The sequence below is a fragment of the Pezoporus wallicus genome, unplaced genomic scaffold (assembly GCF_028554395.1).
Source record: "Pezoporus wallicus isolate ANWC-B61680 ecotype Strahan unplaced genomic scaffold, APGP_CSIRO_Pwel_v1 contig_7787, whole genome shotgun sequence".
Lineage (NCBI taxonomy): Eukaryota > Metazoa > Chordata > Aves > Psittaciformes > Psittacidae > Pezoporus > Pezoporus wallicus.
Window position 1 is genome coordinate 18,441 of NW_026639382.1, and position 136,439 is coordinate 154,879.

General features: G+C 55.2%; 4 protein-coding genes, 3 long non-coding RNA genes and 1 other non-coding gene across 12 annotated transcripts; 5 read left to right on the forward strand and 3 right to left on the reverse strand.

The window, feature by feature from the left end:
- Nucleotides 1-1,643: 1,643 nt before the first annotated feature.
- Nucleotides 1,644-27,449, forward strand: MXRA7 (matrix remodeling associated 7). 3 transcript variants are annotated; one of them, XM_057414595.1, is made up of 5 exons: nt 1,644-2,314; nt 7,741-7,836; nt 9,150-9,210; nt 13,466-13,565; nt 27,322-27,449. In XM_057414595.1, the coding sequence occupies exons 1-5, from the start codon at nt 1,826-1,828 to the stop codon at nt 27,434-27,436; spliced, it is 861 nt and encodes a 286-aa protein (XP_057270578.1). In that variant the 5' UTR covers nt 1,644-1,825; the 3' UTR covers nt 27,437-27,449. The 3 variants fall into 3 exon arrangements, 1 of the variants encoding a protein (XP_057270578.1); XR_008972807.1 differs by lacking the exons at nt 1,644-2,314; nt 7,741-7,836; nt 27,322-27,449 and adding exons at nt 15,733-15,813; nt 22,574-22,703 and having other exon boundaries at nt 9,070-9,210; XR_008972806.1 differs by lacking the exons at nt 1,644-2,314; nt 7,741-7,836; nt 27,322-27,449 and adding an exon at nt 22,574-22,703 and having other exon boundaries at nt 9,071-9,210.
- Nucleotides 27,450-35,122: 7,673 nt separating this feature from the next.
- ST6GALNAC1 (ST6 N-acetylgalactosaminide alpha-2,6-sialyltransferase 1) lies at nt 35,123-57,868 on the forward strand. Its single transcript, XM_057414615.1, has 12 exons — nt 35,123-35,267; nt 37,541-37,881; nt 39,093-39,202; nt 42,991-43,133; nt 48,222-48,858; nt 53,657-53,825; nt 54,018-54,189; nt 54,532-54,670; nt 55,053-55,156; nt 55,702-55,791; nt 56,962-57,061; nt 57,450-57,868. The coding sequence occupies exons 5-12, from the start codon at nt 48,253-48,255 to the stop codon at nt 57,618-57,620; spliced, it is 1,551 nt and encodes a 516-aa protein (XP_057270598.1). The 5' UTR covers nt 35,123-35,267; nt 37,541-37,881; nt 39,093-39,202; nt 42,991-43,133; nt 48,222-48,252; the 3' UTR covers nt 57,621-57,868.
- A 6,859-nt stretch (nt 57,869-64,727) lies between these two features.
- Nucleotides 64,728-75,081, forward strand: ST6GALNAC2 (ST6 N-acetylgalactosaminide alpha-2,6-sialyltransferase 2). Its single transcript, XM_057414614.1, has 9 exons — nt 64,728-64,904; nt 70,103-70,229; nt 70,886-71,060; nt 71,798-71,963; nt 72,046-72,184; nt 72,329-72,432; nt 72,589-72,672; nt 73,635-73,734; nt 73,883-75,081. The coding sequence occupies exons 1-9, from the start codon at nt 64,780-64,782 to the stop codon at nt 74,048-74,050; spliced, it is 1,188 nt and encodes a 395-aa protein (XP_057270597.1). The 5' UTR covers nt 64,728-64,779; the 3' UTR covers nt 74,051-75,081.
- Nucleotides 75,082-76,681: 1,600 nt separating this feature from the next.
- LOC130602071 (uncharacterized) lies at nt 76,682-79,788 on the reverse strand. The gene is made up of 6 exons (XR_008972810.1): nt 79,763-79,788; nt 79,042-79,130; nt 77,996-78,078; nt 77,276-77,342; nt 76,922-77,047; nt 76,682-76,764 (listed from the first exon to the last, which is right to left on the reverse strand). It is a non-coding gene; the product is annotated as an uncharacterized LOC130602071 (long non-coding RNA).
- Nucleotides 79,196-79,271, reverse strand: LOC130602072 (small nucleolar RNA R38). The gene has a single exon (XR_008972812.1). It is a non-coding gene; the product is annotated as a small nucleolar RNA R38 (small nucleolar RNA).
- A 5,840-nt stretch (nt 79,789-85,628) lies between the features above and the next one.
- LOC130602068 (uncharacterized) lies at nt 85,629-88,346 on the forward strand. The gene is made up of 3 exons (XR_008972809.1): nt 85,629-86,170; nt 86,625-86,799; nt 87,807-88,346. It is a non-coding gene; the product is annotated as an uncharacterized LOC130602068 (long non-coding RNA).
- Nucleotides 88,347-97,940: 9,594 nt separating this feature from the next.
- Nucleotides 97,941-111,374, reverse strand: LOC130602062 (uncharacterized). The gene is made up of 3 exons (XR_008972808.1): nt 111,259-111,374; nt 98,441-98,524; nt 97,941-97,996 (listed from the first exon to the last, which is right to left on the reverse strand). It is a non-coding gene; the product is annotated as an uncharacterized LOC130602062 (long non-coding RNA).
- A 94-nt stretch (nt 111,375-111,468) lies between these two features.
- Nucleotides 111,469-133,744, forward strand: CYGB (cytoglobin). 3 transcript variants are annotated; one of them, XM_057414598.1, is made up of 4 exons: nt 111,469-111,749; nt 121,439-121,670; nt 122,196-122,324; nt 133,624-133,744. In XM_057414598.1, exons 1-4 carry the CDS (start codon nt 111,607-111,609, stop codon nt 133,699-133,701), a joined length of 582 nt encoding a protein of 193 aa, XP_057270581.1. In that variant the 5' UTR covers nt 111,469-111,606; the 3' UTR covers nt 133,702-133,744. The 3 variants fall into 3 exon arrangements, with proteins under 3 accessions (XP_057270581.1, XP_057270583.1, XP_057270584.1); XM_057414600.1 differs by lacking the exon at nt 133,624-133,744 and adding an exon at nt 129,718-130,093; XM_057414601.1 differs by lacking the exon at nt 133,624-133,744 and having other exon boundaries at nt 122,196-123,138.
- The last annotated feature ends 2,695 nt before the right edge of the window (nt 133,745-136,439 follow it).

Consider the following 136,439-nt stretch of genomic DNA (forward strand, 5'->3'; position numbering starts at 1 on the left):
GTGACTCAAACCTTTGGAAGCTGGCAGCTTCATCAAGCGAAGGAGTGGATTTGGGCAGGAAGGGAGGAGAAAGGGATCAAACGCACATCAAGAAGCTGAAGCAGAGGGTGCTGTGGTGCTACCAACATCTGGATGCTGTGGTGCTACCAACATCTGGATGCTGTGGTGCTACCAACATCTGGATGCTGTGGCTGAGCTCTGGAGCAGCTCTGAGGAGCAGGGATGGGAAGTGCCATGGTTGGTTGTTACTAAGAATACAACTGTCCATAGCCTGCCTGATGGGATTACCAATAAAGACAAAGCACAGTGAGGATCATGGCTCCACTTCCTTCCTCCTGCCCCAGGGGTTTAATCCCATCTTTGTTCCTGGCTTGGTTTTAGCTGCTCAGTAAAAAACTCTGCTCCAGGAGGTAACTCCAAAGCTTTTTCCCTGGAGGAAACTCCAGGGGCAGATTCCCACGTCTGCTCCCATTGAGGGTATCTGGGGGATTGCTCCGTGCTGGTTTTACCCTGGCAGGAATAGTTTAGGCTGCCTAATTCCAGCCTGCTTTGTCCAAGGCTGGCTAATCCTGCAGCGGTCTCAAGGGGCAGGAAATCCTCAGTGACAGGGTCTGGAAGGACCTGAAACCCCTTGGCCAGGCTCCTGGGGAAGGCTCTGGGGTACAGCCTGGCTTTGGGGACACCCTGGCAGTGGGGTGCTTGGGGGAGGCTCTTGCAGCCCAGCTGCTCTCAGCACCCACTTTTGTGGTGGGTACCACCAGTAAATACCTCCTGCAGCTCCTGGGGATGGAGGAAGGATGTGATGAAGCGTGGGGTGGATGTAAATGCTCTCGAAGTGCTGCAAGGGGGGCAGTGGACACGCAAACGTGCATAGGGCTCCCTGCAGTTATGCTGAGCTTGCCAGGCTGTGGGTGCATCCCAGGATGCAGAGCTGAGGAGACAGAGACAATTCTAAGGTAGAGAGTTCCCAAGTGTTTAAAGGATGGCTACAAAAGATGGAGACTCCCTTTTTGCAAGGAGCCCCATGGAGAAGTGGAGGGGTGATGGAGACAAGTTACTCCTGGGGAGATTTTGCTGGATGCAACGGGGAAGTTTTTCACACTGAGAACAAGCAGTCACTGGAATAATCTCCCCAAGGAAGTGGTGGACTTCCCAGCACTGGACACACTTAAAATTCAGCTGGGCAGGGTGCTGGGCCATCGAGTCTGGGTCATGCTGGCAGAGGGGAGACTGAGATGAGCTCTTAGGCAGAAGCTCTTCCCTGTGAGGGTGCTGAGGTGCTGGCACAGGGTGCCCAGAGAAGCTGTGGCTGCCCCATCCCTGGCAGTGTTCAAGGCCAGGTTGGACACAGGGGCTTGGAGCAAGCTGCTCTAGTGGAAGGTGTCCCTGCCCGTGGCAGGGGTTGGAGCTGGAGGAGCTTTAAGGTCCCTTCCAACCCAGTCCATTTTGTGATGATCCCGTGCTTCACCGGGAAAGGTTGGACCCCGTTATCCTTCAGGTCCCTCCCAGTCTGGGACCCTGCGATGACCCCATGAGTGTGCAGAACCGTCTGGAGGTGCCGTGTTGGGGAGAGGACAATGTCAACGGAGGAGCCTCCTGTGCCAAGCCCGACACTTGCACATAGCAGAGCCGGGCTGCTCGCAGCGCAGCCTCTGGAGCGGGGGCATCGCTCTGGCTGCCGGCTCGGTGCGGGGGGGGCCGGGCTGTGGGCAGGGCCCGGGCAGATGACGCCGGGTAAAGCCGTCTCGGAGCCTGCCCAGCCCCGCCGCAGCCCCAGCGCGGTGGCCGCGCAGTCGGGTCGGACGGGCTCCGGCAGCAGAGCGGGATGGACGTGGCCGTGGACTTGTACCTGGCCGTCCCGCTGCTCTTCACCGTCCTGGCCCTCGTCCTCGCCTCCGTCTTCGTGAGGCTGCGGGGAGCAGAGGGGGAGCGGCCCCGGGAGCCGGCGGCAGCCGAACCGGCTCGGGAGAGCGGCCCCGGGGAGCAAGCGGCGGCGGGAGCGGGGCCGGAGGCCGGCGGGGAGCGGCTGCCGGTGGAGGAGGTCGGGGCGGCCGAGGAGCGGAAGGAGGCGGCAGAGGAGCCGAGCCCCGCGGCCGAGCCCAGCCCCGCGGCCGAGCCCAGCCCCGCGGCGGCCGAGAGCATCCCCCGGGAGCCGCTCACCGAGCCCCGGGAGCCCGAGCCCCGCCAGGATGCTCAGAGCAAGGTAAGGCCGGGTCCCTGCGGAGCCGCCCGCAGCCCGTGCAGAGGCCGGGTCCCCCCCCCCCGGCCGCAGCAGTGCCCGTTCCCGGGGGCCGGGGGGGGAGCACAGAGCCGGGTTTCGGCCCCGGTGGAACAAGCCCGTTGTCCCGAGGGCGGCAGCGGGGGGGGTGTTTCGGGCTCGTTTCCACCGCCGCCTCCCAAGGAATGCTCTTGAAACCGGTCGAGATAGCGAGGGTTTCGGGGGAGGGGGGGGAAGCTGTGTCAGTGCGCGCCTCTCCCGGCTGCGCATCCAGCCCTTGGGAGCCTTTCCCTTCTCCCAGGAGCTAACCCAGGTGCTGGGGTGGGTGTGGGTGTTTGCTCTCCCCGTCCGCAGCCCCGTTCAGTGGCTCGCAGCAAACTGTCCCCTTGCCAGCACCGGTGCCTGAACCCGGTCCCTGCCTGCCTGGTCCCCGCCTTCCCCCTCCCCTCCCAGCCCCAGCGGGACGCTGACCCCGAGGTCTGACTCCCGCTGGGCTGGGGGGGCCGGAGGAGCAGCGGTGCCCATAAACACCGGTAAATCCTCCTCCCGCGCCGGATCCTCTTTACGAATCAAAGGGCGACCCTGGGAAGAGCCTGCTCTGCCCTTGCCCTGCTCCGCGGGACTCGGGGGCAACCCGAGGAGCCCCAGCTCCCCGCGTTGGTGCCCTTCTCCCGGCACCAATGCCCCGATGGGAGGAAGCGGCTCAGGAATGCGGGAGCGGTGGATGCGTGGCCTGGCCGTGTGCTGGGGCCCTGCTGGCTATTCTTAGCAGCACTTGTAATCCTCAGCAGCTGCCTGCAGCAGCCCTCGCCTCGGGCAGCATCACCACTGACTCACCGGACAGGTCCCAGGGGCTCCGCACCCTGCTCTGCACCGCAGAGCCCAGCCTCAGGGCTGAGACGTGGCACCCTGTGCTCCCCATCACCTCCCCTTGTCATTTCTGAGCCTCCGGGCTCCCAGTCTCCCCTTCCTGGCACCCCTTGGCTATGGATCCAGGCCCCTTCCCTGTCCCAGTGGCCTGGCAGCCATCCGCCCCTCTGCCTGGTGATTTATTGGTGCCTAGGAGTGCCAGGGTCTCTGGCAAGCTGGCGAGCCTCCGGGCTACCCTCAGCCAGCTGAGCACCAAATCTGGCCACCCCACTGGAGCTGCTGCAGGGCCTGGCGTGCAGCCGGTGTTCTCTGATGGAGCACAGCACCACGCTGGGGCAGATGGCCCAATCCAGCGCTGCCAGAGCTCACCGGTTCCTCTGCTTTCTTGCAGTGAGAGTCTTGGGAATGTTTTTCTCCCCTCTGTCTACTCTTCAGCCCTGCTTTGAACAGGCACTTGCTGCCTTCAGAGATGGGCTCAGCTCCTTTACCTCTCCCCTCTCAGGAACACGTGTGGTAACAGGGCTTTGCCCACCCAGGGGTGAGCCCTTACCCAAGGCACAGGGAATTGTGTGTCCTCCAGGAGCCTCCCTGGGCTCCGTGGGATGGGGAGGGTCTCTGCTGCACTCCCCTCAGCCCCTCTTAGAGCAGAGCAAAGGGGACACCAGGGCCAAGGAGGGTCCTGGCCTGGGATCTGTGACCTCGCTGTAGCAGGATGTCACCCTGGACCTGAGCAGCATCAATTTGGGCAGGGGCCAGGCAGCGGCTGGGACCTGGGGGGTGATGGAGAGGGCGAGAAGGCGGAGGGATGCTTCCTGCTGCTGAGTAAGTGTTTGGGAGCGCTGGTCCCTCGTGATGCAGCAGCTGCCAGGACGCTTGGCACGGGCAGGGGCTGCTGGTGCAGGGTGTACGTGGTGTCCAGCAGGCACCGCTCCTGTGAGCAGCGCTCCCAGTGCTGAGCCAGGGCAGATCCCATGGGCAGAGCAGGGGAGCTCTGTGTTGTCTCCCCAGGGTTTGCTCCCTGCAGACATCCTCCAAGGTGCTTCCTCCTGCTCCTGGCAGATGTGGCAGGCAGGGATGGGACCGGCCTTGGGCAGAGCTGTGCAGGCAGCTGACATGGAAACGTGTCCTGTGGACCCTGCCTTGGCTCGGCTGCAGGCTGCAGTCCCTGCTGTGACTCAGCAGAGAGGCTCCTGCAGGCTCCGGGCTGGGGACATCAGCACATTCGCAAGCTGTGCTGGGCACCCAGAGAGCTTTCTGCCCTTTTCATCGCCTCCTGTTTGCTCAGCACAGACTGCACCAGCCTGGTCTGGAGTCACTGCAGCCGGTCACCACTCAGCCAAACGCTGATGGATGAACCCGCTCAGGGAGAGCAGTCTGGCTGTGTTTAATGGCTGGAGCTGCCCACCCCACGGCCTCCTCCCTTCCCTTCTCCCTGCCTGTGCAAATCAGCATCTGCTGGGGCTGTTTCAGCCTCCCTCCTGCTCCCACCTCCTGCAAGGGCAGCCTGAGATGTGAAGCCAGCAGGTAAAGTGTGTGGGGCAGGCCTTCCCAGCCCCTCCGCATCATCGTGCCCATGGCTAGCCAATGAAGCACTGGCAGAGCAGGGAAAGAAGCCCAGGGGTCCTTGTTCCCATGAGCTGCGGGTAGCGGTTCCCCTTGTCTCTGCTGGCTTCCATCACTGAGTAGTTAACATGTCACTGTCTGTTCGCATCCCCATTCCCGGCTTGGGAATGGTGGAGGCAGCGCTGTCGAAGCGATCCCTAATGAGTTGTTGGGTGGGAACTGCAGTGTTGCTGGAGCTGCTCAGGCTGGTTCTGCTGGGAAACGGTCAGAAAGCCTCAGTGCTGGAACGAGGAGCTCTGGGCTGGGAATGGCAGATGGCAGGGACAGGGTTTGCCATGGTGCCATCCTGCATCGCCTCCCCTGGGATGCCACAGGGAGGGTGAGCGGGCAGCCTGGCTGCTTTGCCAAGGGTTAACTGCAGACGGTGGCTTCAAACAGAGACAGGTCCAGGGGGTGACAGTGGGGCTGGACAGCAAAGGCACCAAGGGGATGTCCTTGCATCTTCTGCAGAGCTCCTGCTGCCTGTGTCCCCCACCCCATCTGGCCCTTCCTGGGGGCTCCTGGTGCCCCTGGACACCCCAGGCAGCAGAAGCACGCAGCAGGGACCCTCTACATTGAAGAAGTCAGCATCTCCCCTCCCGCCTGCCTTCCCAGTGCCCGCGGGGAGAGGGTGTCTGATCAGTCTGGCTTCAATTGGCAGCTCTGCCTCTGCCTCTGCCGTGCCACAGGGCTGGGGCAGCAGCTCTGCAGTGGTGGGGAGGGATGCAGTGATGTGCCCCCTCCACCACAGCCTTGGCAGCACCACAGACCCCTGCCAGCAGGATGTGGGGCTCTCCACAGGACCCGTAAGTGCTCAGATGCTCCCCAGCTCTCGCCCAGAGCGGTCTGTGCTGATAATGAAAGCATTGTCTCTCGCAGCAGCTGCAGCATGTGTCCTCCCCTGCAGGCCAGGCATGGGGCTGGGGCTGGGATGGTTGCAATGGGGCTTTATGTTGTGTCCGTACAGTGGATCCAGGAGGTCCTGCTCCTACCCAGTCCCTTCTGGGCTGGGTACAGCCTCGGGAGCCTGCGATGTGCTGCTGGAGCAGAGCCCATGAGGACTCTGCCTCCTCACTCTCTTCGGCCTCAACCTGTGCCAGGGGAGGTTTAGATGGAGACAAGGATCAATTCCTTTCTCAAAGGGTGCTCAGGCATTGGAACAGGCTGCCCATGAGATGCTTTTCTCAGCTGCCCAGCATTAGTATGTATTCTTTTAAAGGCTTCTTCCTTCCCTTTCTCCTCCTGGCATTTCCCTTGCTGGCTGCCCTGCTCCTGGCTGCTTGCTTTCCCTCTTGCAACGTCTTGCATCAGGCTTGGAGCAGAAAGTGCAGCCATAAATGGCAACACATGGGGCCCAGGAGTTTAATCCAAGATAATTTTCTCCCCCTGCTTTTGCAGCCTGGGATATTCCCTTTTCCTGGAGCTCAAGCAGGACACTGCTTTGTCTCCATCCTGGCCATAAGTGCCAGGGCTGTCCCTGCGACTAAGGAAGGGGAGAGGGACACGTCTGCCCCATGGCCTCCTTGTGCCCTCATGAGGGAAACCCATTGCTCAGAGGGGTTCGTGATGGGAGGGGGGGGGAGGAAGTGGGGAGGAAGCAGCCAGAAATGAGCTAAACCCCAGCTGCTGCTGTGATGTGTGGGGCTGGGAGCGGGCTGGCGAGGTGACCGCGAGGGGGATGCTGGGGATGCAATGCCAAGGCTGATTCCCCTGGGAGACTCGGGGCTGCCTGTGCCCACAATGTCCCCGGAGGTGTTGCCCTTTGCTTTGCTCCAACGCTATCCCTGTTGCAGTTGGCTTCGTCTCGCTCGTTGGCCGTGGGAGCTAAAGGGCAAGAGCCCGTTCCTGATGATCCCACAAGTGCCTCAGTGCCGGGGCTGGGAGCACAGCCCAGCTCACTTGCTGCGTTGGTGTTAAAGGTGAACGCTTGCTCAATGGGAGCCCTGCGGAGGTGGGCACTGCCCTTTCCCAAGCCCCCCTCAGGCTCTGTCTGTGATTCACAAGCATTAGGGAACAGGCTGCCCAGGGCAGGGCTGCAGTCACGGTCCCTGTGAGTGCTCACAGTGTGGAGACGAGGCCTCAGTGCCATGGGTTAGGGGTGGCCTTGGCAGGGCTGGGGTAAGGGTTGGACCTGATGAGCTTAAAGGGCTCATGGTTCCATGAGCCTCCAGCAGCTCACCTGGCTCTGGTCCTCGCTCCCCTCACTCCCCACCACTCATGCCTCCCTGCACTGCCCTGGGCTGTGTTCCTTGCAGAGGAGCAGTGTCTGGGGTGCTGGGATGGGCTCTTGAGCTCACACCTCCCAGCGCTGCAGAACACCCTCCCTCTCATGTTGTGCCTGCCCTCCTCTCACAGAGCATCCCACGGCGCACAGCAGCCCCCAGCTCAGCTGCTCCTGCCCCACGGCTGATGGAGACAGCGCAGCAGCATCCACCAGCCATAGGAGGGCTCAGGAGCCCTGACCTCTGGGGCAGGCTCCTGAGGGTGTTGGGATGCCGGTTTTCCAAGCCAGCCCGGAGGCTGCTCGCAGTGCAGGGGCACCACATCCCTGCTCCCTGCCCATACCTGTCCCCCTTCAGACAGCAGGGAAGGGCTCAGCTGGGAAGTGCTGGGAGAAGGCAGGGGGAGGAAGGATTTGAGCTGATGTGGGGCTGAGGGCAGCTGTGGGATTGCAGTGGGGTACCAGGGGGTTTTGGGGGGTTGTTGCCCTGCAGCTCGGGCAGAGCAGGCGCTGCAGGCATTAACAGAGCACACACTGCGCTGTTCCTCTGCTCTCCCCTCCTGTAGCCCTGAGCTGCTCCCATCACCAGTGGCTCCTGGTCCCGCAGGCAATGGGCAGCTCAGGAGCTCCAAACCCTGGCTCCAGGGCTGGGCAGGGGAGGGCTCTGGTGTCCCTCACTCCATGCAGCACCATGGCTTGGCCCACGGACCGGAGGCAGGATGGGCTCAGGTGCCGCAGCAGGGCCACAGCCAGGGGTTTCTTCCTGTGTGCTGATGCTGCCGGGGCTGAGCCCGGGCTGTTTGTGCTCAAAGCTTCTCTCTCTTTCCAGACACCACCTTTGGGAGCCTCAGCTGGGTCCAGCCCCGGGCAGCCGGGACAAGCGGAGGGTGCAGGAGACCACACAGCACTTCCCAGCAAGGCAGAGGTGTGTGGGACGGGGTGGCCTGGGGAGGGTGGCACAAGCTGCATGGGGGGGACGTTGTCCCAGGGTAGCAGTGGCCATGGCAGGGATGGGGGTGCAAAAGTTGCCTGTTCTGCTGCCCCGAGGGTAGTTTTTAATGGCTCAGTCCATTTTGAACAGAGAGAAACAGAGCCCCAGGTGAAAATGGGGATGTGCAGGGAGCAGCGCGTGGATCCTGGGGGAAGGATTTTCCTTCCTTGGAGCTTTGGAACCCACATTTCCCACTTGCTTCCACTGTTAAACGCTCAGAAGTGCTCGGTTCCTAATGCCCAGGCAGGAAACAGCCTAAAATACCCCTGATTGTGCCAGCTCCTGGAGGGCCGGGTCTCCCAGGGGACTTCCTGCCTCACAGGGAGAGACGGATCCAATGGGGAGCCGCTGCCCTGGGCTCTTGGCCACGTCCCCAGGGCCAGGGCTGAGCATCCTCTCCTGCTCCCTCCCTGAGGCCTCTCCTTTGGGTGCTTCCCAGCTCCCAGCCCTCCCAGGGGAGAGCCTGGGTGTCCGGTGGGAAGTGCCCATGTTTGGAAGCGTGGCTGCAGGAGGTGGGGGTCCTTCTGGGGAGCCCCACAGGAGGCTGGTGAGGAGCAGCCAAATGCCTGTGAACAACGCGCATTCCTCACTGGTGACAAACGCACCCAGAGCAGGGTCAGGCTCCAGCGGTGCATCTAAAGCCCGGCCCTGCAAAGCTCAGCTCCCTGCAGGGTCCTGCTTGGAGCATCTTCCTTTCCCTCAGCGATCATCTTCCTTTCCCCCTTGGCAGTGTGGTGGCTCCCTGCTCCTTCCCTTCTCTCCCACGTCCTTTGCCCTTTGCCCACCAGCCCCATTACTTTGAATGGGATGCCCAGAGCAAGAGTGGATGCAGGATGGATCCTCCCGGGTGCTGTTTGCCTCCAGGCTTGGCGCACAGGGGGCTTTGCAGGAGGAAAGCACATACACGGGGGCATTGCCATGTATCCTTGTCTTATCTCCAGAGCTGGAGCGCTCCTTTCCCTCCCTGCTTGCAGCTTGCATGACTTTGTGCTGGTCGTGGGGCAGCCCACGAGGGTGCTGGGGCACGAGGCTGTGCCTGGGGCCACCAGGAGAGCAGGTTCTGGTGGAGGAAAGCAGCCCAATGAACCTCTTTCGTTAGCAAGCATCCTCTTGGCCTGCTCCATGGAGGAGGCAGGGAGGGGGTACCCAGCCCTCAGCACAGGCTCTGCCGCCCTGCCCTGACCAAGCAGGGGGTATTTAGCAGAGCACCTTCTCCTCATCACCTGCTCTGGTTTTAACTCCTCCAGGGGGAAGATCTGGACCTGGAAAAAGAGAAGCTGGTGGTGAGGGAGCCGGAGGATGAGGATGGTGAGTGCCAAGCAAGCCAGCACCGTGCAGGGAGGCTACAGATGGGGCTGAGGGGCTGCAGCCCCACGTGCTTGGGGATGGTCTCCTTCCTCCAGGAAACAGAGAGGAAATTCCTCCCCTTTGCTTCTCCACGTGCCCTTGGGCTGTTTGCCATGGGGGGAGCTTTGAGATGAAGCTGCCCCAGAAGCTCTTTGCTCACATCCAGGAGGCTCTCCAGGGGCTTTAGCCAGAGCCCTGTTTAACTGATGAGCCAATTAGTTGATTGGAAAATGATTGAGTAATTGTAGTGACAACTGCTGTGCTGGGAGATGCAGCAGATGGTGCCAGGCAGGAGCGTGGCTGGAGGGGACGTCGCTCTCCTGAGCGGAGATGCAGGGATGTGCCCAGGAACCCCCTTTGGGGTGGCTGTGGCAGCCGTGGAGCTTGGGGTGCTCCCCCTTCCCTGCCCCACTTCCCATTTGTGGCCAATCCCCTGGCTCGGGAGGATTATCCCTGATGCCACAGAGAATCAAATCTGAATCCTGGGGCTGTGTCCACAAGGGGGGGAAGCACCTTTGGAGATGAGGTTCCCAAAAGACTCTTATTCCGCCCCCTTAGGCACTGGTAATCAGGCCTGTTCCCATGCAGGACTTGCTTTGAGGAGCGATGGACATATCCTGCCAAAGGGACGCTCAGTAGCACTGCTCTGCCTCCTTCAGTTCAGCTGTTTCAGGGCTGCCCCAGCACTGCTGTGCATCATCCCAAAGTGGCTGTGGCTTGGGATTGGTGACAGTCCCCATCCATGAGTGGTGGCTAAGTCCAGCATCCTCCCCCAGCATCTCCTGCAGACGGCCATGGGCTCCTCTCCTGACTTATTTACATCATTTCTGAAGGGTTTCATAGCGGCACTGGTTAGAGAGATGGCTCAGCCTGAGGAGGAGACAGGTGGGGTAATAACAGTGCCCTGGCTTTGGTAGGGAGCAACCTCACTCCTTCCTTCTGCCTCTCCTGTGCCTCATGGTCCCGGCCCAACTCAAGCTGCTGCACAGTCGAGATTCCCCTTGGGCTCATGGGGACCACCAGGCCAGGATGCTGCTGTGGTGGCCTCGTGTCCCCACTGCGGGTACCAAGGCTGGCTGGGAGCAGGATGAGAGGAAAGGGGCTGCTTCCACCAGCTGAGGCAGAGGGATGAAACACAAAAGTGGTGGTAGCGTGAGCTCACAGAGGCTCGGAGCAGGTCACTTCTTTCTGCAGTGGTTTTGCACTTGACGCAAAGACCCAGCCTCCCCTTTCCCGTGTGTTTCCTGAAGCTGGATTTCGGTCTGCAAAGAAAGTTCCTGAGCTCAGAAAACAACCAGGGCTTTCCAAAGCCACACACGGGCTCCTTTAAGCACAACGCGTGGGCAGGGAGGTGGGCGGCTTCCTCACCTCCCTCTTCCCTTGCTCCCTCCTGGTGGGGTGGCAGTGAAAGTGCCCTTCTGGGGACAGGCAAAGGCTCAAATCTCAATGCACTTGGCAGGAAACCATGGGAGGGAAATGATGCGAATTGTCCTTGAAATCAGGCGAGCTATGCAAAGGTAATGGAACGGCTCCTGCCCCGCATCAGGGTAAGAAACAGGATGTTCCACCCTCACCGCCTTTTCTTCCTCTTCATGCCTCCAGAGCAGCAGCCAGCTGGAATTTTCTTTCCATGCACTTTCCTGGCCACCTGAAGGGCTGATAAGCTGCAGCATTCCTCCTTGTTTCCAGCCAACCAGACTTGTTTGTCTGCTTGCTGGGAATGTTTTCCCACCAAGGGAAGTGGGATATGGCCGAGCTGAGTGTTTGGGGCTGCAGGACCAGAGCATTTGTGTGCTTGTGTTGGGAAGATGCTAGGGAAGGGGTTTGTCTTTGTTCCCCAGGGATGGGATCTGGGGAGCAGTGAAACACCCTGGATCAGTGAGCAGGAATGCAGCCGGGATTCGCAGGGAAGCTCCTGAACATCAGGGACATGGAGATGTAGAGGAGAAGGGAGGGAATGGGGCTGTCTGCAGGGAGCAGGCTCTGTTCGCTCCCCAGGCACACTCCATGCAGCAGCAGCCCTGACCTTGCCCCGCCGTCCCGAGCCTGTGGCCTTGCACAGCTTGTTCTTGAGATCTCAGCCTTCCCCAGCTGGGAAATGAGGCTCTTGCGTGGGGGTCCCCAAGGTCTGCGGGAGCCCTGGCACGAGCCTGGGGCTAAATGAAGCGCCTGGCCTCTGATACAGGGAGAGAATCCTTAAAGGGCTGGAACTGGATGAGCCCTAAGGTCCCTTCAGACCCAGACCAGTCTGGGGGTTTATATGATTCTATGAAACTAGAGGAAAGCTGCTGGTGCTCAACACTTGTGAGTGTGAGGAAGGGAGGAGAGGGGCCGTGGGGTGGTTTTCCCTTGGGCAGGAGGAAGAGGAGAGGCTTTCATCAATGTGGTCCCACAGCAGCAGCGGGAGCAGTCCTTTCTCCCCGTTGATTTCCCTTTCCCTACGAGTGGAGCCTCGCTGCAGCTGCCTGTGCTCGACACCCACCCGATCACACTCCTTTCTCAGGAGTTTCCCCTCCGTCGGGGTCCTGTTGGTGCTGTGTGGGGTCATCCTGGCTAGCTGGGTTGTGGATAACACGCAGCCCTTCAGGGCCACGCAGACAATACAACAGCATCTTCCTTTCGCGGAGCCCTTAGAAGTACCCCCAGGGCTCTGAGGGTCGGTGGAAGCAGCTGATGTTTCTGGGGGCATGTGGGAGCAGCAGTGCTGGATGGCTTCACGTGAGCCCTGCAGTCCTTGGGAGGCTCACGGGTAACCAGCTCTCAGATAACCAGTAAAGGCAGCTACCCGAAGCAGCCACTCTTCCTGGGCTGCCCTTTGGGTTGACCTCCACTCCTCTTGTTTTCTCCCATCTGCAGGAAGATAAAGCAGGGGAGAGGTATTTAAAAGCAAACAGTGCTCCAAAATCCGATTGGAAAAGGATCGGCTTTGGCTCAGAGTCCGTGAGCTTTGGTGCTGTAATTAGCACAGGGCTGAGGCTGGTGAGCAGGGCAGGAGAGCACCCAGGCCTGGAGAAGGAGACCTCGGTTTCCTCTCCAGGTCTGTTGGCTGGTGATGGAGGGACTCGAATCCTGTGTTTGGCTCTGGGCCCCTCACTCCAAGACCTTGAGGTGCTGGAGTGGGGCCAGAGAAGGGAATGGAGCTGGTGCAGGGCCTGGAGCACAAGTGTGATGGGGAAGGGCTGAGGGACCTGGGGAGGTCAGATGGAGAAGAGAAGGCTCAGGGGGGACCTGATGGCTCCCTACAAGTGCCTGAGAGGAGGATGGAGCCAGGAGGGGCTGGGCTCTGCTCCCAAGGACCAAGGGATGGGACAAGAGGAAACGGCCTCAAGCTGCACCAGGGCAGGTTTAGATGGAGCTGAGGAACAATTCCTGCCCCAGAGGGTGCTCAGGCATTGGAACAGGGCAGGGCTGCAGCCACCGTCCCTGCAAGTGCTCACACAGCGTGGGGACGAGGCCTCAGTGACACGGGTTAGGGGTGGCCTTGGCAGGGCTGGGGTAAGGGTGGACTGGATGAGCTTAAAGGGCTTTTCCAACCTGGTTGATTCCATGACTTGGACCCAGCTGTGGTGATGCTCCTGGGGCTGCCTTGGCTCAGCTCTGCAGCCCCATATTTTGCAGTGTGGCACCTCCTTTCCTCACCAGCTTTGTCAAGGGCCGCAGGAGAGCTCCGTGGCCCAGGACTGCTCCACTCATGGCACCATCCATGAGCCACAAGCATGGGAAGGGGCCCATGGGTGAGGAGAGGGCAGGAGGAGGGATGCAAGTCTGGAGAGGAGGAGTGGAAAATGCTGCAAGCTAATCGGGGCAGGATTAGCACGTCTTGATAAGCCAGACTGGGTCTGCAAGGCTCTGAATCCAGGGAGAGCCATGGCATATGGCTCTGTGCTGCAGGATTTGCTTGTATCTGCTTCCAAGCAGGGCTGCTCACTCACAGCCCCTGCTCCTTCCAGTGGAGTTGCAGCCTGGACTCCTGCTGACCTGTGGCCATCATCACCTTGGTTCTGCACTGCAACCCTCACAGCTTCCCTGACACTGCCCAGGCTTTCTCAGCCTGGAGCCCACTGAGGAAGCGGGTTTGGCCGTCCGTGGTGTCTGGGATGCGTGTGCAGGAGCAGGGAGCATTCCGAGGGAACAAGCCCAAGGCTGGAGGTGGCTGTGCCTGGAGGTCTCTGGCTCACAGGATCTCTTGCTCTTCTTTGTCTCCCCCCCTCCACAGCTGCAGATGGGACATTCTCTTTTAAATACAGTCCTGGCAAGCTGAGGGGAAACCAGTACAAGTCAATGATGACCAAAGAAGAGCTCGAGGAAGAACAAAGGTACGTTGAGTTTCCTGTTTCTTCTCGCCCAAGGCACCCCCTTGAAGCAGGCTGGGTCTGCTCAGACCTCTCTTCCCTTGGCTGCCTTGGGCTCAAGGCCTCAATGGTCCAGACCTCTGGCACCCAGGAAGATGTGAGAACAAATAAAGTCACGCTGATTGAGGAGATGGAGGCACTGTGGCCCTATACCCCTTTGGAGCTGCACAAGCTCCCTCTCTGCAAGCTTAGTCCCAGTGTTCCAGCTGATGCAAGAGGGTGTCGTTCCCCTGATCCCAGCACTGGGTTGGTTTACATCTGTTGACCTGATCTCTAACTGCGTCCCTCCCTTCACCCTGTGGATGCCCTCCAGAGCGAGGACATGGGCATAGCTCAGAAATACTGGAGCAGAGAGTGTGGAGCTTTAGAGCTCACTGTGATGGGGCTGACACTGGGAATGTCTGCTCCCAGGGCTGGCTCCTCAGCTGGAAGTGGTGGGGATTTGCCAAGTACTGGGCCTGGTAGAGATGGAGACTTGCCCATCTCCTACCTTTTGCTAAGGTTTCCTGCTGAGCCCTGCATGAAGAAAGCAAGAGCCTGTCCTCTTACCAAAACCAAGCTTTCTAGCTCAAGATTTCCCAGCCTATTCAAGGGAAATCAACACCAATCTTGCATCTCAAGCTGTAAACCCCTACGTGAAGCCAGTCTGTGCTGCCAGTGTGAAGCCTGCCCATGTGCAGAGGGAATCCTTCAGCCCACAGGCATGCAGAGCCCACACTAAACCAGAGCTGTCAAACCCCACAGCCAAGGGCTTTGCCCTACAAGTAGGCTCCATGGCAGGCTGCTCCCTAGCAGATGTGTGCAGCCCATACCCCATACCCCTTCCTCTGCAGTGGTGCTCAACAAGCCTGGGAGATGATGTTCTCTCTGTTGCTGTCTCAAGGTGTGTAGGACCCAATTCTCCCCCCCGTGTTGTGCAGCTCCTAGAATGACCTGGGGGAATTTGTCACCCATTGCCTGTGATGCTGTAGTCTCAGTACTACTGCAGCTGGTGTGGTGGGTTAAACACGACAGCCTGACGTGGACCAAGTGGAAAACCGAAGCAGGGAAGGCAAGGATGGAGGGCACCTCTCCCCTAGGTCAGGTTTGAGGTGTCTTCCCCTTCTGCCCTGGCTTCTGGGCTCCCAGCTGTCCTTAAATCTTGGGCTTCACCTGCCCTATAGCACTGCCAGGAGCAAAGATGTGCAAGGACTCTGTGCTCTGGGGACAGCCACAGAAAGGAGCTCCAGTTTCCTCTGGCGTGGGGTCGATTCTGCATTGGTGCTGTCAGGAAGACTGGGGTTTGCTTTCTTCCTTTTGGTCTATCTACATCATGTCTGAAGCCCCGAACCTGTAAAACTCTAAGCAGGTCTGTTGGTGTTGCTGTATTTTTCACTGGGGGAGGGTGATGGTGGAATGAACTGAGTGAATGTGAGAGGAGCACATGCAGCCCACTCGGAATTGCTTTTCAGGATCCTTCTAAGCACCAATACAAAGATGGACCTGCAGCAGCAGGCAAATTCAAACCTTTTGCACCAGCAGCTCCATGCCAACCACCTCAGCAACCACTACTTGGGTTTTCAGGGCTGCAGGGCCTTGGGCTGGCTGCTCTGTGGCAGCAAATGCTCCTGCAGTCACCTGGGGACACTGAGGGGACATTTGCCTGCGGACAGCAGTGGGATTTGTATTCGGGACCATAGAACAGGCTCTTCCTGGGCATGTGGGACCTCGCAGGCATTGCTGCTCATGTCTGCGTGGAGTGGTCCCAGGGCAGGACAGTGCACCTAGAACTGATGGACAGTGTCGTGTCCTTCGGAGGCTCTCAGCAGCCTTCCACACAGAGGACCATTGGCAGATGAGGTTTTTCTACTGCTCCTTTTCTCCTCTTGCATATTTGTGTTGTTCATTTCTTCAAGGCAGCTTTGTGATTTTATTTGTCTTGCTCTGTTGCTGGCTTATTTCCCCCCTTACCTCTTCACTGCAGCATCAGCAGCTTTTCATTTCAGGCCTGGCAGGTGGTGTAAGGGGCAGGGCTGCTGCCAGGTAAGCTCCAGTCCTGCATCCTTCCCCCCCAGCAGTGCCATCCCCCTCCATGTACCCCGACCATGCTGCTGCTGTGCTGTGACCCAGGTTTGCCACCTTTATGTTGCAGGATTGAGCTGACCTCTGATCTCACATCTCTGTAGCAAGTACCTTAGGTCCTCGGCCACAAACATTCTTGCAAATCTTTTTGGTAAGGACACGCTGCTGCTTAGAAGTAGTGGTACCACTGGTAACATGTGCTCATGTCTGGGGAGGGGGTTGCCTTTGGGTCTCACTTTCTGGGGAGGGTTTGTTTGTGAGCTGCAGTTGACTGCTTGTCCCACCTCCCTTCCATCCTCCTCCTCCTTCCCTCATGTGAATGAGTCCTCTCCCCTCTGCCTCCATCTTGCTTTCCATGGGGGAATTGGGTGTTCTCACGTTCCAACGCTCACCTCTTCCAAGTTGGATGCCTGAAGCTGGACATCCCACGACCACTTCTGTTTACTGGTCTGAAAAATCAGGGCTGCTGAGGGAGTGGGGATCTATTCCTAAGGTGAATTGCCAAAGATGAGACAGGCTTAGACTTTGCTTTTAGCCTTGTCACAGTCTTCCTATGGACCAACAGGTTCCCATGTGAAGCAGCTTGTAAGGAGCACCCCAGAAACACAAGTGGGTCCCCCCGAGCTCCTTGAAGCTACCTGTGGTGTTGATCAGGTTGGACACAGGGGCTTGGAGCAAGCTGCTCTAGTGGAAGGTGTCCCTGCCCGTGGCAGGGGTTGGAGCTGGAGGAGCTTTAAGGTCCCTTCCACCCCAACCCAGTCTGGGATTCTATGGTCAGTAGTTAACAAGTCTTAACTTAGGGACCCCTAATTTTGGAGGTGCCACTGACAGAATTCCTTGCCTGTTGCAGGAAGATCAATAAGACTTCTCTAAGACTTCAGACGGGAGAGGACAGGCATGCAGCAGGTTGGGTTATTTAGCCAAAAATCCACTTCTGCTCTAACACACATCACTCCAGAAGCTGTGGTTGTCCTGCCTAGCATTCACTTGAGTCTTGTGGCCTCAAAGTGGTGCTAAATCTGGACTAAAAGGGGAAGGAATGTGACCTTTACCGAGCGATACAACTTCCTGCTTCTGGTTGCTCCAGTCTGGAAACCCAGGAGTGCTCAGTGAGGGAGGAGGACAGTAAATCTGGTTGGCAAATACATCTGCTCAGGTGGTGGCTCTGCTTGACGTGGGTCACCAGGACTCCTAGATCTGAAGCACAGATTTGCTCCCCTGGGGCAGGAAGGGGAAGAGTGCAGGGGAAGGAGGCAGCGCTCAGTCAGGCACAGCACATTTCCCAAACCCTTCCCTTCTGCACCTGAGGCTTTTGGCCACCTATTGCCAACTGTAGCTGCAATGTGCAGCTTGTCCCCACTCGGACAGGGCTGGGTTGTGTAGGCATGAGCCTGTGAGGTGCTGCTGTCCTGGCTGGGCACCTCTTTCAGGTGAGGAAGAGGAAGGGCTCTCCAGGGTGCCCTCAGGGCCTGGCTCACATGGATGTATGGAAGTGGTCTCTGGCAGCTGCTCTTCAAACCGCCCTTGAGGACGAAAGAGCTCGGTGGGGTTTGTGCAGTTAGGAGTGTGATCAGGTGGGTGTCGAGCACGGGCAGCTGCAGCAAGGCTCCGCTCATAGGGAAAGGGAAAACAACCGGGAGAAACGATGCCCTTGGGACTCTGCTTCCAGTTCCTTCTTCCCATGAGGCAGAGCAGGTTCCAGCCAAGTCTTCCTTGGTGCCAGTGATGCCGAGAGCTTGGGCTGCCTGTGCTCTGGCCCTGCTGCTCTTCACTAGGTGTGTTGGCTGGAGAAGGGAGAGCAGATCCCACGTGATGCTCTGTGGAAAGGTCTCTCCTCTCTGCCCTCTCTCTTGTTTCTGGGATTTAGGAAGAGGTTAAGGGTGGAGAGGCAGAACCTGCCCCTGGGGCCTGTGGGTCTGAGTGAATGGCACCAAACTGCTCATGAATGGAGGAGGTGATCATCCCCCAGACCACAGCCCAGCCCTGTTGGAATGAGGAGAAAGTAGGGATGGATGGATAGATGGATTGGATGGATGATTAAATGGATGATTAGATGGAAGATTAGATGCATGATTAGATGGATGGATGGATGGATGAGTGGGATGGGTGAATGGATGGGTGGCTGGATGAATGGATGGATAGATGGATGGATGTCTGCCCAGTTTCCCTAGCTAATGGGCTCTCAGGTGAGCCATTCTAGGGGCAAATTCTCCTCCTGGCTCTCAGTCCTCTCCTCTCATCTCCTGACCAGACATGGATTGAGGAGACAGTGCTTGAATCCAGACTAGGTTTAAGCCCAGGGCTCAACTGTAAGCTGGAATTCATGCAGAGGGTGTTGGATGTCTGTAAATCTCATGCTCAGTCCTCTTTTTGGTGGTAATTTAACAATAGAAACCTGTCTCCTCCCCAGCTGGGCTCGAAGTACCTCTTGGTTACAAGGCACTGAATGAAATTGGGCTTGGACCCTGGAGTTTCAGCAAGCAAGGGTGCCCTGGATGGACCCTGGCTCTAGGGAATGGCAGAGAGGAAAGATCCACGTGGGGATGCAGCTGTGGCTTGAGGGACAGCCTCAAGCTGCAGTTTGCTTTTGAATGAGACAATGCTTGTGGTGACAGCTTTGGAGCACACAAGGGCAGGAAGCACCTGCAGGGCTTTAGTGACCGTGGTGACAGACCTTGACCTGTTCCAAACAGCCCTCCAGTACTAAGTGGATGGAGTGGGCTGGGGGAGGTTGCAATTCAAGAGAGCTCTCCATTGGCATCTGTCCCTGTCCACCCCCTCCATTGCCATCATAGCCCTTGCTTGCTTGCTTGCTCCCTCCCTCCTCTGTATAGCATGGGTTGTGGGCCCCTTTCTCCTCCCTTCTCTTGTGCTAACCTTCAGCCCCAGCCCAGCAGCTTTGCTGTCCTCTCCTGTCCTGCCCAGCATGGTGCTTCTTTTGGATGAGGGAAGCTGGTAAGTTCGGGCCTTCTTTGGGGTTTTATTCATTTGCTTTTCATCTCCTGCAGCACGATAGTCGCCCTGGGCTGAGGGAGCAGCAGCACCTTCCCCCCCGCCTCTTGTGGGAAAGGGGCGCTGTGTGCTTGGGGGTCCCTGCTGAGCTCGCCTTGCTCCGATGCTTCCTCCGTACGTGCCAGGCGCTGCTTGTATGAGGAGGGAGTCTCCTGGTGGGCCAGGGCTGTTCCCTGCCTCCATATCCCCAGGGAAAACGTGCTCTGACCTACAAGAACTTGAGCTCTGGCCCTATTGATAGAGCATCTCATTGAGTCATGAGTGCCCAGCTGAGCAACTCAGGATGCCTCCATCGGAAACCCAGGGAGGGGAGGCCTGGAAGCGCCTTCCCCATCTCCTCCTCTCCTGTCCCAGAGAGGAAACTTCTGCAAGCTACCCCATAGCCTTTGTGGGGGATGCATCTCTGCCCCTGCCCTGCTGTGACATTTCAGACCACACAGCAACTCTGCTTGAGCTCTTGGGTGGTTTCCTTTGGCTCAGGTCCTAAATTGTCCTCACTTGTGGCTGCTTCTCCATGTGTCCCTCACCCAGCGCTCACAACTTGTCTTCATCTGCTTCTGCTTGCTCCTGTGCAGCATGGGCAGCTTGTGCTCTACCTGCTGGGCTGGCTGGGAGCCTGGCTCTGCCCGCCCTGCGGCCGGGGGGCACCGAGGGATGTGGGGAATTGGAGCATCCCAGCAGGCTTGGGGCAGAGTGGTAGACAGCAACCTGGAGCACCGGCACTGAGAGCTGGAGGAGAGCTCAGGCTGCCCCATCCATGGCTTTCCCCAGTGCTGTGGTGTTGGCTGGGCAGGTCAGGAGTGTTACAAGGGGATGGGCATACAGCTGAAGGAGGTGATCGTGGCTTCTTGGCTGAGCTGGGCAAGGAGCTTGAGCCACCCTCCTGGCTGTGCTCTGACCTGTGTGGCTGACGCTGCTGTGGCTGGGAAAGGTGGGAAGCTTCTACTCTGAAGCAATGGTGGTTCCCAGGCAGAAGCCCTTGCAGCCCCTGACCCCACTGAATCCTCACCAGCCCCTATCCCAAAGGCAATGGGAGTTGTGCTCCAGCAGCTTCAACTGCTGTCCTGGTGTTCCCGAGGAGCAGGAGGTATCTCCTGAGGTCCAGTGCTCCTTCCAGCTTCCCTGTATCTGAAGGAATCTCACATTTGTGATGACAGAAGCTCCCATTGGTGCTTCTCACTCTCCTGCTCTTTCCTAAGCACTGTCTCTCCCTGTTCTGCATTTCAGTGCTCTCCCTCGGTGTTTCACCTGTTGGCTGAAGCAAGTAGCACCACACTTTAGGGGCTAGGAAAGCTTAGATTTAGTACGTCATTCCTCATACTACTCCTGCAATACCCCTGTCCTGTACAAGACTAGGGTATGGTCACTACCAGAAATGGGATGGTAGCTGTCCCCCCTGATAAAGAAATGGGAAGCAGTGGTGATTGATGGGACCATCCCCAGCAGTGAGATGGGAGGGACCTGCCCGAGGAGAGCTTGGCCACCCGTTGCCAGGTCTGCCCAGGGCCTTTCTTCACTGCTCTTGATCATCAGGGGTTGATCCTAACCTGCTTGGAGTGAGAAGAGTCTGGAGCCAGGTTTCTAGCTGCCCTTCTCGCCAGGTTCAAACCAGAGGACTGATGGGCCCCACAAGCTGAGCACCTTCCTCTGGGGGAAGGAGCTGGGAGCGCTCCACACTTCTGAGCATCAGCTTTCAGAGTGAAACTATTCCTGAGAAGGGCAGAATCGGTTACCGGAGGTGGTAATCTTACAGCAGAATGCTCTGGGATCTCCTTGGGGTGGGTCAGGACTTCTTTGGAAAGCTATGGGCTATGGATGGGCTACGGAATTTCCTGACCTGCTGTGGAGTTTGCACACATGAGGGATAAACACACACGGGAATGCCAGCAGCCCACCCCATTTGTCATTGCTGGGATGCTCTCAAAGGCAAGAAGTCTTGTGCCAATGCCACGGCTGAGTTGAAGTAAGGGGAGCAAGAAGGACACTCAGTTCCCATGCTTCAGGAGAAGCATAGACCATCAGTACTGAGCCTCCCTCATAACCCAGGACCTGCTCTTGTCTGAGCTCCTTGTTCTCCAGCTCTTCCTTGCTCCGAGCCATGTCCAGCAGACAAATCATACAATTCACTGACCTGGTCCTCAGTTTGGGCCAGAAAAAGAGATATTTGGATATCTGTATCTGAAGGAAGGATATGGGCTTCCAGCAAAAGAAGCCCCTGCCCTGCTTTGATTGCTGTGCTGCTGGGGAAGATCAGGCTGATTCCATTGCAGAAGGCAAATGGAAAGGAGGGAGGGGCTGAGGACAAGCTCAAAGCTCTCAGCCTCCATCCCAAAGCTAATGAAGTCTTTGATGCTCTCTGGCAGCAGTGCCAGAGCTCCTCAGTGTGGGGGTTATATCCCTCTGATGTCCCCAGTGATGGACTGCGTCATGCTCTTGAGTCTAATCTGCTCCCAGCTTGCTCCAGGAGCAGAAAGGGGTATCCCTGTTGTGCAGGTGGGAAGTTGATGGCTCTGACAGACATACTCCATTAAGTCCCTGCTTGGTTTTCAATCCTCTCACCCCAGCTGCGAGCCTGGCCCTGTCCTGGAGGTGAGTATCCCTGTGAGAGGCTATTCTGACGTCCTGCATCCCTCTCCAACTGCAGCATGCTGGATGGGATCCCTCCTTCTGTGGCCCTGTGGCAACGAGCTTATGCCTTCGTGCATGAAATCTGATTACACTTGCTTGCCTTGAGCGGGATGAGCTGATCCTCAGCCCTGTGAATCCCACAGAGCGATTATCCACTCTGGAGAACTTCCTTTCTTTGTCCTCATGTGCCAGGCACTGAGTCTCTGCAGCATGCCTTGAGTAACCCCGCTCCCATGTGATGCTTCACCCTGCATCTCCCAGCCAGGGTCCTGCACTTGGATGCTGCTGGAGAAGGCAACCTGTTGCAGAAGAGGAAGAAATGAGGCTGGAACTTGCCTTCATGCTGCGGCTGGCAGGAGTAGGGGACTTCACACGGAGTTCAGGTGTTATGGACAGTGAACCCTATTGAATTCAGGAGGAATTAGGCTGGGGTGCATCTGGGTGTATTTGTAAGTGCCCAGGTAATGTGTGTTGTAGTTTCCGTCCGTCTCAGCGCAGGTCTCTGTGTCCACAGTGTGTCATGGTGGATGACGGGGCCATGAGAGATGCTGGTAAGGGCAGAGTGTCTGAAAGCTTCAAGCTGAGAATGATGAACCCCATTTTGTAGCCCTGGCTCTACTAACAACATGATGCAAGACCTCGGGGAGTGCCTGGGGTGTCCTCACGCACGAAACACATCTGATCATCTCAGCATCCTTCCTTTGGACACTGGGAGAGCTTCCCATCAACAGGAAGCCTTGTGACCTGCAGAAGGTCTAGGGTTTTTGCCTGCTTCCCTCAAAGAGGCACAGCTGTAGGAAGGTTGAGAAGGGTCAGCCTGCTCAGGTACACTGCCCTGTGAAACTGGGACTCATTCCCAGCTCATCTGGCTGCAGGTGGGAAGAGGAATCTGGGCTGGACACGGGTGCTGGCAGCCCAGCGAGCTTCTGCACAGGCCAGCGAGGAGTTAATGATGACTTCCCATTAGTTGGGCTTCTCCAGCTCTCATGAGTAGGTCAGAAGGGCTGTAACTTCTGTCGGTGCCAGAGGAGAGGATTTACCCCTCTGAATGGGTTGTGACTATCCTGCTGCAGTTGATCAAGCAAAGTGCCTCCTTCTTAGAGGTGTGAGGTTTGCAACCAGTGCTTTGTTCGGCCCTGAGGTGGGAAGCTGCTTTGTCTTCTTCCCAACGCACACACTGAGGTTTTCCCCCTGCTTGTTTGTGTGAATAATAATGACCCAACCTGAGGGGTGAAATGACTGAAATGATTTCTCTCCCTTTCTCTTTGCAGAACTGAAGACTATATGAAGTTGTCCCTAGCCTCCTCCTAAAGGCATCCCTTGGCATCTTTAAAGGCTTGAAATACCAAAACCAACCAAACACACCCATAAGAGAAATCCATAAACCCTCAAAACTTGGGATCCCCTCTTGGTCCGAAGTTGAGTTCTTCAAAAACTTCTGTGCTGTCAAGCTTGAGGAGATCCTGTTGTGTGGCTCCAGGGACTGGGGCTGGGCCCAAGCAGTGACTTGAGTTGTGTTTAGGGGACAGGGATGAACCTTCTTCCCTGTGCCCAAAACAGAACCCATATTGGACACTAAATATGCAGCAAGTCTATTAGTTGTGTTCATTACTACTTATTAGGCCTGCTATGAAATCTCTGCTGTTCCTTTCTTAGGGGGGTGAACCCATAGCTCTTCTCCCAGACCAGCCTGGACCTTATTTCAGATGATAAAGTTGTTTCTTCCTGGGGCCAAACTCCTCTTTCTTGCTGGGGGGGTGGGAACTGCCTGTGATTTGTTGTACAGAGCTGCTTTATTCCAAGGGGTGAAGGAACAAGTGGGGTCCAAGCAAGGGATGGCAGATGGTAGCTGGACTGACTCAAATCTTGCTTCCGGAGTTATTTTAGCTGAGAGCTGATTCTGTAGGCAGAAGACTCGAGAAGTGACAAAGATTGATAGTTTAGCTGTTCTGCTTGTGGTGCAGGTTTAGGAGACCACACTTTGGCTGCTGCTAACATCTGGATTCACGCTTTTCCTTACTTCATTTCCCAAGAGGAGAGACCTGAGGGGGTAGCTACAGAATCACAGGTTCCCTTTGGCTCCAGATGAGATAGTGGGGGTCCTGGAAGAGACACCTTCCCCATTCCCTTGCCTGCTTGCTGCTCCAGTGCCCTCTTCTCTTGCTAGCTTTGTGGCTTGCCCACTGGAGCCAGAGCTCAGCATCGCTCCTCTGCTCTGCCACACGTAGAAGATGAATTTGGCCGGGCACGTGTAACACCTTCAGGCATTGCAGGTTCCAAATCAAACCCAGCTGGTTTGTGAGGGTGAGACGAGGGTCTGAGTCCTCTCTAAAACACCTAAAGTCCTCTGTAAAACACCAGGCTGGGGGGGGGGGGGGCATGTGTCCTTTGACATTTGTCTTTCACTGCCGGACAGCTGCCTCTTGGCTAACGCCGCAAACATATCACAAACCCAAGAAGCTGCTTTTGTGTTTTCCTTTTCAATTCCTATGCAGACAATACTTGAAACCTTGTACACGGTTGTCCTTTCCAGCACCTGGGGTTGGCACACTCTTCCTAAAAGGGCTCATTTAAAGAACAGCAGGAGGCTTCAGCTTTAGAAGAGGCTGCTCCTTCCCAGCCGACAACTGCAAGCGTGTCCAGGGCTTTGCATATGAATTTAGGCACATCTGGACCCTCTGCTTCACCACCCTGCTGGTCCAGCCGCTGTCTCCCCTCGGTGCTGGCTGACTCTGTGTCCTGAGCACCCAACTATGCAAAGAATGCCTTATATACGTTGTGTTGAAGTTACGTGGCAATATGTACATCGAGCAAAGTCTATAGTTGAGTCCAGAGTTTTGCTAGTGGCAGCGAGCCAGACTGTTTCCTCAACTCCAAAGGCCGTCTGGGTGTTTTTTACTTGTGTTCATTTTGTTTGTTCCGTATCTGATGGTGGCTCTTACACAAAGGACTGTCATTCTAGTGGCTTGAATCTGTAAAAATTGCCTTTGTTTGGTCCAATAAACCTTTGAATAGTTTCTTTGCTCTGTGCTTGTTCTCCCTGCCTCCAGCAGCTTATAACATCTTTCGAGAGAGAGCTGTATTCAAAATGTGACTTTTAGGGCAGAGGTACATTCTGCCCTCCTGTGCCTTTTACCCCATAAATGATTCCATTGGCTTCCTCGACAGTAGACTCAGCCCAGTGGCAAAAGTCAGGGATTTTCCCTTATTTCTGCTGCGTTCCTGGTCTTGTTTGGCCGCAGAGGAATGAGCAACATTCCCAATGCAGAGCTCTGCTCGGGGTTTCAGCTGCCATCATCACGAGTGCCTGAAACAGAGATCTCCTTTCACATACCTATGGATCCCTGCCCCAAACCTCCAGCTAATGGTGAAAGTCTTGGACTGAGTTGCCAAAGAAGAGCCTAAGGCAGCTCAGTGTGCAAATTCAACTGCCTAGCAAGGAGAATCAGGCTGCTTTGAAAGCCTTAACTAGTCTCTTTTGTCAGCAATAAGTGAAATCCTGTTTGACCAAATAGTTTTGAGGACAGAGCTTACGGGAAGAGAGAATGATTTCACTTGTGAATGGGGTAGGTTTGATCTCACATCATCAAACAAGCCCCCAGCCTGGAGCACTGCTTGTTTTCAAAGTTGCCTTTGAGAGGAGAAGCTCCTTCTTGCAATCAGTTTTATGGTTTTGATGCCTTGATCTTCCTTCCCAGGCTTGTTTCTCTCTTTATCTTTGTTTTGCTCTTCCTTTGTTGTACGTTATGTAGCACAAAGAAGTAACAGCTCTTCTTTGTTTGTTTTTCAAATGCACAGGCTTATTTAAAGTTATGGGGAGAGCCAAAACGCATTGAATAAACAGAGTAAATATTGACCCTCATCTTGATTCTGGAGGTTTGGAGGTGAGGAAACAGGCCCTTGGGAAGGTTGTAATGTCTGTGATGCAACAAGCAAGGGATGCAGACCTGCGTGGAGCACTCCCAGCTGGCAATGCATTTCGGCCACAGGAGGCAAACTGTGTATTGGATTTCTCCACCCCAGACTGGAAACGTGCCCTCTGGTGCCTCTACAATAAAATATTGATCGCTAACAACTCTGCTTCCCTCCCTCCCTCTCGTCTGGAAAGGGCAGTTGGACGCTATCCATGCCAGCACAAAACATTACAGAAGAGACAGACAAATCCAGGCTCTTGCCAGCCTGTGACCAGAGCTTTCATAACCAGAGGCTCCCACAGCATTAGCAGGGTATGTCTGGCCTTAGGACAACTGCATTTTAATTGCAATAGAAAAGAGCTGGCAAAAGAGCTTGCTTTTGCCCGAATCTGCTCTTTCCCTGCTGTGATGGTGCTAGGGGACAGCCTGCTGTTCCTGCTGCTGCTGGGGCTTAGCCCAGGAGAGGGCAAAATCCAGAGCCCCCCTCAGCAGGAGCTCAGCACCCAAAGGCACCTCTGCTCCCGACCGTCTCCCTCCATTGATCTTGGTCGTGGTGTGGTTGCTTCTGATGCGTTGACACTGTTCTGTCTTCTTCTGAGCAAAGATTGCATCCTGGGTTTGCCTGCCAATCGGTATTTCTACCCCTCCTGGTACTAGAACTGCTTCTCCATATGGGAATTGCAGGAAGACTCCCTCAGGTTAACTAATGGTGTGCATTTAAATGGATTAATTACAGTGTATTAAAATCCTATGCCAAAAGCTGTCTGTGACGGGGAATGAGGACTCTTGAAAGGGTGACTATGTGGAAGTGAAAGCCAGAGTCTCTTTTTCTAGCCCATGGGACGTGTAAACGTGTTAAACAAGCAGGAGGAGCTGGGATTGCAGCAGATCTGTGCTCTGAGCTGCTGAGCTACCGCTGAATTCTGGCCCCACAGTCACGTAGAGGCAAAATGAGCCTTGAAGTAACAGAAACTGTTTTCCCCTTATTAAAGCCATAAAGCACCACAGCCTCACTAGCTCTTTTAATCTCACACAGGAGAGTCAGATAGGAGATGTGCTAAGCGATACTGCAGTCTCCTCCCTGGCAGTAAGAACGTACCAGCCCACAGCCAGCCCGGACTGGAGCCAGGGTGCACATTCATTTTGCCCTAAAAAAGGATTTTGTAGCTCATTACATCAGTTCATGAGCCACTTGCAAGCAAACGACACTCCTGTGCTGCCCACCCTTCTGTACCCCTGACTCATGGTCAGTAGATGTGGGACCAATACATCTATAAAGCTTCCTCTGATAAAACCCTGTGGCAGACACCAATCTTCATGCTGCAGCACGCGCAACAATGGTTAACTGCTTCAGGTTAGGGAAGTTATATCCTATATCCCATATCCTCTATTATGGGGACAAGGGTGTTGGTCATCTCCTGTGGGACTTGCTAGGGATGGAAATCTGAGCTGGGTGCTCCACTGCCCAGCCTCTGCTCATGCAGGGATGTCCTCATTGTTGGTATGGCTGCGAGTCCCTCTCACCATCTGACATTGGCAAATGAAGCCAATCAAAGCCAATTTCTCTCTGTGATCATATCCTCCAGTGGCTGATTAAAGCCATGGACACTCTGGGAGTAATCTGGTCTCTAGTTTTAAGGCAGGGTATGTGTTTTAAATGTAATAGCTGTTCCTGAATTACTCTTGTGTCTATGTACTGTCATGAGAGAACACTGTGCTGGTAAAGCTCCATCCGGTTTCAATATGGAGTCTGCTAAATTGAGACGTGTTGGTCTTAGGAAATTCCATGTCTCAAGTTATCTTGAAACTCTTGAGCACAGATAAACCCTAAGGAACTCCAAAGCTAGTGTTAAAGCACACTGGTTTATCTCCGTATGTAGAGAACTACAGAGAGACATGCAGGATGATTAGATAAACGGGAAGGGGGAGGAAGGAGAACCAGAGGCTGTCTCTTTCTTATCTCACATGGGCAGATTTCCTGCAGCCACTAAGGCTTGTAAAATGACCTGTGTTTGGCTTCGTGTTTCATTTGACCAGGGTGTTCTTGCTCAAAGTGCCTTCTTCTGGGGCCTGGCTATTCCTACTTCTCCTTTTCTTCTTGACAGGGTGCAGAGGGAGCAGCTGGCTGCCATCTTCAGGCTCATGAAGGAAAAAAGTGACACGTTTGGAGAGATGTCTGAAGGAGACATGAAGGAACAGCTTAGACTCTATGATATATAACCTTGCAGGCAGAAAGTCATCATGTCCCTTATTATGCAAGACACTGGAGGCTGTAGTTCTAGAAATACGTTTCAGTAGTTATTTTGCAGTTCCAGTTTGTTTTGCAAACCCATATAGGCCTGTGATACGTATTACAAAAGACTTGTAATTTCTCACCCTTTATATTGTTTCTCCTTGAAGAGCTATCATATTTTCATCTCGTACAGAGGTTGGTACCTCCTTCTAGCTGTGTCATACGTCTCGCTCACACAGAGCAGTTAAACCCACAACATTTTCTGGCCATGCTGTGTAAACGTGACCTTTCCAACCTAGTCTTTATCAGTTTGATACCTAAAGAAAGCCAAAGATGATAGACATAAAATGGATGAATATAATATAATAGAATCATAGCATAACTCAGGCTGGAAGGGACCTGAGGAGGTCTGTAGTCTAACCTCAAAGCAACATCCGCTATGAGACCAAGCCAGGTTACTCAGGGCTTTATCCTGTTGCATCTTGAAAACCTCCAAAGATGGAGACTGCACAGCCTCTTGGCAGAGTCTTCCAGTCCTACAGTTAGAAAGCAAATAGCCAAAGGCATGGCAATCCTGCTTGTGTTAGAGGCGAGTTGCTGTTCTTGTCTCCTTGGAAGGAACACTTCATCCTCCTTCACCCTGCCTTTTGGAAACAAGCCCATGTTGGTTCCAGCTGACCTCGTTGAGCTCATCTTCACGCCTGGGAAAGCAGCAGCTAACTTAAACCTGGAAACACAAACATCTCTTTGCCTCTCAACACTGGTAAGAGTAGTACGGAAAGGTGGCTTCTTTACAAGGATGATTGTGTTCAACTCTGATCCTGTTCTCCCAGCAGAAAAACGATGTGGGAAGCCACCTCCTTAGGGAATCTGTGAACTGAGGAAGTATTTTGAAGCAGCCGCTGGTGGTTTGGGTACAGTAAATCACTGGGCATTCTGAATTTTAACTGAGTGTCTTCTGGTGGACTTGGCTCTCCTACGAAATCCTGTTAAACACTGCATTATCAGGAAGGATCTCCTCAGTTTTAATAACTGCTGACAAAGGGAGGCAACGGTTTCTGAGCCAGTTTTAGGGAATGATCTCTTTCAAGATTAGTTTTGCTTTGTTTTCTGTAATCCTTTAGAGTCTGGGAAACCTGTTAGCTCATTATCTGGTCTCTATTTCCCACCACAGTATATTCTATAATACCATAGTATTTGACTTCTAAGAATCACTTTACCTTCCAATTGCTGTCGCTTAGGTGAAGGCACATTTATTACAAGATCAACCTGGTTTTGCTACCAGTTCTGACTTAAATCTAAACATAATGTCAGAGAATTACCTCTTCTTGTTCAGCATGAAGGAATTAAGAGGGAAAGGAGTCTCATGATGTGAAACACCACGCTGGCGTGCGGTGTCCCTGGGACATAACCTCCTCTGTCAAGCTGTGCAAAGGGAGGAATGTGGAGAATTTGCATATGGGACCTCTTCCTAGTTCAAAACTGAAAGCAGGATCTTTCGCAAAGCTGCTCGTGAAAGCAAGCAAAGGAGCATTAAGGTTGAGTTGATTTTCAGTCTTTGTCTTGTAGCCTTTATAGCTTATTGCAAGCATTTTAGAGTTCTTCCTTTACATCTGGGCCTTCTCTGAACAGGAACATTTCTGGAAAATAAAAAGACCCCTCAAACTCCTCAGCCTCACATTATATAACACTGTATAAAGCAGAGCGGTTGGCATTAAACCTGTCCGACACCGAGCAGTGCCACCAAAATAAGATGCTGTCGATGACGGGACAAAGGTAAATGATCTGTCGTTTACTAGTGAAGCATGGAACCAGACTCTACAATACAACTCAGAGTTATAAAGCAGGGATGTTTATTACGGTGCCGGGTGCAAGGGGGATCTCTCCTCCTAACTTGCACACCGAGGGGTTTATGACACACAAACATGCATATTCATTAGGTTCCCGAGGGAGTGGTGGGGATATTACAATTAGTTTAGGTACTCATTATCATCAGTCTCCTCCCTTTTGGCACTTGCGCACTGCCCTCCGGTGGTCGTGGGCAGGGGTCTGCAAGAGGAAGCAAGCAGTCTTCCTCCGGCTGCACTTTGCACGTTTGGCACAGTTGGCTGCCCCAGTAATCACGAAACTCGATGAAACCACCCGTACCTGCAAGTTTCTGATAGCTGGCAAAGATTTAGAACAGTGGGACCTTCGTACAAAATGTATTGCAAGCAGAACAGGACGGGCAGACAAGGAGTATCCAAAGCTAGCCGACGTTCGGGAAGCACCATCTCCAAACTAACTGATCATTACGATGGTCACTCATTGGAAGGATGGAAAGAAATAATTCACTCTTGTTAGTAAGACTACTAAATTCTGTTATCCCAGCACAGACTTACAGCACAAACATTGTTCTGTCTTAGACCTAAGTTAAAAGTATCTTAACCCTATGTTTTCCAGGCACTTGCTTTCCTTACATCACTAGGTCCAGTCAAAGCAATGAAGCTCAGCAGGAGCACCCCTTCCCAAGGCACGGGACAAAGGGATGTCTGGATGTAAGCCCTGGGGGTTTAAGGTGCGTGTCCTCTGCGTGCAGCCGCAGGGCGGTGCTGAAGAGGAGCCCGCGGGGAGCTGCTGCGGGGCTGGGATACATCAGTTCCAGTTTCCTTTTCCCTCTGGGCTCTTAAATATTTACACAGGAAATTCCAACCCTTGCTCCAGCAGGATCCCCCCTCCGGGTGTTGTGCTTCACTTAACGCTGGCCTCCCGCGGGGTGCAGAAGCGGTTGCACGAACACACCCCCTGAGCGGGACGGGGGGGGGGGGACACACTGGGGGAGACCTTTCCCTCCTTGGACAACACTTGGGGCCACAAACACGGAGGGGAGGATCCCGAATCATCCCCCCATGGCCTCCCACAGCGATTCGCTCCTCCTGTGAGCGGCCGCGGGCGCTGCGGGGCCCTGCGGCTGCGAGGCCCTGCGATGGAGCCGCTGCCATGGCAACCGGCGCTGGCCGCGATTGGACACTCGTGTCCACGTTAGGCACCCGTAAAGAACGCGGAACACGGTGGTTTGTTCCCATTCGGCCGCCGTAGCCCGCTGAGGCTGGAGTTGGTAGATGGGGCGAACGCGGGTGTGCGCCGTGCGCATGCGCACTGCGTGCGGCCTCAGCTGCGTGAGGAGGGGGTCTCGCTTCGCCTCACCTAAGATGGCGGCGGGCGCGGGTTGAGCGCCGTGAGCTGGGGTAGTTTTTAGCTTCCCTCACAGGCACTGAAGTCGGGATGTTGGGTTCAGTGGGCTCGGAGTGGGTGCAGTGAGATGAGGTGACCCTGGGTTCGGTGGTGGGTTTGGGATGCGCCTGTGCTGGCACCCCGGGAAATGAGTCTTACGTCCCTCCAGGAGTGCCCAAAGGCCCATGGAGTGTGTGCTGCTGCCCTCACTGCCGTGCTCGGCAGGAACGGGTCACCCTCCGTCTTTGTCAAGGTACTTTGCAGTCGCGTTATCTCTGGTGCTCTTATTTATATGTGTTCTGACAGCCCATGAAGCGTGCTTCAGTGTGACTGCAGTCACACAATCGCTCTTAAACCTGCAGGTGAGCAACAGATGGTTTTGTCTGCATCTGATCGTGAGCAGCTCTGAGAATAAGAGCATTTTGTTCTGCATCCTCTTGTGTTCCTGGATGTGTTTCTCATTTCTCATTTGAGCACCAGAGATCCAGGTCTAAGGAAAACCAGAATAATTTACTTAGGGAGCTTTAGTAGTGGAGGAGGTGGTGGCTGGGGAAGGAAAGTGTCCACTGCCCCTTGAAGGAAACGGGAATAGGTGGAAATGGGAAAGAGCATGGCCCCATACCTGCCACAAACCTCTCTGCTTTTTGCATTTACAAGGTTATTTTCCATCTCGTGTTGCCTTCTGTGCTGCTCAGGGGAGTTACGGGGTTGTTTGTTTGGGGTTTTTTCCAAACTGTGTCAAATATTTTGGATAAATTCCTCAGGGACATTTCTGAGAATGAATCAAAGGCAAAACTCCTCAATAATACCCACCGGAAGAGAACACATAGGAGTTTCTATGGAGCTACAACACTAAACCCCCTGCTCCTTCCTGTCCCTCCCTCATATCTTTAAATCACTGTATCCAGGCTACATGCCTTTGACAGGGAATTAAATCCCCAGTCTTTGAGTTTATAATAGATTTGGTTTACTCCCATGAGAGTGGTGCAAGCCAAGTTCAAAACCTCTGTTGTAGATAGCAGTCTGGTTTAGATGATAGCTTCCTGTGGGGAATGCAATAACTGGTTCTGAAAGTAGCGGTGAGTGGATGCTGTAGGGAATTTATGTAGTGAATGTGTGGCAAAAGCATCTCCTGGTTTAAGAAGGCATCACCTTGGTTACCACGCACACTCCTGATGGTCAGTCACCTTTTGATACACATAAGCACTGTATAAAGGCCACAGAGAGAAATCTTCCTAAAGCCCTTTTCTAACCTGCACTTCTCTGGCAGTTGTCTGACCAACATAAGAGATTCAGAGCTGCCCTGCAGAGAAGGACTTGGAGGTGTTGGTTGATGAGAAAATGAACATGAGCCAGCTTCAGTGTGCACTTGCAGGCCAGAAACCAACCATATGCTGGGCTGGATCAAAAGGAGCGTGACCAGCAGGTCAAAGGAGGTGATCCTGCCTCTTTGCTCTTGTGAGACCTCACCTGGAGCATTGTGTGCAGTTCCGATGTACTCAACATAAAAAGGACATGGAACTGTTGGAACAAGTTCAGAGAAGGGCCATGAGGATGATCAGGGGACTGGAGCACCTCCTGTATGAAGAGAGGCTGAGGAAGTTGGGGCTGTTCAGCCTGGAGAAGAGAAGGCTGCATGGAGACCTCATAGCAGCCTTCCAGTATCTGAAGGGGGCTTATAGGGATGCTGTGGAGGGACTCTTCATTAGGGACTGTAGTGATAGGACAAGGGTAATGGGTTAAAACTTAAACGGGAAGTTTAGATTTGACATAAGGAAGAAGTTCTTTCCTGTGAGGCTGGTGAGGCACTGGAATGGGTTGCCCAGGGAAGTTGTGAATGCTCCATCCCTGGTGGTGTTCAAGGCCAGGTTGGACAGAGCCTTGGGTGGCATGGTTTAGTATGAGGTGTCCCTGCCCATGGCAGGGGGGTTGGAACTGGATGATTTTAAGGTCTTTTCCAACCCTAACTATTCTATGATTCTATAACCTCAGTGCTGGAGGAAGCTGGGCAGTGGTGTCTGTCACCTTCTGTTTGTGGCAAGTTAGTGGTAGTTTGGTTTATTCCTTCACCATAATAAGATGACTGAAGCGGCTTTCACAAAGGTGAGGTTTTACATTGATTTTGACATGTTCCAGGAATGTGATCTTGTGAGTCCTCTCTAAATGTCAAGGGAAGCAGGAGAGATTCTGATCTATGTGTTCAGACTGAGTTTCAAAATGATAGAATCACAGAATAGTTTGGGTTGGAAAGGGTCTTAAGATCATCCAGTTCCAACCCCCTGCCACGAAAGCAGCACTAGATGGTAAGAATTCCTGAAGATAAGCTCAGGCAGTGGGATGGAGTGCTGGTCCTGTGGATTTGAGTCTGGTTTTTTGGTAAGATAGGAACAGAGCAAAACATGGAATTCCTTGTGATTATTTTTCCTTTAAGCTTTGAATAGATCTATTGTGCATCAACCATATGTGATCACTGGAGCCCAGCCAACAGCTCTGGAATAGCTGTGGAACACTCCCTTTTGGAAAGGGGGGAAATGTGTCTGAAATGCTTTCTTAATTCCCAAAGTAGGTCAGGAATGCAGTCATTGGGATGCGTATGTGTAGTGAGTGAGTGAGTCACGGTGTGGTCAGCTCTTGGGAATGCTGTGTACCACTGGCATTTGTTAACTGCTCCATGGCACTGGGAACAATAAACCAACAAAGAGGAGGTATTACATGGTTTGGTTCATCTTTGTTTGCCTCAAAGAAATGGGATGATTTGGTTTATTTTCTGTGGGAGGCTGGTGTCACATCTGCTCTGGGAATTGTGTTGGGTTTTAAGGCAAATTATTGGGGATGCTGCTGGAGGAAGAGGTAAAACAGCCTCTAACATCGTCCAGGGGCTTCATAAACAGCCTCCACATGTCCAAAACCGGCCGTGTGACCTGGGAGCAGTGTGGCAGGGGGAGTGTGTGCCTTCCACATGTGCTCACGCTGGCTGTGAGGCTATTTCCAGTGGTAAAAATCAAGGGTGAGGTGTGATGAGTCCACTGGGCTCAGTTTTAACTCCCCTACAGTGATGAAGAGATGGCAGCTGCAGTGCAAGGAGAGGTAACACTTGGAAAGAGCCAGTGCTGTGTTACTTGCTGCTGACAGTAGAAAGCGTGGTTCTTTTTGGAGCTATTTTTTATCACTGTTTGACCACAGCTCACATTTTTTTACCCAAAGCTCATGTAAACGCAGCCCCAAAGTGCTCACGATTGGAAGGAAGTTTATAAAGGGCATGTTCTGAGATGGGGGGGAGGAAAGGCCAGTCCTGTTTATCCGCTGGATGGTGCTGCTGCTCTGTACAAACCGCAGAGGGGTCCTGCAGCTCCGACTGAAGGCTTCAAGTAGTTCTGCTTCATAGAGGATCAAGGATACCCACAGCCCTTTTCTCTGTAGCAAATCTCGCACGAATCCTGCACGTTTAAACAGAAAAGGGGAGATTGAGGTGAGCTCTTAGGCAGAAGCTCTTCCCTGTGAGGGTGCTGAGGCACTGGCACAGGGTGCCCAGAGAAGCTGTGGCTGCCCCATCCCTGGCAGTGTTCAAGGCCAGGTTGGACACAGGGGCTTGGAGCAAGCTGCTCTAGTGGAAGGTGTCCCTGCCCGTGGCAGGACTGGGACTGGATGATCTTGAGGTCCTTTCCAACCCAAACCAGTCTGGGATTTGATGTTGTGATCCACCTGTTATCCAGCATTCCCAAGACCGACTACAGATAGGAAAACTCCTGAGCAATTCCTTCTGATCAGGACCAGGGTTTTTCTAAAGTAATCCGTTTAAAAGCTCCCTCAATCCCCCAACCTCACAATTTAACCTTTATTTCACCGGCAGGATGAATCTTGGTTGCTCCGTTAAGTGCAGTCAGCTCGCTAGGGGTCACTGGAGGAAAACCTTGTTTTCTCTCTGTGGTTGTACTTCATTGCGAGGGAAGAGAAGACACATTCCTCTGATGAAGCCACTTTTCTAGGGGCAGGGACTTGGGTTTGAATTTGGTTTGCTTTCCCATAGCATCAGATAACATCAGAAATAAGGGTTTGTGACTAATGGGACATTGTTCTAATGTCCTTGTAGCTTTTAATTGTGTTGTTCTGTGACTCTGTCTTAAAGATCTAATCGATCCTTAGGAAGGAGAGGACTTTGTGGATCACTGCCTCTGTCATTTGTCTTCCTTGTCAACACTGTTGCAGCCTTTTATTGGAAACAAGAATAGCTCGTGCGCTGTGAGAAACTGTTTTGCAAGCTCTGCCTATGACGTAGTCATTGGAATTCTGCTCCTGATAATTGATGGAAGTAGAAATGAACTTGAGATGCTGTTTTTTAAGGAAATGGGAGGCTGGGAGTTTGTGGTGAGTGAAGATGGCACCACTGGTTCAGTCACTTCTGAGAGTGATACTTCGATGGTTTTAGTGCCTTTCAGCATCAGAGCACTGACTGGCAGCTCCTTCCAGCTCCTACATACCCCAAATTCTGGTAGCAGAGGAGAGCTGTGCAGAGAAAGCCCCAGTCAGCTGCAGCAGATGCTGCTGACAACCATTGCGAGCCTGTGGAGTGCACGTGCAAACCCACTGTGTAACTCCTGACTTCAGGTGAGTTACAGCATCAGGTTCATGCCTCAGTTCCTCCTCTTATTGTAAACTGTTTGTACTCAAGGTAGTGGTTCCCTGTTGAAGGATCTTTCTAACCCCTCTTGTCACCCTGAATTCCTTTAGCTGCTACTCCCTTTATAAGGAGTGTATCCTTTCATGTCAGCAAGGACCATTTAAAAACCCAGCTGTTTTGGAGGAGAAGCATTCTAGGCCAGCTGCTATTGGAGATGACTGTGACCTTTAAAGGGGGCCTTCCTGGAAATGTGACTGGGTGATAAAGCAGCACTGCCTGGGCAAACACATCTGCAAGGAGCTGGAATTGCTGCTTAGGCTTGTCCAAGCATCTCATGTTCGTACTGAAAGTTAGACCTGTGTTGCAAACTGGAGGTGTTCTAGTTTCTAGATCCTCCCAAGATGCGGTCTGTGTGTGGTACTCACCCCTTGATCTCTGAACTTTCTGTTTGTTTTGGCTTTTTGTTAAAGGTTCTCCCCCGTGTGTGTTTACGTACTTCAGGTTTGATCTGCATGGGTAGATATTGTCTGTTCCTCTTCCATGGGCTTTGTTTTGTTTGTTTTTCCCCTGGGTTGTGAAGCTAGCTATTGGATGAGTTACACAGGGTGTTACCTGGGTATTAGCAATAGAAAGACCAGTGGAAACTGGCTGGAGAAAATAGAAGCCCAGCTTTGCTCTGTGCTGAAATTATCACACCCACACACTTAAATCAACTTTGGAGTGGTGAAGTTTGGCTTTTGGCAGGGGCAAAGAGGCTTCTGTTTCAGGCAGAGCTGCAGGAAGGTTGGAGGTTGGGTATTGCTGATTCTTTCTCCTTTGTTGTCTGGTTTCTTTGTCCTGCAATAAAGAATTCTGTGTCTCATCCACTGTCCTTGTGGCAGGATAGAGCTGTCTGACCTTGGTGGAGAAGGGCAGTACCACTGTGTATGAACCCAGAGACCCTGAGGTAGGAACAGTGAGGAATTTTTAAGGGGAATTTAATCTCCCAGCTACTTTCAAGCTGCCCATGAACATCCAGGAGTGTTTGGCCTCAGTTCTTTGCTCTTGTTTTATGTGTAAACCATGACAGTTTCAACAGCCTTACAGCTGCACTGTTAAATGGGCAGTGCTGGGAAGGGGGTTGATGAGATGGTTCCCTAAAATGTCCCAAGGGAATTACACACTGTCCCACACACCACTGTTCTTAAAACCTGCTGTCAGCAGTGGGAAACTTTCTGTTTGGCTGTTTAAGACAAGAGAGCCATGTGTGCAGGTTTGGAGACAGAGGTGGCTGGAGTGCTGCGTGCTCCTTGGGGCACTTAGCTGATGGTATTGCCAGGTATGCTATTTAAAGTCATGTTTGACATAGGAAGGAATGGTGTAAGGATGATCTGTTGTTTGCCAGCTCCACTCATCTCTTCATGCAAGTCCACTTGCAGTGTTGAAGCCAAATTTGATCACCTTGACTCTGCTGTGAGCCAAACGAAGTTAATAAAACTGGTGAGCAAGGGTTTGCAGGCAGGAGTGTGACTCGATTTGGCCTGCAGAAAACCCTGGTAATGCTGGTAACCATCAAACCTGACTTGCTTTTGGCACGTTGGGTGCAGTCAGCAGAGCAGGCAGGTAAACCAGGTATCTGTGACTGAGCAGACCTAGTGCAGAGTCCACAGCATAAGATCAGGCAGCCTCAAGATACCGGTTTTGTTTTGGTGCACTTCAAAGTTCATAGCAGACAAACTCGTGTCTGGGGTGTGTGGAGTGAATGGCCTTTTCATGAAGTATGCACTGTTTATTTCTGCAGAAATGGAGCTGCAGTCTTCTGGTTTACTTGAAGTTGTAAGGCCAGACCTTGTCAAATGCTGACAGGAAGAGAAGTGAGAGGCTGGCTGAATACAGTGTTCTGCAGGGAGCAGTAAACAGCTGAAGGCACTGGCCTTCCAGAAGAGCTATCTTGCAAGTCAGCTGCAGTCCCCAGGCAATGAAGTGTTTTACAGAGTAACAGAGAGCCCAAAGACTAACCACATGACAAGATGGGACTTTTCTTTTTCCCAGGCTAGATTAGATAGCAAACCATGTGAAATTCCACGAGGAAAATGCCACCGATTGTATTTTTCCCTTTCAAGATCAATGCGTGTTTTGTAGATGTGAGTTACTAGTGAGATAAAGCTCATTCTCAAATGAAACTGTATTTTAGGAAAGACCTGAACCTCCATCCATGAAACTGTAGGTATTTTAATGTGGTTTTGGCGGGGCACTTGATGTGTCCAAATGTTTTTAATAGATGGACCTCCTGAACAACAGTGAAACCCTTTGGCAGTGGCAAGACAAGTAGCTTGTGAGCTGCTGCAGCATTGTGGCTACAGCCATCCCAGTTTGGCAGATGTGGTGGTGGAGCCACCAGTGTCTGGATGAAACTGAAATCAGAAAGATACCCGTGTAGCAAAAGCAGGATTCTTGGCGCCATCCTGGCTAAATTCTCATGTGATTAACTGCCTTTTACTGCTCTGTCTTCTTTCTGTTTCTTCCCAGACCTTCTGTCTGGTGCAGTGTATGGTGCTGGAGCATGGCTCTTCACATCCCTCTCATCAGTGACTGCCTCTCGGTATCAACAAGAAAACACAGGTGATTTGCAAGTGCTTTAGGGTAAATTACATAAAGTTTATAAACCCAAGGGCTTGTTGTTTGCTCTTAGATTCTCAGTGTGCTTTACCATATGGTTTCACACAATAGCACCCATAATTAAACAAGAGTCCTTTTCCATAATCCTTCTTTTTCTATGGAGCAGTTGGTGTCCTCTTGCTCTTGATTGTTTTGTGCATTTACTCTTAAGATATTAGTGATTTTAGTTAACTGGGCTTCTGTTTACTCTGCAGTTACAATATCAAGGGGTAAATATGAACTCAAACATTGACCAGGCTGGAAGGCGGGGTGGAGTAAAGGGAGTGAAACCTCAAGTGCTGGAAGATAGAGGAGCCTCAGCTGACATCTGTTTGGAGTGAGAGGGTTGGGTTAGATATAACTGAAGCTTGGAGCTGCCGGACATGGCCTTTTAACATGTCTCTTCCAGCCTTTGTGGCTGTGGCTCTGCAATGCATCTCATTCTAGATGAGTAAGTAGTGTCTTAGTGAGTGCAAAATGCCCCCTACAGAGGAAGGATCTGTAAGGGCTGAACACCACCTGAATTTGATATCATCCTGTAACAGCACAGCTTAGACTGTGCCTATTGTAGGCCTGACCATTCTAATTTGATAACTAAAAATGGGGACACAAGGCTCGAAGTGCAGGCTAGAGAGCTAGGAACAAACACAGCATATGTCCTGTTTGACTGCTTTGTGCCAGAGTGACACCACCCTTAGGAAGTGCAGCTCTCAGAAGGAGATGGATAATGGCATTGCACAGCATTATTACACACAAACTGGCTGATCCTCTTGGCCCCTCAGCTGAGACTGTGCAACAGGAGTGTCCCTTCTGAAGATCTAAGGCTTTGCCTTAGATCAGATGCTAAGCAGCTCCCGGGGAACCAGGAGAGAATGGCAGCCCCTTCCTGAGCACAAGCACTTCTCATTTCCACTACAATAGTACAGTGTGCTGCTCTCCTGCCCACCAATTACTTTCCCTGGTGTTTTCCCAGCATGAGGTTGATAAGTGTTGTGCAACTGGGGTGGCAAGGATTTGCCTTCTTTCCATGGAAGGCAAAAGCCTCCCTCAGGTAGTTGATAGGAGGAGGGGGGGGAGCACAGGACTCTAAAGTAGGAAAAGAACTGTTAAATAGAAGGCAATAGAAGAAGAGAAGCATGTGATTTTCAGCAGTAAATCCATCTTTTCTCTCACAGGACCCTGTGACCTTGTTACTCTTGCAGCTAAAAGTGTGCCTGCACTTCTCTGACACATCTGTCAGTCAGGAGCAGAGAGGACAGCACTGTGAGGCCACATTTTTCCACGTGTAAGTCAGGGACATGATGATTTATACCACTCAAGAAGCAGATGTAAATCTTGCATTCCTGTAGCACTTTTCACCCCAAAGATGCCAAACAGCACATTTGTCTGCCAGCTGTCAAGGGGGATGGGAAGAGTATGGGAAGGACCTTTAGCAATAAATATTTCACTCTTGGTTCTAAAATCAGTAGCCCTCTGCACAGATGTGAGTCTAATTTATATGTGTGCAGAGCTTGATTTTTCCAGCCAGATGTGAAGTGCTGGGATAATCTGCTTGCATTTTTTTTTTGCCAGTGGAATGGGCTTTGTGATTTTTATGTTTCTGGAGCAGTGAAGAGTCCTGGAATGCTCCTACTCCTTGGCAGCTGTCAGGGACAGGAGCTGGAGAGGCTGCTTTTGTGATGGGAGGCCAGCTAGCCATGAATTGAATGAGATGCCTCCTTCCCTGTCTGCAGCCACTGCCCTGCTTCTTGGCAGAACAGCTCTCTGAGAGATTCCTAGTCAAGGCACAGAATATTTTCTTCCTTTCTATCAAACAGATTTTAAAGGAGAGGTAAAAAAAACCCACAACCCATATCAGCCCTGAAGGGGTGTCAGCTTGTCTCTCGATCTGTCAGCTCCAGGTGATGTGTTAGGCTTCCTGCTGGGATGCAGAGACAAAAGGCTGTTGAGGCAGGCAGGATAAAGGAGTCCTGGTTCTTTCCAGCCTCTGTAACTCCAGATGAGTTTCCAGCCATTGTTGCTGGGGGTGTATTTTTGTGGGGTTTTGTTAATTCTCTTACATGAAGTGGCTCATCAGTCTTGGGATCTTTGTGTATCTGAGAAAGGAATGCTGGGACCAGAGCCACTTCAGTGTTGCAGCTTAACTGGGATGGGATGAATGGTGAGGAGCTCTAGAAGCAGAAAAGCAGTGTGGTGGAAGACTTGCTCTGCTTCACTCTGTATGCAGAGTTAACACCTGTAGCTGTAGGGAACGTGCTACCGGAGGACTAAAGTGAGTTCCAGTCACCAGAGATGTCACATGGCCAAATTCAGAGCATTTCCACCCCATCCTCTAGTGATTGCTCCAGGTAAGGACCTTCCTTGGCTCCTGGGAGCTGGCTGGAGGACCTGCCTATGGTCGCGTTGCCATGGGGAACAGGGGGAAATACTCCAGGTTGGGCACATGCTATCTGCTGCTGCAGCATAAATTCAAGGCAGTTCTTTAGTGAGGCAATAGCTGAGGTGGGGTTGATGGCAAAGCAGACAAGCCAGCACTGATAAAACCCCCAAGTTCTGCATTCTCTGCAGCTCTGCTGTGTGGACACAGGAGGGGCTTGCTACTGTTCCACCGTGAAAGGTGGTGGGTGACAGAGGGTGACAGAACACTGGAACAGGCTGCCCAGGGAGGTTGTGGAGTCTCCTTCCCTGGAGATATTCAAAACTCGCCTGGACACATTCCTGTGTAACATTATCTAGGTGTTCCTGCTCCGGCAGGGGGATTGGACTAGATGATCTCTTGAGGTCCCTTCCAATCTCTAGCATACTGTGATACTGTGAAAGCCACTGTCTCTTTCTCTCCTGGGACATGGCAGAACACAGACCAGCTGGCTCAATAAGCTGCTCCCTACCCCCTAGCAAAGTTCTCTGTGCCAAAACTCTGAGTATTCTTACAAGCACAGCAGAAGTGATGGGGGCTTTGACTCCATCAATGCTCTGTCACTGTGTGCAGTGATTTTGAAAGAAGGTTTGGTGCAGAAGGGAAGGGGCTTGCTGCACAATGGCAAGTAAATGTGGAATTAAGGCACGCTTAGGAGGTTTTGGGCCGTCAGATTTGGTGAAAGCAAGACAAGTTGCTGAGGTTGCTCTTGTCATTTCCTTCCCCCCGGATTGCCAGCCTGAAATCATGTGCTTCTGAAACTGACTACTGGAAACTGGGAGGGGGAAAACAAGAACCTGATGTTTCCAAGTCTTTGCTAAGCCACAGATATGACCAGTGAGCAGTTGCATGCTGCAGGCAATGTCCTTCGTTTTCTCTCCCAGTTATAACTAACTCAGTTCTTATATCATCAAGTAAATACCATGAGCAGGTCTAAACACCTTCAGCTTCTTTAGCAGCTCTTTATTCCATAGGCTACCAGTCAAGTACTGGTTGTGGGCATCACTGAAAGACAAGTTTGAACTACAGTGAAGCTTGATTGATTTGTACTTTAAGAACATCTTGTGATGCCCTATTCCAGATCCCAGAGCTATGGGAAGGTGGAAAGCACACAGGAAACAGGCAGGTAAACAAGATTGGATCCACAGCCCTCTGGAAAACCTGCACACAGATAAACTGCTGGCGTAGTCCGGGCTCCAGCCAACACCCACAACACACACAGTGTAAGATCTCATGGAGATGAAGTTTATTTATGAATAAAAACCCCAAAACAAACAGAAAGGCAAATCTCCCTTTTATCTCTCCAGGATGTAGTTAAGTGGACGTGGAATTAAATGGATTGTTGGAGATGGAAAAGAGCTAACAGATAACTTGATGGTCCCTGGTGCAGTTTGCATAAAGAAAAACACCCCAAAGGTCTGGCTTTCACAGCACTGACAAATAGAAGCGCTTCTGGTGTGGGCACTGGTGATGGAAGCAGTGAACACAGAGTTTCTCCGCCAGGAGAGAAGCAGCATCTTCTGGGATTTCTGGTAGGATTGCCAATGAAACATACCAAACCTCACTTTGGAAAAGGAGGTGGCTTCTGGCCTGTGGCCCTGAGAGGCTGCCAACCCCTGTGTGAGGTGCAGTCCTGGCTTATCTTCCTGTCTGTGGCCTCAGAGCCCTGTGTGTCTCAGGAATCGTACTCCTTAGAGAGCTTTATAAGGGAGCAGCTCTGCTCTTGGCCTCAGTTTTCACCACGTCACCCCTGAGGAGTTACCATGCATCCCCATTTCCCAGTCTGACCTCAGGCCTGGCTGCCTCAGCTCCCGCAGACTGATTTCAGCAGTGGGGAAGGAGGATGGTGAAATAATACTCCAACAAACTGAAAGCCAGTACCTGACAGCTTTGGTTTTGGGAGTTATTTTAGGTTTCCTTTCCTTACACCAGGGTGCAAAGCTGTGTGTTTTGAATAGCAAGCCTGCTTCTGGCTACTGTTCTTGTCAGGGATTTGGGTATTCCTGCTTTCCTGAACACAGAGTACTACAGACATGTTCTCCCCAGTTGCCAGCCCAGTTCCTTAAAAGCAAAGCAAGCTGTCTTTTCCTGGCTGTAGGAATCTTGCTATCCCTTGTGGGTCTTGCTTTCACAGTAATGTTATATGGAGGAGGTTGAAGGAAAATGTTTTCTGCTTCCAGAATTTCCCTTTGGGATCCAATTAACAAAATAAACCTTGTAGTTGCGTACAAACAGCTTCTTCCAAGCAGAGAGCCTGAAGGTGTATAGGGCTGGCAAGAGAAAGGCTAAACTGAAGCTGTTGCTCTGTACATTGGTGTATCAGTGGTTCAAACTGATGCTTGTTCCTGTAAGACTGTCCCCTTGCCTCTTGTGGCCAGAGAGTTGCTACTTGCGTGCTGCACACCCAGACCTACATCCCACCTAGAGCTGTGTGGAGCTAATAGGGGCTGCCCAGGAGTATGGCAGTCCCTTGGCTGATCCCTTTCTCAGTGCCTGTGGTTGTTCACCAGATCTCCTTTGATGCTGGGTTCAGTTTGAGCACTAGTCAAAGGTTTTGCTGTAGATGGAGGCAGGGTTGTACCCTGGACTAGCAACCTCCCTTGTGTTTCTTCAAGGGCTTTTCAAACTTGTCTTACTCTTTCCTTTTTCTCTCCAAGGTTCTCTGATAACCAATGTCTTGCACTTAAATCCAGAGAGGGTAACTTCTCAGGAAATGTGGATGGTAAAGAAATGCAGCTACTGCTGAGCCTTGCACAGGAAATCCTTGCAGCTCTTGCTGTGATGCACGGAAGGGTATAAGGTAAGTGTGAAATTTATTTACTGGCTTGCCTGTGACTTAAAGCAAACGTCTTCCATTCAGTTCCCTGTGTATTCAGTAACAGTATAAAAAACCCACTTAACCATCTGGGTTTAATTTTTTATAAGAGCTGTGCAATAATATAAGAAGCAATATGGGCATCTCCCCTTGAAATGTCAGGGTTAATATGTCACAGCTCCACATGAGTTAGAATAGCCCTTTGCTGTAGCATGTGAAACTACATCTCTGGTACAGCTAAGTGTTTCTCTGGCTGTGATGTTTGTTTCTGCTCTTCTTTCCCTCTGCTGCTGGGGAGATGCATTCTGTACGGTCACAGATCCATCCCTAGGCAGGTCACTGGTTTTCATGGAGAGGAGAAAATACATCTTGTGGAACTTGGGATGGGGAGAGAGATTGTCAGGAGTACATCAATGGGAAGCAACATGTCCCAGGTTGGAATATGCTCATGGCTCAAGTAAGGCGTAATGCAAAGCCCTTGGAGCATTTCATGTGCATGTGGAATTAGTGAGGCTTTGTTTAACTGACACAGCTAATGAGCAAAACCTGGCTGTACTGTACAAAGGCCAAATGCTGAGGGTCCCACTAAGGCAGCAGTGTAGAAGGCAGTTGTCTGTCTGTCCATGATGGCATGAGTCACAGATACAAGACACAAACTGTATTTTGATCTTATGTGCAATAAAACTTCAGGTCTGTTACATGCTCCTTTGATACCAGTTGAATGCCAAGGGGCTGTACTGTGGGAGCCTCCGGGGTGATGTAGTTCTTAGCCACACTCAAATCCACGCAGGTCCTGTTTGAGCAGTGAACTGACATAACTGTCATTTCCTGGCCACTCAGTGGTCCCTGTGAAATGATGAGATGGTTCAAAGCCAAAAGTAAATGATCATCCCTAGTGTTGGTATTGGAGGCTGCTTGACCAGGAGCTGAAACAGAAGAGCTGCTGAAGAGGGTGTGTTGCTGCTGTGGGTACACACAGCTCAGAGCAGATTCCGCTTGGGAACCTGAGCTGCAGGCAGGCCTGTGTAACAAGTTTGTCAGCAATAGCACGCTTTGATTGTGATGGAGTTGGCACTTTTCAGACAAGTGAAATACTGGATTGAATCTTTTCCAGTTGCCCTAAAGGCAGGTCAGCTTTATTAGAGAGGGGAGACTGCTTGACTCTGAGCCCTGTCCTCTTAATGCTTTACCCAAGCACTGTTAAACACAAACTCTTCTGTTCTATGGTGGATTTTCAAGGGTTTCAACTTACTTCAAAGCAATCACAAGCTAAAATCGATGTGCATCTAGCTATCAGATTTTGGGGGCAGGGATTGCTTCTGGATTGAAGGTACAAGTAGCTACTGCATGAAGAAGAAAATTACCATCTCTTTGTGGTTATACCTAGACTCTTTCCTGAGCCCTCAGGCTTTCCTGGTAGGAAAGCTGGTTTCTTGGACTGTAACTATGGCTACTTCCATAATTCACACAAATGTTCTCAGTGATGCTTCCACCAGATTAAAGCTAAAGGTTTTCCTTCTTACACTGGACCAACCTCACTGAGGAAAATATAGGGAATTCCACTGTTTGCAGTGAAAAGTGTTTCTTTCCCCACTCTGTGTTGCAATAAGCTTGGGGTTATAGACAGGAACAGTGCAAGGCTGCTGTCCTATCTGAGGAGTTGCATCTGTGTGCAGTGTCTGGGGATGTTGAGAGAGAGGGTGTGCACGTTGTTGGAGGGAAATCCAGGGAGAAGACCAGCCTCATCATTCAACACACCTTTGGAGAGCACTGCCCAGGCAGCACCTCTGGGCAGCAGCAGAGCCTCTCGTGCTCTGTGGCATCTCAGCATGAGGTTTTTCAGGAGAAGGCTTCCTAGAGGTCCCAGAGCCCTCATTTGGCTCATTGTTCTAATGCACCTTGGCATCTTCGTTGCTAATTTCAGTTCCTTATTTGGCTTGTCAAAGACAAGGATTTTCAGGTAAGAGTCCAGCTTCCTTGTGATATGTGCTCTCTGAAGAGAGCACTGTGCTCACTTGCTTTGTCTCTGTGTCTTCTTACCCTGAAACTTGTGCTTCTGGTCAGAATTAGAGGACCACTTTGCTTTAGCAGACCACATTGCATGCAATCAGAGCACAGTGCTGCGAAATCTACAGTCGGAACCTTGCTTCTGCTGGACCACTAGTTCTAGTGTTTCCTTGTTGTAGCTGTTGAAGAAAGCAGCTTTTGCTTTACTAATGTGATTTGATTCCATACTGTGGCATTACACAGTGTTGGCTTTTCCTGGTGACTCCTAGAGAACTTCATCCCGCCCTAGTCCAGATTGCATTACTGGACATTGAATTTGGTGGGATACCTTCAGGTTTTTAGCAAATTTAGCTATATACTAATATATTTGGCTATACTATCCAAATACAGACATGCTGCATACTGGGAGACCAATGTCATGCAGAGATGAGCAGTGTCTGTAGTATTCTTTATATAAGTGGTCAAGTAAATCCTACAAGACTGGATGTGGATGGAATTGCAGTGTAGACTGCAGTAGAACATCTCCAGCATCATTGGCAGGGAGCAATGTTCCTTTCATGATCACAGCAGATATGTGAGCTTTTCCTACACAGGCATGGCTCATGTGTTGGTGCTCTGAACTGTGTATTGGAAGCCCCAGCCTCCCCACCAGCCCTCATGTGGTCCCAGCTCTCCCTATGAGCTCCTCTGGCTTGTCTTAGTAGGGTTAGTTTTCAGCTGGAGCTCAGGGCTGGTGCTGAGGAGGGAGGCTGGGAACACCTGCATCTGTTCTGGAGGTGGTATGAGTTTAGCCCAGCAACTTGAGACTACATGTTGAGGACGGCTGGATGATCTTAAGGTCCTTTCTAACCCTAACCATTCTATGATTCTATGATTTGGAGAGGTCAGAATCTGCACAAGGGAGATGGGGAGGAAGGAGAGAAGGAGATGTAAGGAAGTGAAGTGAGTTGTTACAAAGTCCATCAGTGGCAGAGCTGGGACAAGAGCCGGCACACCTGGGACAAGAGCCGGCACACCATGCCCGTTCATGAAGCCCTTTCGTTTTGCCATCGTTTCAGAGAGAGGAAATGTCCCTATTTTTGCAGGTTAAATCAAACTCAACTAAGTATTGAGCTGTATGTGGTTGTCTGTGGGTCAGTTCTGTTTCCATGCCTTTGTATGTAAGGTAGAAAACACAAAGCAGCATTTTTATGGTTTTATCCTCTATTCGTCCTCAGGCTTTGTAAATGGAGAGGGAAATGACAGTAAATGTCATTTTGCTGCTGCAGTTGTTTGCCAGCTGGACTCTGGAATTTGATGAGCTGCTTTGACCATTTGAATGGGAAATGCTGATCAGGAGAGCAGGGTCCTGTGTAGCCATGTGGGTCTGCCTGCAGGATGTGATGGCCCCTTGGTTTTATACTTTGGTCTCTGTGTTTGGCACAGTGTTTGTAATTAAAGTGTAATAGAGCTGGGATGAAACCTGTGCCCTGTGGGACAGCACAAAGTCTGGACAGGGGGTGGCTTCTCATGCTGTCCTGCTTCATTGGTTCTCTGCCCTTTCATTTCACCATCATTTTAAACATCATCTTAAAACTACAACAGCAAATCATGCAGGGATTTAAGCTTTGCCTGTGCTACCTTCCCAAATGTCTCTTTTCCTTAGACTGTGTATATAAAATCTTTCCTCTTCTTAGACTATAAAAAGCAACACAAGTTTATACATGAAGCACTGTGATAGAAAGCAACTGCTGCAGACTTGCTTGGAAGTGGCTAATGATTATAGGGGAGATGTAGGAAGAGCTGATAGGCCATTGACACAGCATCTTTTTTCCAGAAATCCCATTGGAAAGGTTCAAGTATTTATCTCATACAAAATGAGTTTTAAAAGCCTCTTAGTTGATCATTACCTAATGACTTCAATGAATGCTGTACCACTCTGAACTCTTATCTGCAGCCTGCTGTCTGCAGAGGTGCCTTCCCCCCACCACCATTTATCACCTCAGAAGCAATCCACAGCTTTGTGAAGCAAATGCATCATGCAGAGGGTGAAATCAGCCTGCCACAGCTCTGCTGATCTATCCTGAAAAGCTTTACTGTACATAAAAGCTCAGCTGCAGCAATTGTTCACCTTCCTTTTTCCTGTTCCACCCTCCAGCCATGTGCAGATAAAAATGAGTGTTTGGGACAAACCCCCATCACTTCTGCCTTGATATTTTATCCTGGGTTTCAGCCCAGGCTTGTTGCAGGTGGCTCTTATGCTGTTGGCAGCTCTATACTCCTATGGCATCTTTGTACCTGCCTGGACCTCTGAATCAGGCAACAGGGCAGCTGCGGTATTAGAGGAAATCACTGAAAATGCAGCTATTTTACAGTTTTAAGCTTCAGAGTGTATTTTAGTAGCTTCAAAGTGCCTGTCTCAAGACTCGTACCTGACAAGTGCTGTGTGATGCCATTGCCTTAGCTGGCTGAGGGGGAGGAGGAGAGGGAAAGGTGCCTTGCAACCCCAAATGCTCAAGAAGTTGATGTATGGGAAAGGAACAAGTTTAACACTTCTTGTTAGACTTCCTTTACTGAATTCTGGAAGATCTTCATGCTCTGTCACTGAAGCACTTGGCTCTGCTGGCAGAGAGAGACAGATGGCTGCCTTCATGGTGTGTGTGCCATGTCCTCAACTCAGGAGCTCCAAAACAGTCCTGCAGTGCTCTGGGGACATTGCCCAGTGCAGGGCAAAGCTCTTCTGTGCTGCTCTGCAGCTCCTGCCGGTGTGGATGCTTCATGAGCCAAGTGCTGAAGAGGGGTGTGTAGCCTTGATGACTTGCTTAGTGGGGAGATAGGTGGTATTCAGGCCAGAATGGTGTGGGAAGTTGAAGAATATTTTAGTGGCAAAGTTGGAAATGAAACTGAATTCATACAGGATCCTGCAGAAATGGCAGCTGCCAGGGCAGGTCCTCCAAATGGAGTGGTCATATGCAATGGTTATGCAGAGAGGGGTTCAGAGTGAAGAGCCAGAAAAGGGCTGGAAGGTGTTTGGTGGTCAGTGGAAGCTGTTTGTGATGTGTCTGCTTTTCCTTTGATTTCATTCAGGCAGTTGAGCATTTTCCAGCGTGCCCCAGATATGCTGCAGGTGGACACCCAAGGGCAACAGGATTTAAACTATCCTGACAATGGGAATTCCAGGAGCTTTTTAAAGGTGCCTTTGGGGAGAGACATCACAAGGCTCAAACAAGACATGCTAGAGAAGACGCCAAGATGGGAAGGAAGGGAGGAGCAGAAGAAAATGATAGAACCAGTTGCCAGGGTGGGAGAAGCCAGGGAGAATGTGACTGTGAAACCAGCCCCTGAGTTGGAGGGAATCAAGAAGACAACAGTGAAAATAGTCCTGAGGATGCAGGAAAACAATGTGAAAAGAACAGTGAGACCAGCCCCAGGGATGGAAGAAGCCAAGGAAAAGATGACGGTGAAACCACTTCCCAGCATGGAGGGAGCCAAGGAGAAGACAACAGTGAAACTATCCTCTGGGGTGAAGGGAGCTCAGCAAAACAACACATCCAACGACCAAACAATGTCAAAAGAGCCCCCTGCATCAGTGGAAACTGTAAGACCTGTTCCTCAGGCTGCTGCAGTGAAAGAGAAGAAGCAGCTGAGGGCTGCTGACTTCAAGTCAGAGCCACGGTGGGATTTTGAGGACCAGTACCTGCTGGACAACTCATCTCCACCATGGGTAGGTGTGATGGCCATGTGTGTTCATCAGGAATGGTGCCTCCCTGTTGACCTCCTTGTCCCCTGGGCATGTGAGCCCATTGCAGTTGAGGATGATATCTGAGGTGGTAGGTCAGCTCACTGTTAAGTAGATGCTGTTTGAACCCAGAGGGGGAGACTTTATACGTATGACTCAGCCTGGGCAGTCCTCCACCATCCTGCAGTATGGGAACTTAGTGCAGTTGCCCACATTTCCAGGGGTTCCTTTGAAAGTCAGCCTGAGCAGGCGTGTTTGGAGCTCAGGTGCATCAGGGGATCAGGTGCATCTGTCCTTCTAGAGGTTCTACAAGGTGATCTCACTCTTAGATGCCTTGGTAAGGGCATAGGGGGCTTAGGCACACAGTGCAGAGTAGATGTTCCCTGTGATGTGGCACCCTAAGGAGTTGTGTCACAGTCTTGTGATGCCTATGGGTAGGTGTTAGGTGTCTGGCACTAAATGGCAGTGGTCATAAAGGTGTCCCATTTCTCACCTGAGAAACTGAACATCTGCATTCCTATGAAGACTCAGGTTTACAGTCCTCAGGTTTCACAGAACCATAGAATGGTTTGGGTTGGAAAGGGCTTTAACATCATCCAGTTCCAACCCCCTGTCACAGGCAGGGGGACCTCACACTAGACCAAAAGGAGCATGAGCAGCAGGTCAAAGGAGGTGATCCTGCCTCTCTACTCTGCTCTTGGGAGACCCCACTTGGAGCACTATATGGAGCTGTTGGAGCAAGACCAGAGGCCATGAGGATGATCAGGGGCTGGAGCACCTCCTGTGTGGAGACAGGATGAGAAAGTTGGGGCTGTTCAGCCTGGAGAAGAGAAGCTGTGTGGAGACCTCAGAGCAGCTTCCAGTGTCTGAAGGGAGCTACAAGAGTGCTGGAGAGGGGCTCTTCATCAGGGACTGGAGTGATAGAACAAGGGGTGATGGGTTCAAACTGAAACAGGGGAAGTGCAGGTTAGGTATCAGGAAGAAGTTCTTTAGTGCCTTGATCTTCGGTGTATGCCACCCAGCTAAAGAAAACAAGCAGGGTGACAGTGAGGGAACAGGAGTAGGAATGTCCCCCTGCGCCTGTTCACCCAAGCACATACACACCAAAGCAAGTCACAAGCTTTGGCAGCAGAGTTGCAGCAATGACACTTGTGCTAGGCTGGGCTGTGAATAATGATGCTGGCAGTGATGGTGAGCCCGGACACAGGAGGCTTTGTTAGTCACTTGTATTGAAGTCAAACTTAAGGTCAGGTCAAAGAAAAAGGGTGAGATGAGGTTTGGTAAGCATGTACCTACCTGCTTTGAAGACAGTAGGGTGGGGAAAGTTCCCATTTTCAATGTTTTCTGTCAATATTGGCAAAAATTCAACTATGTGTAGGTGTGCCCATGGAGAAGTGATGGTTAAAAAGTAACTTTTTTTACTGTTCTTGTGGTTTACTATCAGCAAGAGGAGAGTCTTTCTCAGCTGTTGCAGTTCACCTTTTCCATCCCATATGTGGGCACCCATAGCGAGCAGGCAGATTCTTTCCCCGTCCAGAGCTCCACAACTCAGATGGTCCCAGCATGTTGGGTTCCTATCTGGGATTTTCTTGCTGTGCACTGAATCCTCATCACCACAGGGCAAGTAATTCAGATCAGATCTGGCATTCAGCCACTTTGCTCCTCTATGTTCCTGAAGGCCTGGTCAGCACAGCAGAGGTAAAACAGAACCTCAAATGATACAGTTGTACCTGTCAAGTAGCACTTGCACAGCTACAGCTTTATAAAGTTTCTTTACAGATCCTGTTTGTTGGGAGTGCTGTTCTGTTCTTTGGATCACCTCTGCCTGTGTAGGTTGTATTACTGATGTGAGCTTCCAGAAGTAAGCGTGGTGCCCACCATCAGGTTGTCCTAACAGCCGTGGAATTGAAAGCCTGTTTTCTGCTCTGGTTTTGCACAACTTTTATTCTGACCATAGTTTTGACCTTTCCTTTGCAGCTATGAGGGTTTGCAACTAATTTAAAATGAAATTTGAGCATCTCGTAATTACTCAGGCCCAGCAACAGGGGCCTTTGGGGAAGTTGTAAACTCTAGCAAAGCTCTCGGCAAGCAGACGGGGCTGGTTGTGGTACACAATACTGTCTCTGTGCCCCATCTTATGCTGGTAATTCTTTGTAATGCTTACCCAGAGCAGTTTTCCCTGGCAATCCTGTTTCTGGAAGGCTTGGACAGACAGGTAGCCCTCTTTAGAGTGAGGAGGGTCTTTATACATGGGTGTAAATGGCCTTTACACACTGCTTGTGCTCAGAGAGGAGGGAGGGTGTAGGCTGGTGAGCAGAAGACGGGAGCGCCTGTTCTAGCTCAGTGGTCTTAGATGAGTCATTTCCCTTTTTAAAGTCTCAGTGCCACCATCTTCCAGCATTGCCATGTGTTATTGTGGTGGCACTGGGGGCAATGTAGATGTTGCTCCAGGGGACTGTCAGGGCTGCAGGCACCATGGCGTTCTGCTCAGACCTCTGCCGGTGGAGCAGGGGCTACTCTTGAAAGTTTAATCCCATTCCCCAATCCCAGCATGCCCTGGACACATGTGGATCCTAGAATCACAGAATCAGTGGGGTTGGAAAAGCCCTTTAAGCTCATCAGGTCCAACCCTTACCCCAGCCCTGCCAAGGCCGCCCCTAACCCACGTTGTGTGAGCACTTGCAGGGACGGTGGCTGCAGCCCTGCCCTGTTCCAATGCCTGAGCATCCTTTGGGGAAGGAATTGTTCCTCAGCTCCATCTAAACCTGCCCTGGTGCAGCTTGAGGCCATTTCCTCTTGTCCCATCCCTTGTTCAGTGGGAGCAGAGCCCAGCCCCTCCTGGCTCCATCCTCCTGTCAGGCACTTGTAGGGAGCCATGAGGTCCCCTCTGAGCCTTCTCTTCTCCAGACTAAACCTCCCCCCCCCCCCGGTCTCTCAGCTGTTATGTATGAGCTTTATTGGTTTGATGTTTCATTTTTGAGTTCTCTCTCCCTTGTGGTGCTTTCATGTTGTTCCCCATTGCCCCTTTTGGCAGTGCAAGCCATTCCTCTGCTGATGGCTGCAGTGTAGCCTCTTGAGAGGAGCAGCTCTCCAGGGACACCTCTGTTATCCAAAGAGCTGTGGCTGTTACGTGCAGAACTTGGGTGTTAAAGACCTGAGCTTGTGACCTGGCTCAGCCTCACTGAGTCCCTGGCAGATGATCCTGTCTTTGGTGCAGGATGTGCATCCTTCTTCCTGGGCTCCTCATGTCTTGAGACACCCACAAATGGGAGTGGGTGAATTACATGGCTAAGAGTATGTATGCCACATGCGACAGTACCTCACCCCTCCTGCCCAGTGTTAATGCCTGTAGACACAGTGGGATTAGGTCACCAGGATCCTGCTCATCAACTGCCAGATGTTCCCATCTTCACATCTGATGAGCTGCAGAGCACGTGCAACCACCTCAGAAGTGCAGAGCAGGAGCTGGCAGGGAAATGAGAGGCAGCAGTTCACAGCAGGCAGCGGAGAACATCCAGCACTGAGGCCGCACAGCATCTGGGTGTGCAGAACAGCTGAGCAGTGGGGGAAACCCTTCCTCAGGATGGAAGAGAGAAGATTAGGACCTTTCACTAAGGGTCTTTAGTGAGTCTGTGGATCCAGACGTGTTGGGTCTCACTCCTGAACCTGATGTCTAACTCTGCAGAGAGAAGTGACTAGGAGCACCCCCACCTCCTTCATTTCCTACATGATCAGGCTTTTCCCTGCTTCCTCTGGTGTTGGTCCAGTCTAGCTGTGGAGGCAGAAGTAGTACAAAGCCTTGGACAGTACAAAGTACAGCTTGAGTAGGAAGGGAGTGTCCCTGTGTCTGGATGTGAAATGTGCTGCAATTGAAATGATGCGAACATGAAACCCTCCACAATGTTCTCATTGCACTCCTGTTGTGACAGGCAGAATGGAGGCTGTCTCCTCAGGCTGTCACCAAATTGTCATCCTCACCCATAGCAGAGAACCCAGGTGAGCTGTGGAGCACACAGCAAGGCTTTGGCAATGCAGTGTGGCCCTTGGTGGGGATTTGAGCTGGGCATGGAGGCCACTTGGTCTCCTGCTTTGTCTTTCAATAGCTATTGCAGTAGCTTTTAAGGAAAGATGTCTAAGAAAGGCTACAAAGTGGGGTTGATTGCTCTTCATCTGTACTCACAGCCTAACTCCTGCCAGCTACAATGAGACCCTTTTGTTAGAGAGGAGAAGCTGGCTGGGATTCCCTTCTCAGCCACACGCTTCTCTGTGATTCATTTATGACACTGAACAAGATGTATCTTATCTGTAAGGGCAGTGATAGTGGTGATTTGATCTCACATGTTCCTCCTTGTGTTTGCTTGTGTGTGCTCTGAGGCCAGGGCCCTGAGAGGTATGTTGCCAGCAGGAACTGCTAGCTTTATTTGGTGTATTGAGGTTAGACCTATTATATTGATAGACCTGTTATATTAATGTGCATCAGTTAGGCCCAGAGCCAGTAAAACACGAGCATCACAGGCCTGCTGTTCTCAAGAGGGAAGTCTCAGAGAGCTGGAGTCACTCTAGCTCCTTGTAGGTGACTTTCCACCAGCTAAATATTGATGTAATGGTGAAATTTTGCCTTATGTTCCCAGTGATGGGAACACAGGGTAATGGGTGATGTACCACTGGAGTTTCTCTAGTTCTTTCCCATCCTCACCCCTAGTGCCACAACCACGGGTGCTCACTCAGCTTCATCAGCTCCCTGCTAATCAGTCCTTATTGTTTTCTTTTTGGTTTGTTCAAGACCTGCTCTGAATCAGTGAAGGCCAAAGCTGCCAAGTCTGACTGGCTGCGAGGTCTCTTCCTGCCCAACATCATGCTCTTCACAGACAAGAGATACATCAGTGACAGTGAATGGGACCGCCTGGAGCATTTTGCACCTCCCTATGGCTTCATGGAGCTGAATTATTCATGTGAGTCCCTCAGGACGTGTCAGGATGGGACCATCAAACTCCCAGCAGGGACCTTATGCCAAGTAGCTGCAGGTTTGCAGCATCTCCCTGTCAGAGGCATCAGGCTAGGTGGATCTTGTGGTGGAAACTGATGGTTTCACTATGTCCATCCCTAAGGTTCTTAATGCTAACTCTCCACTGTTTGCTTCCTAGTGGTGAAGGAGGTGATGTCCCTGCTGCCCCCAAATCCCCACCAGCAGCTGCTCCTGGCCAACAGCACCAGCAGCAAGCCAACATGCATCAGCTGTGCTGTTGTGGGGAACGGAGGAATACTGAATAACTCTGGGATGGGCCAGGAGATTGACTCCCATCACTACGTCTTCCGGTAAGGCAGGCTTCCTTCTTAGAAGATACACAGCCAGCTTATTGTGGCTAGCAGATAACTGTGCTGGATAACTTCACTGAGTCTCAGGTGCCAGCATGACTGATGAAAAACCAAAAAGGAATTGGAAAGTTCCTAAACACACAGGAAGAGCCTGGGATTCACAGATAAGCCATAAAGAGCCATCTCCAAAGCAGGGGCTCTCCTTCAGATCAAGATGTGTAGTTCAAAATGGGCTTAACAGTCTCTTATTCCAGACTGATGTTGTCTTTTCCTGTTAGGAACATGGATGCAAGGGTTTGCTCACCCACTAACTCGGCCTCTCTGTTTGATTCCCTTGGCTAGGGTGAGTGGGGCTGTCATCAAAGGTTACGAAAAAGATGTGGGAACAAAAACCTCCTTTTATGGATTCACAGCCTACTCCCTGGTGTCCTCTCTCCAGATCTTGGGACACAGAGGCTTCAGCAACATCCCACAGGGAAAAGTAAGTCAGGTCCATGCTATCTGCATGCACAGCTTTGATGGGATGCTGTTAGTCTGTGGCCTTCAGTTCTGATCTTGCCGTGCATGAGGAGCAAAGTGGCTGAGCCAACACTTTAGCTCAGTGGGAACCTGCACTGGTGTGGCTCTGAGTGAGTATTTGCAGTGAGAACCTGCGTCAGTCCTGCCCCATCCTTTTGGCTTGTGGAAGTAGCTGCCCATTAGATGTTTTCTCCATTCTGCTTCTGTGGGGTAGTTAAAAGCTGCAGGCTGAAGATGTGGGTCTCAGAAGCAAAGAGCCTGGATGCCTGCTTGCTTGTTGTTTTTAACAACATCTCTTGTGCTGCTCATTTTGTGCTCATTTGTGATGCTCACTTGCTTCCTAGCATGTCAGATACATTCACTTCCTGGAGGGAGCTAGAGACTACGAGTGGCTGAAGGCTCTTCTGCTGAACAAGAACATCAGGAAAGGATTCTTGAACCACTACGGGTAAAACAAGCTAACCCCACCTCTGCACCCTTCAGTGTGGAGCTCTCTGTTGTGCCCTTCTCCTCTCCCCAGTGCTTAGCCCTGCTGAGGTGCAGGCCAGGAGAAAGCCAGGTTAATGTCTGGAGAAGTATCTTCCTTCTCCACACCTCTGAGCATTGCTGTAACCAATACACCTCCTTCCCTGATTTCAGTGATGTGTGGCCAGAGCTTGGAGAAAGTTTTGTGGTCCTCTGGGATTAACACGTGCTGTTGTCTGGTCTGGTGTCCATACATGGTGGCCTACTTGTGGATGAAGGCCTGGTTTCACAGTTCTTGCCTGTGCACATGGATTTGATATTCCTGTCTTCTGTTCTTGCCTCTTCTCCATGATCTCTTCCTCTGCAATGCACACAGGTTGTGGAGGCCTGGTCATGATCTGTGAAATGATAGAGACTAACTGAAGTGTTTGTGGTGGTTCTGTTATCACCAAGTGTATCAGGGCTGGTGCTTTCCAGCTGTGATGAAATACAGGAGCTTGTCCTGAGTCTTCCCATTCCTGTCCTTAGGCAGAGGCCCCGGGAGAGATTTGAGGAAGGTTTCACGATGGACAGATACCTGGTGGTTCACCCTGATTTCCTCAGATACATGAAGAACAGGTGAGCTGAGGGTTATGTGCTCTGTCACTGCCTTGTTTCTGGCCAGCACCATCTCTGGGCTCTCTCCTGCCAGCTCACTCCCTTGAAACTGCAGCTTAGCCACCCCAGCAGGCTGGGGGTAAACTTCACCAGGGTGCAGTCAGGTAGAGTTCTGTGGTGCTGCAGCGGGGTGTTAGTGCTGGCTAGACATACAGCACCTAGAAAACCAACAGCCATGGGATAGTTTGGCTTTCTGCATCCCAAAATGGATGCAAATGGCAACTTCAGGTGTGGGAAGTGTTGCTAAAGTGCCAGAATTCAGGACCATCCTTTCCTGTTCCCCAGTGCTTAAGCACCTTGGAGGAAGGCTCTGTAAGAGCTCTTCTGAGATCCGTTCTTGACTTGGGAGGTTGGTTGTGCCCTCAAACACCGTAACAGGCACTTCCTCAGTATCCCATTTGCCTGCCCTGGCTGTTGTTTGCATCTCTAAGCCTTTTCACAAGCCTCCTGGAAGATCTGCCAATCGTGGACCACACGTGACCAAGAGATGCAGGAAGAGCTCCTGTGGTGCCCTGCTTTGGCTGTGTTTACCCTTCAGTCTCCTTGAGAGCTGCTATGCCTTCTCTGAGAGAGGACAAATGCAGTGCCAGATGGCTTGCACCTCCCTGCTTTCCTTTCCAAGGCCAAGAGGACTCTAATGCTATTTTTGCCTTGGTGTGGACTCCTGCCTTCCTAAACTGCTGGCATAAACCACCACAGCTCCTAGTGGGATTTGTGACCTGCCTCTGCACTTTTCCTATGCCTTGTTTCACCCCTCAGTGTGGATGGGGAGCAGGGTATATTAGTGAGCTTCAAAGCCACTTCTGTACTGCAAGGCAAAAGACAGATTTAAGAATGGGCTTGGACATCCTTTAATCCCCCTCTTTATCCCCACTGCCCCAAGACCTACCACTTCCATAAAGCTGGGGCAGAGCAGGGCTTAGGTTGCAGTGCAGGTGATGGAGCATTCTAGGCTGGCCTTGTGCTTTACTGCCCATGCAGCAGTACCCACACATGTGGGCTTGTCTAAAATGCCTTGTATGGTCCCACAGTGCTGCAGGGAGGGAAGAAGCCACACAAGGGGACGAGATGTGCCTGGCATGAGCCACCACCCCCAGCAACTGCTCTGTGCTTTCTGTTCTCCTGCTGCAGGTTTCTGAAATCTAAAACACTGGAAAAGCCCTACTGGAGGCTCTACAGACCCACAACAGGGGCCTTCCTGCTGCTGACTGCCCTCCACCTCTGTGATCAGGTAAGGGCATGATGATTCTTGCACTCAGTGCTGTCTGGAAGAGGAGGCAGGAGAACAGGGTAGAGCAAGGGTGGCTCCAACCCTGCTTACCACGTGCCTTGAGAGTATATAGGTTCTTGTCAGCTGTGGAGGAGCAGATTGAAGAGAAACACCCCCAGATAGTTCACACAGGGGACGTGCAGCCTGCTGAGAGCTACCCTGCATCCTAGGGAGAGGACAGCAGGCTCTCTGGAGCCAGTGTTTGTAGTCTGGTCCTTCTAGACCCCCCCATGCAGCATCACCCAGAGGAGCCCCGAAAGACACCTGTCCTGTGCTCCCTCTCCATTTGGGAGCTGTGTGCTGTACTCCACTGGCTGCCTCTCCTCAGTGAGCCCTCTGTCTTTCCCAGGTGAGTGCCTATGGCTACATCACGGAGGGGCACGAGAAGTACTCGGATCACTACTATGACACGGACTGGAAACGTCTGGTTTTCTACACCAACCACGACTTCAACCTGGAGAAGGAGGTGTGGAAAAAGCTTCACGATGAGAACATCATGAAGCTTTACCAGAGATCCTGACTGTGTGGTAAGGGCCATTGCCTGGGGAATCTTACCACCTCTCTGGGAATAGAAGAGGACCACCAGAGCCAAGGTTAGGTCTGGGCTTCCAGGCACATTTCATGCCCACAAAGGTACTTGTCTCCTTCAGCACCTCTGTTCTCTCAGTGCTGCTACAAATGAGCAAATGCTGCAGACCAGGAGAACAGCAAGAAAATGCAGCACACCACCAAAGAAATCCCAGCTGGCTGTGCTGCAGGACTGTTGCTGATGGTGGATCTTGCTAGCATATGGTCCAGTGTCATAGAGTCACAGAATGCATCTTCATCCAGGTTTTCTCTGTTTGCAAGGAGAGGCTCCTCAGGCTGGGGCTACTTCTGTTCTTGGTGATCATCTCTGTGAGTGGTGCCTGTCTTGGAGCTGGGTGTATTGTCTGAGCAAGCTCCCTCAGCAGCCAGTGGGTGCACAGATCCTGTCTCAGGCTGACTTAATTCCTGGAGTGCTGCTCTCACTCCATGCAGATAGAAAGGATGGATGGATCATTCCAGGTGACTAATATGAGAGAGGATGTGTTTCACTTCTGCTTCCCAGTGTAGTCTCATGATGACACCTCCAAAGGAGCACTCCCATCAGCTCCAGAGCAGGTAAATGCTCTCCATTGTGCAGCAGGGGTGCCAGACCTGGTGCCACTTGCTCTGGGCCTCCCCTCACTGCAGAACAGGGGAATTTTGGGTCCTGATGTGCCAAGTCCTTGCTTGGCTGGGCTTTGGCACACTTGGCTCCCAGCTGTGCAGGGAGCACTGTGTTTGTCCTTTTGCCAGGAGAGGTAGGAGCTCTCCAAGTCCAGGCATGGATGCTGTCCATCCTTGCTGCTGCCTGGAGACCCTGTCCCCATCGTGCTGAGAGGAGCTCAGTTAAAGTCAGCAAAGCTGCAGCATGTTGGCTTCTGAAAGGGCTTGTGCAGACAAAATAAATGGCACTACTTGGGCCAAACTGATTTTCCCTTGTAGCCCTGTGGCTTGTGTTATTCAGTGTGTCCAGAGCTGATGCTTAAAGGCTGAGAGAATGGAGGGTGAAGCCAGGAAAGGGCAGGACTGTTCGTGATAACGCCTCTGCAGCTTGTGTGGATATACCTGAGCATCCCCAACTTGTTCCCCTTGGTATCCCAGGACAAACACCTCCTGAGGAAGTGGGTAAACCTGGCAAGTTTGTCCTTGTCCCAGCAACTCTTCTGTGAGTACATCAGATGCTGGAGACAAACGCACGAAGGACAGGCTGCCTGGAGGGGGGGTGAAGTCTCTGCAAGCATTCCAAACCTGCCTGGACCCGTTCCTGTGTGACCTGCTCTGGGTGGTACTGCCCTGGCAGGGGTTGTGCTGGATGATCTCCAGAGGTCCCCCCCAGCCCTGCTGATGCTGGGATTCTGTGTGACTCTGTGGTGTTTCCCCTATGATACCGTGCAGGCAAAACCCCCTCCCAGTGTCCAGGCAGGTCCAGTGCAGCTCCTTGGGCTCCTCAGGCCCTGCACTGGGCCCAGCTGCACATTGACTGGTCCCAGTGGACCTGCTCTGGCTGTGAGTGGTTTTCCTTTCCCGCAGCATCCTGCCAGGGGCAGCAGTGTCTCCAGGACCCCTGGGCTCCCAGAGGCAGTTGAGCACGGTTTGTCAGCAGGGTTTGTCAGGCCTCATTTCCTTTGTCCGTTTATCCCCTGTGCTGCAGAGAGGCCAGGCAGTTTCTCATGTCTCACTAAGCTTGTTTGCAAAGGACAACCTCCCCCATTGATAATCTACGTGAAGAATTGAGTTTATCTGGGAGAGGGTGTAGCCTGTGTTTGGCTGCTCTGCCTGTACAAGCCCTGCGGTGACCGTGGGAGCAGGGAGTTATCTGGAATGCACTGTGCTTCTGTTGGGAATGGTGGATGTAGCCCCATGTGAACCCCAAATCCATGGGAAACCACGGGCTTTGGAGCAGATCTGGGGAGCAAAGAGCCTCCCTGTGAAGGGGGAGCCTGATGGAGGCTGGGCAGCCCCCAGAGCCCACTGAGGACAACCGAGGAGCTTGGGGTGTCTCAGCCCCTCGTGGTGACCGGTGTCCCCTGTCCCCAGGCCCTGCGGGCTCTCCCTGCCCAGCACTCCTTGGCTGGGCTGAGCCACATTGCTGTGGGTTGCTTAGTGACCAGCTCCACACTGTTCTTCCTGCCTGAATGGGGCTTTTCTCTTCCCCAGAAGTTGGAAGAAGTTTCTCTTAGGCCCTTCCCCCTCCTTCTCTTTTGTTTCTGGCTCCTCTGGAAAGCGGGATGGGGCTGAGTCCTGCAGAGCAAAGGGATCATGGTGGGCAAGGAGGCTCTGGGGCTGGCAGCCCCCAGCCTGGGTTTTTCCCTAGTGCCCAGCTCTGAGGCTTCCCAAAGTCAAGGGAAGGAAGCTTTCCCAGGAGGCCGTTTGCTCCAGGCTTTCCTCCCATGCAGCTAGCACAGGTAGATGGTACCAGGGATAACCTTGGCTGGAGGAGGGCCTTTGCTGTGCTCTGGGGTTGCCCAGCAAGCTCAAACCCACACCCTCTGTGGCTCCAGAAAAGCAGCTCTGGCCTGGCCCTGCCCGGCCCATCCTCACTTGGCTCCTGTCCCAGTGCACCGAGGCATCCTGTCCCACCGTGGGCTGACAGGGCACACATGGATACCCATCCCATGGAGCACAAGTCCACCAGAGCCACCCCACTTTGCAGCCAGGTCCTAAGCAGTTGAGGGGCTTTGGAGGTGGCATTTCCCAGCCAGGTTCTGGGCTGGCACAAACCAGTGCAGCAGAACCTATGGAGAGCAGCAAGAGCTGGAGCAGCCTTGGACAGAGCCGGGTTTCAGGACTGGGGAATGGCCCAGCAATGCTGCAATGCCAGACCAGCCCCAGCCTCCTCTGAGCAGCTGAACAGAGGCAGTGCCATGGTTCAGGGCCACCCCAGATGTGCCCAGGCAGGTCCATGTGGCTGGCAGGCACTATTGTCCCAGTGCCAGCAGGTGGCAGCTCCAGTTCAGGACCTGTCAGCATCCTGCTGCATCTGGCACGTCCAGGTTTGGCACAGGCCGTGTCCCAGCGCTGTCCCAGCCCTGCACTGCCCACCCTGCATCACGCCCTTGTCCCCCAGTGTCCTTCACTTTATAACACCTGCCTGCCCATAGCATTATGGCCCGGGAGCTCCTTGGGGCATGCAGGGACATGCACAGGAGGAGTTCGGTACCCACAGATGTCACTCTCTTGCAGCTGCAAAGCTGCAGCCTCGGCTTGTGCAATGTGATGTGGTGCTGAAGGCAGCACAAGTGGAGGGAGCAGCCGTGGGATCTGACATCATGAGACATGCCTCGGACACAGCGGCTCCTCCTCATGTGTGGCCACGATACCTGGTGCCTGGAATCTGCTGTTGCATCAGCCCTGACTTATTGGGAAGCTGTTGGTGAGTACCGTGAGGGCTGTTACAGCGTGCCTGGCTCCTCCTGGGGCTCCCCAGGAGGTAACAGCCTCTAAATACCCCCTGTTGTGGGGACCAGATCCACTGCTCACCGTGTCACCTTCCTGCCAGAGCTTGTGTTTGGTTCCACCTCTTCCCTTTGTGTGCTGGGACTGCTCACTGCTGGCAGATGCAGGGACCGTGTCCTGCTCATGGGCACAGGCACGTAGCTGCTTGGCTGGGGCCTGAGCAGGAGGAAGCAGATGGGGACTTGCTGGGCTGGGGGACCGGGATGCACCCTGAGGACATGTGGGAGCGGGGTTGGGCTGACCAGGCCTGGGGACACCATGTGCTAGGGCTTGGGGTGTCTGCTAGTGCTGGCAGGCACCACCAAACCCTGCCTGGTGCCACACAGGGCTCCGAGGCAGCCTTGTGCCGTGGTGGCACATCCAGATTGTCCCTCCTTGCTCCTTCCCAGGCAATCGCTCTGGAGCAGCCCTGCCTCACTGGGTGCTGTGGGGCTGTGCCTGCTCCAGGTCACAAACAACCCAGATGCCGTTTATGTTCCCCAGCTTACAGAGATGTTTGGGGCAGGGTGGGGGGTTCATTCACCCTCCTCACTCCCCTTGTCCACCTTCTCCCTTTGCTGGGGATGTGGCAGCAGGGAAATGCAGTCAGACCAGAAAAACGGTTGATGATAGGGGCATGAGGACAAGATAAAGGAGCAGCCCATGGCCTTGTTGTCAAAAAGCCCCAGGTGACCTCAGGGCACCTCACCTTGTGCCCCTGCTCAGGGGCTGTGGTACCGGGGCTCCTCTGCCAGGCTGAGCAGCAGCACCCTGTGGGCTGTGGGGCTTTCTCAGCTCAGCCTGACCTGGCCCTCGGGCTGCTAAAGGACCTTGCTGTGTCCCGAGGGCATCCCAAGGCTCCCTCCATCCCTCCCTCCCTGCAGCAGGGGTGGACAAGGGGCTCGCTCAGTGTCCCCTCTCCCAGCTGTGTGCTTTGGGGACAGAGCCTGCCCTGACCCCTGGACCATGTGCTTTTGAGGCTCCTGTGTTTCAGCTCACCTCAGGCACTGTTTACCCTGCTCGGAGCAGGGCAGGATCAGCTCCTGTCTGCTGAGCCAGCAAGACGGGAGAAGGCAGCGGTTTGGATCCGCACCATGGTTACTCCAAGGTGTTTCCCAGCTCTGCACCCCTCCAGGGCATAACCCAGAGCCCCACAGCTTGCCCTGTGCCCGGTGGAGATGGGATGGCCTCCTGGCTGTGCGTTGGGCTTATCTTGCCCTGGTCCATGGTCCAGGGCTGACCAGCGGCTCTGCCATGCGCACACATCTCGTCACTGTGGTAAGAGCCAGGCTGGGCCCCAGCAGGGCCAACAGGAGTCACCACATACAAGGTCCCAGCCTGCTACCTCAGCCCGTGGCTTGTCCCCACAGCCCTCCTGCTTTGGGAGGGAGCAGGAGGGGACTGAAGGGTGAGTTTGCCCCAGGGGCTGCATCCTGCCAGATTGGATCATGGAGGGGTCTCTGTTGGAAGGGACCTTAAAGCTCCTCCAGTTCCAACACCTTCCACTAGAGCAGCTTGCTCCAAGCCCCTGGGTCCAACCTGGCCTTGAACACTGCCAGGGATGGGGCAGCCACAGCTTCTCTCACAGCCCCTGTGAACCTGGCCTTGAACACTGCCAGGGATGGGGCACCTTCTCTCCTGTGCCAGCGCCTCAGCACCCTCACAGGGAAGAGCTTCTGCCTAAGAGCTCAGCTCCATCTCCCCTCTGGGAGGTTCAAGCCATTCCCCTTGGCCTATGGCTCCAAAAGGCAAATTCCTGACTCTCCCCAGGCTTGCTCTGGACCATTGACCATCCACCTCCAGCGCCAATCCTTGCAGGGTCCCCCCCGTGGCTCGCCGGAGCAGTTGGTAATAATTAGCTGTGATTAATGAAGGGCCAGAATCAATTGCACATGAGGAGCGAATCCATCAGCTCAGAGCAAACAAGGGCAACCCCCAAGTCACGCTGGTGGGAACAGGCTCCAGGCTGCGGGACCTTTGAGCCCAGCCCCAGGCTCTTGTCCCTGCTCTGCTGGACCTGAGCCTTGTGATGCCCCCATGGGCTGGGATCAGGCTTGGCTGGTGGAGGCAAACCCCATCCATCTCTCCCACCAGAGCTGCCCTTTGCTTCTGGATTACCCATTAACTCCCTCCCCTGCCTGACCTTCTGCAGGGGTAGCTCCAGCTCAGCTTTAGACCTGATTTCACCCAAGTGGTGCTGGTTTGGTCTGTCCTGTCCCTCCTGCTCCTTGCCTGCTCCCCACAGCTCCCTGTGCAGCAGCAGAGCTTCATCCCTGCACGTCTGCTCTGAAACCAGCCCCATGTGGTGACCCCGGTCCCATGTCCGCTCTCCTGGTGGGACAAGGCCAGCGCTGCCAGCCTCGGGGTGCAGACCTGCTCCTGTGGTCACATCACAGCACGGCCATCAATGGAACCAGGGCATCCGGTGGGTGCCATCCACGCACAGCCAAAATTCCCAGAGGACCAGGGCTGGCGATGGTGGGAGCTGCAGTAACACAGACACAGAGCGGAATGCTGCTTGCTTTTACCTCCCTTGGAAGGAGCAGCACCATCGGGAACGTGCCTGGGCAGGCAGGAATGGGAGCGGGGTGTTGCTGGATCCAAGGGGATGAGAAGGGTTGGGAAAACGCTGCTGGCCCGGGGGTGCACGAGGGGAGCAGGGATGGGGGCTGGCCAAGGGTTCTTGGATCCGGATAACTACAGCGGGTATTTGGGATGGGGCTGGAGGTGGGTGACACCCGGGGTGATGTGCGGTGGGCGCGCAGGGAGCCGCGGGTGCAGGACAGAGGGATTGCACGGAGCAGGGCTCACCACGCTGCTGCTCCCCTGGGCTGGTGCTTCCTGAACATCCAACACTGCCCTGAAATCACTGCAGAGCCCGTGAAAGCTCCCGTTCTCCTTGCTGAGCCCCTTCCCCCGCCGGAGCAGCTTCTGGTGTGCATCTCCTTTGGTATGCATCTCCTTTAGTTCCCAGCGCTGCTCTCTTTGTTTAGGTGAGTTCAAGTAAAGCCATGTCGAAACACTCTCTCACCAAGAGGGAACTGAAGCATTTCCTTCCCCAAAACACCAAAATGCTTCATTTGGATTTCCCCAAAATCCCCCAAACGCGGGTTCCCGATCCCCATCCCTTGAACTCAAAGCCCTGAACCGCTCTGTTTGCTGCTAAACCGCGTCGGGAGGGAGCCATCCGGCAGCACCACAACAGTTCCCCCTCCTCTTTCCTCCCCTTTGCCTGCACCCCGGAGCCCGGCTTCCCCCGGGAGCTCCTCTACCAGGGGCTAACCCGCAGCAGATGCCTCCAGCCGGAGCCGGCGGTGGCTGCGCAGGGTGGAAGCGGTGCTGGAGCCCAACAATAAGTTATGGAAAGGGGAACCCTGGGCGCTGGGGGAGCGGGCGGGGGCGGCGTGGGGAGGTGCAGACAAAGGGGCCCGGTTCGCTGCCGGGTCAGTAAATGTTTAATCCTAGCGCGCACAGAAAGCGGCTCAAAAGCGCTTTTTCTCGCCGCGAGTCTGAAGCAGGCGGCCCGGTGCCTCCTCCCTCCCTCCGGCTCGCTCCCTCCCTCCGCAGGAGGATCCCAGCCCGCTCCAAGGTGCGGGACGGAGCCGGGCTGCGAGAGGAGGAGGAGGTCGGGAAGTTTGTAGGGATCCTGCGCTGCTCCCGCGGTTGAGGTGCCTGGGATGGGGTCTCCGCACTGGAAGCGGCTCTGCCTCCTGCTCCTGGCGGGGTTAACGTCCTCCCTGCTCCTCTACGGTCACTACTACGCTACGGTGGAGTCGCCCAGCAGCCAGAGGATCCTGGCCAGGCAAGGAGGGGAAGGGGAGGCGGGATGTGTGGATGAGGAGTCGTGCACTGGGACGGGGAGGGGGCATTGGGGTGCTGTTGGGGTGCTGGGGCGGGCCCTTTAGTGCAGGTTATCCCGCTGTGCCCCCGCTTGATGGCTGCTGTGGGAAATGTGCTCGCAGCAGGTTCTGTCTCGTCCCCCCCCCCTCCCCAAAGGTGTCCTGGGCATCTCCGAGCCCAGGGGTGCCCAGAGCGGGACCCCGGGGCCGTGGGGGGCTGCGGGGGTCCCCGTGTGTGCTCATCCCATCGCAGTGCAAAGGAACCGCCGCTGGGTGCAGGGGTGGCTGCGGGTGCTCAGTCCCCAGCAGGATCGAACCCCCTTCAGCAACCTCTGCATCCCCACTGGGCTGAGTGAGGATCGGAGCCGGTTATCCGGGGGCAGGTTTGGTCCCCACGGAGCTGCACCGATCCCTGGGGCTCACCCGACCCCTCGCAAACTCCCAGGGGCTGCAGCACCTCCCAAACCCAGCGATGTGCATCTCCCTCTTTGTGCTCCCTGCCTCCGGGCATCCCCCGGCCTCCCGGGCATCCCCGGCCTCCCCAAACCCTTTTGGGTCTCCTCGGTGCCGAGGTCCCGCAGGGAGCCCTGGGGAGCGTGGCTGAGCAGGGGTGAGGGAGCCCGCACAGCACCTGCCCTGCAGCTTCGGCCGCCCTCCTCTCCTGCGAGCATCAGGTGATGTGCGAGGAGAGTGCCTTGGGTGTCCCTCGCCTCCACACTGGGTGCTCTGGGTGCAGCAGAGCACAGCCGCCTGGGTGCTGCCCGGGAGCAGAGGATGCTTTGGGGACCGGAGCCAGCCCTGTGCAGGGTCCAGAGGCTCCTCTCTCTTCCCTGTCTGGGAGCTGGGGCTCTCCTTGCCCCTTCCTGTCATCCCAGGGCAGGGATCCCCCCTCCACCGGGCTTGCGCGGCAGCAGGACCCCAGCAGCCCTGGCAGAGGTTGCTGTTTCCCCCCCTTGCTGTGCTGGCTGAGCAGAGGTGCCAGTGGCAGCAGCGCTGGTGCTTGGGGCTGGGGTGTGAGCAGCTCCTTGCAAAGAGCTTGATGAGAGCTCATGAGAGGGGAACCTGAGGCCCATGGGGGCAGCAGGATGTGCACAAGGACCATGCTGGAGCTGGGAATGGGAACCAGCCGTGCCCTGGCATAGGGTCTGTGGTCCGTCCCAGGAGCGGGGTGTGGAGGAGACCCATGGGGTGGGTGCTGGGAGCAGGTTCCTATCACTGCCTGATCCTGCCCCAGCCCCGGGTCCCCCACTGCAGAACCAGCCCAGCTCCTGCCCCACAGCTGATGGGATTTGAGGGTCAGCTCCTCCAGCCCCAGAGAGGAGCCTGGGGCAAGGTAACGGGGAGCTGAAGTGTGCTCCAAAGCTCTCCTGGGCTTTTACTCTTGGCTTTAATTCAGTTGTTAAAGCAAGACCCAAACCAGAGTAAATCCTGTTTGTGGTTACAAACACGCTGCCCACAATCACTCTGGACCAGGACCAGAGGAAATCAGCACTGCCTGGCTGAGGGATGCGGGGCTGAACAGGAGGTGATGCTGGGACAGCCGCTGTGTCACGCACTGATGTGCACAGAGCACACGCTTCCCACCCTCACACCATCAGGGGAGGTCACGTTCTGGCCAGGAGGTTTGGGTGAGCTGTGTCTATGCAGGGCCACAGAGAAGTGAAGGGGGTCAGGAAGAAGCTGAACCCCTCACTGATGCTGGCACCAAATCACCCAATGGCCAGACACCCATGGCAGTGCTCTGCTTCAGCACAAAGCTGGTGGCAGCACTGAGGCCCTATGGAGATGGGTGAAGTGCCCCTGTCCCTGCGGACCCGACCCCCCTGCGGCGTGCAGCCAAATCCCTGGAGCCCCGGGGTTCGGCTGGGCACAGCCCTGTCCCCTCCATCCCCAACCATCTCCGGAACAGCACCAGCGAGCTGCTGGCACCGCCTGCGGGTGATTGCGGGGCTCTGCCCAGCCTCCGGTGCCGCTGGCTCTGCGCTGCTGGAAGATGCTTTCTGGAGCCCGGCGCTTTGCGGTGGGATGGAGCAAACCCCCTCCCGAGAGCCGGTTCACGTCGCTGCTCCTGCTCCCTCAAAGAGCTCTGCGGGGCCCTGGGCCTGTTTGCTGAAGATAAGGCAGGGCTGTGTGCGCAGGGCGCTCAGCTCTGTTATCTGCCAGGCCTGCGGGGCGGCCAAGGACCGCAAACGTCAGCTGGGAAAGCCGCGGCGGTGCAGAGCACACCCAGGCTTGGCCGGACCCGGTGCTGACCCGGCAGCCGCGGCCACTCCTGCCCCGCAGCCCCATTGTGCATCGGCATCGGGAGCGTTGTCACCGCCTGAGTCAACGCGGCGGCACGAGGCGCTCCGCCACATCCTGGCGCCTGACGTCAAAGCCGCTCACCCGCTGCGTCTGCACAGGGGGGCCCTGGCAGGGCCAGGATGGGGCCTGGCTCCAGCACCCGCAGTTGGGATGCGGGCGCAGGGCAGCGCGCGGAGCAATGAGGGAGAGGCCGTGGCTGGATGTGGGACCCATCAAACAGCAGCAGGTGCCAAGTTGATCCCAGTGGATGGGGGCCTCCGGCATCCCAGGCAGCAGAGCAGGACCCTCCACCGGCAGCACCGGGGTCTTGCATTGTCCTGGGAAGGAGAAGGGAATGGTGTGAAGCAAGACACAGGGATGGGCAGTGATGCGCAGCTGGGGCTCATGAGCCTGATGGGGACGGGGTGGGGAGGTGATGGGGTGGGAGGGGCTGTTTGTGTCAGCTCCTGGGCACGGAGAGTGAGGGGAGCAGCTCCTATGGGCTGTGTCCCCATGGCCAGGCAAAAGGTGAGGGGGCAAAGAAGGGTTTGGTGCAAGGAGGTTTCTTCAGTCCCTGGTCTGTCGCTTGGGTGCTGGTGCATCAATAGGCTCCTGCCGGCAAGGCCCATGGGAGCTCCGGTGCCATAGGGATCTCCAGAGCTCCCTTGCAACCCCTGATGATCCTGGCTGTGTGTGATGGAGGAGGGCAGCAGGGCTGGGGGCTCCCTGGGGTCCTGCAGCACACGGAGAGATGCAGCTCCATGCCCCTGTAGCTGCTGCAGGACTCTCGCATGGGGGAGCTTTGCTTGGCTGTGCTGTGCTGTGCTGCTGTACCTGGCAGAGCTGGGCTGAAGGAGCAGCCTCCAGCGTTATCACGAGGGCTCCTGCAGCCTTTGGGTGGCCTTGCCCAGCCTTGCTGAGCACCATCCTGCCGGGAACAGGCAGGTTTGCTCAGGCTGGGCTTGTTGAGATGCTCACAGTGGTTTGGTAACACCAGGAGGCAGCGGTTCCAGCATCAGCCTGGGTGGTTCAGCCCCACATTGATGGATCCTCTCCAGGGATTTGTCCTCCCTCCTCTGTGCCAGCTCCAGTGCTCCTGGATGAGCCTCAGGGATGAGCTGGGGGCTCTCCCTGTGCTGGGGTGAGCTCTGGTGCCAGCACCTCTACACTGCGCACAGCAGGAGGGCTCCTTGCTTGTGCTTAGAGGGCAGGATGTGGCCATGGGGCAGGGCTAAGCTGGGGACCCTGGCCCTGGGCTGGAGCATGTGTGTGCTCTGCAGGACAGCGGTTCCTGCTGGGGAGATGCCTTTTCATGGCAAGATGGTTTGATTGAAAGAGCTGCACTGGCCATGCCCAGCCTCTGCGCAGGGACACCTGCACCCTCTGCATCGCCTGTCCAGAGCTGGGTGTTCTGGGATGGTGCAAAGAGGGAGCTGGGACTAAATCATAGAATCAGTCTCGGGGTGGTTTGTATAGGAAGGGACCTTAAAGCTCCTCCAGCTCCAACCCCTGCCACAGGCAGGGACACCTTCCACTAGAGCAGCTTGCTCCAAGCCCCTGTGTCCAACCTGCCCTTGAGCACTGCCAGGGATGGGGCAGCCACAGCTTCTCTGGGCACCCTGTGCCAGCGCCTCAGCACCCTCACAGGGAAGAGCTTCTGCCTAAGAGCTCAGCTCAGTCTCCCCTCTGGCAGGTTAAAGCCATTCCCCTTGGCCTGTCCCTACATCCCTTGTCCCAAGCCCCTCTCCAGCTTTCCTGCAGCCCCTTCAGGCACTGGAGCTGCTCTCAGGTCTCCCCTTCAGGAGCCTTCTCTTCTCCAGGCTGCCCCAGCCCAGCTCTCTCAGCCTGGCTCCAGAGCAGAGCTGCTCCAGCCCTCGCAGCAGCTCCATGGCCTCCTCTGGACCCACTCGAGCAGCTCCAGGTCCCTCTTGTGCTGCTGCTCCTGAGCCGGGTCAGGGCTGCAGGGGGGGTTCACCGGGTCCATGCCTGGGGAGATGCTCCAGCCCCAGCCAGGCTCTGGGCTGTCCCCTGTGTCCGGCCATAGCCCGTGGCACGGAGCAGGGTTTGGGTGGCGAACGAGCCTGGATGCCCTCCTGGGCAGGGCTGTGGGTGCCGCTGGTGCTGACAGGGGCTGTGCTGGCCATGGAAACCCAACGCTGCCGCGCTCCGCTCCCCACCTGCCCCTACCTGTCCCAGTGCCGCAGGCGGAGCTCCCAGGACAAGGGGCCCTTGTCTCCACCACAATGCCCCCAGGTTCTGGCCTGGGCACCTGCCCCTGCCGGCACCGGGGGGCTCTGAAGGGCTCTTGTGTGCGGGGATGAATGGGAGCCTGTTCCCCTCCGGTGGGCTCCCACCTCCTGCCCGCCAGGCTCTGACCCTGCCCGGCCCCAGCCCCACATCCCCCTGGGGCTGGGGCTGCTCTGCCTGGCTCAGGGCACCCCGATATCCTATGGAGGGAACCCTCTGCCTCTGTCCCTCAGCATTCCTCAGCTGGCCCCGTGGCAAAGGGTCCCACACACCCCAAGAGCCTCCAGACTCCAGTTATCGATTGCTTCTCCAGTCCCCCACCTCCCAGCTTGTCCCAGCCCTGTTGTCTTTGGGCTTGGGAAGGGTGGGATGGTGGGGGGAGAGCCGCGGGGGTCTCAGCAGGGTCCCCCTCCAGGGGATGCAGGTTCTGGTCCATAGGGGTCCCGGCAGTGGGAGCCAGCAGAAGGCAGCCGCTGCCTGCACAGACCCTGTCCTTTGCAAGTCCTCTGCAGGAGGACACGGGGATGGGCTGGGGAGCAGGGAGGTGACGTGGTCCTGCCCCATGGATCTCACACCTGGGGGGGGTCTCGGGGTGCTCCCGGCTGATCCCCCCCCCACCTCCTTCCCGCAGCCTCCTGCAGCCGGAGCCGCTGGTCCTGGCTCCACCGGGGGCATCGCGCCGGGCCCTTGGAGGGGGCTCGAAGCCCTTCAAGCCTCCCACCGCAGCGCTGCAGGAGCCCAAGCCCAGCAGGAAGCAGGTAACCACGGAGTCACGGCACGGGCTGGGCTGGAAAGGACCACACGGTCATCCCGCTCCAACCCCTGCCACGGGTACAGTGACCCCGGTGCCCCCCCTTGCCGGGCGCTGTGGGTTGAAGATCCATGTGGGGAAGCAGAGGATGTGCAGCGCTGTCTGGCAGGGGTTTTGTGTGTGTGGTGACCTCCATCCATGCACATGGGTCTCCCCAGGCCTCCCTATGGCGGCTGCAGCATCTCCCTGAGCAATTCCTCAGTGTGGAGGCCGGAGCCAGCATCACTCGCTGCTACCAGCCCAGGCTGGAAAGCCATGAGGATGGATGGACCCAGGCTCTGGTCTTGGGCACGGGGGCTGATCTTATACAGCAGAGGCCTTCAGCAGGGTGTCCACACTGCTCTGTCATGAGGCTCATGCTCCCCGGTGGCTCTGCAAGCCCTGGTCCTCCCAGCCCCGGTGAGCTGGGTACCAAGGGGTGTTTCACAGTGGGAAGCCAAGGTGTGAGGCAGTGCCCTGCCTGGGTGACCCCGGACATCTGATGGACCACGAGCACTTCTGCCCCTGGGTTTGCCCTCCCCTCGGTGTCTGCTGAGGGGCAGAGATGTCCAAGGGACGGCAGACCCAGGCTGGAGACTGACCCAGGGTCCTGCTCCCCCCCAGCCGAGCGCGTGCCTCCACTCGGTGATGAGCAGAGCAAAGGCAGACCCCAAGTTCGGGCAGATCTTCCGCTTCGAGAGCCCGGTGCTGATGTGGGACCAGCACTTCACCCCGGACACCTGGGACAGGCTGAAGGCACGGCACGTCCCCTACGGCTGGCAGGGCTTGTCCCACACAGGTAGGGAGCCAGGCGGGATGGGGGGGCAGCAGATGGGGATGGGGTTAGGGGGCGATGGGAGGGTGTGGGGTGGTTAAAGGGGTGCAGGGAGCCCAGCAGAAGGGAGAGGAGCCCTGCAGGGACCCTGATCTGTTCCCACTCCTGCTCCCGGGCGCAGGACGTGGGTGTGCAAATGCCACTGCCTGCATCTTGTGACATTTCCTGGAATAAAAGCTCCAGTGTGTGCTCCGTTATTAACTGGGGCCGGGGGAGCTCGGACAACCCGGCCCATTGTGCTGGAGGGAGATTGTTTCCCTTCCCACCCCAAACCCACTCCTTGCTCTCCCCGGCAGCCGCTGGCTTCAATCCCTGCGCTGGGAAGTGCTGGGGACAGCGGGAGGGAGTGAACCGGGGGCAGTTGCAAGGAGACATTGTCAGGAAGGGACGTGGCCGGGGCAGGCAGCAGCGTCCGCAGGGCTGGAGATGTCTGGATGCATCCCTGTGCTGCTGGTTGGAGCAGGCTTTGAGTGTGGGGCTGGGGCACAAAGCCTGGGAGAGGAGGGACTGGCTGGTGTCCCCCCATCCCATCCCATCCCATCCCATCCCACCTGCAGACCACTCACCTCACCTTGTGCTGCCCCCGGATGTGCCCTTGCACCAGCTCACCCCTGCCTGTGTCTCACACCAAAGCGTGCGGGTGCTCACGGGGCTGATCCGCACCTTTTCCCACTGACCGGCCCCATCCTGCTCTGTTCCAGTGGTGGACAGCACCCTCCGGCTCCTCAACACCTCGGCCAACAGGCGCCTCTTCGACAGGGACGGCGTCCCCGGGGGCTGCGTGCGCTGCGCCGTGGTGGGCAACGGCGGCATCCTCAATGGCTCGCGGCAGGGCACGGCCATCGATGCGCACGACCTGGTCTTCAGGTGAGGATGGGGCTGGGCAGGATGGGGCCGTGGTGCTGGGGAAGGGCCAGCCCTGGGCATGCATCCTGTGCTCTTCCCCCAGGCTCAACGGGGCCGTCATCAAAGGCTTCGAGGAGGATGTTGGCACCAAGATCTCCTTCTATGGCTTCACGGTGAACACCATGAAGAACTCCCTCATCGCCTACGAGGAGTACGGCTTCACCCAGATACCCCAGGGCAAGGTGAGGCCAGAGGGCTTGCTGGGGAGGAGGTGACCCCTAATTGTACCTCAGGGCTCCCCATCTCCAGAGCCCTCAGTCCTTGTCCTGCTGGTTGGGCAGTGCCCCAAGGGCCCCCCAGGTGCCACAGCTGTGTCCCCGCTGCAGGACCTGAAGTACATCTTCATCCCCTCGGATGCCCGTGACTACATCATGCTGAAATCGGCCATCCAGGGCAGCCCGGTCCCAGAGGGCTCGGACAAAGGGGATGAGTGAGTAGCCCCCAAGTTCCCCCCAGCACCTCCGGTGATGCAGTGGAGGGAGCAGGACTTGCCTGTCCTCACCTCATCTGCCCCTGGTGGGATAAACCCCAAGTAGCCGCAGGGCTCCCGTGACACGAGCTCTGCCGCTCTCCTCGCCCTGCGCAGGCCACACAAGTATTTTGGACCGGAGGCATCTGCTGAGAAGTTCAAGCTGCTGCATCCAGATTTCTTGCAGTACCTGACAACCAGGTGAGGGTGCAGGTGAGGGTGGTGGGCTCAGACCGGCTCTATCCTGCCACTGCTCTCCCCAGTGCAGACCAGTGGTGCCCAGCATCAAAGCACAATCCCAGTTCCCCCCAGGCACTGGGATCACCTCCACCCTGTGTTCTGCAAACAAGGCAGTGGCATCCCTCCCCTGCCATTCCAATCCACTGCAGCACAGCTCACATTCCCTCCTACACCTCGCTGTGCCTTGCCTCCCATTTCATACAATCCCAGACTGGTTTGGGTTAAAGGGACCTTAAAGCTCCTCCAGCTCCAACCCCTGCCACGGGCAGGGACCCCTTCCACTAGAGCAGCTTGCTCCAAGCCCCTGTGTCCAACCTGCCCTTGAACACTGCCAGGGATGGGGCAGCCACAGCTTCTCTGGGCACCCTGTGCCAGCGCCTCAGCACCCTCACAGGGAAGAGCTTCTGCCTAAGAGCTCATCTCAGTCTCCCCTCTGGCAGGTTAAAGCCATTCCCCTTGGCCTGTCCCTACATCCCTTGTCCCAAGTCCCTCTCCAGCTTTCCTGCAGCCCCTTCAGGCACTGGAGCTGCTCTCAGGTCTCCCCTTCAGGAGCCTTCTCTTCTCCAGGCTGACCCAGCCCAGCTCTCTCAGCCTGGCTCCAGAGCAGAGCTGCTCCAGCCCTCGCAGCAGCTCCCAGAATGACCTAATTTTTTACTTACTCTAACAAGAGCAGAGGTGGGTCCCACAGGGATTGTCCTTTCCTACCTTGGATGAAAGCAGGCACCTGCGTTGAGGCGATGTCAAACAGCAGAGAGGTGCCTGCAGCAAATGAGCTGAACCCTAGTAGCAGTCATCAGTGAATCCACACGAGCCCTTGCAGCTCATTCAGTGCTCCTGCCTCACTGGGCACATGCTGGAGGCTGGCAGGGGGCTGCTGGCTCTCGTGGCTTCAGCACCCCCTGATGTGCTGTGTGCTCCGGCAGGTTCCTGCGGTCGGAGCTGCTGGACACGCGCTATGGGTCGCTCTACATGCCCAGCACCGGTGCCCTCATGCTCCTCACCGCGCTCCACACCTGCGACCAGGTACAGGGGCACAGGGATTCCCCCTGTAATTGTGGGGGGGCTTTGAGGAGCTGCTGCAAGCTTATGGTGGGGACCGGCCTGTCCACCCCATGTCCCCGTCCAAGGGAGCCCTGACCCTGTTCTTTCTGTCCCACCTCCCTCCCCGCAGGTCAGTGCCTATGGGTTCATCACCACCAACTACGAGCAGTTCTCAGACCACTACTACGAGGTGGAGAAGAAACCCTTGGTGTTTTATGCCAACCATGACATGATGCTGGAGGCGGCTCTCTGGAGGAGCCTGCACCGAGCAGGGATCATGACCCTGTACCAGCGGTGAGGCTGGGCAGCTGCCCACAGGGGCAAGTTCAAGGACTCCTGTGGCTCTTTTCCTCTTCCCTGAAGGCCACCTTCTCCCTCCGGAGGGCTCTGCCCAGCCAGCCCAGGGAGCAGCCCCGCTGCACCGCAGCCGGCAGTGGTACGATGGTGAGGAGCAAGCTGAAGCTGGTAGAGGATCCTCCGGGATCTCCAACAACGTTTCATGGCTCAGTGTGATTGTATGTGGCCTTTGGGGCACCAAGAAACACCGTGGCACGTGGTTGTGACCTTCCAGCCCCATGAACATGGATGTGGGGCAGCACTGGCCCCTGTGAGGTTCAGGGTGATGGTGGAAGAAGATGCTGGAGATGTGTACCTATGGCTGGAAAACACCCTTCACCATCATGCTCCAGCTCAAATGCTCATCACCACAGTGAGACCACAACAGGTGTGATGGATCCTTGGAGTGGTGACTGGATCATCTCAGCAACTTGAACATGGTGTGCTTGGAGAGCATCTCCCTCCAGGCTGCAGGAAGCCCCATCTCCAGACAGCTCTGGATTGCGGTGCTGCTGTCCAGAAGGATCTGTTTGCCTCCATGACCAGCAGGAAAGACTTGGCTTGGCTGCCCTCTCCTGCAACAGACACACAGTGTGCCCTGTCATTTTGCCCTTCTCCAGCTCGTGGTGTTTTCAAGCAAGGCTTCAAAGCCATCAGCTGTGAGTAGGGTTACTGCAGCTCAGCTGGGACATCACAAACACAGCTGGACTTTGAGCATCCTGGAACTGAGAGTGGGCCTGCAGCCCACGTGTGCAGGGGAGTGGGTTTGGTGGGGATTCCTTCCATGGGGACCATGCGGTGCCCTCCAAGGGAGGAGGCAGCCCCAAGCCAGTTGGGTGATGGACCCTGAGTGATCGTTACTCCTCCCCAAAAGCCCAAGGGGATGATGGTTTGGAACCCATCAGCCATCCCATGTAAGGCAGTGCTAAGGAAGACCCTCTGGGGAGGCTGCTGCAGCCAGTGTTGATGGGGCACTGCAGAGGGGGTGGCGTGACCAGACTTTCCCACTCTGTAACGACATAAATGCTGACTGTTCTTTTATGCCTGTTTCTGTTGTTTCTATGAGGGGGTGAGGCCTCTGCCTCCCACAGCAAAAGGGCTGTAGCATGCAGCAGTGAGCCTTTGGCTGGGGAATAGCCCCAGTCACAGCAATGGGGCCACTCCCCCTCCAGGGTTAATCCCTGGAGCCCTAGGTGGATGGCTGTGTTGGATCTATGGGAGCAGCCTTTTTCCACTTGGGATGCTCCGTGCTGTGCATCAGCTGAAGAGAACAATTCACGGCAGAGATGGCAAGAGATAGGCAGGCTGTGAGCCAGGGAACCTCAAAACCCCCTCGAGCTCACAGCAGGCTGATTTCAGCCAGTTCAAAGGAGCAGTACAGAAGGTTGGCTTCCAATTCAGATGTAATCTCAAGCCTGGAACCTATCTTGTGTTCCCAGATCTCAAATTAACCTTTGTTTGCATGGGAGCCACCTCTCAACAGTACCAAGGCAGCCTGTCAGGCCTGTTTTTTATTCACAAGCACTCAGCAAAACCTCTTGCATGACAAGAACAAACCTGATCCTCACATCACCTGACCAGGACAGCACCAAAGCCTCCCTAAACCAGCTCGGGCAAACCTCAGCAAAGCCCAGGGAGGTGACTTGGACCATGGCAGTGCCTTGACACACAGGGCAAAAAGAGGTTTTACAAATGAGCGGTCCCGGTGCAGATTCCTGCCAGGAATCCCATCCAGCTCATGGGAAGAGCTCTTTGTGCACATCAGGAACTGCAATTCCTTTTTCCTTTCCAAAAGGGGTTTCCAAGCTCTGTGTACCCTGCCCCAAATACACTCCATTTGACCAGACAAGGAACCCTATGGTTCTACTATTGATGAAGACAGGCTGAGAAAGTTGGGGCTGTTCAGCATGGAGAAGGCTGCGTGGAGACCTCAGAGCAGCTTCCAGTGTCTGAAGAGGGGCTATAGGGATGCTGGGGATGGACTATTCATTAGGGACTGTAGTGACAGGACAATGGGTAACGGGTTCAAAAACAGGGGAAGTTTAGATTGGATATAAGGAAGAAGTTCTTTACTGTGAGGGTGGTGAGGCACTGGAATGGATTGCCCAGGGAAGTTGTGAATGCTCCATCCCTGGCGGTGTTCAAGGCCAGGTTGGACAGAGCCTTGGGTGACATGGTTTAGTGTGAGGTGTCCCTGCCCATGGCAAAGGGGCTGGAACTGGTTGATCTTAAGGTCCTTTCCAACCCTAACTGTTGTATGATTCTGCTACTGCCTCTCTCCTCTTCTTCCTCATCTTCAAGCTTCCAAGCAGAATACAAGAGCCATTTCTGTCATCAGACCTGGCTTAGCTGCAAGTCATTTTGTCACACTGCTTTTCCTATGTTTCCCAGCAGTTCCTGCTATCATGAAGCGCTTTTCCAACGTCTGCAGGCACTGAAGTCTTGAGGTATTGGGGAAGAGCAGGTTTTGCTGTAAGAGTAAACTCACAACTGCTTGCATTTCTGAAAGGGTTTTAACCCCAAATCCTTTCTCCCTGCTCCAAACCCTTTCTGCTTAAGTAGATAACCTTGACAAAAATAACCAAACTTCAACTCTGATTTTCCACAACCTGTTTTATTCCGGAACAGCAAACAGCAGGGAAGCACTTCTTCCTCCTGCCAGCTGCAGATCGGGTCCTAGGTGAGAAAAGACAGTGTCAGAGCAGAGCAACTGTCAGCTGAAGAGCTCCTCATCTGCAGTAATCAACAGTTCAGCATTCAGGAGACAAAACTGCTCCCCCCATAGCCAATGGCACTAGCACCCAAATCCTCTTTGGCTTTACTGGGAACTTACCCACGATGGGGCTGCAGTGAGGAGAAGCCTGCAGTTACACACTGGTGGCCATTTCACCCTGTTTCCAACGGTCTCTCAATGGCCATTTGTGAAATCTGCTCCAGAACCATCTTCCTTCTGCTGCTTCTAGAGTTGGGAGACACCACAAAGCAATGCTGTAACTGCTTTCCTAGAAATACTTTGCTCTGAAACCATTCCTTTTTCTCAAAGCACTTTTCCCCCCCTTCCTCCTTGGAAGCCAAAAGCCCCACATGCTCTTCCCAGTGACTGGTCCCACCTGAACACAGCAGTACTGACAGAGCAATCACTGACTGTTGGTTTGTAGCACCATTCCCTCACGTCCTGCACACCAACCTTGGTTGTTAAGGAAGTCCACTGTCACCTCTGTTGGCTCAGCCTGTCAGGAAGTGTTACTGATCTTCTGCAAACAAATACAAACTTGTTAAATAAAGCATGAAATTATTTAGCAGAATGGAGCTGTCAGCTACCTGGAGACAAAGTGCTGCTACAGCCTGGGTGTTCCATGACTGTACATTAGGTGAGAGAAAGCCACATTTCTTACCTGCCCTTCAACCTGCTGCTGTGCCTCCCCGGTTGAAGCAGCTTAAAAGCTCTTCACAGATCTAATCTGTGCTGTGGCAACAGCAGTTACTTCCTGTCCTGAGCCTTGCTGTACTAGCGAGCCTGTGAGTCTGGGACAGAACTTGTGCATCACCAGGGCATGAATGGGAGAGATGCTTCTGCCCTACTGGTACCACTCCTGCCGCTGGGAATCTTTGCTAGACGTGTTGAGGGGACATAAGCCTCAGTGGACAGTTTTCTCCCTCACAGCCGAGACGTCGGACAGGGATAACGACACATCACAGGCTTGGTTTCTCTCCTGCCCTTGGCTGTATGAACTCCTTAAGTTCTATACAATTCCATACAAAGACATCCAGATGCTGCCCCAGTGTTTTTCCTGATGACTAGTATTTTTCCTGGTAAGCATTCAAAGACAGTCTGCTCAGCAATGACTCGTGCTGCCCACACACACATCAAAACCCAGCAGCACGCAATACCAAAGCATTCTCTTACCAGTCTGAAGCCCGACTTGCTCTCTTGCCAAAGCTGTCTTTGGGCAGCAGTACAGCCCCAGGCCTCTGCAGGATGATTTCCTCCTAAATACAAGTTTTATTGAGCACTGTTAGCAACAGCATTTCACACTGGGTCACAGAGCAGGAATTAAAGACAGGAAGGTTTCCATTCAGAGGCAAATTTTGTCTCTCAAACTCAGCACAGCAGAAACCTGTCCCTCAGAGACAAAGGAACACGTTTGCCAGTGCATTGTGTCACTCAGACAAGAAACTCTGGGACATGGATGCTATGTAAATCCTTCTTATTAATAAAACCCACACTAACCCTGTGACTTCAATGGTTTAGATCCTTTTTAGCCACCTCAAGCAGACATCCTCCTCACCATCATAAACACCTTAATCCAACTCCCTCCTTAAACGCAAGAATAATCCCCTCCTTTTGGATGTAAAGTGTCTCTGAGTCTACTTGATCAATACATCCAAGCAGACACAACCCTGCTGGGGAAGGATTCTTCAGGGTGTGCCCTTGCTAGGACGACCCTTTGGTGCATGAGAACTGCACGTCCCCATGCCCAGCAACCTGATACAGGTTTGAAACTGTCTCAGTGCACCTTCGGGTAGGCAAACAGAACAATTATCCTTTCACTGGGTCTACCGCTGCACAAATACAGTTATGAGATGAGCTGTGTCAGGTGTCTCCATAATGGGCTGTCATCCAATCCCTCCTAATCCTTTCTACTCCTGCTCATCTTTGACCACGCTGACAAGCAGCTGCTCTACTGGGCACCAGCACCAGTCAAATTCCCATTCATTCGGGGCTGCCTGTCAAGTTGTGCTCCATGGCAGCAGAGAGCTCCAGTCAGGTGCCAGCTGCAACAAAGCTACAGCCTTCATTGGCTTAATTACATTAATCAAGCATCGGGCTTTTATCCCTCCTACCAGTAGCCCCAAGGACATATGGGCTATCATCTGACACAGCACAGTGCTGTTTCCACAGCCCAGTGAGAGGCAAAACCCACACTACAAGACGAGACTGCTGTTTCTTACCATGGTGCAGGTTTAGTGTTGGTCCAGTGAAGGAATCAGCTTCCTAAGCAGGTGAGTGTTTTCACCCTGGCTTTGCACCCTGCCACACGCTGAAAGAGGAAGGAGCCAGTCAGCTCATACAACACACCATCCCTTTACCTCTGTGTATTTAGTGCTGAGCCTCAGAGGTAACCTTCCACAGAGGAAAGATCAATTTCAGACAGGGATAACTTGTATCATCACTAGCTCAGCTTCCAGGGCAGCTAAAACCTGGCCCACACAGGTCCACCCCAAGCCAGTTCTTGGCTCTGCGTCTGCCTCCCTCCGGACCAAGCGCAATGGGAATGATGGCCCTGCTCGCTCAAGCTCGCCGCTTGCAGGGTGCTTAAAGGCAAGCCCTGACGCTGTACCGGTGGCAAGGCGCGGGCTGAGTTATACCGGTGCTCTATTAAACACCCTCCCACGGGGTAGAACCGGGATGAGCGTGGTGGGGCAGCGCCCGGGCCAGGAGCATCCCCGCACGGAGCGGGCCGGAGCCCGGCCCTGCCGCCCTCACCCACCACAGCGGGGGGGGGGGGGGCGCCCCATTACGTCCCCACAGGCAGCTCTCAAGGCGCCGCCGCCCCGCAATCGCCATTACCGGCAGCGCGCAGGAGCGCCCCGCTCGTCCCCCCGCTGTCCCCGCGCCGCCCGGGACCGCCGTGCCCGCGGATGGCTGCCGATGGCGGCCCGCGGTACTCACCGCCCGCCGCACCGCCGCCATGCCGCCCGGAAGGGAGAGCGGGCAGGGAAGGGGCCGGCTGCGCTGCCAGAAGATCTCGCGAGAGGAGCGGGGGCTCACGGGAACGGCGGTGCCGAGCCTCAGCGCGGTCGGTGATGGCGGGCGGTGGGGAGGCCCGGTGCGGTGTGGCGCGGTGCTGCGGTACGGGGTGGTTGGATGTGTTTAGAGCAGGCACTGGGGAGGGGTTCAACCGTGTGAGGGTGCTGAGGCGCTGGCACAGGGTGCCCAGAGAAGCTGTGGCTGCCCCATCCCTGGCAGTGTTCAAGGGCAGGTTGGACACAGGGGCTTGGAGCAAGCTGCTCTAGTGGAAGGTGTTGGAACTGGAGGAGCTTTAAGGCCCATTCCAGCCCGAACCAGGCTGGGGTCCTGCACCCTCAGGCATTTGTATTTGTTCATTCTTGTGCTTTGTTCAGTAGGGAGGCACACACGGAATCACAGGATCAGTGAGCTTGGAAAAGCCCTTTAAGCTCATCCAGTCCAACCCTTACCCCAGCCCTGCCAAGGCCACCCCTAACCCGTGGCACTGAGGCCTCGTCTCCACGCTGTGTGAGCACTTGCAGGGACGGTGACTGCAGCCCTGCCCTGTTCCAATGCCTGAGCACCCTCTGGGGCAGGAATTGTTCCTCAGCTCCATCTAAACCTGCCCTGGGGCAGCTTGAGGCCGTTTCCTCTTGTCCCATCCCTTGTTCCTTGGGAGCAGAGCCCAGCCCCTCCTGGCTCCATCCTCCTGTCAGGCACTTGTAGGGAGCCATCAGGTCCCCCCGAGCCTTCTCTTTTCCAGGTCCCCCCAGGTCCCTCAGCCGTTCCCTGTGCTCCAGGGTTGCACTTGGCTTTGAAAGGCTGAACAAGCGTTAGCTTGTGTAGGAAGGGGCACACACAGGTGAATTAGCAGGAGACTGGGGTTAGGCAGAGGTTAGTTAGTACATATATGTGTGTACTTTGTGACTCCTCCAGTCTGTGCAATGCTTATGTTTCGATATTAAAACCTGCCATGACATCTATAGGATCCTGTTCAGCTTATGCCAAAGTGTAAGTGTAACCAAAGGGAGGAAAAATAAGAATCACTAATGTGCACTTTCTTGCTTCAAAGCTTTATCCGTCCTTGTGGTGAAAGGCTGCAGTGACTGGAAAGGGAAAGCAGACAAGTCTGAGTACAGGTAAAACCCCATATCTAACTGGTGTCACCCCTGAAATGTCTGAGACAGGGGGGGGGTTCCCTGTCCTTCTGGGTGTCAATCCAAGATATGCTCATGGAAAGCTGCCCTGTTCCCCACAGCGACAGCAAGAGTAAGCTTCATTGGTGTTGCATGGCATGGCCACCTCCTGTTGTCTGACCTGGCTCTGGGATTGCCAAGTCTATGAACACAGCACCCGTGTTATCCGAGTCCCGTGAGCTCCGTGTCTTTGCTCCTGGATCCCTCCGATGGCAGGGAGGTGGCTCCGTGCTGCCCACCCCGGCTGGCCCTGTGCTCCAGGAGGCCCTTTTCCAGGCAAGGCAGTCAAGTTCCCAGGGACAGGCAGCATGACTTCGTGGGTATTTTTAGTGCCTGGATCCTCCTGGCCTTGTTCCTGTTTTAGAACATGAGCTTTCTTTCCAGAGCATAGATTTAACCCGACCCGTGAGTCCTTTGCCCTCCAGAATGCCCCATGTTGTCTCTTCAAGTCTCTCTTAAGTCAGCAGACTGCAAAAGGCATTTTGTTTAATTCTGTTTTCTTGCAGTGGTGCAAGGAGTCTATAAAGAGATGCCAACGTGCTGTTAAAAACAAGCTGCTTCCAACAGAAGTGGCTGCTAGGAGGCCTTCTCCAGCCCTCTGTGTCCTCTGCTAGCTGCAGAAAGCCTAGCAGGAACCTGGAGGAAGCAGCCTGCAGTGAGTCCCATCCCCTGGGGTGGGAACATGAGAGTTTCAGCACCTCCCTGTCCCGCAGGAGCCTGTTGCACAAGTGTTTGGCCTGGTAGGAGAGCAGATGATGATACAGAATGGCAGCAGTTAACAGAGTCTTCATTGCAGCAGCCTTTGCTTTGTGGAGATGTGGCTGGCAATTTGCCTGACTACTTTTAGCTTTCTGAATAAGCAAATACACCAGACACCACAACTAGAATTAGTCCTTTAATTCCCTGAGGGATAGAAGGTTTATTTGGTTGGGTTTGGTTTTAATACAACACTTGTGCAGAGTTCAGATCCTGGAAAGAGGGAAGATGGAGACTTGGATGTGCTGAGGGATTTGCCACCATCTTGGGGTTTGGGTGGAAGCTCTCAGAGTAACTGCTTGTGCCTACAAATGGATGAGCAATGCCAGGTACCAAGCTCAACAGGTAGATACTCAGGAGAACAGCATGAGCAAGTGCCCAGTCATTATGCCTGGTTTTGGTGCATAGATAACATGTCCAAACTATTTCGGAGGCAGAGCAAACGCTTTGGATGAAGAGCCATGGTCAGCACCTCGCCCATGCCCATTCTCCTAAACCTCTGCAGCTTTGCCTGTGTGGGACTTAACTCAGTTTTCTCAGCTCTTCCCTTTAGAGGGCGACCATGTCACACACATCTTGGGCGTGCAAGCTTCACCCGGGAGCTGCAGTACAAGGCAAAGCCTCCCAGAGGTCAGCAGAACATGGTGGCTCTTCTCAAGAGCCTCTGAGCCTTCCTAGGAGAGCGAAGTAAGTGGTGGTCTGCTCTGAACTTGTGGTTGAACATACTGTTCTTCCTCAGGCGGTTGCAATGCTGCTCCCAAGGGCAATCCTGATAGACTTCTTGTGGCCAGTCTCCATCAGTTACGGCATTTTCTTGCTCCAGTCTGAAAGGTTGAGCAAGAAGGAAAGTTATTAAAAGGGCAGGGAGATCTTCTACATGTGGATGTTTTGGGGCTGCTCATTTTCCCAGCAGAGGATCTGGAGGGGATTGTGTCCTCCAGCAAATCATATGCTACCTTAAGTCCCCATATTCTGCTTTCCCAGGGTGCTTCAGTATCTGTTGTGCAAAGCCACAGTTACCCTCTGGTTATCCTTGCAGTAGGTAACAGGAGAATGGGTAGAATATGTGCCAGAGAAGGGGAAGGCAGAAAGACAAACAGAAATCAACAACAGAACGTCTCCAGCATCAGCTGGGCTTTGATCCCACGCTTAAATCAAAGGACAAGGCCTCATCCCAGTTTCCCACCCATTTCCCCTCTTGGCTGCCTGTAAGTCTCTCCAGGGAGATGCTGTCCATGCTTACTGACAGCAAGTTGATTTCCTCTTGCTTTCCTCCTCTGCCTATCCTGGTCCCACTGCAGATAGGGTTCCACAAAGCCTGGGGAAACAAAGCATCTGCTCACTCAGAGATGCCCTGCTGTGGTTCTCATCTTTGACATATGGCTGGCGGAGGCAACCAGGGTATCTGAACACATTAAGAAGCTAGTCCCCCACGGCTAGCTGTGTCTGGCTGGCATCAGCCCCCTGTGTGGCTTGATCCTATGAAGCACAAGGAGATGCTGAGGTGCAGGCGGTAGCTAGATTGATGCTTGCCTCATGCTGTGTGCACAGCAGCGCACAAAGACCAGTCCCTTGGTGGGGATTGCTGGGATTTCAGGTGCTACACTTCCAAGAGAAAAATGTGTAGGGTTTCAAATAAACCTGCTGTGAGGTCCCAGATCCTGGTGTCTGCTGCTCAAAGCAGGCCCAAGAAATACCAGAAGGGCTCTTTGAAGCTCAGGAGCATACAAGCAACATCTTTGCACACAGGACAAGGCATACTGCAAACAAAATGTCGTCTCCCAGCAGCAAAGCCCTTAAGACTCCATTGAATGTTAAATACATGCTTAAACCCATTCCTCCTCAGCTTGTCCTGTGTGCTTACATGGAACTTTAGCAGGCTCAGAAATGCTCTGCTCTAAGTAGGGCCTATCTAAAGGCTGAACCTTGTATACTGAATAACAAGAACTTTACATAAGATCTGTGGCCTTTTCTGGGAGGGTGGTGGTATCTGCAGGCAGGGCTATGATGTAGATTTCTGCAGGTGCAGAACATAAAAGGTTCTTCTTTCTCCTCCTGATGGTGCTGAGCAGCCACTCAGCTGTTCCTCTCACTTCCCCTTTTCCTCAAATGAAATTTGGGCACAGTGCAACAAAACCAGTCTTAAGGTCCTGTCTTCAAGTGCAACAGGGAATGGAGCTTGAGGAGATCATGTCACAGGAATGGAGACAAGCTGATCGACTGATTCACTATGAATGTGGTGAGGCACTGGCACAGGGTGCCCAGAGAAGCTGTGGCTGCCCCATCCCTGGCAGTGTTCAAGGGCAGGTTGGACACAGGGGCTTGGAGCAAGCTGCTCCAGTGGAAGGGGTCCCTGCCTGTGGCAGGGGTTGGAGCTGGAGGAGCTTTAAGGTCCCTCCCAACCCATTCTATGATGACTGACTTGATCAGTTCAGGTCAGATGTCCCAGCTAGGCAAAGTGACCATCCTGTCAGAGCTAGCCAGACTGCATTCACAGCTTCATTCCTTGCAGGAGCTGATCAGAACAGAGCACACAACAAACTGTTCCCATTGCAGTGCCCGCATCGCTAAATCCTGGGGCCAGACGTATGCATGTGTTGAGTAATAGCAATAGGAATCCAGCTTCTTCATGGATGACTATGTTTAATTAAAGTATATATCCTCAGAGCATACCTAGAGTTGGAAGATGTGTACAGCTACATAAATGCACTCAAAGCTGGTAGGAAAAAATGCTGTAAAGCTAGTGAAACAAGGAGGAAGATTTCCATCATAGAAAGGCCAAAGCTAGATAAGCAGTTACCAGGAATGGAGAGTTGACCTTGCTCTGGGTAATAAGATGGATCCTCTATTTTCTGTGTCAGCCTGAGAGATTAGAGGGTAAAGCAGAAGGGGTTGGTATGAAAGTATCTAGGCAATATTAATGAGGAACTTCTCAGGTCCTCTTCTATCACAAACAGTAGTTCTGTTTGCTTGGATTACTTGGCCAACCAGCCGTTGATTCAGTCAACCCAGCCTGCACTGTCATAGAAGCAGTGTTTCATTTACCAAGCTTAGACACAAGAAATATGTGAGGCACCCATGGAGCAAACAAGAATATTTTTGCAAGTAATGAGCATAAGCTGCACTGAGGTCAAGAGGCTGTGTCACAGAGCACAATCTAAATCCCAGCATTTATTCCTCCTGAAGATGGAGAATTGCAAATGCCCAATCTCTGGCTCACCTCTTGCTTCTCCTCATTTATACCAGAGGAAGGAGATAATTGTTTTGAGGTGCTTTAGAGAATAGCATCTCTGCTCCTTTCATTGCTTAGGGGGAAAAGAACATGTTGAAATGGTGAAAGGTCACGTTATTTCAGGACCACTTAGGTTGTTTCTCTTGCCCTTCTGCAGGAAGAGCAGCCCAAGTTCAGAGGGGTAAACAGAGGCCTCAGTGGTATTAGTCATTCATTTCCCAAGGAGAGGTCCAGAGTGGGTGCTTAGGGAAGTGCAGGAGCAGCGTGGTTATGTGTGGTTCATCTCCCAGTAGCTTCCCAGCCACCAGCCATTGAGGGGTGGGAAGGTCAAAGCCAGGTGTCAGTTCCGTGCCTCACTAATGGGTTTTCTCTGGAATGGAGATTTCAGTGACTTTCTTTTCCTTGACCTCACTCAGTGCCCCTGTGAACCTGTAACAGCCATTCCCTCCTCGGGGAGGACTTGCACAGCTCAGCCCGTGCTGCGAGAGGGTCCAGCTTCCTTTTGTCTGTTCTGTTGCGTTTGATGGCCCCAGGTTCCTGTACAGGAAGAGACCATGAATGGTCTTTCCTACTTTGCCTGTGTGGGCAGAACTTATGGATCTACTTATCCTTCCCCTCTCTTCAGGCTCCTGAGTCTGATCCCTTCAGAGGAGATCAAAGAGTGAGGGTAGCACTGTTTTAAACCACTGGTTTCCTACAGAATGTGATCTATCCACTTGCAGATGGCTTTTATGGTCTCTAAAGCCTCCCATGGATTAGCCCACAGTTGACTGTATAAACATTTTCCCTATCCCACATCCTGCTTCCACAGCATGTCTTGTACTCACTTCTCCATCCTTCCACTCAGTCCAAACATCCTGCAGAAAGCCTCCAGCTCTCCTTGACAGCCTTCCTCGCTCCGTTTCTCCCCAGCCTCTGCCAGGTTGCAAATGAAGCTCAATGAACCCAACCCAACCCCAGGTTCTTGGAGACCTGCCCACAAGGGAGAGATTCAAGTGCCTTTCTTTCTGCTTTAACTACCAACACATGTCCTGCTGCTTTGCTGTAGACCTAATGCTTCTGCTGTTGCATAAAGGTCCATCTTCAGCCATCTCTCCCCCTGCACATTGCCAGTGCTCTCCTCCCTTCCCTCAGCTGTCATCTCGAGCAGCATCACAGCTGAAGGAGGTGGGTGGGAGAACACGCACCGAGGAGATGGTTAATCTCCCATAGCACTTGTGCTCAGGGATGGGAGGGCTCAGCCACATCCTCCTCCTCACCACATCATGGGGAGAAAGCCCCACCACAGCTGCCCTGCATGTGGGGGGCATTACTAAGGCTTACAAAGGGTTTTGGGGGGTTTCCTTTTGCCAGGTAAACTGAGGTGGGGTAACGGGGCCGACATGGGTGGTAGTCTCAAACCACAGCACCTGATTTACCAGAAGCTGTATGTGAAGTGCTGCTGACCTGGAGGAGCTGGCAAAGAAGTGAAAACAACCCCCCCCCCCCATCCCCTTAATCATTATTTAAACAGTATGAAGGTCTTTGTAAATGTTTAAAACAACAACATGGTTGTGAGGGGAAGGAGGAAAGACAAGTTTGCTGTTTCAGCTTCACAGAAACAGATCCTAATTTTTGGCAGGGTTTTATTCATCCCGAGGACCCAGCTGCTAACATGCTTTGGGAGGCTCCAAATTCATCATCTCATCTTCCTCAAAGAGGCTGCAGCTTGGCACGGGCACCACCTCTGGTATCAGCCCCTCATGCTATAGGACGCCAGTTCATGACCAGGGCATCTATGCAAGGAGTCAGCGGCTGTGAGTGCTCCCAGCAATGTTTTTCTTTCCCAGACCTAAGGTTCATGGTGGTCAAATCTCAGTGGGAGCCAGGGAGCTCCAAGAGGAAGGTGCTCTGGGCTGGCTGATGCTGAGGGTGCTATGCCTGCATGTGAGCAGTGCAGCTGGAAAAGAGAAGGCTCCTTAAGGGGGGACCTTAGACCAGCTCCAGTGCCTAAAGGGGCTGCAGGAAACCTGGAGAGAGGCTTTGGACAAGGGCCTGTAGGGACAGGCCAAGGGGAATGGCTTTAACCTGCCAGAGGGGAGACTGAGCTGAGCTCTTCTCATCATAGAAGGGAAGGCAGAAGCTCTTCCCTGTGAGGGTGCTGAGGCGCTGGCACAGGGTGCCCAGAGAAGCTGTGGCTGCCCCATCCCTGGCATTGTTCAAGGGCAGGTTGGACACAGGGGCTTGGAGCAAGCTGCTCTAGTGGAAGGGGTCCCTGCCCGTGGCAGGGGCTGGAGCTGGAGGAGCTTTAAGGTCCCTTTAACCCAAACCAGTCTGGGATTGTATGAAATGGGAGGCAAGGCACAGCGAGGTGTAGGAGGGAATGTGAGCTGTGCTGCAGTGGATTGGAATGGCAGGGGAGGGATGCCACTGCCTTGTTTGCAGAACACAGGGCAGCGGGTCCCAGTGCCTGGGGGGAACTGGGATTGTGCTTTGATGCTGGGCACCACTGGTTTGCACTGGGGAGAGCAGTGGCAGGATAGAGCTGGTCTGATCCTGGCTCAGCTTTCCCTGGAGCTGGGGGAAGCTCTGGTACTGCTTTGCACCAGAGCCTGAAGAGGGATGTGAGGGACTCCCCTGCTCGTGGCAGTCCTGCCTCTCTCAAGTCCTGTTCTAGTCATATCAGTCACTGCCCACAGACAGCACCAGGAAAAGCTCTTGGTGGGGTCTCCTTTGGTTTTCTAACTTCAGCCAGCTCCTGTGCAGAACCTACACTGAGATGAAAGAGACTGACACAGTGTGAAACCTTCCTCCTCTTCAGCAGATGGTGTTTGCGACAGTGGACTTTGCTTTTGTTGTTGTAACAGAACGGCCTGGTCTAGGCAAGAAATGGAGAAAGCTGCAGTGTGGTCTTGCTGAGACTGGTTTGCTATGTAAACCTGGCCTGAAAGCCTGAGTCACAGAGCTCCTGCTCCTTCAAGGATCAGGCTTTTCTGCCATCTCAGAAGCTGAAGTGCTGTCATGACTTGCCTGCAGTCAGCGATGTGTGTTGCAATGTGAACTTCATGTTACCCTCACAGAAAACCTAAATGCATGTTACCTGGGGTTAACCTTGTGTCACTGCCTTGGGCTTTAGCAGATCAATGCTCCATCTGTCCTAGCTGTGAACTGTACATGCTTCGTGCCTGAAAATCCTTGTGGTTGGAACAACAGTGCCCTTCCTTGAGTGAGCCATGGAGATGGTTTGAGTTATTGACTGGTACTGCTGCTGGGTGAGCCTGTTCAAACACGTCCTGCTGGAATGATGCACTGAGAAGGTGAAGCTGAACCTCCATCAGGCCCATTGCTGTCAGCCTGCGACTGCTGAGCACTAGCTGCAGTAGGTACTTTTAAGATAAACCAGAGTGGAGAATAAGTGTATTTCTTTGATACTGCCTGAAGATTGCCTCCTGCGTTGTGGCTGAGGGGGAACCTTGTTACCAGCAAAACCCAGGTCTCAGCTGGTATAAACCCTCCAAGAAACTGTGTTACCAGTATTTCTGACCTGGCTCTATTGCGTGCAAAATGTGAGCAAACACAGAGTAAGTGTTGTTCCCTCAGCTGGAAGGGCCAAGAAACCAGGAGCTCTGAGGCTGCTTGTGTGTCTCAGCTGATCCCAGGCCTCTCCAGAAAGTCTTTCCTCGGTTCTCTTCTGGCTGTCTCTGACCACGTCCCTCTTCCCAAGTAATGCTGCTGCTTCCAAATCACTGCTGGAGCTCTCCAGCCTGCATCAGCTACCTGAGCTGCTCTGCTCCTTGCTCCTCCTGGTAAGCAAAGACCCTGTACATCAGTCTTTAGCCTCCATTGAAAGCTCCTTTTGAGCCCAACAACCTGAGAAGAAACTGAAGAGTATGGCAGGGAGACTATTGCAGGCTCTGTCCCACATCAGCTTGATACCTGGGGGAGAAATTAACCCTCCTGGGAAAGGGGTGATGCACATCTATCTGCTCTGCTATTCAAGTACACGGCGGTCCCATGGACACCACCACCTCAAACCTGAGAGCCAGCTCAGGCCATGCAACCCCTGTGGGCATCCCTCCTCCCCCTGGCTCTGATAGCACCAGGCTTTCTCACAGCTCTGAGGGACAAACCTCACTTAGCCCTGACAAGCCTCAGAAGCCCATTCACAACAAGTCATGCGTGTCCCGTATCAGCACCATCCACCTGCCCCTATCCTGCCTGCTTACAATAGGCACAGCAGGCCTGGGCAGGTAGGACACTGGGCACGGTTGGACTTGGATGCTGGAGCTGGTTCAGCCAGAGTGCACTCCTTCCCACAGCACTGCCTTCAGCTGAAGGAGAGAGCTCTGTTTAGCTCCTCTTTCACTCCTAGCTTTCAAAGAGGTACCGTATGGACACTGTCATGATGTTCATTAGTCTCTGTCTGAGCCTCCTCGTGCTGCAGGAATCCCTGGAGGGGCTGGGGTGGGCTGGGTTCTGCTGCAGCTGAGCTCTGGTAGTTTTCCCCTGGGGTTTCAAGCAGTTTCGTTCCACTCAGGAGAAGTGCCAGGATTTGTTTCTTGGCAGCTGGTTCCGTTTTGCTCTAGAAAACCGATGCTGTGCTCAGAATGCACCGTGACTCAAATTCCTCTGGGCTGCTCAGGTCAAATAGCAAAGAGCAGCAACAGGGAAAACAGGGGACAGGGGAGCAGTTTTGCTCTGCAGAGAGCAAACAGAAGGGACGAGCCCTTTCTTTTTCCTTTCGTCCTTCCTGGAGCCAAGAAGCAGGAGCTGAGCGGTTGGAGCTGGGGCGGGGGGAAGCTGGGGGTCTGCAGGCTGCCTGCCTCCCACCTGCCTCCCACCTTTGGCAGCTGCACAGTGCTTGGCTCTGCCTGGACCTGCTCTGGGGAGGACTGCCCTTGTCAGCCTCATTGCTTCTGAGGTGGTGTCTGATCCCCTTGGAGAGCAGAGCACGCCCTCTCCATTTGTTTTGGAGAGACCTCAGGGAAGCTTTCGGGATCAGAGGTTTAAGCAAGGGGTGTGATGAGCAGTGACAGTTTGGGAAAAACACAAGCAGCAAAAGGTTTTGATACTGTCAGGAACGCGACAGGCAAGTTCACAGCCCCTGCAGGCCTTTGGCTTCTTGTTTTCTTTAGCCAAATGGGGAAAGCAATCCTGTGCAGTGACAGAGTGACCCTGTGACAGGCAGGGCAGAGCTAGAGATGCTGAGAGCAAAGCAGAGAGCCCAGGCAGGGGCTGGGAGGGGGGGAGATGGCCTGCCGGGGCTAGGGAAGCTGGGCACCTCTTTTTCAGGGAGGATGCTGTGAGGCATCGGGAACCTTGGGTCCTCTGACGTGCTCAGCTCGTTCCACTGCACCCTGGATGCTAAAGTTGCTCTCAGGGCACCTCTTCCTGCTGCTCAGGGACTTCCAGGGCTCTCAGGACCTCTGGGGCTAGAGAGTGAGAGGTGCAGGCACCCAGAACCTGCCTCCTTCACCAGCTGATGGTGCTGGGACTGAGGATGGGGCTGTGCCTGCCCAGCCTGGATGGGTGGTGAGGGCGGTGTGGACACAGCCCCTTGACGCCACTGCAGAATGGGTGTCCCCATCAAAACAGAGCTTGCCTTGTTCCCAGGCTAAAAGAAGGGGTTGTGTGGTAAGGAAGTGCAGCTGGGCTCTCTGATCTCCCACCAGTGTGTGTGTGAGCTGTCAGGACAGTGACTTCCTTGATGCTGGGCAGTTTTTTCCTGTGCACGCCTCCAGTTAATCAATTAAGTTTCTCAGCAGCTTCCTCCAGCATTCAGGCTCGGAGGGTGAAGGGGATTTGTTATTCTGGGCACTGCTGGAGAGGCATGAACTGTACTAAAAGCAAATTGGTTGCGCTTTCCAAGCACTGACACTCTTCACTCACAGCTTGGCTTTGTGGGCCTCCTCCCTCAACCTCCTCCCTGCTCTCCTGAGCACCTGTGGGTGCAGCTCTGGTCTGACCAGCTCACACAGGGCTGGCCTGAGGCACATCTGGCTGCACCTTGCTAGGGTGAGGCTGGGTGCTGGGGATGTTGTATGTCCAGGGCAGAGGCATTGGCATTGTTCTTGGGGTAGGGTCTTCCTGGAGGGTCAGTTTGGGTTTAGTGCTGCCTGATAAGGGCGCTGGAGCATCTTCTGTAGGGAGACAGGCTGAGAACATTGGGGCTGTTCAGCCTGGAGAAGAGAAGCTGCGTGGAGACCTCAGAGCAGCTTCCAGTGTCTGAAGGGGGCTACAAAGATGCTGGGGAGGGACTCTTCATCAGGGACTGCAGCAATAGAACAAGGGGTGATGGGTTCAGACTGAAACAGGGAAAGTTCAGGTTGGAGATAAGGCAGAAGCTCTTCCCTGTGAGGGTGCTGAGGCGCTGGCACAGGGTGCCCAGAGAAGCTGTGGCTGCCCCATCCCTGGCAGTGTTCAAGGGCAGGTTGGACCCAGGGGCTTGGAGCAAGCTGGTCTGGTGGAAGGTGTCCCTGCCCGTGGCAGGGGGTTGGAACTTCCAACCCAAACCATTCTATGATTGCCTCTCATCTGCTTCCCCTGCTGTAGCTGTACAAGCTGGCAAGGCTGGGTACCACAGTGCAGTCATGGGGACATGCTGTGTTAGGTTGGCTTGTCCTTTAGCTTACCCCTCTGCGAAAATATATTATCTTTTGATGCCTTTTTTCCCCTTTTCCTTCTTGTTTTCCTTCTTCATTGTTGTTCCTTGTGCTGCCCAGGCGTGGTCCTCCTCGTATGGGAGGAAGATGCTATGTGATGTGTTCACATCCCTCCCAGTAACCTCGGGCTTTGTGGAGCTGAGCACTGGCCTGAGAAACACAAGTGGAAGGGTCCAGCAGGGTGGGTGGAGACACCAAGAAACTCGGGGTGATCTTGGGAACATTCATGGATGATTGAAAGGAATTGCATCTCCTGCCAGCTCGGCTACACCCTGCCTCTCTGCTAGTGGGAATGGGGATGTGTTTTGTGTGTGTTTAGCAATGCAATGGCTTAAGCATGAGAGCAGCAGGATTCCTGGGGTCAGGAGGGCCGCAGAGGTTTGTTAGGAGCTCAGCCAGTTGTGTACAACTCCTTACTCCCCACACTTTGGCCTTTCAGGCTATGCACACACATCCTCCTAGGCCAAGGAAAACCTGGCTTGAGCAGAGCTGCAGTTGGCTGGGTAGGGAAGGCCACAGCTTGAATCTAGCCTGGCCTGGAGCTGAACAAGGTCTTTTGGATTAGATGCTGCCTGGCAGCCTCGGTGGTACCCGCTCAAGGCCTCTCTGCAGGCTTGGGAATGTGTCATCCTGCTTGGAGATCTCAGCAGAGGATAAGGAGGAGCTGGGTGGAGAAGATGACTCGGTGGTTTCAGAAGGTTTTTATCAGCAAGAGGATTTCAACCGCAGCAAGATAACCTGGTGCTAATGGCATTGCCTTTGTAGGATAAATCCCATACGTGTTCTGCTCAGGAAGGCATTTGGTGAACAAGAGAACCCAGGATCAGTCTTCTTTCCGAGCTGTTATACAATACTAGTGTGGGGTTAAAAACCTAACAACATCTGGGAATAATCAAAGCTGCTCGGGCTCTGGGAAAGCATGGCTGGAGAAAGTTGGAAGGAAGCAACTTGAAAGCTCAGCATTGTTAAAAACAGTCTGGAAGCCCTAGAAATGAAAACTAGGGTAACATCTACAAAGAGTGAGGAAATATCAAGAGAAGGATCTAATATCCTCTGAGGAACAGAGAGGAGCCAGAATGAATTGTAATGCTCGAGCCTCTACTAAGCTACAGGGCATTTCAAATTGCTTTGGAACAAACAGATCTGCCTTTCCTGCGGTTTCCACTGGCAAGAGAGCAGAGGGAAAGACCAGGGCTCGGTCTTAAAAACAGCCTAGGGAGTGGAAGTGTGATTTAATGGCAGATCATCACAAGCCTCCAAAAGCCGGGTAATGCCGCTGCAGAGCCTGCGGTGAGCGGTACCTGCCAGGGCTGGCTCGGAGGGATGCAGGGCACACAGCAGAGGTTCAGGGCCACATTGCATCCCTGGCAGCTCCACCAGCCAGAGGGCAGCTGGGGCAGGAGGAATGTAACCCACGGGCTGTGCTTTTCCAGGCAGCAGGACGCGTGCTTGTGCTGGCTCATGGCATCGCTGCGGGAAGGGGAGCGGGTGGATCGTGGTACCTGAGACACGTTCCCAGTGGAGGGTAACAGCGTCCTGCTGCCTCCCACTGCGGAGAATGGAGACAAGCTCACTGTGAGGCTGCAGCTCAAAGGACAGTGGGTTTGGGGTCATCCTCCGAGAGGGGTGGATAACCCAGGGCTGGCAGCTGGAAACAGTGCCCACGGGGGGTGTCTGGCTGGCAGCAGGGATGTGGTGCTCTGTGAGCTTCCTGAGCTACCTGCAGCACTGACCCTGCTCCGTGTGCAGGAGCTTCCCTGGGGTGACTTGGAGAAAGGCCACGGAGCCAGCTCTCATCAATGGAAATCCCCTCTTTCAGCATCACTGGGGAGGCAAGTCTGTTGTTGGGAAATAGCCCTGATTTATAGGGGCTTTAGTCTTGAAAAGCCTCTCTCAGTGCCTTCCATTCCTTCTTCACCAGCTCTGGTGGAAGGTGTCCCTGCCCGTGGCAGGGGATTGGGACTGCGTGAGCTTTAAGGTCCCTTCCAACCCAAACCACTCTGTGATCACTTTACATCTCCCCCTGCTTCTGCCCCTGGCTGGGTCTAGGCTAGAAGCCCCCACCATCTCCAGGAGATGGAAAAGCAGCCTGGGCATGGGGATGGTGGAAGGACAACAGGGCCACGGAAATGGTTAAAGATCTGGGGAGTCTCTGCTGCATCTTCCACGACAATCTGGCCTCCCCAGCATCCTTGTAAATGAGAAACCGCATAAGCCTCACACTCTATTATTGCTACAGAGCATTAAAGTCTCTCATTTAGGATAAACATTCTCATCTCCAGCAGAGCATGAATAACATTAAATGAGATAGTTAAAATGTTTCAGGCCAATTATAGCCCTGGTGTAACTTCAGCAGAGTTACACCAGGGATTAATTTGATCCGGAGAGCTCTGCCTCCTGTTCTGAACTGGGATTCCAGTGCGGGTAATTGCATCCTGCCTCTCTCTGCTTCCTCAGGAGTTTTAATTGGGTTGAATGGGCTCAACTTCTGCTCTTTTCTTCTGAAAGCCACCAAGTTTCCAAACTGCTGCTCCAAGCTGAGAGCTCTGCTGTGTTAGTGCAGGTCTGTCTGCTCTGCCTCGGGGTGCAGCCTGCACCCCACTGTACCTGCTTGCTGGGGAAGCCGTAGTAAAGCTGCTGCCCCAATCTCATGCTGGGGGGACTAGCCCTCACCTCCCAGCCTGGATCCCAAACCAGGCTCCTTTTGCACTGGGGCAGGCAGCTGGACTCTCTCCCTCTTCCACTTCCCAGCCCTCTCAGTAAATCAGTGTTAATGAGGGACATTTGACCCTCTCTTCAGCAGCCTTAAGAAGCATTTTTGTTCCATGAGATAAGAAACTTGAAGCAATTTCCTCCCCCTGCTTCTACTGGAGTTTTTAGGTTGATTTTTCTTCCTTTTGGAAAAGTTCTAGGAAACAAGCAGTCTTTAGGAGGTCTCTGGAGCACGAGCAGAGGAGTGACGGTGGTGTCTGATATGGAGTGATGGAGCAGACAGGCTGGTCAAGATGGGGTTATCCAAGTCCTGGTGCACTTGGTCCGTCAGAGCGATCACATGTGCAACTGAGGCAGGAGGGTCAGAGCTGGGAAAGTGTGTTTGCTGGCTGTAGACAGGAATTTAATCACCACGTTGGAGCCTATACAGAGCTATATGTCCTCCAGAGCCAACTGCATACAGGGGCGATGATGCGGGGAGGGGTGCTGGGAACGTTCTCCTTCACAGATTTCCAGGACTTCCTGCTCCTGTGTGGTCCCTTTCCCTTCTCACAGAGAAATGATGAAAACAGACAGTGAGATAAACCCCAGGGAGCTGAGCCCAGCAAGGCCCCAGCTTCACCCCCTCCTCCAGGCTGCATGGGGCTGCTGGTCCCACACCATCTCCACCACCCTTTGAGTATAATCCCCTCGCCTTTCATTTCCCTTTTGGTTTATCCCAAAGTGTATTTTAGTGGGGACAGAGATGAAAAGGAAAGCAGAGATGTCACAATGCTTCCTCCTCAAACAGCATCTCCTCAGCAGGACCACGACAGCACAACCACGATGGTAGGACCATGGCCTTCAGCCTCCTGGCCCTGAGAAAACCATCATCATCCATCCCATCCCCTGGACAACCCCCAGTGACACCGTGGGGGCTGTCACCATCAATTCTGTGTTTCTGGTAAAGCAGAGCGTGGTTTTGGCCAGCAGAGAGGATGCAGTTAATGAGGGTTAAGCAGGTTCCCACTCCCACCCACCAAGAGCCTGCCGGGACCATCGCACATCTCTGCACAGACAGCAAACACCTCGCTGCAGCCAGCAGCAGCCCTCGTGCAGATGCTTGCTCCAGGCAGCTCGCTCTGAGCTAAGCTGCTGCTCAGTGAGTAAATAAAGAGCGTTTCTCACGGAAGCCAGCCTCCCGAGGTCCCCAGGCGGGGAGCTGGCCTTTCCATGGCTCAGGAAACCTTTATCCCCCCCAACCTACCCCGCCTCCGAGCAGTGGATTTAGCAAGCGATGTTTGCACACCCAGGTTTGCCGTGCAGTCACCCCGTTCCCGGCAGCGCCGTGACATTTGCAGGCAGCATTCCCAGCTGGTCCCGCTTTGGCCTTTCTGGGATTTTTCTTTGTGGGTTAGGCCAGATGGAGGGAAAGGTCGGAGTTAAGTGATGGTGAGCTCCACACTCGGCTCTGGATGTTCCCAAAGCCCAAGATGACTGTGCCTGTGCTAACCCTGCAGATCTGGGCTGCAGTCGGGTCGCACCAGGTTCTCTCCTAGTCTTTGGGGCTGACGTAGCTCCAGCATGTATGCATCTTTCCTGGGGCTCCCCTGCATCCCTTGCAGATCCTCCTTGTTGCTCATCGCTGCCCACCCAGAGCTGAACAGCCTCTCTGCTGCTAAGCCCCTGACCTTTATTTTCCCTTAAATCAATATATAAAAGCTGTGCTACAGCAATCCCAGCGTGTCAGGGGAGCTCAGGTGATTTATATCATCTGAGGAGCTGATTCTGCTTTTGAGGCTTCAATCCTGAGAAGCTTTTGTCTTTCCAGCCTCCAATCTCTTCTGTGCTGCCTTCAGCATCTATGTTGTGCTCATCCCCTGGCCCCCGCTTCCTGGCATTATTGACTCTCCATCTTGCTTTTAATCTGCTATAAAATGAAGCAGCTCTGGGTAAACCAGCAGTTTTATTCTTCCTGATCATAATATTTCCTTTACCATGAGCTGAGATTGGAAATGTTTAATGAAAAAAAGCTTGGGGGGGGAGAGGGGGGGAATCTATTAGGAAAACTCTATAGGCATTTGTGCAGTTCTCACTGTGAAGAGCCAAGCCACAGGGAGCTCTTGCCTGGCCTTAACTTGGTGATGGGGAGGTGACCCTACAGGATGGGGAGAAGGTGCTGCCATCAGCCAGGAGCATCCCAGGCAGGAGCCACATCCCAGGCGCCTTCCCTGTCTACTTCCCCCATTGCTGTGTCCTGCTGGTGGGTGCAGGAAAGGAGCCAACAGCCTGGTTTGGGTGCAAAGGGGGTGTATTTAGCACTGAAACTTCCTGCCAGCCGTGGTGAGGCCGGTGCAACCGTGCCTGCAGGAGGGATGCTGCTGTGTGACTACGTCACTCTCCAAAGACCTGTCTCCTTTTGACTTGGATATTGTCAAAAGCTTTGGGGACCGCTGTTGTGGTCAGGTTGAAGCTGTTCTTCGCAGTGACCAATCGATAGGCGCTCATCAGCTTTCTCCATCAGAACATTTATTGTTCCAACAGGCCACGGAGCTCTCCAACAAGTGAAGGCTCGCGCAAGAAATCATCTGCCGGGTTTGGCAGCAAACAGAAAACAGGAATATTTATCTTTATTCTAAACCCAAATTTTTGTGGCTAAATAGAGCCAAAAATACATCTCCCCCCCCCCCCCCCCCCACTTCCCCCAGACATGAGACATCGCTGAATGTCGAAAGCAACTCTTCCCCGCCACAAATGGACCAAATAAACCCAGCACGAGACTGCTGTTTAGCAGAAACAGATGTGCCTCTAATGCTGTCATCTACAGCAAGCTGCGTCTGCAAACTCATCTTTATGGAGGTATTTATAGAGATGGGGAAGCTGCCGAGGGGGTGCAGAGCCCAGCGCCAGGGGTCACCCCATGCCTGCAGGCTGCTTCACGGCTCTTGGATGGCATCGCTGTGGGGCTGATGGCTCCCCCCAGGGCTCAGCCTTCAAACCAGGCCGACTCCTCTTCTGCAGCAGTGTTTAACCCAGTGCCAGGTCCTCCCTGAGCTGTGGAGGGGAGATGTGAGATGCTGGCATGGGTTGTTTTGCTGGCTGGGATGTGCCGGGTGCAGGGGAGCTGCAGGGGGAGAAGGAATCGTGGTTAATTCTTTGTGGAAAGGATTCTTCCCTGTGAGGGTGCTGAGGCGCTGGCACAGGGTGCCCAGAGAAGCTGTGGCTGCCCCATCCCTGGCAGTGTTCAAGGCCAGGTTGGACACAGGGGCTTGGAGCAAGCTGCTCTAGTGGAAGGTGTCCCTGCCCGTGGCAGGGGTTGGAGCTGGAGGAGCTTTAAGGTCCCTCCCAACCCAAACCAGGCTGGCATTGTATGAGGATTCTAAGATTGTTTGCAGAGAGCAGGGATGATAAGATTATGATCCTTGGAGGTTCTTCAGAAGGGAAGGAAGAGCAAGGTGAGTCCCTGAGCTGCCCATAGGCATTCAGCAGTTCCTTATAGACTGGAGGGGATGAGGAAAGACAGCCTCAGTTCCCCCCCGAACCCCACACACGTGTCCCAGCCCGGGCCAGTGTCCCCTCGACTCCAAAGGTGTAAGTTGCCCTACCTGTGCTGGGAGCCACAGATGGACAGGCAGGAGCTGGCCCTCCCTCCCTGGAGTCACTGTGCAGGACACAAAGCCACATCAGTGCCAAATCCCCATGTCACTCACATCCCAACCCAGCCTGGCTGGACCACCACCAGCTCTGCTGCCTTTTCTGTCCCTCTGAGATGCTCCTGGCGTCCAGGCCGGCACAGAGGAAGGGCTGGACGTACCCTCACTTGGTATTTGAGCTGCTACTGAAAGTGATGGAAAAATGGGCTTTTCCCTTCCAATCTGAGTTCCAGGTTCTATTCCTTCCCCCAGAGCGAGCCAGTATTCCGGAGCCTTCACAGCCTCAATGGTAGGCAGAGACCTATAAATCCTGGGTGAAACAGGAAGGAACCATCATTAAAATGCCTGAGGCGTCTGTGAGCAGGGCAGAAAGGCAAAGCCCAGGCTTTGTACCCCAAGCTAGCACAATTCCCCCAGAGCTGCCTCTATCCCAGGTAACTGCTACACCCCACCTGGCTTTGACTCCGGAGCAGTGTTACGTGGCGTGAGGATCGGAGCCAGCGTCTCTCCTGGTCTCTTCTTCTCCCTCGGGATACCTGGGAACAGAGGAGATGGGTGAGCTGTGGGCAGTGGTGCCAACTGCAGCTCTTTCTCAATGAAAGTGGTGACGTGCTGCAAGAAAAGGCAGCTTTGAATCAAAGAAATAATGACAGAAGCCTCCTTTTCCCCATGTCCCCCCGGCTCTGCAAAGCAGCCTGGAGCTGCAGGGAGACCAGGCACCGCAGCTCAAATCCCACAAGGAATTGCTGCAGCACATTTTAGCCTGGAATATGCTGATTTTATCCAACGATTCTTCTTTGTTGTTCTTTTTGCCAGGAAATAAATAAATCATGCAAGTCCTCCATCACCCTCTCTCCAACCAGCTGTCCCTTTATCACAGCCCAGCCTTCCCCTGGGCTTTGGAACTGGGTCAGTGAGCGACATCCAGCAGCAGTTGCTCCCCACTGAAATTCATAGAAAGCAGAGATGGCCCCTGGGTGCTTTGGAGTGGGCCAGCTTTGCTTTGCAGCGCCAGTCTCAGCCAGGCCGAGTGGGGTGGCTGGAGAAGAGGGCGATGCATCGCTTCCCTGCATCCCTCTGCCACGTCAGCGCTCATGGCTTTGCATCTTTGCTGCCAGGCAGGGACTGGATGTCTTTGAACCTCTATCCCCAGCCAGAATTGGCTGAAATGAGCCATCAGGCTCAGAAGCCATCTTTGGGGAGCAGTGACGTGTGTGTGCATGGACACACATGCAGAGCATAATTGCCCAGCACTTGCTGCCCATGGAAACCAGGCGAAAGAGGGAGCAGCTTCACCCTGCGGTTCCTGCCCTTGCTCTGCTTTGTGTTCTCTGCCTGGTTACACCTGGTGGTAAAAGGGAATTGTGCTGCCCTGGCTGGGGACTGGGTCTTGGGATGGAGCTGGTCTCATCCAAAGGAATGTGGCTGAAACAAGTCTGGGAACCTCCTTGAGCTGCAGAAGGAGCCCTGCAGGGACCAGAGAGGTGGTAAAAGCCATCCCCACCTCCAGATCCCCAGCTTGCTTTCCCGCTGCTGAAGCACGTGCTCGAATTCGGGGTCACTCTCAATAACTTGCTCAGAAATCAGAAGAAGAAGCCAGAGACACTCTGAGTCACTGGCATGTTGTTACCAAGGACACTAAGGTTCCTGATTTTGAAGAAGAGATTAATTACATTCTACAAATAGACATTTTCTCCGCATTGAAGAGCAGCAAGAGCTGGTTCTTTTCGCGTCGCTCATTATGTAGCAGCAGGTAGTATTGTGACAGATGTAGGAATCCAGTGGTATTGTCACTTGGGTTTAATCATCAGAAAGCTTTCTTCTCCGGGTCAGCCCCTTGTGAGGATTTGTAATATTTACATAGCACTTGGGGCTGGCTTCTTTATTGCTGGAGTCTGGATTCGCTCGTCAGTCTCTCATTATGCATGTGCCAGTATTAATTGCATTTAGAAATGCGATTCCAAAGGCAAAGTGAGAGCTATTTAGACCTCCATTCAGCTTGAAAGACAGCAGCCTTCTGTGTGACAGCTCTCGAGATGTTCTTGTGCTCGGCTTTCTCTCCAGCTGAAAAGCAGGTGTTGGAGCGGGTTGGTGCCGGAGCCACTGTACCAGCACTGCCTTTTGTGCATGCCCAGACATTTATATAACCGACAGGATAATGACTCCGCAGAAGTGGCACAGAATTGACCCTTCTGGTACTGGATTCAAACACAGCAAGGTAAAGAGTGGATCTGCTCAGCTGCTATACAGATAGAAGGGGGAAAGTGATGCTAAGCCTGGAGAGAGGGGTGTATTTCACTTGCCAGTGGCTATGGGGGTTATTTACCAGCTCAGCTGTGCCTGCAGCACTTTGGAGCCGTGTTTATGGCCTTGCTGATGTATTTAAGCCGTACAGGAATTCAGCTGACACTTGTCTGTGCATGCCTGCTGCGCACTGATTGCTCCAGCAGCACCGGAGATGCAGAGCCCTGCCTGGGCGGTGGAAACAAGGAGGCCACGTCCTGTGTCCCAAAGGGAATGAAGCTGGAAGGTTAAATCCCAAGGATGCCAAGCTACCAGCTCTGTTTTCTCCAGCCTGAGGTGCAGAGGGTCTGTAGAGGGTTTGTTCTTGCCTTGCAGCGCAGTGTGTGGGGTGCGACAAGGGTGTCCTCATGGGGGGATTGATCAGCATAGGCACTCCACGCTCCCTCTCTCCATGGCGCTGGCTCCCAGTCCTAGGACAATAACCCACCTGAGGCGCAGGGATTCATGTCCAGCCTGTTTGTGAGGGGGCTGAGAAAGCAGCAGTAGAGGCAAATCCTTGTTTCACTTCCCCAAATTGCTTCCTTTGGTTTGCCATAGTCCAGCCCTGCCTTCGCAAGTCCCTGACCTGATCCCTCTCCAAGAGCACCCATGGGGAACACGTTCCCTCACAGACCCAGCTTTTCCAGCAGGCTCCTTTGGGTGCTCAATGGCCCTGCATCCCCTGTGCTGGACCAGCACCAAGACCAAACCCTGGGCTCTGGGACAGCAGCATCTCTACCTCCCAAACCCACACGCGCATCCGGAGCAGGCAGTGAGCTGCTCCTGCCGGGAAGGGCCTGCAGGGGAAGAGCATGAGAAAGGCAAACAGAGCAGACACCCGTAACCAGCCCTGGCCCCTGGCCAGCACCTTCTCATTAAATAACACAGAAACCAAAGGAGAAATCACTGCTCGCTGAGGAAACCCAAACGCTGAAGCCCAAGGAGTCCCCCTTGACCTTCCTGTCCCTTGATGGGAGGTTAGCCCAGGGCTGTGTTTCAGCTTGCTTTCCAGCTCTGGTGAGATGGGGATAGCAGACCCCATGGCCAGGTTAGGAGGAAACCTTCAAACCACCCTTTCTGAAGGGTGTCAGCCAGCTCTGGGGGCCAACCCTGACCCCACAGACCCACGGCTGTGCCCTCCAGCCCTGTGAGTGTGGGCCAAGGACAACCCTCACTGTCCCTGGCAGCCTCAAGGCATATAAATAGAAGATGAGACGTGAAGGAGGTCAAATGGGCAGAGGATTTCACATAATCTGATCTTGCCTGGGCTGTTCATTTGTGTCCTTTGCCCAGGACACACGCTCTGCTTCGCACACGGGCACGTCAGTGCCAGAAGGACGTTCCTGCACCGAGGCAGCTTTATCCCATGGAACATGTGGGCTCCTCCTGTCTTTTTCTTCACCCTGTGCTGCTTTTCAGGGATGTCTTTAACCCAGGGGTCATCCAGACCGGTGCACGTGGGGAAAATCCTGGTCTTTCTTGCTGTATGGAGTCCTGGTGCCAGCCCAGCTTGAGCCTGGACCTCACCAAACTCCAGTTGGATCAAAACCGGGCTGGGGCTCTGGTGCTGTTGGTGGTGTGGAGGATGCTTCCTGCCCTCCATCATGCGCATCTGAAGCCTCGGTCTGTTCTGCCTTGGTCCCCTCTACCACTTCCCCTCGACCCTGGCCAGCAGCACTGGCTTTTCTGGCTTCTGGTACTTCTCTTTTCTGAAATATGAAAGGCTGGAGACAAATTCCCTCCTGGTATAAAGCTGTCAGTGGAACTGCTCTGATTTATGCCAGTGCAGAGCACGGTAAAGAGATGAATGTCTCAAATTGAGCAAGTAGAAAACCTCTTCATGGCCACCGGTGTTTAATGGTGAGAGCAATTAATCACCTAAAGAACTAATCTGGCGCCGTACGGATTCTCTGGGGGCTGGTGCCTTTGCACCAGTGCCTGTCTGAGAGCTGCAGTGGGGCTCAGAGGGAGCCTCTCCAGCTCATCCAGCTGTGAGTGTCCTCGTGCTCCCCAGGTCCATGCCAGGAAACCAAGGCTTGAGCTGTTGGTTCAGGTGCCAGCGCACTCCATCCCTGCACTGCATTGCTGTCTCACCAGACACATTGATGATGATGGTGATGGTGAAGGCAGTCGGGTGCGGGGTCTGACCAGCCTGTGGGACACTGGTTTAGACGTGGTGAAGTCGTGCTTCTGCAGGAGCGGAGATGGCCCAGGCAGCCCCAGCATCCCTCCCAACCCCAGCTCTTTCAGCTCCGAGGTTTTGTGCTTTCCCAATGCTTGCTCCTAGCAGCAAGGACAGCAGTGGCTGAGCCATAAACCAGCAGCCCTGACACCTTCTCCCACACCTGCACGCCTGGCTTGCAGTGACGGGGTGCCGAGCCAGCCACAAAGATGTCCCTGCACCCCTGTCCCTACCACCCTGAAGGCAGCTCATGCCTGCTCCTACGGCTGGTTCTGCCACCGCAGGGCTGCCAGCACCACTGGCATCACAGCCTGTGTGCAAGCCCTGCAGCTTCCCATGGCATGGACCTGCAGGAAGGCAGCTCTGCCAACCTCCCCATCCATTTCTGCTCGGAGGGAGCCTCAACCTCTGCAGCGAGCTCATCAAGCTCAGGCACTTGATGAGTCTTTAGTTCAGGCAGTGCTGCAGGTAGCACAGGGAGAGCCAGGGGCACACAGGCCCTGAGATACCTTCCCTGCTTCGACTCTTGTTCCCCCCTCCCCTGACATTGTCTCACTAGGTCTCACTAGGTGCCAGTTCAAGCTCCCCACGCTCACGGCTCCAGTCTCTGGTGAATGGATTTGCACGTCTCCAGCAGAAACCTCGCTCCGAGGCTGGCGCTGGAGCAGGCGGCCCCATGGCAAGCGTGGAGCCGAGCGGGTGCTGAACGGGAGCAAAACCCCCTCCCGAAAGGCACCGGGAGCTGCAAGCAGTGGAAGGCGCAGCCGCCGGCAGCGTGCCCGTGGCACAGCGGGGATGCTCGGAGCAGGAGGTGACCCTGCGCGCCCGTGGTGGCTCTGTCACTGCTGCGATGCGGGACTGCAGCAAGTCCCTTCCCATCTGCTGCCTGCCACTGCCTCCGAGCCAGGACGTGTGTTTGGGCACAGAGCACAGCGCAACAGGGCCACGGCTGCCGCAGGGTGGCTGCTGGCTCTTCTGAGAGCCAACGTGGCCCTGGTGCTCTCAAGCATCCTCTGCACCCAGATGCTCATCCAACCCCCCCAGCATCCCAGGGACCTCCCCGGGGCTGTTTCACACCAGGTGAGGGTTTGGCTGCTGGGTGTCGTTGGCAGCCTGGTGACGTCCCCATGCTGAGAGCACCGCTCAGTCTCCGCAGCTCAGGCACGAGGACACACAGGCAGCCATGCTGCTTGCCTGGATGGGCAGCAGGATGCTGGACCGCTCCATCTGGGAAACGCCTTGATTAGTGTGGGTGAAAGCATCCCAGGAGTTCAACCCTGGCCCTTCACACCAGAGAGACAGGGGAGCAATCCTGCATTTCCTCCTTGCTCGTGCTGGTACAACAGGGAGGAGGTGACTCCTTTGTGCCCAGCACAAGGAAGTGGTGAATGCTCCATCCCTGGCGAGGGTGGACGGGGCTTGAAGCAAGCTGCTCTAGTGGAAGGTGTCCCTGCCCGTGACAGGGGTTGGAACTGGATGAGCTTTAAGGTCCTTTCCAACCCAAAATGTTCTATGCTTCTAATGATTGTCTCCTGGTGTCACTCAGAGGAATGAAACTACAAGAAAACTAAATACCTCCAAAGACATCTCTTAGGCTGAGTAGCGAGATCCTCCACCCCAGGGCCTCCCCTCACCCACTTATCCCAGCCCCAGGGAGCCATGGGGATGGGAAAGGGATGGGAAGATGTTGGGAAGGAGATGGGAAGGGGATGGGAAGGGGATGGGAAGGGGATGACAGAGCACGTACGGTTCGACTCTGTTGGAGAAGCGGCGCCGCAGGATCATGACCAGTGTGCCAAGGAGCAGGGCTGTGGTGCACATGGTGCTGCCTCCATCCCCACGCTCCTGCAGGCTGTCACCGTGCCCTCTGGCCCGGCAGCCCGGCAGCTCTCCCCAGCACCCAGCTGAAGGCTCCCAGGGCTGGTTTCAAGAGGGATTAGGGCAGGATCCAATGGAATTAAGGACACACAAGGACGTTCTCCTCTGACCTGTGGGCAGGAGGGAGCCAAGTGGCTGCTCCGTGACCAATTGAGCACTTAATAGGTTTTGGCACGTGGTGCTCTTGCCCCAGCTGGTCCCCAGGTGACCTTTGATGAACCAAGCCCATTCCCACCCCGACCACCCCACTGCTGCCCCAGGGCTGGGTGCTCCCCTCTGCTCCCCCCTTTCCCATGTGCCTCCCTTTTCCCTCTTTCACCACATTCCTCCTTTTCCCTTTCCCTCCAGCTCCTGTGTTCCTCCTCCTGCCAGACCTGCATCAACCCGCTCCCTGGCTCCGCTGATCTGACAGCCTCAGACCTGCCTGCCATTCCGCATGGACGCCTCTCACGCAGCTGATCCAAGACCTTGTCTGCATCCTCCCCTCGCCCAGGCTGGGTTTGCCTCCTCCTCCCCACTCTCCCATCACTCGACAGCCCCCGTCACACCCCTCCCTGCAGGACACGGCTCTGGCCCCACAGTCTCCTGCAGGACCTCTGTGCCCATAGTCTTCCACTTTCCCTTCCCTTTAAGCTCCTTAGATGTCCCTGCCCACGGGCAGTGAAGTGTCTTCACACACCTTGCCCCGGGTCAGTCCTTTGCGACGCAAAACGCATCTGGAATGGAGTGACTTGGTGGGTTTAGCTTGAAGAGAACAACTGGGAAAGCAGCCACTGTAAGAGAGAGGGTGAGGGGAAGATGCATGCCCATGAACACAGAGGGGTTTAATGGCGCATGGAGGTCCTGACTTGGAGAAGAGGCAGGAAGACCAGGGTAGCGGCTTCCCGGGCAGCCATGGGTCAGACAGGGGCTGACATGGGACTGATGCTGGCCACAGCAGAAGGAAAAACCCCAAGCTGGGCATTCCCGTAACTCAGCTGGAAAACAGCTTCTTCCTGCAACCTGATTTTGAAACCAAAACTAAATCCAAGCAACCTACGTCAATCCAGGTTCAGTGACCGGTTGGGTCTGAAAGAGAGAGCAAAGCAGAGCTTCCCAGGAAGCCTGGCTTTCCATCTGCATCCAGCCAGGGCCAGAGATGCCCTCAGATCCAGCCATGTGGGCATGTCCTCTCCAAGTGCTCCAAACCCTAAAACCAAGGCACGAGCAGCACTTGAAATCTCAGTAAAGCCAAATCCCTCTAAGCCCATCCAGTAAACAGTCCCCATCCCTGAACGTGGGGGTCAGCCAGGGGCAGAGGGAATGGATCAGCCTCGCTGCTGGCGCCAATGTGATGGGAAGCCTTGGGGAGAGCGGTGGAAGAAGCAGCCCGAGTGTGTCCTGCAGCCAGCTGGAAACGGGAGTGAACGATCCCTTCCCGAGTGGAAGTCAGGCCGGAGGGCGCGGAGCTGCCTTGCACAAGGCACCGGGGAGCGCGGGGCGGCCGAGCCCTGTGTCCTGGCTGGAACACGCTGGGCTCCAGGGAGCACGTTTCAGTGTGCTCTGAAGCCATGGAAGCCCCGTAAACAGCGGCTGCTGCCGAGCTGGAGCCCGGGGGGCTGCAAGGACCTGCTATTGCCTGGCAATAGCACCGCGGCTTTCGCTACCCCTGCGAGGACATCGCTGCTCGCCGAGCCCCAACCGCACCGACACCAGCAAGGGCCCCGCTCTTGCTCCTCCGTGGGCTTCTCGATAACCACAACTTGGGCTGCTCCACCATAGGCACAAGCCCTGGGTGCTCCCCGGGTGTGAAAGGGGCCATCAATGCCACTCGGTTGACATTGGGTGACCTCGGCAGCCCAGGCTCGCCCCGCATGGGTGCGTACGGCTTCCAAACACCCTTGATTGACGCCGAGAGCTGCTCGGTTCAAAGGCAAGGTAATGTGAGCAGATTAGTTAATGCTTCTTGCCCTAGCCCCTGAGAGCAGGGCTGGAACGGCGAGGCAGCCTTAATGGGTTTTGAAGGCTTTTCTTTTTAAGATATGAATCAATGAAGCTGTACGGGGAGCATGGATAATGTGATCGGAATAAGAAACAGGGCTTGTCTTTGAACCGGAGCGAGGTCCCTGACGGTGTTTACTTCATGTCCTGGCACCAAATGCAAGATGACATGAATATATTAGCTTCCTGGCTTTCCTGAGCAACCCCTGCCATGCTCACACCAGCTTCAGGAAGGAAAAGAGCAGCAAAGAGGATCTGTTTGGAAGCGCTGACTTGGTACCCAAGGACCCTGTCATCCTCGCTTACCGCTGACGGGTCCGGCTCTGACAGGGGCTGTGCTCCCAGGGGGTGGCTGGTTCCTGCCGTGGGGAGAGCTTGGCATGGGGGGCACATGGAGGGGAAGGTGGTGGCACCACCAGGGTCCGAGGAAGCGCAGCGGCTGGCTGGGGCCTTGCCCATGCAGCCCCGGGATGCTGGATCTGGCACCTGAGCCTCTTGCTTCATCCCTCCCGGCTGCATCATGAGGCCTCGGTTTCCTCAAATCCCAGTGTGGGACTGGGGGTGGTGAGCAGTTCCCAGCACGGGACCAGGTTGATGTGAGTGGGAAGCGCTCTCCAGGGCTGCCTTGGCAGCTTCTTACCCTGCCGTGCCCTGCCTGTGAGCACCGGGCAGCACCCAGCTCTGCTCCCGGGGCCCCTCTCTGCTTCCTCCTGTTCCCCAGCATTGCCCGATCCTTGGGCTCCTTTGGGCTGTGTGGGTTGGGAGCGCTGTTTCTGGGGAGGGAAGCAGGAAGCTGACACAAGGTTTGGGAAGGTCACGGGGAGGCTGCGCTCTCCCGGCTCACCCACCCCTGCCCGCTGCTGCCGAGGGTCCTGCCCATGTCCCCATCCTGTGCTCCCTTCCCGGGCATCACCCCAGCACTGTTGCTGTCCTGGTCCCCGGAGCATCTCCCCCATCCTGTTCCCATATGTGGGTGATGAGGTCGAGGTTAAGGTGGCCCCAGGTCTTGAGGCCCCCTCTGGGAGCTGGGGGCTCAGGGCCGGGTCCCACTGTGGGATTTGCTTTGTGGCACCTCGGTCTCTGCACAAAGCCACATCTGTTGTACTTCAGCCCCTGAGCAGACGAACCCTATTTCCATGCAGGAAGGAGAGGGAAGGCTGGTTTGGTTTAAACACATCCCCACCAGCTCCAGTCGGCAGCACGGCCTGAGGTCTGGTTTCAATCAGAGGAGGAATGTCTGCTCCAGCTTTGTTCCATTCTGCTTCCTGGGGCTGCCCATGGCTGGGGCAGGACAGCAGCTCCCGCACTGCCACTTCCCTGGCCCTGCTCTTCCCAGAGGGGAGGACATGGAGCTGGGGGATCCCAGTCTCACAGTACTGCTGCTCTTTACAATGGGTGACCGAGCACGCCAGCAACGTGGACAACAGCTGCGTGATTACCCTGGCATCCCGCAGCATCCCGTGTGATGGAGATGCCGGCACTGCTGCCATCCCAGCTGGCTCGGGGGGGGGTCCTGTTGGCTGTACCCCCTTTTACCTCCCGGACGTGTCCTCCAGCCTATTCCCACAGCGATGGCTAAGAGGCCGCAGGCACTGCCAGCACAGAGCTGGAGCATCAGGACTGCGCACGGGTCTCCTGGGATCAGAGAAGCCGGGGAAGGAAACCTGCAATAAGTGCAGAGCATTTATCCAGGCTTTAGGCTAAATCCTTCCCTCCTGGGCAGCAGGAACTGCAAAGCCATTTCCTAAAGTCTTGTTATTCCTGTTCTGGACAGCACTTTGCAGTTAGCAGCAGGGCTGGATTAGGGGAGGGGAGAAGGGAATCATTGCTGGGGCAATGCTGGGTGAGCTGGGTGGCAACCGGGGGCTTCCTTCCAGCAGTGGTCAGGGTGACAAGTCCAGCAGCTTGGATGGGCTCTGAGAGCAGGACAAAGGAGGAGCACCCAAGGACATGCAATATACCATGGCCACATCGGTGGGAGCAAAAGTGTCAGATCCCTGTCCTCTTCCTCCTCCCTGTCCAGCTCTGAAGGAGGAGGAGCAGAGTCAGGGCTGCTCTTTTGGATGCCTTGGCTTTACCACACTGACATCTTCAGCCTTATTTCACTCGAAAGGCCAGGACTGCTCTGGGTCTGGCCAGGTTGGTGTCTTGAGGGTCTGGAGAGGGGTCCCAGCACCACACCAGCACCAAGGGCTTGGGGCAGCTCCTGCGGCTCCTTCCCGAAGCGCTCCCAGAGGGAGCTCCTGGGGCCAGCCCAGTAAATGGTGTTTGTGAGGAGGAGCTGACTTTGCAGGGGACACGTGAAGTGTCTGCGTACCAGGGAAGGTGGGCTCAGCCCCGAGGGTCTGGATGGGGGGTTTCCGCCTTCGCCCCGGAGGCAGTGGAGGAGGCCGGGGGGGGCTCTGCCATCATCCGCATCCCACGCGCCGGGGAGCTGAAGGCTCGGGATTTTTTGCCTTCACCTCCCACTCGAGGATCGGGAGCCAAGTACATTTCTCATTGCACCCAGCGCAAGGGAGGAGGAGAGGCGATGTGGGAGGGCACGGCGGGAGCGGGAAAAGCCGTCGGCAGGAGGGAGCAGATCCCGCAGGAGCACGGCGCATCCCGGGAGCCCGTCCTCAGCCCTGCGGCCGTGCGAGGGGACAACGGCTTGAGCAGGAGCTTCGCCTCTTCCTAGCGTGCAGAAGCTATGGGAGGAGCAGCTCAGGCTCCTGAGTGTCCCCTGTTGTGGGGACAGGTCTGCGGGAAGGAGGTGGAAAGGAGGGATGTGATGCTCCAGTGGAGAGGGGTGAGGGATCAGCGTGTTGAACTGGGATCTGAGAGAGGAGCACTGATTTCTTCCATGCGGATTACCCAGGCCCAGCCTTCCCACTGGCTGTGGGGACCACGTCCTCTGTCCCCATCCCTGGGCCACCCTCTGGGACAGCGACCAAGGGCAGCTTGGGCTGGGCAGGGCGAGCAAACGCCATCCCAGCCGTGAGGGCTGCCACCTCCCTCAGCACCAAAGGGTCACCAGATTCTCCATAGGGCTGCACAGGGCCTGCCAGTGCAATTCCCAGCCAGGATTTCCCAGCAATGGTGTCAACGCAGCATCCTTCTCCTTCTGGAACAAGTCGCCTCCTCACCCTGAGCCCTGGAGAGCCATAGTCATGGGAAACCATGGAAACAGATGGCTGGCATGTGACAGCGTGTGCCTGCACCCTGGGCCCCGATTTATGTCCCATGTCTGTGGTAAGATGCTGAAGTTCAGGGCTGTTGGGGTTCGTTTGGGATTTTGGGGCAGCGGAGCATCGCTGCTACTTCACCCACATCCCCTGTTTGCGGTACATGGGGATGGGGCTGGGCTCCTGCCGTCACAGAGCCACATGTGGAGTCCCCAAAGCGGGGACACCCAAGAGGGAGGCAAAACCTGGAAAAGGCTGGGGGATCTCTCACTTTTCCAGCATTTTCTGATATTCTCAGATTTCTAAATGGAGACTCTTGGGCCAAGACCCTTTGACTGCCAGGGCTGAGGAGCAAGGCGAAGGTACCAGAACTGACTGAAACACCAAGTGCAGAAGCTTCAAGAGTCCTTTTCTTTATGCAGGAAGTAATAAGCAGTGCTCCACCTGGGTTATCACCTGAGCCTCTAGTTTGAGGGTTTTCCCTTTTGGAAGCACCAGCACTGGTTTTAAGTTGCTCTGGTTTTAAGCTGGGTCTAACTAAGCGCAGCTGCTTTTCCACTGCATTTTAAGGGGAGGTGATCGGCTTGGCTGTGCCGCCCTGTGTCCAGAGCGTGGTGGCCACCTGAGGACATCGTAGCTAATGCCTGAGCTCGGGCTCATGGCCAGTGGACAGAAGACAAAGCTGGCCACTGCCAATCTGGTGATCTGGAAGCTGGTGGTGCTGTCACTGAGGACCTGAATGGTGCCCAGCCTCCAGGCAGGTAGGGGTGGCTGCTGAGCTTTCACAGCGTGGGTTTGGCAGCTCGCAGGTGAGCTGAGCTTTGTGTCCCTGAGCCGAGGGCTCCCACTCTGCCCCTGTATGAATCCAGTGGGACACCCACAGCGGGGGACCGGTGGGCAGCGTCTCCTCCATCTCTCTCCAGCTCTGCAGGAGCAGATGTGCTGACACTGCTGATCTGGCTGGTTTGGAGGAGCAGCACAGCAAAAAGCAGTGACAGATCTGCAATGCCAAAGCTCCAGCCCCAGATGGGCTCAGACCCCCAGCCCCTGCCTGCACCTCAGCCTGTCTGTCCGTGTGATGCTGAGCGCGCCCGGCTGCTTCCCTTGTGTCTGATCCCCCTCTGGGGGATTGCCGGTTATTACAGGTCCCTGTGGCGTTCCCGCTGTGCTGCGGGTGTTACATCCGGCTCGTCAGGGAGCTGGGGATGGCATTCGGGTAAAGGGCAGCCCAAAAGGACGCGCAGGAAGGCAGAGGGGAGCCTGGCGTGGAGGTGTTCCCGAGCTCCCCATCCCTGCCCAGGCACTCCAGAGCAAGAATCTGCTCCTTTCCCAAGTGCCTTAACTCTGGATCCCTTCACAGCTGGGTCCTGCCACGGGAAGGGGAGTCAATTCTTGTCAATAAGTCCCTGTGGGACGGACCTTGATCTCGTTGGGGTGGCAGAGGGATGCTGGGTGAGGGGGCGCTTTGGGGTCGCTCCCGGCTCTTCGTGCAGCCCAAGAATCAGAAGCAAATGAGGCTCTGTCCTTCAAAACACACAACACGAGAGCACGGGGGGAGCTGAGCGCAGGCAGCGCTTGGGCTAACTTCAGCTCACACTTTGGGCTCTGAATTTCCTCGGAGCTGTTTACAAGGGCTGAATAAAAACCTCCCACCCCCCCCCAGCACGGAGCTGATGTTGCCCAGAACATCCCCCTCATCCCTCCCTTTTGGGAAGGGAAAAAAAAAAACAGGGAAGGAGGGAGGAGTGGGAGAGAGGAGGAGAGAGGGAGAAAGTGAGCTCACGTTCACACGTTGGGAAAGAGGCTGGTCTTGCGATGCCTTTGAATATTTCACTTTTAGGCAGTTCCCCATCAGTCAGGCTCACGCATCCGAGCCGAGCTGAAGCCAACTCCAGCCATGGGCAGCACCAGGAGGGCTGAGATCTGATCGCACGCAGCAAGCCCCGGGATCTTCGGCTCAATTCCACCTCCAACCCCGGCGGCAGCAGCACGCACACACACATTTACACATCCCCGCGTCGGCAGAGCAGCTGAGCAAACACCTTGTCTCTCCTCCCCAGGATATACCCGCTCGCACGCATCTCCCTTGCTCTCCTCCTGGCTTCCCGGAGGATCCTGCCGGCTGTTTTCCATGGAGAAAGTCCAGGGAGAAATGGAGATTGAGAGATGGGAAAGAAGTGAAGAGATCTCAGACGCAGAGAAAAAGGTGATTCAAGAGACATGGAGCAGAGTCTATGCAAACTGCGAGGACGTGGGGGTCTCCATACTCATCAGGTATTTAAAATCCAAGCAAACAAGGCAGAAAAAAAAAGGGAAGCAGCACATCCAACTGCATCTCTTTATAGCTCAGGAAGAGGCAGAACAATATATAGAACCGGACTGGAATGAATGACAGCGAGTGGGGAGCTGGCTGGGTGTATTTGCTGCCTGGGAGCAGGGAGGGTTTCACAGCACTCCTCTGATTTCCACACCTTCGAGCCGGGTGGTGGCGGCGGGGGGAGCCGCGGCGGGGACTTTGGGGGAAGCTGCTGCCATCACAAAGGTCACCTTAGCCCGAGGATGGAGCTGGGGGGGGGGTGTGGAGGAGCGCGGTGGGGAGGAGAGCGGTGCTGGGGTGGGCTGGGGGTGGGTTGTGGTGTGTGTGTGTGTGTGTCCCCCGTTAGCTGCGTGTGGATGGATGGCATCGGTACGTAGCAGGCTGGCGGGTGAAATAATGCGAGTTGGGAGCCAAGATCAAACCCAAAGCAGGTGTGACTCCCAGGGCACCATCTGTGCCTCCGGCAGCAGCGTCGGCGGGAAGGAGAGCGCTGGAGTTGGCGGTGGAAGGGGGAATGTGGGGGGCACAGGAGGGAGAGGGGGGCACAGGGCCCTGGGAGCGGGATGCTGAGCATCACCCGAAGGCATGGGGCTGGGGCAGCTCGTGAAACCAAGCAGGGGAGATGCTCTGGAGGTGGGGAGCAGAGGCAGGTTTCTTGTGTTGTCTGGGGGTGCAACCCTTGTTCAGGTACCCCGGGAAAGCACCAGGTGGGAACCCCATGGGGTGCTGCGGATGCTGGGAGTTCAGGGTGTCAGTGGGGTGCAGCACCCAGAGGACGTTTCCCTTATTTAAGTGGGGAGAGGAGGATGGTGAGGGTGAGGACAGGGGCAGGCGAGATGCCGACACTGACCTGTTGGCAAACAGCAAAGATGCTCTGCAGAGAGACAAAGCTCCCACCACCCATCCCGGGGAGCAGCAAAGCAGGAATCCTGCCTGGACCCGGGTCCAGGAGCCTGGGTTGTGTCCTTCCCGTTTCGCTCCTGCAGCCCGGGCTGAGGGCGCTGGGAGAACCCCTCGGATGGATGCGCTGTTTGTTAATCATCATCCGAAAGTTTTCCAGGAGGCTGAGAGCAGATGGGATCCCGAGCCCACGGGATCTGCAGAGAGCAGGGGCTGGTTCCCCTCCAGGCTCACTGCCAGCACTGCAATGGGGCAAGACCCCTCTGCAGAGAATCCAAGATGACATTGAGTCCCCTCTCTGCCTCTCCTCGGGCTTTCCTTGTTTCAGAGCTGGTTCGCAGTGGTCCCCATTGCTCCTGCTCCATGTAGGCAACCAGGCCAGTCAGGAGCTGTGACACCAAACCCACCTGGGCTGGGCTTGAAGCTGCAGTTGGCAGAGGGCTGGGGGATGAGAAATTCTTCTTTTCCCCATCATAAAGCCACAGACTGGCTTGGGTTGGAAGGGACCTTAAAGCTCCTCCAGCTCCAGCCCCTGCCACGGGCAGGGACACCTTCCACTAGAGCAGCTTGCTCCAAGCCCCTGTGTCCAACCTGCCCTTGAACACTGCCATGGGGGCAGCTTCCCCATGAGCTTCAGCACGGCCCTGGCCAGCAGCTCCTGCCCAGCACCCAGGTGGAGCCATGGCCCCGTGGGGACCACGTGGCAGAGCTCTGGTCCTGACTCAAACTTTACCCATAGAAGTTTCTCCTCGAGGTTTTCCCCCTGGCTGGGATGCAGCGCTGTGCTGAGGGGTTCCCCCATTGCTGTGCCACCAGGACATGACTGAGCTGGCTCCCAGGGTGAACCCCGGCTCCTTGGGGGCCTTCCCGTGTTTGTCCATGACACGTGCCCTGGCACATCCCAGTTAAACCTACCACCCGCTCCCTCAGCCAGAGCTTCCCTGGGATGCTTCAAGTAAGATCTGGACTTTCGGTGCACACCCCCAGGGATGGTGGTGGTGGAGTGTGGGAGAACTCGCGTCCCCTCCAGCATCCTCGGCTGGAGCAGCACATCTGCCTGCATCCCTGTGCCACGGCTCCCTCTGGCAGCAAACCCCATTCCCAAAGAGAGCCTCCTGCTGCTGCCCGAGCCCTGCTCCCCCCGTCAGCTCCGACAGCTCAACCTGCGCTCCCCTGGGAAGCGTGTGCCCGGATAAAGCCGCCGTGGCCGGGGCTGGGAGCACCATCGGCTGCGTTTCCCAGCTGGCATCAGCCGCCGGGAGAAGTGGGTCATGCGTGGAGGCCGCCGGGAGCCCAGGCGGTGCGGGAGGGATGCAGCCGCTTCCCAAGACATGATTCAGCAGCTCCAGAGGTCGGGGCTGGGGAGGGGGGTGGTGGGAGGCTGCTGGTGCCGTGCGATGGATGCGATGGGTGCAATGGACGTGGAGGATGCGAGGGATGCGATGGGGGTGATGGGTGCGATGGATGTGATCGATGTGATCGGTGTGAGCTGACCCAGCACCCTTTTGGGTACGCCTTCGCAAGGTGCCAGGGGCTCAGAGCCACCCCAGCCAGCCTCCAGGCTTTACTGGCACAGGGCTGGAGTTGCTCAACACCTTGCTGGGGAAACTGAGGCAGAAAGGAAAGTGCACATGGGTGGCCAAGGAGAGGGAAGGGGAGTGCGTGGCAGTGGGACCTGGTTGGTGCAACCCCCGTCTGCAGAGTGATAAAAGGAGGCACATCGGTTAGCACCTGCATTTCTGTTGTTGGGGTTGTGAGTGGGGAGTTGCCTGTATCTGGTGGCAGAGGGTCCCTCCATGCTTTCCTGCTCCATCCCCTCTCCATCCATCCAGGGCTGCTGGGGGCAGGGAATGACTTTTTTCCATGTGGGAAGGGCAACACCTCTGAATTTAAAGGGTCACAATGAACCTGGGGCCCGATTCATTGCCCTGAGGGTGGAGGCAGCGATGCCCACCCAAAGGCAGTGATAGGGAGGGCTGCAGTGCCCACCCAGCTCCCTCTGCTCCTCCTCCAGCCCCTGCCCACAGCTCCTCCTCCATCCCAGCCTTTCCGTGCTTTGCGGATGGGGAAACTGAGGCACGGATTTGGACAATGTGTTCTCAGCCCTCATGGCAGTGCCTGGAGCCACAGCAAACCCCTGCGGTCCTGCCAGGGGCACAGCGGGGTCCTGCTCTCACAGAGCCTTTGGGGCCCCAGGGGAACAGAAACACCCGCAATGGGCTGAGCAGCCACCGGATCCTGGGAATCTGCTGCGTGCTTCCAACTGCCTCTAATTGACAATTTCCTCGGTGGGGGAGCTTCACGGTGGAGGAAGCACAGGCTCCTCTCCGCGCTCATCCTCCTCCGGGGCTATGGGGCCTCTGCCGGCTCCATCTCACAGCCACTGCCTTAACCCTTGTGGGGCTGGAGCAGGAGCTGGAGCTGTGTGCATGGGCTGGGTGGCTCCCCTCACAGGTCCCCGTGCCCCCTGGCTCGTTGCTGTGCCTCAGTTTCCCCAGTTGGAATTTAGGGGTCAGTCCTTTTTTACAGGACCCCTCACGAAAGCTCACAGCTGGGGAGCCCAGGGGTGTGAGAGGAGCTCTCAGCACCCCTGGCATCTGCATTAGTGCTCGTGCAGCACAGGAGCCCTTCATCACTCCCCAAGCATGATTTATTGCATGGTTCAGTGGTGGCCTTGGCAGTGCTGGGGTCAGGGCTGGGCTTGATGAATGTAAAGGTCTTTTCCAGCCTGGTTGGTTCTGTGATTCCCAGTGCCCCATGCTCCCAGAGAGCACCCAGGCAGGGGGAGCATCAGCTCGGGATCCTCACCCCATTCCAGACCCCACTAAACCCGGGCCTCCAGCACTGAAGCCGCAGCCTGTCCCATGTCCCATCGCACACATCCTCTCCCACACCCACACACACGTAGCACAGTCACAGATGTGGGACCACAAAACTCCACGGATCCCATCAGGGGATAAAGCAAAGGGATGGTTTCTGTCGGCTCCTAAGCAAATCCACACCAAATACTAATGCCGTGCCAAGGACAGGCAACGCAACCGGCCACCGCGGGCTGGGCCACCTCTGCAGGGCTTCTCCATCACTGTTCCCTCCAGCTCTGCTCCAGACCCATCAGTTTCCAAACTCCCCACGTTGTTACCTTCTCCTTCTCTCTGAGGAGGTGAAGGAGGGGAAGTGGAAGGATTGCCATGGCAGAATCAGGCCTTGGATTTCAATGGCCGCTCAGCTGGAGCTAATACACCTGGATCCAGGCAGCTTGCAGAGAGCTTTGCAGTAGAAAAGCACTCCTTGGATGCCAGACGTTGTTGTAAGGTTTAGGTGAAAATAAAGAGCCTGAGCAATGAGTCTGGCCGTGCAGAAAACCCTGGTTTTCCCCAGCTGAATCTAAACCCATGGGTTGAATCCACCCCAAACTGGCATTTAAAGCGATGATTTGCAGCTAGCCCCAAGGCCAAAGTGCTCTGGGGATGTGTCCCTAGGGAAAGGCCTGTTTCTGGATGCCAGAGGGCCAATTTCAGAGCAAAGCAGCTCAGGGAGATGCCCCTGCTGCAGTACCTCACTGTGAAAAGGCCTCAGTGAAAGCCTCCTGTGTGGCAATGTCCCTGTCCCAGGGCTTGTCACGCACTCGGAACCATTGGCTTCAAGCTGCAGCGATGTTCCTCTGGAGACAAGGAGCGACCAAGAGCAGCGGGGCTGTGTCCTGCTGAGCAGGACACCCATGAGGAACCCTTTCCAAAGCAGCAGCCCCCTCCATGGGCAGTGAAGGGCTGATGGGGGGGGGTTCAATGAGCCCTGTGCAGGAGCAGCCCCTTTCCCTGCGCTGGGGCAGGACCTGGAGCCAGCCCTTTCATGGCCAAGGGGCAGCGTGGGGATCGCTGCGGCACATCCCACACCCGGCACAGCCGCGGGGCTGCAGCAGCTCTCGGGGTGACCCCAGAAGAGCGATTCCCCTGTCCCAGGGCTGCTCTTGCATCTCTTGTGAAGGCTAAAAAGATCCCGCTCCGCACCCCGAGAGCTGCAGGGACGTCCCTGGGTGGGAGAGGAGGTGGCGGACGTCGTGTTCCCAGTTTCACTGGAATTCTGCTGGAGGGGTGACAGATCCCAGCGCAGGGACCATGTCCCTGTGGAGCTGGGTTACCCCTGCTCCAGCCAGCCAGGGGTTGAGTCTCCCCCCCAAACCCCTCCACTGTCCCTGGGGATGGGGGACATGGAGCGGGGCTCCAGCAAGCTCCATCCTCCTCATGCTTCAGAGGCAAGAGTCACCTCTTAGCATCCTTTCCTAACCCCCATCGTCTGGTTGGGGGGCGGATATGCTGCTGTCAAGGCGGAGGGGCTGATGTGATGTCCCTGCCTGCTGCTTGCTCCCCGTGGGCAGGGATGCAGGCAGGGACAGTGGCTTGGCAGCAGAGAAGGGCAAGGACACTGATGTGGAGGAGCTGAGGATGATGCTGTGGAGGAAGGCACTGAGTGAAGGGCCGTAAGAAACTGGAGGTGTGAGGAAGAGCCACTTTGGTGCTGTTAATTCATTTATCTGGTGAAAGCTGTCCTTACCCCAGCCTAAAGGTTCACCAAAGCCCAGGGGGTTTGGGCTGAATCTACACATGTGGGAGGGGAAGACAACAGCGATGAGGACTTGGGGGTGTGAGCAGGACATGAACCCAGGGCTTGCTTGCTTGTACCCAGTTTTATTCAGCTGCATCTTTGCTGCTGGGACCTCTCCCACCCTCACTGGGGTGTCCTGGTCCCTGGGGCTCTGCAGTGCATGGGGTGTTAGAGATGTGCTGGAATCTGCTCCCAAGGCTCTGCAGGGGGACGTGGGCTTCTCCTGGAGGAAGGCCATGGGAAGAGGAGAGCAGCACTTCTCCTCAGCTGTACCGCTTGAATTTAGCATCACTGCATGGACCAGGAGCTTGGCCCTTTTGCCTCCAGCCCTCTCACTCCGGAGCTGCTGCCCATCACCACCTCCACCCTCATGAGCCCTCATGGAGAGGACACAAGCAGGCGCCATCCTCTTCTTCCTCCACTCACATTTGCCTTTCCCTGTCTTGCTGGGCAGTGGCAAGGACGTGGCTGGAACCTTTCCTACCTTGGGCTGGGGGCTGTGAGCACAGGCAGCACCCAGCACCCCTGGAACCGGGATGCTGGACTACAGGTGGCTGAGAGGAGCAGGGGGGAGCGAGTGGCAGCCCTCAGCATAATAAATAGCAGCATCACACAGCACCTGCCTACCCATTATCAGCTGCTTTGTAGGCTCCCGAGCAGAGAGGAGCTGAAGGAGAGGTTGGAAAAGGGACACAGAGAGGCTCCAGGCTGCGTCAGAGAGAGTTTCTCCCACATAAAGGGATGAGGTGAGAGAAAACATGAATGCACGGGTAGGGAAATCCAGCAAAGCCAAGTGTACGAGCGGTGGCTGAGGCTCAGCTGCAGCCTCCCAGCACCTTGGAGGGCTCGCTGGTACTTACCCCTGCAGTTTGCAAACAGGGTTAAGTGAAGCATCAAGGGTTTAGGTGCTTGGGGGGCCAAGGGAGCAGCACCCAGGTTTCATCCTTCCAGCGGGGGACAGAAGGAGGCAAAAGGCATGAAGGTTTCCTCCGTGTGGGGTTTGGGAGAGGGAGGAAGATGGGGAGATGCGGAAGTGGTGCCTCTCCTGGGTAGAAACCAGGTTCCCAGTGACTGCAGTGGGTTTGCACCTTAATTATTTCCTTTGGCTCTGCTGTTGTGTCCTTAAAGTTGTTAAAAGGGCAAAAGGGAGAGGAAAAGCAAAGCTGACATCCTGTCCATCGGCTCCAGATGCAGCTCACAGAGCACAAATGAGCGGGCGCGGAATGGAAGCGCTTAAAAAGAAACTTAATGAGATTGGTATGCAGGCATCTGCTTCCTATCAATCATCTGGTGTGATATGGAATGGGAAATGTCATCTGTTTAATGACTCTGATGAAGAAAAAGAGCCCCGAACGCACACACGCACATCATGACCCAACAAAATACCGGAGCCTGGGATGTTTGAACTCTCAGAAATGTTCTGTAGATGGAAAAACCCCAACTGACACCTCTCCCAGCTCACTGTTGTTTGCCTTGTTTTATTTCTTCCCCCTCTTTTTCCTTTCCCTCTCCTTTCCTCTGGTTATATTTAACCTTTGTGTTAAATTAATCTTCTCTGTTTATTAACACGGAGCACTGAGCCAACCTTCCTTCCCCCTTGGTTCCACAGCTCAAGTATTCGCTCCAGGCCAGCTCTTCCTGCAGGAGTTTTCCTCTCTCCACCCCTGCAGAAGGGGAAGGTGCAGGTCTGCAGCCAGCCACGGGTTTGCTTCAGCTCAAAGCAGAGATGCTTTGGGCTCCCCTGGTTCAGTTCCCCATCAGTGAAGGGGAGCATTGAGCACGGGAGCAGGGGGTTGCTGGGTTTGCATCCCTCCACTCTTTCTTGTCCCTTAGGGAAGCTGCTAGTGCTCAGCTCCCATGGGAACATCTTCTCCAGGGTCTGTGAAGTGGGGAAAGGTTGGAAACCAAATATTTGAATCCTTCACTGGCTTCACCCAGGTTGGGGGTTTTGGGGATTTAATCCTGGTGGAGCTGGATGGAAGGGGCAGAGAGGCAGAGGTGATGCCAGGGGGGAGGCGTGAAGCCTCAGCTCCTGCTCCCAGGTGCATCGGTCCCAGTGGCTTCTTTTGGTCCTTCTCTTGGGGGGATGATGCTGTGATCCCTGGGGATGCAGGGCTTGGTTCCCGCTTGCTGTACCCCTTCTGTTGAAAGAACCAGGAATTTTTCCTGCCCTGGCTCTTCACAATCTCATGTCCCTGAGCTGAGATCAAATAGGGTTTTCCAGGGAGCTTCTGATGGCTTGGGATTTGGGATGCATTGGCCGCTGGCAGCCTCCTTCCCCTGCTTGGGGTGGTCTGTGGGCAGCAGGTCCCCCTTCCAGCAGCACCCCCTCCTCCCAGTGCCCAGGGGATGCCGGCCGGAGCCAGAGGGTAAGGGGGAAAAGATCCAGGAATGGCAGAGCCTTAGCTCTGACCTTGGTGGGGTGTTGGATGCCTGTAGCTGGAGGACGTTGATGTCAGGGGCTGGCTGGAGCTGCAGGATTGGGGCTGCAGCAGAGGTGGGAGGGATGGGACAGGGGAGAAGGATGCTGGGGCTGGGTGGAACAGGAACATTTGTCCTGTTGGGAACTGCTCAGGGCAGAAGCCATGAATCCTGGGGATGGCGCTGCCTGCATGGCTGGGGCTGGGGGACCCATGTCCATCCCCAGCCCCCCCACTGACAGCTCCGGGCTGAAGGGGACAGACTGAGCACCTCTGGTGACAGGAGCCGGAGGCGGTTCGGCCTCAGGGGAGCTCTCCCAACAGGGACCAGATGTGGCAGGAGGAGCTTTGCGGACGGGGAGGCTGCGCAGTAACAGGAGTTTTGTCCTGGGTCCCCTCCTGGTTTTAAAAGCAACACCTTGTCTCCCTCTTCCACCTTCCTTCCTTCCTCCCCCACCCTGTTCGCTGCCTTCACACCTCCAAAACCTATTTTGGGCCATCTGATGAATCCCAGATGCCTCGGGGAAGCAGCAGGAGCCGTGGTGCACTCCAGGCGCTGCTTCACGCCGCTTCCTTGGCAATGCCCCCAAGCTTTCACAAGCCAAGGGAGCGGGGGAAGGAAGGGAGGAAGGAAGGGAAAAGGAGGATAACGCAGTGGTAAATGAGGCTGGTCCTCAATAGTGAGATGATTTGGGGAGTGGGGAAAAGAATCCCACCTGGTCCTGGAGGTGATGGTTGGGAATAGAGATGGGATGGATTCACATGGCTTGGGATGGTGCTTGGGGCAGGGGTTGTGGCTTGGGAGAGGGGATGAGGGCGTCCATCTGGATGATGGGGACAGTCCTGGGAGATGTCTGCCACCTCCTGAGCATCCTTCCCTGGTCCAGGTGGAGGAGGAGGCAAGGAGACCCCTGTAGGGAGGGAGCTGGGTGAAAGGGGAAGCAAGCACTGACGTGGCTCTCTCCTGTGCAAATGGGGTGGAAGCGGGTGGTTAATGTGAGACCAGCATCAGCCCTGCCTGCAGAGAGTGACCGGCTGCTGCCATCAGTGGCCCCAGCCCTGCACTCTGTCAACTTCTGCCCCAGGGAGCTCAGCTGCGGCCACAGCTTCACCTGCTCCAGCTGCATTTCATTGGGGTTGGTGCAATCCTGCAGCAAAAGGGGTGCTCGGCCCCTCAGAGAGGCTGCTGGGCGCTGTGGGACATCAGCTCCTGGCATAGGTGAGCAGTGACATGAGCCGCTGGTGGGGCTGATGTGTGAAAGGTGGGGGCATCCTCAGCATGGGGATTTGTTTTGGGTGACAGTGCAGGAATAAAGCCCATGGGACTGGGGAGTAGGGGCTGGGAGAGGGTGGCTGGGATAAAGAGAGGTGGTCACGCTCCCCTCCAGCTCTCTGAGGCAGGACATGATGTATGTGGGTATGAATATAGCATCTGCGCTCCTGGGAGGAGTCTGGGTACCAAGTGCTCAGCCTGGTTTGTTGATGAATATCCAGCTGTGATGCTTTTGCAGCAGATAAGGAAGGCTGGGGAGAAAGGCATTAACCTGCTGGGTTCAGGCATCTGAATACCACAGCTCCAAAGGAATTCAGGGAGGAAAAGCAGCCCTGGCTGTGTTAGATGCAAGGGGGTGGTTTCCAGCATCGCCACCACTCCATGCTCTGCTTTAACCTCTCCGCCTGCTCTCACCCTCCTGATGGAATTTGATGTCTGCTCTTTCTTGCAGGTTTTTTGTCAACTTCCCCTCGGCCAAGCAGTACTTCAGCCAGTTCAAGCACATGGAGGACCCCTTGGAGATGGAGAGGAGCTTGCAACTGCGGAAGCACGCTCGGCGGGTCATGGGTGCCATTAACACTGTGGTGGAGAACCTCAATGACTCCGAAAAGGTCTCCTCGGTTCTGGCCCTGGTGGGCAAGGCCCATGCCCTCAAGCACAAAGTGGAGCCCATCTACTTTAAGGTAAAAGGAGCATCTCAGGGATGCTTTAGGAATTAGGAAGAGGGCAGGAAAGAGGGAGCTGTGGTGCTGCCTGCCCTAACCTGGAGGGGGTTGGCTGGTCCTGGGGGTTGCTCCCCATGCAGCTGAGGTGTCCCACTGCGATGCTGTCCCATGCAGATCATCGTTCCTAAGTGCAGCCAAGCCGGAGCAGCGATACCTCCTGCTCAGGGAAGCCTGCCTGCCTGCATCCTGCCTGCAGCCCCTCCGGCATGGCTGTGGCTGTGTGGCCCCTTCTGCTAGAAGTGCATGGTAGAAGGGACTAAATAATTGGAGGTGCCTGAATTGAGGAGATGCTGGAGCCTGCAGCAGCACCCCATGGTGCTGGGTGTCCGCCTGCCCCCTGCCCCGGCAGGCCGGTTACCTGGGGTGCCAGCAGACCTTCAGCCATCAACCTCGGAGCATCGCTATTCCCAGGAGGAGCAGGAAAAGCCCAGCCCCGCTGTTAGCTGCTCCCCGGTGAGTTATTAACCCTTTGGTGCCTTGCAGAAACTGACTGGTGTCATGCTGGAGGTCATCGCTGAGGAGTACGCCAACGACTTCACCCCGGAGGCGCACGGTGCCTGGACCAAGATGAAGACCCTCATCTACACGCACGTGACGGCGGCGTACAAGGAGGTGGGCTGGGCGCAGTACCCCACCGCCACCCTGTGAGCGGCCCCCGGGCCGGGCGAGGGGCAGGGAGGGCTTCACTCACCCCAGGACTTCACTCTGGTCTCTGCTCAAGGTCTGTGCTCGGGCTGGGGAGCCCGCGAGGGCCGGCTCCCTTGGCTGCCCACTCACAATTGGATCTCCAAGGGGGTTAAAACCTATCTCAATAAGCCAAAATAAACCAGAACCACGAAGGGTGAGGGTGGGTCGGGGTGAAGCGGTGGCAGAGGATGCTGGAAAGGGATGCAGAGCACAAAGGGAGAGCGTTTGGTTGTTGCCTCCATCTCGCTGGCCTGGCCTGTCCATCACCACCTCCCACCTCCTGCGCCTCGCTTGCTCCACCTCAGAGCCCTTTGCCCAAGCAGCAGTGCTGTGCAGCCCCATTGCTGATGAACAATGTGACCCTGGTTTTCCATGCACAGCCCCCAGGGAAACCCGGCTCCTTGCTTTTGCGGGTGTGATGCTTACGGGGAGCACCGGCTGGCACTGAAAACACTTTGCTTTGCACTTTCTCTGCTCCCCTGGCAGGGTGACAGGGCTGATGGCTGCAGCCAGAGCCATTCCTGGCGTCCCATCACCTGCACCATGGGTTGGCAGCAGCCCTTTCCTCTCCCTTCATCCATAGTCCCTCTCCTTGCTTGGCTGCTGCAAACCCTCCCGGGGTTGAAGGGAGCAAGGGGGTGGGCAGGATGTGCTCCTCTGTCGTTAGAGAGGGAAGAAGGAAGAATCATGGACTGGTTTGTGTTGGAAGGGACCTTACAGCTCCTCCAGCTCCAACCCCTGCCACAGGCAGGGACACCTTCCACTAGAGCAGCTTGCTCCAAGCCCCATCCAACCCACCCTTGATGGGCTTGTGAGGCACACACTGCACCATCGCCCTGGGAGCTGGTGTCTGCAGGTCTGGCCAGCAGCTGGCAGCAGGGTGGTGCAGGGATGAAGGGCTGGGGCAGCTCTGCCCCGCACGGTGACAAGGGGTGCTCAGGATGTGATCAGTGTGTCCTATGAAGCGGACACAGCAGGAGGGGGCTCCCGCGTGTGAAGGGAGGTCCCTGCTCTGTTAAATCAGTCACGAACTTGTCGCTTGGAGCATGCTCCTGCCCTCTTGGTGAAACTGGGTTCCTTCAAATAAAGTGCCTGGTAGGAACCAGCCCTTGCAGGAGCCGTGTCCCTCCTCAGGGGCTCCAGTGCCTGGCAAAGGCCTCTTTCCCCCCCCCAGAATCCAAGCCGTGGCTGCAGGGCTTGCGGTGCTCATTCTGCTCCAGCGCCGGCTGTCCCTGGAGCTCTGGGTGAGCTCTCTTGGTTTCTGCCTCAGTTTCCCCTTCAGTTACAAAAAGGAGGAGGAGCAGCCCCGGTGCCTCTTGCACATGTGCTTGGATTAATAGGATGCCTGGCAAAGGGATGGGGATGAGGCATCGGATGTGCTGGGAAGCTTTGGCATCCTCATCACCCAGCACTGCCCAAAAGGTCTCTGATGGTTTTGAAGTGCCAGCATTAAGGGCAATGCTCCCTATTGAAGTGGGAGGGGGGTTCCCTTCTGAGATTGGCTCTGGCCTCACTACCCTGGTGTTTTGCTTCCAAACCAAGGGGCTCCTCTGCCCCCTGGCACTGCTGGGGAGGGGGGGTCCCCGCTCCCAGAAAAGCTCTTGATGGGGTTTTCCACTTTATTCCACCAGCTGTAACATCAGGTTCCTGCTCAGCATCCCTGTTGGGCCCCAGCCCTGCCCCTTCCATCACCCATGCCCAGATGCTGGCGCAGCCCAGGGCTGCTGCTGAAGGCAGCAGAAGAGATGTGCTTGGGGGAAAGACGTCACCTCCTGTTCCTCTGGGCTCACTCCTATATAGCCAGGAGCTTGTGCCATCACCCAGTGCCCCAGCTGGGCAAAGGGGAGGTTGGGGAGGGCTCTAAACCTCTTGGCTGCTTTCCCCAGGGCCCTGGGACCAAGGTTAGTCCCAAAACAGCCCCAGGATCCCACTAGTGTCACAACAACCCCTTTCTCTGGCCTTGCTGTTCTTTCCTCCTGGTGTCCCACAATAAACCAGGTGGAGAAGAGCAATGGAGCCTAGAGGGTTGGGTGAAATAACAGCACCGTTGTCCTTGGCAAGGTCCAGGGGGGTTAGCAAAGGGACAGGCACAAGGTGCAAGTGATGCTGCTCTGCTGCTGTCATTTAGAGTCAGCACCCCCAAAACAGAGCCCAGCAGCCTGAACAGTGACAGTGCCAGAGCTGATGCCTGTGGCTCATGTCTGAGCGTGGCTGGCAGAGGCATCCCTCAAAGAGCAGCTGCTGCTGGGGTCAGGATTAGGCCTATGCAGATGGGAACAGACCTGTTCAGTCACTGACCTTGCTTCAGTGCAGGGCTGGAGAGCGATTGCCTGGAGCAGGACTGCTGGGTTTGATGGTTTTGGGGTGCATCACGAGCTGCATTGATCCCCGCCAGCCCCTCGGGTCCAGCAGCGCATATTTTCAATGAGCTCCTGCTCCGTGGATGCAGGGTCAGGAATGTTTCTGTACAGGGGGGTCTCCCCTCAGACCAAGCTCACACCTTGATTTTAAGGTTAATGTTCTCCATGTTGGGAATCTTGTTCGTGCAGTGCAAACCTTTCCTCTCCCTTCCCACAGCCGAAACCGGGCTCAGTCACCATCGGTAGAGGTGATTTGGGGTGGCTGGAAAGTTCCCATGCTCATGCCCCACCTACCCGAGTGCCTTGGCTTTGAGGGGGCAGCAGTGAGGTCCCCCCTCCACCCACCTTGGAATGGGGCTTGGTTTCTTCTTGTGTTTCCAACCTGTTCCTTTGCACCCCTTAGGACAAACCAGGCCGTGACCTGGTGCAGCCGCATCCGCTGGGCTGGGGGTTGTTTTTTGCAGGCACATCTTTCCCGAGGAACTCCAGATGTGTGCAGCTGCTGTCCCCCGCAGCCCCACTGCAGCCAGGCAAACACACGCAAACAAAACCATGTTTATTTTTACCAGCTCTGGAGGAAGTGGGATGGAGCAGGGAGGGCAGCCAGGGCAGAGCTCGGGAGGGAGGAGATGGAGATAAAGCAAACTGCCCCCCTGCTGCTGCCCGTGCGGAGGAGGCGTTGCTTAAACCAGGGGAAACTCATCTGGGAGAGATGAAAATGAGCAGAAAAAGGAAGAAACACCATTCCAGAGTGACAGGGCTGAGGAATGCCGTGCGGAGGAGCAGAAAGGCAGGCTGGGTCCTGGCTCTCTGGTGCACATGCCTGTAGAGCTGTTCCCTGTTACTGCCTGTCCTGTCACCCCCTGCACCCACTGCAGCCGGCTGGGGACCCCCTAACCCCAGCTCCTATTCACTGGGGCTCAGCACTTCACCCCCCGGTGTGCTTGGGCTCAGCTTTTCCTTGCCTTGGTGGTGGCAGGATCTGGCCCCTGGCTCTGATGCCTCTGCATTAGCATCAGTGCTGGGCTGGGACCCAGGGCCTGGGTGGGAAAGTCTCCGTGGCCTCTGCAGCAGAGGAATGCTGGGGGGGGATCTGGGATCTCTTGGGCAGGGTGTCCCCCCCGAGCACCTCATCCTGGCTCTCTCTGGGCACACCACATCAACCAGTTTGTGTCCCCTCACCCTGCGGTCATCACTGTGTCTGGTCAGAGGGAGCTCAGTGCTGGAGGGAACAGGAAGCATTGAGTTAGGATGAGACATGGATCCCATCCACTACATGTGCCCCCCTCCCTGTGGCCAACACTCACAGCAGGTATAGCTCCATACACACCCAGCCAGCTAGAGGGACACCCCAGTGCCACCAGGGCCGCTTGGACAAGGAACCCTTAAAGACCTTGCGCCACCACCATCCATCCCCTCTTACGGTGAGACCAACCCCAGAGCCACAGGCTCTCCCGGGGGAATCCTCCTGCATCTCTGCCAGTTTGCTCCAGTTTGCCCCAGTAACGGGGATCCCAGCGTCTGTGGGGAGGTGCCCAGCGACTTCAGTGGGGACCAGAGCTCAGCCTTCCCTGCCCCTTGCCGTAGGGAAGCTGCCCTGGAGCACTGCTGGGTAGAAGGGACCCCCATGAGCTAACCTCGGGCCGACTCACACACAGGCAGGGGTAAACCCCCCCTTTGGGCCTGCCCTCTTGGGCAGCCACTAACTGCTTCCCATAGCTGAAGTTGTCTCTAACTGTTGGTATGTCTTAACCAGTCCCACCGTGACCCACAGACGTGAGCCCGGCGTGGTCCCATGTAACTCCGTGTCTTTCCGTGACCGCTGCGGGTACTGTTCGTGTGCGTGTTCCTCGGCGCTTCCGTGCTGGTTTCGTGTACGATGGGTGTAACTTGTTCTTCTTTTTGTAGGTTTTTAGTATGTTTGTAACCCGACAGAATGGCGTTATTAAACTGAAACTTGTATCTTCAGTGGATGAACCAACCAACCTCCTCCAGCTCTGCTTGGCTTCTTTCTGGCGGGGTCGGGGCGGAGGGGTCTGTGGGTCGTGCTGTGGGATGCCGGGGAGGGGGCTTTGTGGCTGGAAAGCAGCAGCAAAGGGAGGAGATGTGCCCTGACGTGCCCTTCACTGCTCTTCTGCGCCAAGGGTGGTGGTAGAGGTGGCCGGAGGCATCTTACTGATGGACTCAAGTGGGAAGGGGAAGGTCTGCTCCTCCTCTGGGCTCTTTGCTTGGCTTCCAGGTACGTTGTGCAAACCTCTGAGGGCTATCCCTGGATCGGGAGCTGTCCCCGTGCCTTTGCCAGCCCACCCCAAAATGCAGGTATGGAGAATGAACTACATGGGACTGGCCGGGCACTCTCCCTTCCTGATGTCCTAAGGCTGGTTTGCAGCCTCCATGGCACGTGGATCCAGGCAGGCCCCAAGACGAAAGCTCCTCTGGACGTGAAACCTGCAGTGGTGATGGCCTCAGGACGCAGCAACCGCGACCACCAAGGACGTGAGATAGTTCCCAGCCTTTAAAACCAGCAGGCAGCTCCCTGAGCAGCAGGAGCCAAGTTTTCCATGGGTCGGTCCCACGCGGCTCCCCCTGTTCCTCTCGCTGCGGCTGGGTCACGTTGCAGTGGGATGGGTCCCAGCACGGTCGGGTCATGTTGTGGTTTCCCTCCGTGGATCTTTCCAGCTCCCTCCTTTGTAAAACGGGCCCATGATGTACTTGAGACCTCTGTCAGATTTGCTTGATGCCGGCCAACCTTTCCAAAGCTGTTGGCAGAGGACTTGGGGACGGACAGACAGACAGACGCATGTTGTGGTCCCATAAGCCCCATTTCTGTGGGATGCAAGGCTTGGAAAAGAAACCCAAGCAAGCCTTTTTGTTGTGCTCTTCTCCACTGATGCCAAGTTACATCAGCGCAAGGGAAGGGGAAGCTCATCCCACCAGGGTGGTGGAAACCACCCGCATCTGGCCACAAGCAATTTGAAGGGGAGCGATCCTGGCTTAGGACCCTGGTCTGAGGCTGGGGAGGGCTCAGTGGGGTCTGAGAGGGAGAAGGGCAGAGGTCGGTGCCTTGGGGCTGCCCAAGGTCTTGGGGAGCCTGATGCTGGCTTGTCTCCTGTTGGGCTGAAGGCAACGGCAGTGTTCTCCAGCCCTGCACGTGGTGGAATAGCTCTCACACGGGCAGGCACTTGGGCTACTCTGGAGTCCCCAAGCTACAGGGGAGCCTATTTCTTCCCTGCAGTTTAGCCAAGCCCAACCTGCCATAGCCATGGAGAAGGGAACCACAGGTTAACCTGGGGAGGGGAATACCTGCCTGCTTCCATCTGTTCTCTCCTGCTGTGTCTTTTCTGGGGGAGAAACTACTTGGTGCTGGTAAAGCACCGAGTTCTCGGACTCTGCTCCACATCCTGTGCCCTCTTCCAGGTGGAAGCAAGCAGTCAGCAAATCCTGCGCACTGCTGTGCTCCCCATGGAAAACACTGCCTGGGAAACCAGGAGAGAAAGGAGCGGCCATCTGAGGAGTGGGGAGGAGGCAGTGGTGACCTGGAGCTCTCAGACCTTTGCACACTGAGCTGAGAACAGCCAGAAGCAGCAGTGGCCGGAGGGTGCTGACATGGAGCTGGTTTTCCGATGGCTTGTTGAAAAGGAGCTGGGAATTTCAGCATTACTTTGCAGGGAGAAAATACGGACACATCCCTTCGCTTAGTATCGGTATTTACCCCCACTTCCATCACTTTGTGCTGGCTGTGACCACAGTCTCTGGCTGCCCTGTGCCTGGTGTGGGCTAAACCCACTCTGTTCCCAAGTGTCCCAGCCTGGGGATGCTGCTTTCCAGGAGGCCCCCTTCATCCAGGCGAGATGGTGGAGATCCAGCTTCCAGAAACCACCTTGGCTGCCCTGAGAAGCTGTGTCTGCCCCATCCCTGGCAGTGTTCAAGGCCAGGTTGGACACAGGGGCTTGGAGCAAGCTGCTCTATGGAAGGTGTCCCTGCCCGCAGCAGGGGTTGGAGCTGGAGGAGCTTTAAGGTCCCTTCCAACGCAAGCCCCTGTGTGATTTGTGAGTTACGGCTCCATGGGCCTGGTGCAGGTGCTGGCTCAGAGGTGGCACATCACCAGCCTGTTTCCATAACCCACCGGCGCCAGGGACAGCCAAGGGAGAGCCGGGAGGGCACAGACAGAAACGCGTCTGCAAGGGGGAGATTAAACAAGAGAATATGAAGTAACTGCGCTGCACAAAGCCCGTTGAAACCCAGCCTGTGGTGGGATGTGGTGGTGAGGAGAAGTCCTCCCTTGTTGTGCTGGGTGGCACAGGGCAAGGAGCCTCTGGAGATGAAGCTTGCAGGCTCCCACCAGCCTGAAGGACACGTCTCTTCTTGTCCATTATCTGCACCCAGATAAGAGCCAGGAGCTCCAGGCTTTGCTGTGTGAACCTCCCTATGGGCACCCTCACCAGCACGGGGGGTTGGTGGCTCCTTGCTCAGAGCAAAGCTCCTGGAGGGATGAAAAAAAAGGCAGGAAAAAGTCATCCCAGCATGGTGGGGCTGACACTGAGCAGGAGCCGGCCCCTCCTTCCGCGCCCGGCTCCTCCGCAGCCGATCTGGTTTATCTGAGCGGCGCTGAATGTAAACGCTGTCAGCGCCGGCCGGGAGGAATTCCTGGGAATTTGGCAGCCAAGAGCTGCAATAACAGAGCTGGGCCGGGGGGAAGAGCAGAGCTCAGGCTAAAGATGCTCCTGGATAACTTACAGCCCGGCGAAGAGCAAAGAGAGGGCAGAGGGAGGATGAGGAGAGGACCAGGAGGAGGATAGCTCCAAGGGCCACGCTGGGACCAAGGGAGTGGGGATGATGGGGAAACCACGCTTGCCCCATGCGCGGGAGCTGGCCCCATGGGGCCTAAGAACGCTTTGCCCCCCTGCCATGGACCCGGGGCGGTGGGGACCGGTCCCGATCACCCTCTGGTTTTGCAGGATGCTCCCGGTGCCGGTGGAGGAAGCAGCGCTGAAGGCACCGAGGTGCTCCCGGACACCTGAACCTGCGGCGTGCCCGGGAGAGGAGCCTCCTGTGCTCCCTGCTCCCAGCCTAGGGGCAGCTCCATCCCCCGGGACGAGCACCAGCTCCACTCTCTGTGGGCAAAGCAGCACAAAGGCATCCCCGTTGCTCGGCGCATTGAACCCCGAACCAAACGGCTTTGCTGCCGGGAGGATTCCCAGCCCCACGCAGCTGGGACATCCACTGCTCTTCAATACAAGCCCTCTTTATGGACCAGTGTGTCTGCTTTAAGGGAAGGCTTTCAAAAGCCACCCTGCGGGTGCTGCTGTTTGCATGTGGGATCAGTTTGGAGGCTGATGTTCCAAACGGCTCCTGAAATAAAATAGCCATCGGGCTCTGCTGCAGTGTGGGTTTGTATTGATATAGCAGCGTGAGTAGTTTGGGGGATACTCTCTGGCAATAGTGTGATTTCTTTAGATACTGACTTTTCCTGTTACAGTCAAAACTGGCTGGGCAAAAAACCCTCCAGTAAACTGGTTTCCTTTAAACTTAGGAAAGCTCATGTCCCATCTGCCAAGAACCGTGCATCACTCAGGGTTCTTCTGCCAGCTAATGATGATTATACTGGTAATTTAGCCATCTATTTTATATATACCTACATATAACGTAGCCCCATAAGATGTATTTTGAGGTCTTGGTGCTGCTCAGGAGATCATCACAGAATTACAGAATGGTTTGGGGTGGAAGGGACCTTAAAGCCCATCTAGTTCCACCCAGAGGCTGGACCAGAGGCTAGCAGAGAAGTTGGAGGGATGACAGAGAGAGGTACCTGTAGGGTTGGGATGTCTACAGAGATGTAGTGCCTACAGATACTGGGGTGCCTATGGAGAGCAGGGTGCTAGCAAGGATGCACCTGGGATGCTGGTGGTCCAGCCTTGCTCTCTACTGAGCACCCATCTCTTCTGGGGTCCTACATGGAGGGATGCTGAATCCTCCCTGGCCCCAGCCCTTCCCTGGGGCCGAAGGAGGCCTGTGGTGCATGGTCAGTAAGAGGGTGCAGCTTGGCTTGGGGTAACCTCTCCACAGGTAACTGCAGCCTCTGCTCAGGCAGGCATGGATCCATGAGCCCAGGAACAGCATATCCTGCACTCTGAGAAGTGGCAGCTGTGAGGCACGCAGGGCCATAGGGATGCTGAGGGACAAACCGAGGTCTGGGGAGACCCTAGAGCAGCTCCAGTGCTTAAAAAGGAGCTATAAGAAACCTGGAGAGGGGCTTTGGAGGGCCTGTAGGGACAGGCCAAGGGGAATGGCTTGAACCTGCCAGAGGGGAGACTGAGCTGAGCTCTTAGGCAGAAGCTCTTCCCTGTGAGGGTGCTGAGGCGCTGGCACAGGGTGCCCAGAGAAGCTGTGGCTGCCCCATCCCTGGCAGTGTTCAAGACCAGGTTGGACACAGGGGCTTGGAGCAAGCTGCTCTAGTGGAAGGTGTCCCTGCCCGTGGCAGGGGTTGGAGCTGGAGGAGCTTTAAGGTCCTTTCCAACCCAAACCAGTCTGGGATTCTATGATTCCATGGAGTGGATGGCTTCTCCTCTCAGCTCAGCTCCCCAGGGTCACCCAGCAGGCAGGAGGGTTGCTTCCCAAAGGTCACTGCTTCCTCTGCACTGCTGTGAGTTCACCCACTTCAGTCCCCATCCTCTCTACATCAGCATCCTCTGCTCCCACTGACCCCAGTGCCAGGGGGTGAAGCAGCCTGCCCCATAAAGCCAGGCTATTCCCAGCCTTATTGTCTGACTGGGCAGTCACTGCCCCTGGAAGGAAAATCCCCAAGGCTGGACCATTATCCTATGGGATTTGCCAAAGGGAACAGGCATCCCCCTGTCTCCTGCCCTTTCTTGCTCTACTGAATCACCCCAGAGCCCTCTCGAATGCTTATTCTTTGGGAAAGCAATAAAAGAGAAGGAAACCCCAAAAGACAAGCTCCCACCAGCCTGCCTTTGGTTGCATTGGATATTGGGTTACTCCTCAATGCTTTCCCACCACAGGCCGGCCAAGGAGGGAGGAAACAGCATTTGAAAGTTGTGAAAGACAAATTTCCCACTAACATCCATGTGGCTCGGCCAGGATGTGGGCTGACAGTGCCTCTGAGGAGGGGAGCTGGGGTCCCCCGGCTGCCCAGGAGGTGGATGTGAGCAGGAGGGTCCCCATGTTTGCCAAAGGCGATGGCGCACGGGGCAGCCGCAGAGCACGGCACGGGTGAGCCGTGGGTGCTGCTCCCCATCTCCCAGCCCTGTGATGGCGAGGACGCGGTGACAAGCTCCATGTGCCGCGCAGCCCGGTGGCCCCAGCCTGCCCCGTGTGCCTTGGGGTGGCAGCGGCCACTCCCGCCGCGGCACCAGCGGTTTGGGGCGGTGTTGGGCCGGAGGAGACAGGGACGGGCGCGCTGGGCGATGGCAGAGGCTGAGCATCCTCCGCTGCTGCAGGGGACGGCTTCCAGCGGCGGCGCCGAGCGCGGGCGCGGGCTGGCCCCTGCCGTTCGCCCCGGGAACGGCAGCGCTGCAGGCTCCGGGGGCTCCCCGCTGGCTCCGCGGGGCACAGAGGTGATGGAGGCAGCAGGGACAACCCTGAATGAGAGAGCCGGAGGGAGAGCAGGACATGGAGGTGTCCGACCGGTGGCGAGGGCTGGGGCAAGGTGAGTCCCCTCCATGCAGGGCTTTTCCCCTGCCTGGATCGTGTCCCTGGAGACAGGAGGATGAGGGGATGGAGATGGCAGGCTCCCAGAAGGACACAAACCCATCTGCGTGCGTGCGGGAGCAAATCAAGGCACCCTGGGGGATCTCATGCCCAGACTGGGAGCTCATGAAGCGGCAACAATGGGGAAGAAGACTTCTGGAGAACGTGGCCTGGGAAGTTTTAGGAAGTAGTTGATGTGTTAGAAAGACACGGAAACCTCAGACTGCAGCCCCAGGATGGGACTGGGGGGGGGTTGTTTACAACACATCCATGTCCACGGATGGGACCTGCCCTGGCAGCCATCACCTCCCAGCCCTTGGTGGCAGCAAGCAGCAGGACCTTGCCTGGCCCCAGGCTGCTGGGACTGATCCTACCCTGGAATATTAACTGGCAGAACAGGAATGGATGGCTCCTGATGAAATATCCCAGTCCCAGTCTTGGCACATCACACTGGGGGCTGCCGGCAGGTCACCCAGCAGCATTGCTGCAAGGTGCACCCTGCTCAGGATGGGTATCTCCCAGCACTGTGCACCCCAGCGCTGTGTCCCCTCCCTGCCTGCCTCTGGGGACATTTCTGGCCGGGCTGGGCTGCAGAGTGGTTGGCACCACAGAGGGAAGTGCTCTGCAGAGCATCTCCGAGCGCTGATGCAATGCCCTGATGCTGCTGCCTTGGGGGTGGTTTTGGTCAATTCTTTTGCTTCCTCATTGCCCAACGCTCCACGGGGTTTGCACAGGTGGCAGTCACCGTCCTCTCTTTCCCTCTGTGGGCTGGCACAGGGCTCTGCCTGGCTCCTCCACAGATGGACACATCCTGCAGGTCCCAGCCTTGGAGCGGGATGCAGGCAGGACCACAGCAGGGATGGTTTTTTGTCAACCCTTTTTCGTCCCAAAGACAGGCTTCATCTGTCTTCTCCCAGGGAAGTCAGTGCCTGGCATCTTGGCACAGGTCCCTGCTTGCTGCCTGCCCCAGCCTGTGGCTGGGGACACCCCCACCTCACTCATCCATCACCCCTGAGTCACAGGGAGCACCCACCCTGCGTCGGGGTGTCTGTCCCCAGCACCCGCCGGGCTCTCCCCTTCTCCACCCGCTTCAAAGCAGAACTTCAAAGGAGCTGGGAGGAAACAAAAGCTTTCTCCACCCTTTTTTTTCCTACCAGGAACCAGGAGCAGATTTGCTGAGCAAGAACCCATGGAAGTGGAAAGTGGAGGCCACTGTGAGCTCAGCACCCTACTAGACATCAGCAAATCCAAGCTGGACCTGCACTGCAGCATCCCCAGGGACAGTTTTAGTGCAGTGGGCTTTTTTGAAGCATCCATGCACTGGTAAGGTAAAAATAAATGGAAAATACAGTTTTGAATGGCAAAGCAAAGATCCATGGTCCCAGTTGTAAATTCAGCCTGAGACCTGCAGCGGGTCATGAAGGAAGGATTTAATTTATGGCAAAACCCAGCCCACATTTTCCTATGTAAGAGCCTCAGCCATGCCAAACCCAACCTCAAAAGGTCTCTTCTCAGCCCCTCACATCCTGCCAGCACCTACTCTTCGCAGGGATGGGAGGAAGCTGAGTGTGAGGCTGTCGGGAAGAAGAGCGATGCTGTGCTGAGGGCGCTGGAGCAGGGGCAGCTTCCGCAGGGCTCAGCTCTGCAGGAGTGCCCTGATGGGCAGTGCCATCATCCCAGCCCTGTGACATCCTGTCACCTCACCCGCCAGGCGGGACGTGCCTGCACCTGCGGTTCACTTGGGAATGTGACAGCCCACACCATGCCCTGCACGCTGCCAGCACCCAGGGGTGCCTGCTGCTGGGGAGTAGAGTCAGGGCCATGCCCTGGGGTCCCAATAGTGACTGGTCCTAGGTGTGGTCAGTGCTAATAGTGACCAGTGCTAGTAGCAGCTGGTTCTAATAGTGCCCAGTCCTAATAGTGAATGGCCCTTATAGTGACCGGTTGTTATAGCAATTCAGTCCTAACAGTGGCTCGTGCCAATACTGACTGGTGCTAGTAGTTGCTGGTCCTAATGGTGACCAGTTCTAATAGCGGCCAGTCCTAACAGTGACCAGTCCTAATGGTGACCACTCCTAATAGTGGTCAGTCCTAAAAGTGCTCGGTCCTAATAGTGACTGGGGCAAGTTTCAGCTGGTCCAATAGCCACCAGTCCTCACAGAGCCTGGTCCTAATAATGACAAGCCCTGAAAGTGACCAGTCCTTATACTGTCTGGTCCTCATAGTGGTCGGTCCTAATAGCGACTGCTCCTAATAGGAGCTGGTTCTAACGCTGACCAGTCCTAACGGGGACCATTTCTGGTACTGCCCGGTCCTGACAGTGCCCAGTCCTACTGGTGACTGGTCCGGTGCCCGGTGCCGGTGCCCAGCTCCCAGCCCGGAGCCCGGTGCCCGATGCCCAGAGCGGGGCCCGCGGGAGCACCCACGTGTGACGCGCTGGGCGGGGCCTATGCCAGAGGCCCCGCCCCTCTGGAGCTCCCGCCCCCGTGTGGCCCCGCCCAGCCCAGGTGGAGGCGGTTGCGAGCGGCGGCCGGTACCGGTACCGGGACCAGGACCGGGAGGAGGAGACCGGGACCGGGACCGGGACCGCACCGGGGTGAGCGGGGTCGGGGTGGGAGCGGGGCGGGGTCTCGGTGCCGCCGCTTCGCTTTGTGCCCGTCCGGCTCCGTTGCTGCTTTGTGCCCGGCCGCGTCCCGCCAGCTTCCTCCTCCGCCCGCTCCTCCCGCCCTGCGGCCGCCCGGCCCTGCCCGCGGCACCGGGGGTGGGCGCCTGCCCCGGCCCCCCGGGACCCTGTGCAGAGGGCGGCGCGGAGCCCCCTGCCCCCGCTGTGTCCCTCCGGGGCGGGCACCCGGGACCGATCCGGGGCACCCTCCTCTTCCTCCTCTTCATCGCGGGGGAAGCGGGTGCGCGGCCCGGCGGGGTGACCCGGGCGGTGGGGAAGCAGCGAGGGGGTCCCTGCCCGCTCCCCTGCCCAGGCTGGGGACGAAGCCCTGACCCACTTCCCCGGCCCGGTGAACAAGCGGGTGTTCCAGCGGGTTTGTTTCTGGTCTGTGGGTGTTCGGTGCCCTTGGGAAGCAGCAGCAGCCCCGAAGCTGCAGGCAGGTGCCCGGGTCCCTGACCGCTCCCTCTGTGCCCCAGAGCACCGGCGCCTCCTCCCCTCCGCCGAAGCCGGGGCTTTGTTGTTGGTGCTGGTTTGAGGTTGTGTTTAAAGGCTGTGGCGCGCTCACACGTGCTGCTGAAGTGGTGAGCGCTGCTGCCAGCCCTCTGCAAACAAACCAGCCCCTCCGGGATCAGCCCCTCCGGTCATCCTGCATCCGTACATACATCCCGCAGGGAGCGGAGGGATGCTGCGTGTGGCTGTTGCAGCCCGTTGGTTTGTTGTTGTTGGGTCGCAGTGGCTTTGGGGCTGAGGGCTGAGGCTGAGCTTTACTAGGTCTTGCCCTGCCGCCAGGCCAGCAGGACCAGGCAGAGGTTGTCCCTCTTGCCCACAGCTGGGTTGTGGCGCTCACAGCATCTGAGACCCCACAGCTCCGGGAGGCTGTGCTGTCGCCGCTGGGTCCCTGCACAAGAGGAAGTGCCTGCCCTCTTCCCCAGCGCGGCGTCATCCTTCCCGCCACGAGGCCATGGGGAGCTGGGACACTTTCCTGCCTCTGTGTGCCCGAGTCCTGGACGGTGGCTCCCGGGGGTTTCCAGGCTGAGCTCATCATTATTGACGCTGTCCCGGACTTTCCTGGGCTGGAGCGTTCAGGAGCCGCAGCCCCATGGATGTCCTGAGTGGGGGAATGCCACCCGGCTCAGCTCACCCCATTGTGCTCTCTGAAGCAGCATCCATTGGCTCCTGCCTGCTTCCCAGGTGGGAAACAACCAGCTTGGAACTATCCCACCTCCAAATCAAGCTCTAGGGTTCAACCGTGGCCATGCCTGGGACAAACCAGAGCCGCCTCTGCCTGCTCTGACCCCAGGCACCGCTGGC

What these genes read in the sequence shown, in the direction of transcription:
- MXRA7 (XM_057414595.1), top strand. Translation starts at nt 1,826, where the DNA reads ATGGACGTGGCCGTGGACTTGTACCTGGCCGTCCCGCTGCTCTTCACC. An exon ending in CACTTCCCAGCAAGGCAGAG is followed by an intron (nt 7,837 to 9,149) that starts GTGTGTGGGACG and finishes TAACTCCTCCAG; the next exon opens with GGGGAAGATCTGGACCTGGA. An exon ending in GGAGCCGGAGGATGAGGATG is followed by an intron (nt 9,211 to 13,465) that starts GTGAGTGCCAAG and finishes CCCCCTCCACAG; the next exon opens with CTGCAGATGGGACATTCTCT.
- ST6GALNAC1 (XM_057414615.1), top strand. Translation starts at nt 48,253, where the DNA reads ATGCTGCAGGTGGACACCCAAGGGCAACAGGATTTAAACTATCCTGAC. An exon ending in TCCCATCACTACGTCTTCCG is followed by an intron (nt 54,190 to 54,531) that starts GTAAGGCAGGCT and finishes TCCCTTGGCTAG; the next exon opens with GGTGAGTGGGGCTGTCATCA. An exon ending in GGATTCTTGAACCACTACGG is followed by an intron (nt 55,157 to 55,701) that starts GTAAAACAAGCT and finishes TCCTGTCCTTAG; the next exon opens with GCAGAGGCCCCGGGAGAGAT.
- ST6GALNAC2 (XM_057414614.1), top strand. Translation starts at nt 64,780, where the DNA reads ATGGGGTCTCCGCACTGGAAGCGGCTCTGCCTCCTGCTCCTGGCGGGG. An exon ending in AGCCAGAGGATCCTGGCCAG is followed by an intron (nt 64,905 to 70,102) that starts GCAAGGAGGGGA and finishes TCCTTCCCGCAG; the next exon opens with CCTCCTGCAGCCGGAGCCGC. An exon ending in CCCAGATACCCCAGGGCAAG is followed by an intron (nt 72,185 to 72,328) that starts GTGAGGCCAGAG and finishes TCCCCGCTGCAG; the next exon opens with GACCTGAAGTACATCTTCAT.
- CYGB (XM_057414598.1), top strand. Translation starts at nt 111,607, where the DNA reads ATGGAGAAAGTCCAGGGAGAAATGGAGATTGAGAGATGGGAAAGAAGT. An exon ending in GGGGTCTCCATACTCATCAG is followed by an intron (nt 111,750 to 121,438) that starts GTATTTAAAATC and finishes TCTTTCTTGCAG; the next exon opens with GTTTTTTGTCAACTTCCCCT. An exon ending in TGACGGCGGCGTACAAGGAG is followed by an intron (nt 122,325 to 133,623) that starts GTGGGCTGGGCG and finishes TTTTCCTACCAG; the next exon opens with GAACCAGGAGCAGATTTGCT.